This window comes from Ranitomeya variabilis, chromosome 4 (genome assembly GCF_051348905.1).
Source record: "Ranitomeya variabilis isolate aRanVar5 chromosome 4, aRanVar5.hap1, whole genome shotgun sequence".
NCBI lineage: Eukaryota > Metazoa > Chordata > Amphibia > Anura > Dendrobatidae > Ranitomeya > Ranitomeya variabilis.
The window spans coordinates 475,889,875-476,034,053 of record NC_135235.1 but is presented as its reverse complement, the minus strand read 5'-3'; the positions used below and the strand labels follow the sequence as shown (position 1 = coordinate 476,034,053).

General features: G+C 44.5%; 1 protein-coding gene across 4 annotated transcripts; it reads right to left on the bottom strand.

The window, feature by feature from the left end:
* Nucleotides 1-47,795: 47,795 nt before the first annotated feature.
* CYGB (cytoglobin) lies at nucleotides 47,796-126,955 on the bottom strand. 4 transcript variants are annotated; one of them, XM_077251830.1, is made up of 4 exons: nucleotides 126,830-126,955; nucleotides 125,216-125,409; nucleotides 68,220-68,451; nucleotides 47,796-48,965 (listed from the first exon to the last, which is right to left on the bottom strand). In XM_077251830.1, exons 2-4 carry the CDS (start codon nucleotides 125,356-125,358, stop codon nucleotides 48,801-48,803), a joined length of 540 nt encoding a protein of 179 aa, XP_077107945.1. In that variant the 5' UTR covers nucleotides 125,359-125,409; nucleotides 126,830-126,955; the 3' UTR covers nucleotides 47,796-48,800. The 4 variants fall into 4 exon arrangements, with proteins under 4 accessions (XP_077107945.1, XP_077107943.1, XP_077107944.1 ...); XM_077251828.1 differs by lacking the exon at nucleotides 126,830-126,955 and adding an exon at nucleotides 126,246-126,510; XM_077251829.1 differs by lacking the exon at nucleotides 126,830-126,955 and adding an exon at nucleotides 125,681-125,816.
* Nucleotides 126,956-144,179: the final 17,224 nt, after the last annotated feature.

The following is a 144,179-nucleotide window of genomic DNA, read 5'->3' as shown; positions in this document are numbered from 1 at the left end:
GAGATCTGGGAGCAGGTAGTCAGGAACCAAACTGAGCACATCTGAGTACAATGATAGCTGGCAAGGGAATGACAGGAAAGCCAGGTTAAATAGGAAACACCCAGCCTCTGATGGACAGGTGGAAACCAGAGACCGCAACCCACCAAAGTCACCCAGTACCAGCCGTAACCACCAGAGGGAGCCCAAAAACAGAATCCACAACAGTACCCCCCCCTTGAGGAGGGGTCACCGAACCCTCACGAGAACCCCCAGGGCGATCAGGGTGAGCTCTATGAAAGGCGCGGACCAAATCAGTCGCATGAACATCGGAGGCGACCACCCAGGAATTATCCTCCTGACCATAACCCTTCCACTTAACCAAATACTGGAGTTTACGTCTGGAAACACGAGAATCCAAGATCTTCTCAACAACATACTCCAATTCTCCCTCCACCAGCACCGGAGCAGGAGGCTCAACCGAAGGAACAACGGGCACCTCATACCTCCGCAATAACGACCGATGGAACACATTATAAATAGCAAACGATGCTGGGAGATCCAAACGAAAAGACACAGGGTTAAGAATCTCCAAGATCTTATAAGGACCGATGAACCGAGGCTTGAACTTAGGAGAAGAGACCTTCATAGGGACAAAACGAGAAGACAACCACACCAAGTCCCCAACAAGAAGTCGGGGACCCACGCGGCGACGGCGATTCGCAAACTGCTGAGTCTTCTCCTGAGACAACTTCAAATTGTCCACCACCTGATTCCAAATCTGATGTAGCCTGTCCACCACCACGTCCACTCCAGGACAATCCGAAGGCTCCACCTGACCAGAGGAAAAACGAGGATGAAACCCCGAATTACAAAAGAAAGGAGAGACCAAAGTAGCAGAACTAGCCCGATTATTAAGGGCAAATTCGGCCAGTGGCAAAAAGGCAACCCAGTCATCTTGATCAGCAGAAACAAAACACCTTAAATAAGTTTCCAAGGTCTGATTAGTTCGCTCCGTCTGGCCATTCGTCTGAGGATGGAATGCAGACGAGAAAGACAAATCAATGCCCATCTTAGCACAAAACGTCCGCCAAAATCTAGACACAAACTGGGATCCCCTGTCAGAAACGATATTCTCCAGAATCCCATGCAAACGAACCACGTTCTGAAAAAATAAAGGGACCAACTCAGAGGAGGAAGGCAACTTAGGCAAGGGTACCAAATGAACCATCTTAGAAAAGCGGTCACACACAACCCAGATAACGGACATTTTCTGTGAGACAGGGAGATCTGAAATAAAATCCATGGAAATGTGCGTCCAAGGCCTCTTCGGGATAGGCAAGGATAACAACAACCCACTGGCCCGAGAACAGCAAGGCTTAGCCCGAGCACACACTTCACAAGACTGCACAAAGGTGCGCACATCCCTTGACAAGGAAGGCCACCAAAAAGACCTGGCCACCAAGTCTCTAGTACCAAATATTCCAGGATGACCAGCCAACACAGAAGAATGGACCTCGGAGATGACTCTACTGGTCCAATCATCCGGAACAAACAGTCTTTCTGGTGGACAACGATCAGGTTTATCCGCCTGAAACTCCTGCAATGCACGTCGCAAGTCTGGGGAGACGGCGGACAATATTACCCCATCCCTAAGGATACCAGTAGGCCCAGAGTCTCCAGGAGAGTCAGGCACAAAACTCCTGGAAAGAGCATCTGCCTTCACATTCTTTGAACCTGGCAGGTATGAAACCACAAAATTGAAACGAGAAAAAAACAACGACCAACGAGCCTGTCTAGGATTCAGACGCCTGGCAGACTCAAGGTAAATCAGATTTTTGTGATCAGTCAAGACCACCACAAGATGTCTAGCACCCTCAAGCCAATGACGCCACTCCTCAAATGCCCACTTCATGGCCAAAAGCTCCCGATTACCCACATCATAATTGCGCTCGGCGGGCGAGAATTTTCTAGAAAAGAACGCACATGGCTTCATCACCGAGCCATTGGAACTTCTCTGTGACAAAACCGCCCCCGCTCCAATCTCGGAAGCATCAACCTCAACCTGAAAAGGAAGTGAAACATCTGGTTGACATAACACAGGAGCAGAAGAAAACCGGCGCTTAAGTTCCTGAAAGGTCTCCACAGCCGTAGGAGACCAATTAGCAACATCAGCACCCTTTTTAGTCAAATCAGTCAAAGGTTTAACAACACTGGAAAAATTAGTAATGAACCGACGATAAAAATTAGCAAAACCCAAGAACTTCTGAAGACTCTTAACAGATGTAGGTTGTGTCCAGTCACAAATCGCCTGAACCTTGACGGGATCCATCTCAATAGTAGAAGGAGAAAAAATGTACCCCAAAAAATAAATTTTCTGGACTCCGAAGAGACATTTTGAGCCCTTCACAAACAGAGAATTGGCCCGCAGGACTTGAAACACCTTCCTGACCTGTAGAACATGAGACTCCCAGTCATCAGAAAACACCAAAATATCATCCAAATACACAATCATAAACTTATCCAGATATTCACGGAAAATATTGTGCATAAAGGACTGAAAGACTGAAGGAGCATTAGAAAGTCCAAAAGGCATTACCAAATACTCAAAATGGCCCTCAGGCGTATTAAATGTGGTTTTCCACTCATCACCCTGTTTTATCCGCACAAGATTATACGCACCGCGAAGATCTATCTTAGTGAACCACCTAGCCCCCTTAATGCGAGCAAACAAATCAGTCAATAATGGCAATGGATACTGATATTTGACTGTAATCTTATTCAGAAGGCGATAATCTATACAAGGCCTCAGGGAACCATCTTTTTTTGCCACGAAAAAAAAACCTGCTCCCAGAGGGGACGAAGATGGACGAATATGTCCCTTTTCCAAGGACTCCTTAATATAATTCCGCATAGCAGTATGCTCTGGCACTGACAGATTAAATAAACGACCCTTAGGGAACTTACTGCCAGGAATTAATTCTATAGCACAGTCACAATCCCTATGAGGAGGGAGCGAATTGAGCTTAGGCTCCTCAAAAACATCCCGATAGTCAGACAAAAACGCAGGGACCTCAGAAGGAGTAGATGAAGCTATTGAAATCAGAGGTGCATCATCATGAACCCCCTGACATCCCCAGCTTAACACAGACATTGTTTTCCAATCCAGGACAGGATTATGAGTTTGTAACCATGGCAGACCAAGCACTAGTACATCATGTAAATTATACAGTACAAGGAAGCGAATCACCTCCTGATGAACGGGAGTCATGCGCATGGTCACTTGTGTCCAGTACTGCGGTTTATTCATAGCCAATGGTGTAGAGTCAATTCCCTTCAAAGGAATAGGAACTTCCAGAGGCTCCAGACTAAAACCGCAGCGTTTGGCAAATGACCAATCCATAAGACTCAGGGCAGCGCCCGAATCCACATAGGCATCGACGGAAATGGAAGACAGTGAACAAATCAGAGTTACAGACAAAATGAACTTAGACTGCAGAGTACTAATGGCAAAAGATTTATCAACCTTTTTTGTGCGTTTAGAGCATGCTGATATAACATGAGCTGAATCACCACAATAAAAACACAATCCATTTTTCCGCCTATAATTTTGCCGTTCACTTCTGGACTGAATTCTATCACATTGCATAGTCTCAGGTGCCTGTTCAGAAGACTCCGCCAACTGGTGCACAGGTTTGCGCTCCCGTAAACGCCGATCAATCTGAATGGCCATAGCCATAGACTCATTCAGACCTGTAGGCGCAGGGAACCCCACCATAATATCCTTAATGGCCTCAGAAAGACCATCTCTGAAGTTTGCAGCCAGGGCGCACTCATTCCATTGAGTAAGCACCGACCATTTCCGAAATTTTTGACAATATACTTCCGCTTCATCATGCCCCTGAGAGAGGGCTAATAAAGCCTTTTCAGCCTGAATCTCCAGGTTAGGTTCCTCATAGAGCAATCCCAGTGCCAGAAAAAACGCATCCACACTGAGCATTGCAGGATCCCCTGGTGCCAATGCAAATGCCCAATTCTGAGGGTCGCCCCGCAGGAAAGATATTACAATCTTAACCTGCTGAGCAGGGTCTCCAGAGGAGTGAGATTTCAAAGAAAGAAACAATTTGCAATTGTTCCTGAAATTCAGGAAGGTAGATCTATCTCCAGAAAAAAACTCTGGAATAGGAATTCTAGGTTCAGACATGGGAGTGTGAACAACAAAATCCTGTATGTTTTGAACTTTTGCAGCAAGATTACTCAGGCTGGAAGCCAAACTCTGGACATCCATGTTAAACAGCTAAGGTCAGAGCCATTCAAGGGTTAAGAGGAGGTAAGAAGCAGCTAGACAGCAATTAAGGGCTAGGCAGCAAAACTCTGAGGGGAAAAAAAAAAAAAATTTCCCTTAAACACTTCTTTTTCTCCTGCTTCAGCCCAAACAATTAACACTTTGTGGGCCGGCTATACTGTCATGGATCCCAATGGCTGGGGATCGCACTGGACAAGCAAAATAACATAAATAACGGACGAGCTCTAGGGTGATGGAACCTGGGCTGACCGCTGCCCTACTCCTGACAAACACAACTAGAAATAGCCAGGGAGCGTGCCTACGTTGATTCTAGACGCCACGCGCCAGCCTAAGAGCTAACTAGCACTGCAGAGGAAATAAAGACCTAACTTGCCTCCAGAGGAATGAACCCCAAAAGGTATAGTTGCCCTCCACATGTATTGACGGTGAAATGAGAGAAAGGCACGCACATAGAGATGAAAAATAGATTTAGCAAAATGAGGCCCGCTATAACTAGAAAGCAGAATGATACAAAAGGGGTTTGAGCGGTCAGCAAAAAACCCTAATCAAAAACCATCCTGAGATTACAAGAACCCATGTGCCAACTCATGGCACATGGGGAGAACCTCAGCCCACTAGAGCTACCAGCTAGCATAGAGTCATAATTAGCAAGCTGGACAAAAAACCAAACAACTGAAAAACAAAACTTAGCTTATCCTGAGAGATCTGGGAGCAGGTAGTCAGGAACCAAACTGAGCACATCTGAGTACATTGATAGCCGGCAAGGGAATGACAGGAAAGCCAGGTTAAATAGGAAACACCCAGCCTCTGATGGACAAGTGGAAACCAGAGACCGCAACCCACCAAAGTCACCCAGTACCAGCCGTAACCACCAGAGGGAGCCCAAAAACAGAATCCACAACAGGCAACCCAGTAGTCGGCATTACTACGGATTCTGACAATCCGAGGGTCATGTTGCAGGTAGTGCAGCAAGAAGGCACTCATGTGTCTTGCGCATCCAGGAGGGCCAAGTCCTTGTTGTCTTGGTGGTGGCGAGGTGAGAATCATGCTTCCTTCGTCTGCCCTCTCCCCCCAACCTCGCACAACAGAAATTTGATCAAGGTCTCCCTCATCTGATGAGTCTTCCATGCCCAGCGCCAGTTCGTCCTCCACTTCTTCCTCGCCTCCTGCACCTCCCTCAACAGTTTGGCTGCTACCATGCACCCTCGGTAATCCCTCTCCCCCAGCCTCCAATGCCAGCCGCCTTGGTGCTGCCAACCTTCTTGACCTTGGAGATATGATCCCTTCTGCATACGACTCCTCCTGTTCCTTCTCCTCCTCCTCCTCTTGTTCCACCACCTGACTCCGGACACTGTGTAAGGTGTGCTCCAGCATGTAAATCACCGGAATGGTCATGCTGATAATGGCATCGTCAGCACTAAACATCTTCATTGCAATTTAAAAACTGTGCAGAAGGGTGCATAGGTCCCTGATCTGAGACCACTCCTGCAGCGTGATTTGCCCCACCTCTTGATCTCATTGGCCCAGGCTATACGTCATAACGTATTGCACCAGGGCTCGTCGGTGCTGCCACAGTCGCTGCAACATGTGCAGAGTTGAATTCTACCGTATGGGCACATCGCATTTCAGCCGGTGAACTGGCAGGCCAAACGACTTCTGTAGAGATGCAAGTCTCGAGCTGCGGGATGCGAATGGCGGAAGTGAGCACACAGCGACCGTGCCCTCGGCAGAAGCCCATCTAGTCCGGGATAGTGGGATAAAAATTGCTGGACAGCCAGGTTCAAAACGTGAGCCATACAAGGCACGTGTGTGACATTGCCCCAGCGAAGAGCCGCACCCAGGTTTGCAGCATTGTCGCACATAGCCTTCCCTGGCTGCAGTTGAGTGGAGACAACCATTGATGGAACTCGGTCTCCAGAGCTGACCACAACTCCTCAGCTGTGTGACTCCCATTTCCCAGACATTTCAATGTAAACACTGCCTGATGCCGTTGAGCCCTGGTGACAGCATAGCGAGGATGTGTGCAGGATTCCTTCTGCGCAGTTACAACGCGGGTGGCATTACCAGACAGGCTTTGGGTGCAGGTGGAGGACCGAGAGGAGGTTGAGGAGGCAGAAGCAGTAGAGGAACTTCTAGATGCAGAGGATCGACGAGCAACTTGTGGGGACAGCAAGACTTGGACAGCAGCCCCTTCTACTGATGTCGCCGTAGTTACCCAGTGCCCAGTCACCGACATGTAACGCCCCTGTCCATGTCTACTTGTCCAAGTGTCTGTGGTGAAATGCACCCTGTCACACACAGAGTTTCTCAAGGAAGGGGTGATGTTGTGTGCAACATGCTGGTGTAGCGCAGGCACAGCTTTCTTTGAGAAGTAGTGGCGACTGGGCATCTGGTACTGGGGCACTGCGATGGACATAAGGTCTCGAAAATCCTCTGTGTCCACCAGGCGGAAAGGCAACATTTCTGTAGCCAACAGCTTGCAGATGGAGAAATTCAACCTCTTAGCTTTGTCATGGCTAGGAGGAAATGGTCTTTTACTTGTCCACATCTGAGGGACTGAGGGCTGGCTGCCGTGCTTAGACAGAGTTGAGTAGGGTGTCCCCGGCAAACTGCTGGTCTGTGAGGAAGGTGCAGTTGGAGATGTTATGTTGCCTTGATCAAAATGTGGTGTCGATGTTGGAGAGCGCTCAACACCAGCAGGTGTTTCCACTTGCAAATGTCCTGACGACCTGCCAATCACACTGGCTGTTGTGGGTAAAGGGGTGGAAGGTCTACATCCAAAACCAAGTGCGACTGCTGTCCCCACAGTCACAGAGGATGAAGAGGACGCGAATGCACTTGATGGGGCAGACGGTGGTTGACCCGGCCCACTAGGCCGCATTGTAGCACAGTGAGCTTCCCACTGCAACTTATGCCTCATATCCATGTGACAGTTCATGCATGAAGTACTCAAGCTAGTGATTTTTTGGCCTCTACTGAGATTTTGTTGACAAATCTTACAGACAACATGAGTTGGGTCATCCTTTGTGATGTCATAAAATATGCCCAGGCTATGCAAGGCTTAGAGCCCGTGCGACCTGAAGAGCCACCACGACTTCTGGTCTGAGGCACAGTTGGGGTTGAGGATACAGTTGATGACGTGCTTCCAGTACTCTGTCTTTGTCCAGGAAGGCGCACCATTACCTAGTCATCAGACTGGTCATTAGCATCCTCCACCTCCTCTGCTGACCTCATGGACTGGCGGACTGGGGGTTGACAGTAAGTGGGGTCTACAACCTTGTCATCATCCTGTGTGTTCTCACACCCGTCGTCCTCAGAGCCAACCTCTTCCTGCCCCGACTGAAAAGTCAAGTTTTCGATCCAATCAAGTATCTCAGTCTCATCATCATCTTCCTCATTGTCTCCACCAACAGGAGCTACAGTTTGGGAACGAGGGTCTACATTATGCTCAGAACCTTCTTCATCTGGGCCTGGATCCGACTCACAAAGATTCTGGGCATCAGTGCAGATCATTTCCTCATCTGGATTCACAGAAGCTCTGGAGCAGACCTCTGATTCCCAGGCTATAGTATGCGTAAACAGCTCTACAGACTCACCCATGTGTGTTACCCCATGCTCAGACGGGCAGCTGGAGACTTGGGAGCTGTGAGGAAGCAAGTGCGATTGGGGTGACAACTCTGAGGACTGGAGTAGTTGTGATGTTGAAATTGAGGTGGAGGAGAGCCCCATTGAAGGAGCACTTGATATCCGTTCAAGCACCTGCTGTTTTTGTGCCTCATCTGGAATTTGTAGCGATGCTCGTAGCGATGGTCATAAGAAAGGGATCATATCAGATTGTCCACGAAAAGAAGTAGACATCTTACTTTGGCTGGAAGATGGTCTTTCTTCTGCAGATGTTACTGTTGCTTTACCACCTACCCCACGGACACAACCTTTTTTTCCCTTTCCAACACGCCTATTCCGCATTCCACCAGCAGCAGGCCTTTTGCCACTCATTTTAGTGCTTAACTAATTGGCAACTCCGTATCTGTAGTTGTTGGCACAACAACCGATGGATGAAAACCGAGCAGAACTGTGGTACTAGGCCCAAAACTATTAACTGGATTAGATGCAGTAAAAATTGAGAGACACAGGCGGTATAGTTTGTTTCACAGGCGGGCTACTCTGCTGACGTGCAGACACTGCTCCTAGGCCCAAAACTGTTAACTGGATTAGATGCAGTAAAAATAGAGATACACAGGCTTGAGATTCAGTGAAGAGGTATTTGGAAAGCCTTTAACAAATACCTGTGTGAATTGGTGTGAGTTGCTGAATTGGGAGTAGCTATATTCACAAGGGGTTAACTTAGGGTGGGGGCTCATAATTAAGGGGTTATAAGGGGCAGCTGTTTGGGGCTCAATTCCTTTTTGGTAGAGCATTGAACAGCAAGGTGGATTGTTGCTGAAGGGGAGAAAAAAAAATCTTTAAATCTTCAGCTTAGCGAGTGTGAGCGAGCTGAGTGTGACCTGAGCATAAGTGTGAACGGCGGTAAGAGTGACTTGTGATTCAGTGACTTTGGAATCAGGGAGTTTCCAGGGGAGGAATTGCTGTCTGTGTTTTATTAATACTTTGTACTTATTTTTATTTAACGTTTCTGTCTGGTGCAATCCCCATTAGGAAATGTGCTCCACTATTGTTAATGCCATCCAGTGCACATCTTGCCACATGTATGCAGTCCTTGATCAGCCGGTCAAGGGTGCATACGGCTGTGCGAGATGTGAGCACGTTGTGCATTTGGAAGCCCAGATTCTGGATCTAAATGTGCAGCTGGCAACACTGAGATCCATAGACAATATGGAGAGGAGTCTTCTGCTCACAGAGCAGATGCTCAATGGGATAGATGAGGGGGGATGTGTTGTGAACTATACTTCTTGGCTCCCTCTTGTGGTCACTAGTGATTTTGCACTTGGATTGTCTTTTACCAGGTTGGTACTCACCTGCTTAATTAGGCCTGGGGTGTTGCTATTTAAACTTCCTGGATTCTCAGTCCAGTGCCTGGCATCGTTGTAATCAGTTCATTTCTGTTTGCTCCTGTCTTCAGGTCCTGGTTCTTTGCAAGATAAGCTAAGTCCTGCTTTCTTATTTTTTGTTATTTTGCTTGTTCATATTTTTGTCCAGCTTGTACAAAATGTGATTCCTGATATTGCTGGAAGCTCTAGGGGGCTGATATTCTCCCCCCTCACCGTTAGTCGGTTTGGGGGTTCTTGGATATTCAGCGTGGATATTTTGCAGGGTTTTTTGCTGACCATATAAGTCATCTTACTATTTTCTGCTATTAGTCAGTGGGCCTCTCTTTGCTAAAATCTAGTTCATTCTTACGTTTGTCTTTTCTTCTTACCTCACCGTTATTATTTGTTGGGGGCTTGTATTACTTTGGGTCTTTTCTCTGGAGGCAAGAGAGGTCTTATTTTCCCTGATAGGGTTAGTTAGTTCTCCTGCTGGCGCGAGACGTCTAGGATCAACGTAGGCACGTTCCCCGGCTACTGTTAGTGTTTGTGCTAGGGTCAGGTATATGGTCAGCCTAGTTACCACTTCCCTATGAGCTGGTATTATGTTTGGAGACTTTGCTGAATCTCTGAGATCCTTGCCATTGGGATCATAACAGTATGCCAGGCCTTGAATAGTTAATGCATTGCAGAAGTGGGATTAAAAGAAAAGGAGTTCTGAGGTTTTTTTTTTCTCCTCTTTCTTCCTTACCCTTTTTATCAGAGTGGCTGTAAGCTTTGCTGCAGACATGAATGTTCAGACCTTGATTACTAGTGTGGATCAGCTTGCTGCACGAGTGCAGACCATTCAGGATTTTGTTGTTAGCAGTCCTATGTCTGAGCCTAAGATACCTATTCCTGAGCTGTTCTCTGGAGATCGATTTAAATTTAGGAATTTTAGGAATAATTGTAAATTGTTTCTATCTTTGAAACCTCGTTCGTCTGGAGATTCAGCTCAGCAAGTTAAAATTGTTATCTCCTTTTTGCGTGGCGACCCTCAGGATTGGGCTTTCTCGTTAGCGCCAGGAGATCCGGCATTGGCGGATGTTGATGCGTTTTTTCTGGCGCTCGGATTGCTTTATGAGGAGCCTAATCTTGAAATTCAGGCAGAAAAAGCTCTACTGGCTATCTCTCAGGGCCAGGATGAAGCCGAAGCGTATTGCCAAAAATTTCGCAAATGGTCCGTGCTTACTCAATGGAATGAATGTGCTCTGGCCGCAAATTTCAGAAATGGCCTTTCTGAAGCCATTAAGAAGGTGATGGTGGGTTTCACAATTCCTACAAGTCTGAATGATTCTATGGCGCTGGCTATTCAGATTGATCGGCGTTTGCGGGAGCGCAAATCCGCTAATCCTCTGGTGGTGTTGTCTGAACAGACACCTGTTTCAATGCAATGTGATAGAAACCCCGATCCAGCAATGCAATGTGATAGAATCCTGACTAGAACCGAACGACAAAATCATAGACGACAGAATGGGCTGTGTTTTTACTGTGGTGATTCTACACATGTTATATCAGCATGCTCTAAACGCCTAACTAAGGTTGTCAGTCCTGTCTCCATTGGTAATTTGCAGCCTAAATTTATTTTGTCTGTGACTTTAATTTGTTCATTGTCTTCCTACCCTGTTATGGCGTTTGTGGATTCAGGTGCTGCCCTGAGTCTTATGGACTTGTCGTTTGCCAAGCGCTGCGGTTTTGTCCTGGAGCCTTTAAAAATTCCTATTCCTCTCAGAGGAATTGATGCTACGCCATTGGCGGAAAATAAACCGCAGTTTTGGACACAAGTGACCATGTGCATGACTCCTGAACATCGGGAGGTGATTCGTTTTCTTGTTCTGCATAAAATGAATGATTTGGTCGTGTTAGGTCTGCCATGGTTACAGACCCATAATCCTGTTTTGGATTGGAAGGCTATGTCTGTGTCGAGTTGGGGTTGTCAGGGAATTCATTGCGATTCTCCGCCGGTGTCTATTGCTACTTCTACTCCTTCAGAGGTTCCTGAGTATTTGTGTGACTATCAGGATGTATTCAGTGAGTCCAGGTCCAGTGATCTTCCTCCTCATAGGGACTGTGACTGCGCTATAGATTTGATTCCTGGCAGTAAATTTCCTAAGGGACGATTATTTAATTTGTCTGTACCCGAGCATGCCGCGATGCGTTCTTATGTCAAGGAGTCTTTGGAAAAGGGGCATATTCGTCCATCCTCTTCCCCTCTTGGTGCGGGATTCTTTTTTGTGGCCAAGAAGGACGGGTCTTTGAGACCTTGTATAGACTATCGGCTTCTGAATAAAATTACTGTTAAGTTTCAGTATCCTTTGCCACTATTGTCAGACTTGTTTGCTCGGATTAAGGGTGCCAAGTGGTTCACCAAGATAGATCTTCGTGGTGCGTACAACCTTGTGCGCATTAGGCAGGGAGATGAATGGAAAACTGCATTCAATACGCCCGAAGGTCATTTTGAATACTTGGTGATGCCCTTTGGGCTCTCTAATGCTCCTTCAGTGTTTCAGTCCTTTATGCATGATATCTTCCGGAAGTATCTGGATAAATTTATGATTGTTTATCTGGATGATATTCTGGTTTTCTCGGATGATTGGGATTCTCATGTAAAGCAGGTCAGGATGGTGTTTCAGGTTTTGCGTGATAATGCTTTGTTTGTGAAGGGCTCAAAGTGTCTCTTTGGAGTGCAGAAGGTTTCCTTTTTGGGTTTTATTTTCTCCCCTTCTGCTGTGGAGATGGACCCAGTCAAGGTCCGAGCTATTCATGATTGGACTCAGCCCACGTCTGTTAAGAGTCTTCAGAAGTTCTTGGGGTTTGCTAATTTCTACCGTCGCTTTATCGCTAATTTTTCTAGCGTTGTTAAACCTTTGACGGATATGACCAAGAAAGGTTCTGATGTGGCTAATTGGGCCCCTGCAGCCGTGGAGGCCTTCCAGGAGCTGAAGCGCCGGTTTACTTCGGCGCCTGTTTTGTGCCAGCCTGATGTCTCACTTCCCTTTCAGGTTGAAGTGGATGCTTCTGAGATCGGTGCTGGGGCTGTTTTGTCGCAGAGAGGCTCTGGTTGCTCTGTGATGAGACCATGTGCCTTTTTCTCTAGGAAGTTTTCGCCTGCTGAGGAACTATGATGTTGGTAATCGGGAGTTGTTGGCCATGAAGTGGGCATTTGAGGAGTGGCGTCATTGGCTCGAGGGTGCTAAGCATCGTGTGGTGGTCTTGACTGATCACAAAAATCTGATGTATCTCGAGTCTGCTAAGCGCCTGAATCCTAGACAGGCTCGTTGGTCATTGTTTTTCTCTCGTTTTGACTTTGTGGTCTCGTACCTGCCTGGTTCGAAGAATGTTAAGGCTGATGCTCTTTCTAGGAGCTTTGTGCCTGACTCTCCTGGAGTCTCGGAGCCAGCTGGTATTCTTAAAGAGGGAGTAATCGTGTCGGCCATATCTCATGATTTGCGACGTGTGTTGCAGAGATTTCAGGCTGGTAGACCTGACTCTTGTCCACCCGACAGACTGTTTGTTCCTGATAAATGGACCAGCAGAGTCATTTCCGAGGTTCATTCCTCGGTGTTGGCGGGGCATCCGGGAATTTTTGGTACCCGAGATTTGGTGGCTAGGTCCTTTTGGTGGCCTTCCTTGTCACGGGATGTGCGGTCATTTGTGCAGTTCTGTGGGACTTGTGCTCGGGCTAAGCCTTGTTGTTCTCGTGATAGCGGGTTGCTTCTGCCCTTGCCCGTCCCGAAGAGGCCTTGGACACACATTTCCATGGATTTCATTTCTGATCTTCCGGTGTCTCAGGGAATGTCTGTCATCTGGGTGGTGTGTGATCGTTTTTCCAAGATGGTCCATTTGGTACCCTTGCCTAAGTTGCCTTCCTCTTCCGATCTGGTTCCTTTGTTTTTTCAGAATGTGGTTCGTTTACACGGCATTCCGGAGAATATCGTGTCCGACAGAGGATCCCAGTTTGTGTCCAGATTCTGGCGATCTTTTTGTGCTAAAATGGGCATTGATTTGTCGTTTTCATCTGCCTTCCATCTTCAGACTAATGGTCAAATGGAGCGAACTAATCAGACACTGGAGGCTTATTTGAGATGTTTTGTTTCTGCGGACCAGGATGATTGGGTGACCTTCTTGCCATTGGCGGAGTTTGCCCTTAATAATCGGGCTAGTTCCGCTACTTTGGTTTCGCCATTCTTCTGCAACTCTGGTTTTCATCCTCGTTTCTCCTCGGGTCATGTTGAGTCTTCTGACTGTCCTGGGGTGGATTCCGTGGTGAATAGGTTGCAGCGGATTTGGAATCATGTGGTGGACAACTTGAAGTTGTCACAGGAGAAGGCTCAGCGTTTTGCCAACCGCCGCCGCGGTGTGGGCCCCCGACTTCGTGTTGGGGATTTGGTTTGGTTGTCTTCTCGGTATGTCCCTCTGAAGGTTTCCTCTCCTAAGTTTAAGCCTCGCTTTATTGGTCCTTATAAAATTTTGGAAGTTCTTAACCCGGTTTCTTTTCGTTTGGATCTTCCGGTGTCGTTTGCCATTCACAACGTGTTCCATAGGTCTTTGTTGCGGCGGTACGTTGTGCCTGTGGTTCCTGCTGTTGAGCCTCCTGCTCCGGTGTTGGTTGAGGGCGAGTTGGAGTACGTGGTAGAGAAGATCTTGGATTCTCGTCTCTCTAGACGGAGGCTTCAGTATTTGGTCAAATGGAAGGGCTATGGTCAGGAGGATAATTCCTGGGTGGCCGCCTCTGATGTTCATGCGGCCGATTTGGTTCGTGCCTTCCACGCTGCTCGTCCTGGTCGCCCTGGTGGTCTTGGTGAGGGTTCGGTGACCCCTCCTTAAAGGGGGGGTACTGTTGTGAACTATACTTCTTGGCTCCCTCTTGTGGTCACTAGTAGTGTTGAGCGATACCGTCCGATACTTGAAAGTATCGGTATCGGAAAGTATCGGCCGATACCGGCAAAGTATCGGATCCAATCCGATACCGATACCCGATACCAATACAAGTCAATGGGACTCAAGTATCGGACGGTATTCCTGATGGTTCCCAGGGTCTGAAGGAGAGGAAACTCTCCTTCAGGCCCTGGGAACCATATTAATGTGTAAAATAAAGAATTAAAATAAAAAATATTGCTATACTCACCTCTCCGACGCAGCCTGGACCTCAGCGAGGGAACCGGCAGCGTTGTTTGCTTAAAATTCGCGCTTTTCTTTCCTTACGTGAAGTCCCGGCTTGTGATTGGTCGCGTGCCGCCCATGTGACCGCAACGCAACCAATCACAGCAAGCCGTGACGTAATTTCAGGTCATTCAGTATTTTAAAATTACGCTCCGGCTTTGTGATTGGTTGCGTCGCAGTCACATGGGCGACGCAACCAATCACAGCAAGCCGTGACGTAATTTCAGGTCCTTAAGGATTTTAAAATTACGTCCCGGCTTTGTGATTGGTTGCGTCGCAGTCACATGGGCGACGCAACCAATCACAAGCCGTGACGTCACGGGAGGCTGGACACGCGCGCATTTTAAAATGCGCGCGAGTCCAGCCTCCCGTGACGTCCCGGCTTGTGATTGGTTGCGTCGCTGTCAACCAATCACAAGCCGGGAAGCCATTTTAAAATGCGCGCGTGTCCAGCCTCCCGGCTTGTGATTGGTTGACCGCGATGCAACCAATCACAAGCCGGGACGTCACGGGAGGCTGGACAAGCGCGCATTTTAAAATGCGCGCGTGTCCAGCCTCCCGGCTTGTGATTGGTTGACCGCGATGCAACCAATCACAAGCCGGGACGTCACGGGAGGCTGGACAAGCGCGCATTTTAAAATGCGCGCGTGTCCAGCCTCCCGTGACGTCACGGCTTGTGATTGGTTGCGTCGCCCATGTGACTGCGACGCAACCAATCACAAAGCCGGGACGTAATTTTAAAATCCTTAAGGGCCTGAAATTACGTCACGGCTTGCTGTGATTGGTTGCGTCGCCCATGTGACTGCGACGCAACCAATCACAAAGCCGGGACGTAATTTTAAAATCCTTAAGGACATGAAATTACGTCACGGCTTGCTGTGATTGGTTGCGTCGCCCATGTGACTGCGACGCAACCAATCACAAGCCGGGACTTCACGTAAAGGAAAGAAAAGCGCGAATTTTAAACAAAGAACGCTGCCGCTTCCCTCGGTAAGGTGCAGGCTGCGTCGGAGAGGTGAGTATAGCAATATTTTTTATTTTAATTCTCTCTTTTACACATTTTTACATTAATGTTGTTTCGATACCGATACCCGATACCACAAAAGTATCGGATCTCGGTATCGGAATTCCGATACCCGCAATTATCGGCCGATACCCGATACTTGCGGTATCGGAATGCTCAACACTAGTCACTAGTGATTTTGCACTTGGATTGTCTTTTACCAGGTTGGTACTCACCTGCTTCGTTAGGCCTGGGGTGTTGCTATTTAAACTTCCTGGATTCTCAGTCCAGTGCCTGGCATCGTTGTAATCAGTTCATTTCTGTTTGCTCCTGTCTTCAGGTCCTGGTTCTTTGCAAGATAAGCTAAGTCCTGCTTTCTTATTTTTTGTTATTTTGCTTGTTCATATTTTTGTCCAGCTTGTACAAAATGTGATTCCTGATATTGCTGGAAGCTCTAGGGGGCTGATATTCTCCCCCCTCACCGTTAGTCGGTTTGGGGGTTCTTGGATATTCAGCGTGGATATTTTGCAGGGTTTTTTGCTGACCATATAAGTCATCTTACTATTTTCTGCTATTAGTCAGTGGGCCTCTCTTTGCTAAAATCTAGTTCATTCTTACGTTTGTCTTTTCTTCTTACCTCACCGTTATTATTTGTTGGGGGCTTGTATTACTTTGGGTCTTTTCTCTGGAGGCAAGAGAGGTCTTATTTTCCCTGATAGGGTTAGTTAGTTCTCTGGCTGGCGCGAGACGTCTAGGATCAACGTAGGCACGTTCCCCGGCTACTGTTAGTGTTTGTGCTAGGATCAGGTATATGGTCAGCCTAGTTACCACTTCCCTATGAGCTGGTATTATGTTTGCAGACTTTGCTGAATCTCTGAGATCCTTGCCATTGGGATCATAACAGGGATGGTAGGATGGAGCTGCAGGACAGTGAAGTAGCAAGCTGGGTGACAGTTAGAAAGCGGGGTAGAGGGACGAGTGCCAGGGAGGCTAGTCCTGATCTGGCACACCCTAACAAGTTTGCTAAGTTGGCAGATGAGGGGGATGCCAGTACAGGGGTAGCACTGCTGCAGCCAGGCATGTCCTCTGAAAGCCGGAGGACTGACTGCTCCAGTAAGGAGGGAAATAGGAGAGCAGGGCAGGCCAGACAGGTGCTGGTAGTGGGGGACTCAATTATTAGGGGAACAGATAGGGCAATCTGTCACAAAGACAGGGGTCGTCGAACGGTGTGCTGCCTACCTGGCGCTTGAGTCCGACACATCGCTGATCGGGTGGACAGATTACTGGGAGGGGCTGGTGAGGACCCAGCGGTCATGGTGCACATTGGCACAAATGACAAAGTTAGAGGTAGGTGGAAGTCCCTTAAAGATGATTTCAGGGAATTAGGCTGCAAGCTGAAAGCAAGGACCTCCAACGTGGTATTTTCCGAAATAATGCCTGTACCTCGTGCCACGCCAGAGAGGCAATGGGAGCTTAGGGAGGTTAATAAGTGGCTCAAGAATTGGTGTAGGAAGGAGGGGTTTGGGTTCCTGCAGAACTGGGCCGACTTCTCAGTGGGCTACAGGATCTACGCTAGGGACGGGCTGCACCTCAATGGGGAAGGTGCAGCTGTGCTGGGGGTGAAAATGGCTAGAAGGTTGGAGGAGTGTTTAAACTAGGGATTGGGTGGAGGGTATTCAATTTATAAGAGGGGAAGATAGGGCAGATAGAGACCTGGGCACAAATAAGGAAACTGGGGGTGGCGGTGGCATGGGGGTGGGGTTAGAACAGTTAATAATTTAAGAAAGAATAGAGGTACAGAGAGGAACATCAAGTGCATGTATACTAATGCCAGAAGCCTCGCTGTTATGATCCGGTGACCTTGGAGCCGCATGAGACTTTCTCAGGAGAAGGTGGGACCTGTACTGACCGCAAACCCTAAACTGACACCGCAACTAGAAGTAGCCGTGGGGTGTACCTAACACATCCTAGACACCTCGACACAGCCGGAGGACTAAATACCCCTATAGATGGAAATGGGAATTCTATCTTGCCTCAGAGCAGAACCCCAAAGGATAGGCAGCCCCCCACAAATATTGACTGTGAGTATAAGAGGAAAGACAAACGCAGGCAGAAATCAGGATTTAGCAAAAGAGGCCATGCTAGCTAAATAGGAAAGGATAGGACAGAATTCTAAGCGGTCAGTATTAAAACCCTAAAAATATCCACAGCAGAAAATACAAAAATTCCACAATCTAACTAAAGTCATGGAATGTATCTCTGCATCTCCTGAGAATCCAACTGGACTGAAAATATCCAAACACAGTCTAAGCTGGACAAGAAAAAACAACGAATAGCACTGAATTGTAAAGCACACCGCATGTGTGCAGCAGAAACAAAACCAGAAACTTATCTTGGCTGATTTGGCAGCAGGGCAGGAGGAACCAGACAGAGATGAATAACCTCCAAGAACAATGGACAACTGGCAATGGCTAATGAATCCTGCACACCTAAATACCCCAGTCAGAGCTGCAATCAGCAGGAACACCTGCCCAGGATTGCAACCCAGGGACAACTGCATTACCACCAGCAACCACCGGGGGGAACCCAAGAGCAGAATTCACAACACCTCGCCAACAAAATGGACGAATTAGAATTAATGTTGTTGGAGCATAATTATGACATGGTGGGGATATCTGAAACATGGCTGGATGAGAGCCATGACTGGGCTGTTAACTTGCAGGGATATAGCCTGTTCAGAAATGACCGTACAGATAAGCGAGGGGGTGGGGTGTGTCTATATGTAAAATCATCCTTAAAACCCATCCTGCGTGATAATATAGGTGAATTTAAAGAAAATGTAGAGTCCCTGTGGGTGGAGATAAGGGGAGGGGGAAAAAATAATAAATTACTGATAGGGGTTTGTTATAAATCTCCAAAAATAATGGAAGCAATGGAGAATATCCTCGTAAAGGAAATAGATGAAGCTGCGACTCAAGGAGAAGTCATTATTATGGGGGACTTCAACTACCCTGAAATAGATTGGGGAACAGAAACCTGCAGTTCCAGCAAAGGTAATCGGTATTTGACAACTATGAGAGACAATTACCTTTCACGACTGGTTCAGGATCCAACAAGAAGGGGGGCACTGCTGGACCTAATATTAACCAACAGGCCAGACCGCATAGCAAATATAAGGGTTGGGGGTCACTTGGGGAATAGTGATCACAAAATAATAAGTTTTCGTGTATCCTTTAATAAGATGTGTAGTAGAGGGGTGACAAGGACACTAAACTTCAGGAGGGCAAATTTCCAAAGGATGAGAGATGATCTTGGTGCAATTAACTGGGACGGTATCCTGAGACATAAAAATACACACAGAAAATGGGAGACGCTTATTAGCATCCTGGATAGGACCTGTGCACAGTGTATACCGTATGGGAATAAACATACTAGAAATAGGAGGAAACCAATATGGCTAAATAGAGCTGTAAGGGGCGCAATAAGTGACAAAAAGAAAGCATTTAGAGAATTAAAAGAAGTAGGTAGTGATGAGGCATTAAATGAATACAGAAAATTAAATAAATTCTGTGAAAAGCAAATCAAGGCAGCAAAAATTGAGACAGAGAGACTCATTGCCAGAGAGAGTAAAAATAATCCCAAAATATTCTTTAACTACATAAATAGTAAGAAACTAAAAAATGAAAGTGTTGGCCCACTTAAAAATAGTCTGGGGGAAATGGTGGATGAGGATGAGGAAAAAGCCAGTATGCTAAATGACTTTTTTTCATCAGTATTTACACAAGAAAATCCCATGGCAGACAATATGATCAGTGAACAAAAATTCCCCATTAAGTGTCACCTGCTTAACCCAGCAGGAAGTACGGCGGCGTCTAAAAATCACTAAAATTGACAAATCTCCGGGCCCTGGATGGGATACACCCCCAAGTACTGCAGGAATTAAGTACAGTCATTGATAGACCATTATTTTTAATCTTTAAAGAGTCCATAATAACAGGGTCTGTACCACAGGACTGGCGTATAGCAAATGTGGTGCCAATATTCAAAAAGGGGACAAAAACTGAACTCGGAAATTATAGGCCAGTAAGCTTAACCTCTACTGTGGGTAAAATCCTGGAGGGCATTCTAAGGGATGCTATACTGGAGTATGTGAAGAGGAATGACCTCATGACCCAGTATCAGCACGGGTTTACTAGGGACCGTTCCTGTCAGACTAATTTGATCAGCTTCTATGAAGAGGTAAGTTCCGGACTAGACCAAGGGAACCCAGTAGATGTAGTGTATATGGACTTTTCAAAAGCTTTTGATACGGTGCCACACAAAAGGTTGATACATAAAATGAGAAAAATGGGGATAGGGGAAAATATGTGTAAGTGGGTTTAGAGCTGGCTCAGGGATAGGAAACAAAGGGTGGTTATTAATGGAGCACACTCGGACTGGGTCGCAGTTAGCAGTGGGGTACCAGAAGGGTCAGTATTGGGCCCTCTTCTTTTTAACATATTTATTAATGACCTTGTAGGGGGCATTCAGAGTAGAATTTCAATATTTGCAGATGACACTAAACTCTGTAGGGTAATCAATACAGGGGAGGACAATTTTATATTACAGGATGATATATGTAAACTAGAAGCTTGGGCTGATAAATGGCAAATGAGCTTTAATGGGGATAAATATAAGGTCATGCACTTGGGTAGAAGTAATAATATGTATAACTATGTGCTTAATTCTAAAACTCTGGGCAAAACCGTCAATGAAAAAGACCTGGGTGTATGGGTGGATGACAAACTCATATTCAGTGGCCAGTGTCAGGCAGCTGCTACAAAGGCAAATAAAATAATGGGATGTATTAAAAGAGGCATAGATGCTCATGAAGAGAACATAATTTTACCTCTATACAAGTCACTTGTTCGACCACACTTAGAATACTGTGCACAGTTCTGGTCTCCGGTGTATAAGAAAGACATAGCTGAACTAGAGCGGGTGCAGAGAAGAGCGACCAAGGTTATTAGAGGACTGGGGGGTCTGCAATACCAAGATAGGTTATTACACTTGGGGCTGTTTAGTTTGGAAAAACGAAGACTAAGGGGTGATCTTATTTTAATGTATAAATATATGAGGGGACAGTACAAAGACCTTTCTGATGATCTTTTTAATCATAGACCTGAGACAGGGACAAGGGGGCATCCTCTACATCTGGAGGAAAGAAGGTTTAAGCATAACAACAGACGTGGATTCTTTACTGTAAGAGCAGTGAGACTATGGAACTCTCTGCCGTATGATGTTGTAATGAGTGATTCATTACTTAAATTTAAGAGGGGACTGGATGCCTTTCTTGAAAAGTATAATGTTACAGGGTATATATACTAGATTCCTTGATAGGGCGTTGATCCAGGGAACTAGTCTGACTGCCGTATCCAGGGAACTAGTCTGACTGCCGTATGTGGAGTCGGGAAGGAATTTTTTTCCCCAATGTGGAGCTTACTCTTTGCCACATGGTTTTTTTTTGCCTTCCTCTGGATCAACATGTTAGGGCATGTTATGTTAGGGTATGGGTTGAACTAGATGGACTTAAAGTCTTCCTTCAACCTTAATAACTGTGTAACTATGTAACTATGTAACAGGCGGTGTAGTTATTTTTACAGGCGGGCTACTCTGCTGACGTGCAGACACTGCTCCTAGGCCCAAAACTGTTAACTGGATTAGATGCAGTAAAAATTGAGATACACAGGCGGTATAGTTTGTTTCACAGGCAGGCTACTCTGCTGACAGGCAGATGCTGCTCCTAGGCCCAAAACTGTTAACTGGATTAGATGCAGTAAAAATTGAGATACACAGACGGTGTAGTTAGTTTCACAGGCGGGCTACTCTGCTGACGTGTGTAGCGCCCCCACTGCCGCAGGGCCGAGGGGTACCCGGTACCGGGCCTCTGAGTCTCTGCTCTGGGGTTGTCACGGTGGCTAGGCCCGGTCCGTGACCCTGCCAAGGGGCGTACAGTGATAGATGTAGATGGTGGTAGTGGTGGTGGTGGTGCGGTGCAGTAAATAACGAAGACACCAGGTTGCAGTCTCTTTACCTCTTTACTGAAGATCTCTGGGTCCTCAGTCCGGAATCCGGATAACCAGGCTGCGCAAGTCCGGCCGGTCCAATGGCACCTCCAGAGTTCTCTTAACAGGTGGAAATCTGTGCCTTCCTTCTAGCGCTAGGTGTTGTGGTCCTTCCCTGCTGTGCTTACGGAAAGTCCCCACAACTGTTGTGTCCGTTTCTTAAGTTCCCTCACAACTCGATTAGATGATGTTCTGCTAATCCTCCGTCCCTCCCTGATGTTACGGTTAGGACGGCACCCGTATGACGGGTAGGCTCGGAGCTCTTCCGGGACCCTAGAGTCGCCCCTCTCCACAAGTTGCCCCCCAAAACTGCATAGGTGATTTGGGTGAGACAGCCCGCCTTAGACTGACTGTCCTGCCGTTGGTTTAGAGTATTGCCTGAAGCTGAATATTGTAATACTCCCTCGGCGTTCCGGCCGCCGGTTGTGCGCCTCAGTAGGATGTTGCCTCGGTCTCACAGCACGACTCCTACTGGTATTCTCCTTCTTGCTTTGATCTCGTTTCTCACTCAGCACAATCTATCTCGCTTCTTATCCTTCCTTGGGCACCGCCGCTATGCTGAGCAGGCACGGTCCCGTTACATTCCTTCTTGTAGCCAGGCCTCTGTCAGGATCCCACCCCTGACAGGGACCCTACCGAATCTTCTCCCACAACACCCTCTGCCACCAGGTGTTGCCTGGTTCCAACCCAGTCAGCTTTCTGAACTAACTTCCTGCCTGACCCCCAGTTTACCCACAATGGTGGGGAGTGGCCTAATGAATAGAACCCTTAGCTCCCCCTGGAGGCCCGACTGTGAAATGTATTGGTGTCTGTGATACCTGGTCAGATGAACTCCTTCAGTGCCATCGGACGTACCATAGCTCCCCTTAGTGGCGGAGCCACAGTACTGCAACAACCAGGACTCTGGGGCGCTGCACTCCCCCCAGTTAAATCCAGTACTCCTGGACTGGGAAGAAAACAACAATACAGGTTAGCAAAAAGACATACAATTTTGTTGAGTGCAATAACAATAAGTATACTTGAACAGAGCTTCCCTTTATGGGAGGTGAGGACACTTGAACGTTACAAACATGGTTAAATACTTTTAAATAACTTTTCTATAAATAACTCTCTTTACCCAACCGGGTATTCTACTAAGTGCAAAATTTTTAGACATTAATTCAACGTTGCCTTTAAGGATGTACACTCTGAATCCACTAAAGACCTTCTTATAACACACTATAAGGCAATTAACTTCATTCCCCTTCTTTAAATCTGCAGGACCGCCTGTCCTAACGGCTCCAGACCTACTGCCTCTCCTTTCTTTACAGGACCGCCCCTTTCAGCCCGGGCCTACTGCCTTTTCAACTACTATACACAGTATAGAACATAACATTTTTCCTTCAGTTCAAAACTACTGAGCCTTCTCTGTATGGCTCCTAGGAGGACTCACCAACTAACCCCTACGGGTTCACTTCCTGTCCTCGTTCTTCCATCAACATTATCAAACACTTTTCACATTTAACTAGTTAGGTACATTTAACGTGTTCATATCAACATTATTACTTTCTCTTTCCAAGACATTATTGCCACCCAACTGTCTTAAGGCAATACCATTCCTAAGTGCAACGTGTGAACATCCCCTTTAAGAGGGGACCAAGTCTTTATGAGGTAGCGCAGCTTCTTCAGCTACCAGTCCGTACACAGTAAGGGCTCCGGTGCGGTATCTTCGCAAAGAGTCCTTCTTTTATGTAAAACCATTAAGGAGCACCTTTAAGAAGGTGCAACTATTTACAAAGAGTTTGTATCATGCATTGTTCATGATCCAGCAGTTCTTTCAGTGATGAATAAACAGGAAACAAAACAAAAAGCAGAAGAAGGGAATCCGGGTAAACAAAGGGATCCCTTTAAGAATAACCCAGGTCGGGTTTAAAGTAGCAAAAAGCAGGGAAACAAACAGTTAACTATGTACAGTTTCAGGTTTCCGAGGTTTAGTTGGACGGCTTCCAGGGCTGCACCTGGCACTTAACCCTTCTTGGCCTGGGAAAAGTGAGGTCCAGGGTTACACCCAGTGCTGGACAAACGCCGTTAATCCGTCTTTCATGTACAGTTAAATCATGCGCAGCGATGGAGGTCCGCGCAGCCTGAGTATGGGCATTTGCTGCAGCAGAGGTAGCGGCTGCTGCAAGATCAGTCACTGGAACGGAATCAGCAGCTGTGGCACTAGCAGTCACTGGAGTGGTGTCGGTCGTCAGGGCAGGGTCGTCCTTCATACCTGCTTCAGACGTGGTCCCTCCGGTGCCGGTCTGCTCCGCCTCCGCTGGGGTCTGGAACGCTGGTTGCGGGGCCTTGCGCTGCGGCGTTGTCATCTCCGTTTGCAGCATCTCGCTTTCCGGCAGGGCCTTGCCTTCTGGCTTCGGAGCGCTGGAAGTTCTTTCTTGCTCCGGACCAGACGAGGCTACCGACAGACGTCTGGCGAGGCTCCCGATGATGGTCTTCTTCCACCTGGCCTCAGTGCTCAGCTGCGTCTGCAGGGGTTGGCGGATCAGCCTGTCCGCTCCGATCTGCTGGAGGTCAGCGTCAGCTGTGGAGGTCTGGCTGCGGTGCCTCTCTGGGTAGCTGGGGGAGTCCTCGGCTCTGACCCCACGCTCCGGCTCCGGGTGACTCGCCATGGCGTCCTCCATGTCGCTCACTTCCTCTTCCTGGTCCTTTTCCCGCTCTCTCCTTCGTGGGCGGTTTCGCTTTCGTTGTCTCCGCCCCCCATTGAGGATCAGTAGGCGGATCTCGGCTGCTGACGGACACGTCCTCAAGGGGCTGAAATATTTAGACTGGGCGGCCATTGTCTTTCGCGCTCTCCAGCTTGTCTACGCCCACTCCACGCCCTTCTTCTTCTCCTGCGCTCTCCTTAGCGCTGTAATGGCAGCGGTTTTGGCGGGAACTTCTGGCGGCAAGTGGCAATACACAGTCTTTGCAATAAGTCATAGTCCAAGCACAATAAATCACAGTTCCAAGGCACACATGACCTGATTCTTCAGGCTTAAGTAGATCCTGTTCGTGACGCCAAGTTGTAGCGCCCCCACTGCCGCAGGGCCGAGGGGTACCCGGTACCGGGCCTCTGAGTCTCTGCTCTGGGGTTGTCACAGTGGCTAGGCCTGGTTCGTGACCCTGCCGAGGGGCGTACAGTGATAGATGTAGATGGTGGTAGTGGTGGTGGTGGTGCGGTGCAGTAAATAACGAAGACACCAGGTTGCAGTCTCTTTACCTCTTTACTGAAGATCTCTGGGTCCTCAGTCCGGAATCCGGATAACCAGGCTGCGCAAGTCCGGCCGGTCCAATGGCACCTCCAGAGTTCTCTTAACAGGTGGAAATCTGTGCCTTCCTTCTAGCGCTAGGTGTTGTGGTCCTTCCCTGCTGTGCTTACGGAAAGTCCCCACAACTGTTGTGTCCGTTTCTTAAGTTCCCTCACAACTCGATTAGATGATGTTCTGCTAATCCTCCGTCCCTCCCTGATGTTACGGTTAGGACGGCACCCGTATGACGGGTAGGCTCGGAGCTCTTCCGGGACCCTAGAGTCGCCCCTCTCCACAAGTTGCCCCCCAAGACTGCATAGGTGATTTGGGTGAGACAGCCCGCCTTAGACTGACTGTCCTGCCGTTGGTTTAGAGTATTGCCTGAAGCTGAATATTGTAATACTCCCTCGGCGTTCCGGCCGCCGGTTGTGCGCCTCAGTAGGATGTTGCCTCGGTCTCACAGCACGACTCCTACTGGTATTCTACTTCTTGCTTTGATCTCGTTTCTCACTCAGCACAATCTATCTCGCTTCTTATCCTTCCTTGGGCACCGCCGCTATGCTGAGCAGGCACGGTCCCGTTACATTCCTTCTTGTAGCCAGGCCTCTGTCAGGATCCCACCCCTGACAGGGACCCTACCAAATCTTCTCCCACAACACCCTCTGCCACCAGGTGTTGCCTGGTTCCAACCCAGTCAGCTTTCTGAACTAACTTCCTGCCTGACCCCCAGTTTACCCACAATGGTGGGGAGTGGCCTAATGAATAGAACCCTTAGCTCCCCCTGGAGGCCCGACTGTGAAATGTATTGGTGTCTGTGATACCTGGTCAGATGAACTCCTTCAGTGCCATCGGATGTACCATAGCTCCCCTCAGTGGCGGAGCCACAGTACTGCAACGACCAGGACTCTGGGGCGCTGCACGTGCAGACACTGCTACTAAGCCCAAAACCCCAAAACTATTAACTGGATTAGATGCAGTAAAAATTGAGATACACAGGCGGTGTAGCTAGCATCACAGGCGGGCTACTCAGATGACTATCAGACAATGCCACTAGCCCAAAAGGATTGGCTGAGCTAGATTACACCAAATGCTGTGACTAAAGGTACCTTCACACTAAGCGACGCTGCAGCGATACAGACAACGATGCTGATCGCTGCAGCGTCGCTGTTTGGTCGCTGGAGAGCTGTCACACAGACCGCTCTCCAGCGACCAACGATGCCGAGGTCCCTGGGTAACCAGGGTAAACATCGGGTTACTAAACGCCGGCCCTAACAGCAGAGCGGTGACGTCACCGCTGTGCTGTGCTTTCACTTTACGGCCGGCACTCAGTCAGTGCAGGAAGCGGACGGCGGGGGATGCGAATGTGAGTATGTACTGTTTGTTTTTTTACATTTTACACTGGTAACCAGGGTAAACATCGGGTTACTAAGCGCGGCCCTGCGCTTAGTAACTCGATATTTACCCTGGTTACCATTGTAAAACATCGCTGGTATCGTTGCTTTTGCTGTCAAACACAACGATACACGGCGATCTGCCGACCAAATAAAGTTCTGAACTTTAATCAACGACCAGCGATATCACAGCAGGATCCTGATCGCTGCTGCGTGTCAAACACAACGATATCGCTAGCCAGGACGCTGCAACGTCACGGATCGCTAGCGATATCGTTTAGTGTGAAGGTACCTTAACACTTGCACAGCACTGGCTCAAACCTGCCTGGCAAACAGTGCTATGAACTGCTGTAACCTACCCTGAAAAGGGCTGATATTACAACTAGTCCCAACTCCCGACTCCCTAAACCTATCTCTCAGAAAATTCGCTGGCAAAAAAAGACTCTTTGACTGTATAGCGCCCACAGCAGCAGCGGTGCCGTCTAACACTAAGCTGCAGCAGTGAGGAAATGGTGGCGACGGGGCAAATGGCTGGTTCTTATAGGGCAAGGACATGTGACATACACAGCCAACGACACATGCCCTTGCTTGTGTGCATCACATGCACATTGCTGTGTGTGTGTGCACTGCTGATAGGCTGAGAGACTGCACCGCCCCTCTGTAAATGCAGGAAAGAAAAAAAAAATGGAGATCGGCGTTATTTCAGCACAGATCTATCCCCCGCCCACTATACACTGAAACAGTCCATTAACAATGATAAACAGTTTTAATGTGCAAATCAAGCTGGGCTTTTGGTGAACGAACAGTTATCGAACAGAGACTTGAACAGCCGAATTTTAAGCAAATTGTTCGGGTTCGTCGAACGACCCGAACACCGCCCAAAACAGCTCGAATTTGAAATTGGCGAACAGTTCGACTCGAACACCGCTCATCTCTACTAGTGTACACAGCACACATCCACATAATACACTCATTTGAGGGAGCCCTTAGGATTTTTATAGCGGTACAGTTGATAAGTCCTCCACAGGGGCCTCATGATAACGATGGCCTCTTTAGATGTACAATATTGTGCATTAATGTAGCCATGAACACCACGAATATGGGTAACCTGCATGTCCATCAGTTACAGAAACATAATAGTGGTTATAAATTGGCTGCAAATAATTGATCTGGTTGAGGAGTTAGAGAGATATAGAAAAATGAATAAAGAATGTGTATATAGTAGAAAGAACTGAGAAGTACAGAAGAAACTGACAGATAAAAGGGAGATGGTTCATCAGAGTGATGAAAGGAGGAAGTATTCTAGAAAAAAGAGAAGGCAGAATTTATGAAAGGAAGCCTCTGATGTTTGATGTGGTGCCGTGTTATGGAGCGCTTGAACAAATAAAGACTTGGTGCAGCTGTTCTCTTCTCCAGGCTCATAATTGTAAGACTACATTCCGAGGAACTGCATGATGTAATGTTCTGCAGCTTCCATCTCCATGTGCAATGTGCTGCAGATGCTCAGTATTTCTTTTTGCAATGCAGTTCTATTTCTAAGTACAATAATCTTTCGATCTCTATCTCCATGCATCTCTCCACATAGAACAGTTATCTAGTAGAATAATCTTTCATTAGTATTCAGGGCAGTTTCAGTAAAGGACAATACAATTTTAGGTCACATTGGCCCCCAGGATAGGATGTAATGAAGGCTTAGTATGGAGAAAGACAGATCAATGCTTAATACACGTTCACTACATGGACCAATTCTAAATGTTGCAGAGGCTACTCTGTTTCTTAAAAAGGAAATATATATTTGTTCCAAAATGTCAATGAGTCACAGTACTGTGACACCCGGTTCGCTTTAACAAGTTCAACTTTATTGAACAGTTCAAGTACATCATTCTTTAACACGCAATATTGGGCACAGCACCCTCCGGTTCCAGTTCCATCAACACAGTACACTTCAAGTCGTTGTTTGTGTTATGCTCAGACTATCCCTAAATGTAATCCTCTTGTCAGCCCCAAGGATATCTCATCTGGCCCCACAGCACTCCACTCTTGCGGTTATCCATCCGAATGCCTCTTTATGGAAAGGATTAAGGCACACTCCTTAGTGCCTAGTTCATGCCGTAGGCCCCATACGTCACAGGAAAGTCTGCAGGAAATTTGGTATGACTTCATGCTGCCAGAGAGATATTTAAGTAGCTTGAACTTTAACTTGGCATGACCCTCACACTACACATAGCTACCTCATACTAACTAAACCAGGAAGTGGTTCCCTTTTACTGGCCTGAACCACTATGTGCTAGACCAATCATTAACTGTCTCTTTACTCTGTCTACCCCAGCAATCTGTTGCTGGGCAACCTTTACCTTTCACCTACTTATCTAGTCACTATATTCTAACATATTACACTTAAAAAGCTTATTGTTGTCTAATCTGTTCTATGTTCTAAACTCTAAACTATATCCTATGCGAGACTGTGACTTCTTGCGAGATTTCGCAATGTATTACTAGGAACGCTAGCTGCCGGGAGCATCGGTAACGCTGCGTGGGATGCCGGTAGGTGAGAATATTGCGATTTTTTATTTTTTAAATTATTTTTAACATTATATCTTGTTACTATTGATGCTGCATAGGCAGCATCAATAGTAAAAAGAGAAAGAGAGCGAGAGAGAGAGAATTTCTTGCAAGAAAATCTTCCACGCATGCTCAGTTTGAAAAGTTTGTCACTGGATTCCTGCTTTTCACAGTCAGCGACGCATCCTGCGCCCATAGGCTTCCATTGTAGCCAGTGACGGGCAGCGCAAGATGCCTCGCTGACCGATTTTCCGGCGTGCAGAAAAAACATTCCTCTGAACCATGGCCATCCGTCACAATCCGTCGCTAATACAAGTCTATGAGAAAATGCAGGATCCTGCAAATTTTTTTGCAGGATCATGCATTCTCAAAAATTGGCGTATCTCAACGGGAGCTGAAAGACAGAAGTGTGAAAGAGGACTTAGGCATTACCTTGCAGCATCCACACAGCAGCATCAGTACTTATAATACTTTGCATTAATCATATTTCATTTTATACATTAAACAAAAAACGCATTAAAACTGCAAGTAAGTATTCACACTACACCAATTGTTGTCTTCAGGGGCAGGCTTATGACAGTGTCTGTCACACCCTTACCGTATTAGTTGTTGTCAGATCTGTATAAGGGTATTTTGTTGAATATCTTCCTCAATACATATATTGTTTCCCTGAAGGGTTTGCCCAGGACAATGCCACTCTGGTGCTTGACATTGTAGCATATCACATAAAAGAGCCATCAGCACAGCATAGTATTTTACTCACCATGACAGAAGGTTTTAGGATAATAGCAGGTGATTTGTGGTTAACCTTCCTTAGGTCAGGCTTAGCTTTTAATGAGAGAAGCAAGATCTGTGGATAATAGCTGTTGGTGCAGAGAGAACAGTGAACAGTAGGGTTGAGCGACTTTCATTTTTTAAAGATCGAGTCGGGTTTTGTGAAACCCGACTTTGTCCAGAGTCGAGTCGAGTGCAGTCGGCCGATTATCGCTAAAAGTCGGGGATCGACCGAAACACGAAACCCAATGCAAGTCAATGGGGAAGCATAGTCGGCAGTGAGTGGAGGCCAGGAAAACACCTACAGTGCCCATTTTAATGTCAAAAACATCCATTCTTGTTTCTGAAGCTTGTCAATCTTAATTAACTTTATAATAATAGTTGTTCAATGGAACTTGGGGGTCATTTGGCAAATTTGTGGGGGGTAGGGCTGGTTCAAGGTTTTAGTGGGCCCAGGAATCGTGGACTATGTCACGGCGGTGGAGCAGGGAGAGGTAAGTATTTCAACGTTGCAAGTGCTGTGATCCTGAGCAAGCAGGGGGGCACACTTGTTCGCATTGGCACTGGCACAGGGCCCCTCAAAGTATAGCGGTGTGTTTGCACGGCGGGGGCGCCTCCCACCAGCAGCAACACTTTTGCGTACTCTGAGGGGCCCTGTGCCAGTGACGTCGCCAACGAGTATGCCCCCCCACCTGATGAAGGAACCTGCACTTTCATCTGCACCTTCCTCTTTGTCGCTGTGTAAGGTGGTATAACATGCGGGAAGGGGAACCTTACTTTCAGCAGGGTCAGATTCTGGCTGTGTAGAGTGCAAGGGGAATGTAGTGGTCTAGGTCAATGTACCAGCAGACTCATCTAGCAGTGGCTGGGCAATGGGCAGGATGAGGAGATATAGGGCCAAAGAATAAAGTAGGCTACATGCAGTTCAAAATTGGTAACAGGACTAAACAGGCGGCATTGCTTTGTTCAGTGGAGTAGCAAACCCAGGAGCAGCAGACACTGTTTTAAGGGCCCAAACACACTAATAGGCCAAATGCAGTTTAATATCTGATACTTTAGGCCAAAAGCCTAAGACTGAAGCTCAGCTTTATTCAGTTGAGGACAAACACCAGGGAGGGGCAGACACCGTTAGTAGGCCGTAACCAAAGTTGAAGGCCAAATGCAGTTTAATTTCTGATACTATAGGCCGAAAGCCAGAAGGTGGAAGCTCCGATTTAGACAGTGGAGGACAATTTGAATTAGGGACTGCAGACAGACTTAGTAGGCTGTCCCCTGTGGACCATGCATCCACCACATTAACCCATTGCGCCTTAATGGACACGTAATCTTCCGTGGCCATGCCTACAGGTCCATGCGTCTGTTGTCAGGTGCACCTTTGTACTCACAGATTGCCAGAGTGCATGGACAATGCGGTCTTTTACATGCTGGTGGAGGGTTGGGATGGCTTTTCTTGCAAAAGAAGTGTCGACTGGTTAGCTTGTAGCGTGGTACAGCGTAGTCCATCATGGCCTTATTAATAGTAAATAAAATATATAACTAGGCTCTATGAACTTTTAAATAGGTTCCAGGGGTACACGGGCAGCATTGGTGTGGTCAGTGGAGGAGTATTGCAAGTAGGGGCCGCAGACAGGCTATCAAAGGCCTAAAATAACAAACAATAGGCAGGCATGGCAGTTTTAAATCGGTTACATGGATACACAGGCAGGCAGCATTGTGGTCAGTGAAGGAGTATTGCAAGTAGGGGCCGCAGACAGGCTATCAAAGGCCTAAAATAACAAACAATAGGCAGGCATGGCAGTTTTAAATCGGTTACATGGATACACAGGCAGGCACTCCAGGCAGCATTGTGGTCAGTGGAGGAGTATTGCAAGTAGGGGCCGCAGACAGGCTATCAAAGGCCTAAAATAACAAACAATAGGCAGGCATGGCAGTTTTAAATCAGTTACATGGATACACAGGCAGGCAGCATTGTGGTCAGTGGAGGAGTATTGCAAGTAGGGGCCGCAGACAGGCTATCAAAGGCCTAAAATAACAAACAATAGGCAGGCATGGCAGTTTTAAATCGGTTACATGGATACACAGGCAGGCACTCCAGGCAGCATTGTGGTCAGTGGAGGAGTATTGCAAGTAGGGGCCGCAGACAGGCTATCAAAGGCCTAAAATAACAAACAATAGGCAGGCATGGCAGTTTAAAATCGGTTACATGGATACACAGGCAGGCAGCATTGTGGTCAGTGGAGGAGTATTGCAGGTAGGGGCCGCAGACAGGCTATCAAAGGCCTAAAATAACAAACAATAGGCAGGCATGGCAGTTTTAAATCGGTTACATGGATACACAGGCAGGCACTCCAGGCAGCATTGTGGTCAGTGGAGGAGTATTGCAAGTAGGGGCCGCAGACAGGCTATCAAAGGCCTAAAATAACAAACAATAGGCAGGCATGGCAGTTTTAAATCAGTTACATGGATACACAGGCAGGCAGCATTGTGGTCAGTGGACTCCCAAAAAATAAATAGATGTTAATGTCTCGCAAAACAACTATAAATAAAAAAAAAGGGTGGCATGCTTAGGTACAGGGGTGGGCTCATCTGCAGAGTTTATGACAAAGTAATTTGGCAGTAAATTAGTATTTACTGGTGTCAATATAGGACACTGACCCAGACTACTGTAACTATCATCATAGATGTCAACAAATTGGTATTGATTGTCAGTGCCAGGCATTGAATGATGTCAGCGCATAGACTAAACATTGGTGGAGCTGTGCGAGATAATTTGGCACGTGGTAGAGCACAGTTTCAGCTGGGGGGGGGGACTCTCTTGTGGCCGGCGGTACCGCCCCAGGGCCCCTCATGTTACAACGGTGTGTCTGACGTTGGGTGCGCACCACCACCGCCAGAGACACTACATTGTACTATGAGGGACCCAGTGGCAGTGCCGTCGACCAAAAGCGAGCACACCCACCTCTTCTGACAAACAGCACTGTAACTAACGGGTGCTTGCGCCAAGTGTCGAGAGTGAGACAACGGCCCCGTGGGGGGAGTTTTCCCATTGGGGGAGGTGTAAACATGTCGCATGCTGGTCAAACAGCTGCTGCAAATTAAGAGATTTTAACACTCAGTAAGACCAGTCCACAAGCAAGACCTTTTTATAGGAAAGCTAGGTGTCAGCCGGGAAAGGTGGGGCAAAATAATTTGAAATCCAGGAGTGGTTCATTTTAATGAAGGTGAGATCATCCACATTTTGGGTAGCCAGACGAGTCCTTTTTTCGGTTAATATTGAACCAGCAGCACTGAATACTCTTTCTGATAGCACACTAGCTGCTGGGCAAGCAAGCTCCTGCAACGCATATTCTGCCAATTCAGGCCAGGTGTCTAATTTGGATGCCCAGTAATCAAATGGGAATGACGGTTGAGGGAGAACATCAATAAGGGCTGAAAAATAGTTAGTAACCATACTGGACAAATGTTGTCTCCTGTCACTTTGAATAGATGCTGCAGTACGTGTCCTGTCTGCGGTCATTGCGAAATCACTCCACAACCTGGTCAGAAAACCCCTCTGTCCAACGCCACTTCTGATCTGTGCACCTCTAACACCTCTGCCCTGTAGCCCCCTGCAGCTCGTGTGAGAACCATCACCGGCGCTGTGTGCTGGGAATGCCTGAATCAAACGGTCTACAAGAGTAGCTTGTTTGGTTGCTAAGATTTGTTCGAGGTTCTCATGTGGCATAATATTTTGCAATTTGCCTTTATAGCGAGGGTCAAGGATGCAGGCCAACCAGTAATCGTCATCGCTCATCATTTTAATAATGCGTGGGTCCTTTTTGAGGATACGTAAGGCATAATCCGCCATGTGGGTCAAAGTTCCAGTTGGCAAATCTGCGGTTGTGCTGGTTTGAGGGGCAGTTACAGGCAAATCTACGTCACTTGTCTCCCTTACAAAAACAGAACCTGGCCTTGCAACGCCACTATGTTCTGTTGGCCCAGGAGAAGCTTCCTCAGTAAAAAAGTACTCATCCCCATCATCCTCCTCGTCCTCCTCCTCCTCTTCGCCCGCTACCGCGTCCTCTACACGGCCCTGACCAGACAATGGCTGACTGTCATCAAGGCTTTCCTCTTCCTCGGCTGCAGACGCCTGCTCCTTTATGTGCGTCAAACTTTGTATCAGCAGACGCATTAGGGGGATGCTCATGCTTATTATTGCGTTGTCTGCACTAACCAGCCGTGTGCATTCCTCAAAACACTGAAGGACTTGACACAGGTCTTGTAGCTTCGACCACTGCACACCTGACAACTCCATGTCTGCCATCCAACTGCCTGCCCGTGTATCCTCCCACAAATACATAACAGCACGCCTCTGTTCGCACACTCTCTGAAGCATGTGCAGTGTGGAGTTCCACCTTGTTGCAACGTCGATGATTAGGCGATGCTGAGGAAGGTTCAAAGAACGCTGATAGTTCTGCATACGGCTGGAGTGTACAGGCGAACGGCGGATATGCGAGCAAAGTCTGCGCACTTTGAGGAGCAGGTCGGGTAACCCCGGATAACTTTTCAGGAAGCACTGCACCACCAGGTTTAAGGTGTGAGCCAGGCAAGGAATGTGTTTCAGTTGGGAAAGGGCTATGGCAGCCATGAAATTCCTTCCGTTATCACTCACTACCTTGCCTGCCTCAAGATGTACAGTGCCCAGCCATGACTGAGTTTCTTTCTGCAAGAACTCGGACAGAACTTCCGCGGTGTGTCTGTTGTTGCCCAAACACTTCATTGCCAATACAGCCTGCTGACGCTTGCCACTAGCTGTCCCATAATGGCACACCTGGTGTGCAACAGTGGCAGCTGCAGATGGAGTGGATGTGCGACTGCGGTCTGTGGACGAGCTCTCGCTTCTGCAGGAGGAGGAGGAAGAGGAGGAGGGGGGGCGAACGCCTACAGCCAACTCTTTCCTTGACCGTGGGCTAGGCAGAACTGTCCCAATATTGCTGTCCCCTGTGGAGCCTGCATCCACTACATTCACCCAGTGTGCCGTGATGGACACGTAGCGTCCCTGGCCATGCCTACTGGTCCATGCATCTGTTGTCAGGTGCACCTTTGTAGTCACAGACTGCCTGAGTGCATGGACGATGTGGTCTTTAACATGCTGTTGGAGGGCTGGGATGGCTTTTCTAGAAAAGAAGTGCCGACTGGGTAGCTCGTAGCGTGGTACAGCGTAGTCCATCAGCGCTTTGAAAGCTTCGCTTTCAACTAACCGGTAGGGCATCATCTCTAATGAGATTAGTCTAGCAATGTGGGCGTTCAAACTCTGTATACGCGGATGCGAGGATGAGTACTTCCTTTTCCTAACAAGAGTCTCATGTAGGGTGAGCTGGACTGGAGAGCTGGAGATCGTGGAACTAGCGGTGGTGCCGGTGGACATGGGTGAGTGAGAGAGGGTTGGAGATGGTATTCTTGCCGGTGCCCTACATGCAGTGTTTCCTACTACTAACCTGGTGATTCCCTGACTGCTTTGGCCTGGCGATGAAAGCTGCACAGATACTGCAGGTGGTGTGGGAAATGGTCGGCTTACAGGGAGGGAAGGGATGTAGCGTTGCTGACTAGCTTCATTGGCCGAGGGTGCTGCAACCTTTAGGGACGTTTGGTAGTTAGTCCAGGCTTGCAAATGCATGGTGGATAAATGTCTATGCATGCAACTTGTATTTAGACTTTTAAGATTCTGACCTCTGCTTAAGGTAGTTGAACATTTTTGACAGATGACTTTGCGCTGATCATTTGGATGTTGTTTAAAAAAATGCCAGACTGCACTCTTTCTACTATCGGATACCTTTTCAGGCATTGCAGACTGAGCTTCTTTAACCGGATGGCCACGCTGTCCTCCAACTGGTTTAGGTTTTGCCACGCGTTTTTGGCCAGATACGGGCCCGGTAGATGGAACCTGTTGTGATGTTGATGCCTGCTGCGGCTCCTCCTCCTCCGCTTCAGAACTACTGCCGCCTGCACCCTGTTCCCCCAATGGCTGCCAATCGGGGTCCACAACTGGGTCATCTATGACCTCCTCTTCTATGTTGTGTGCAACTTCGTCTGTGTCACCGTGTAAGCCGGTGGTATTGCGTTCGTGACGGAGCACCATAGTCTCCGCTGGTTTTGATTCTGCCTCAGTACACTGCGAGGGCAATGTTCTGGTCTGAGTCAAAGGAACAGCATAGTAATCTGGCTGTGGCTGTGCATCTGTGCACTCCATGTCCGATTCAACTTCTAATGGGCATAGCCTGTTAACTGTTTCACTGTGTAACCCAGGAACGGTATGTGTAAAGAGCTCCATGGAGTAACCTGTTGTGTCGACTGACGCATCCTTCACTGTTGTTTTTAGTGAAGGACACAAGGAAGCGACTTGTTCCTAACTGGGAGCATCCACTGACGATGCACTGCTCTGACATTTGGCACTTTCCGAGGAGGAGGCGAAAGAGTTAGAGGCAGAGTCAGCAATGAAAGCCAATACTTGTTCCTCCTGCTCCGGCTTCAAAAGTGGTTTTCCTACTCCCAGAAAAGAGAGCGTTCGAGGCCTTGTGTAGCCAGACAACGAACCTGGCTCAACAACTCGAGACTTAGGTGCTGTACTGCTTTTACCATGACCACCTGATGCTCCACCACCACTACCATCATTACCAGCTGACAATGACCGCCCACGGCCACGACCTCTTCCACTAGACTTCCTCATTGTTTGCAAAACGTAACCAAAGTAACGCTATTTGTTACTGTAAAACAACTTATCAGGTGAACTCAAACTTCTGTAGGATTTATATATACCTTTATAGGTGCCTGACACTGAAAGGAAAATCAGGCCCAATGTTACACACTAGGTTTTCTGTGCCCCAATAATTTGAGACAGATGGCACACACAGGACCAGCACTCAAGCAGAAATGCCAATCTTAATCTCCCACTATTTTTTTTTTTTTTGGGAGAATTTACCCTAAAAAAAAAAAAAATGGCCAAGTATTACACAGTGTTTTCGGTGCCACACAATGACAGACAGATGCCACACACAGCAATGGCACAGAGGCAGACTTGCCAATATTTATCTCCCACTAATTTTTTTTGGGGAAAAGGGAGAATTTAGCAAAAAAAAAAAAAAAATGGCCAAGTATTACACAGTGTTTTCGGTGGCACACAATGAGAGACAGATACCACACACAGCAATGGCACGGAGGCAGACTTGCCAATATTTATCTCCCACTAATTTTTTTGGGGGAAAAGGGAGAATGTACCCCCCCCCAAAAAAATGGCCAAGTATTACACAGTGTTTTCGGTGCCACACAATGACAGACAGATGCCACACACAGCAATGGCACGGAGGCAGACTTGCCAATATTTATCTCCCACTAATTTTTTTTGGGGAAAAGGGAGAATTTAGCAAAAAAAAAAAAAATGGCCAAGTATTACACAGTGTTTTCGGTGGCACACAATGACAGACAGATGCCACACGCAGCAATGGCACGGAGGCAGACTTGCCAATATTTATCTCCCACTAATTTTTTTTGGGGAAAAGGGAGAATTTAGCAAAAAAAAAAAAAAATGGCCAAGTATTACACAGTGTTTTCGGTGCCACACAATGACAGACAGATGCCACACACAGCAATGGCACGGAGGCAGACTTGCCAATATTTATCTCCCACTAATTTTTTGGGGGGAAAAGGGAGAATTTAGCAAAAAATAAATAAAAATGGCCAAGTATTACACAGTGTTTTCGGTGGCACACAATGAGAGACAGATACCACACACAGCAATGGCACGGAGGCAGACTTGCCAATATTTATCTCCCACTAATTTTTTTTTTGGAAAAGGGAGAATGTACCCAAAAAAAAAAAAATGGCCAAGTATTACACAGTGTTTTCGGTGCCACACAATGACAGACAGATGCCACACACAGCAATGGCACGGAGGCAGACTTGCCAATATTTATCTCCCACTAATTTTTTTTTGGGAAAAGGGAGAATTTAGCAAAAAAAAAAAAAAAATGGCCAAGTATCACACAGTGTTTTCGGTGGCACACAATGAGAGAGAGATACCACACACAGCAATGGCACGGAGGCAGACTTGCCAATATTTATCTCCCACTAATTTCTTTTTTGGGAAAAGGGAGAATGTACCCCCCCCCAAAAAAAAATGGCCAAGTATTACACAGTGTTTTCGGTGCCACACAATGAGAGACAGATACCACACACAGCAATGGCACGGAGGCAGACTTGCCAATATTTATCTCCCTGCAGTTATCTCAGAAAAGTATGGCAGGCAGCTATAAAAAGGACTGCTGCACACAAAAGTGTGGACAAACACACAAGATAGCTGTGCAGAAAGGAAGGAAAAACAGGATTTGTGCTTTGAAAAAAGCAGTTGGTTTGCACAGCGGCGTACACACAGGCACAGCAACGCAGCTATCAGGGTCAGGGAGGCTTCTAGGGCAGCCCAATGAGCTACAGCGCTGAGGAAAAAAAAATGTAGCTTCCACTGTCCCTGCAATCAAAAGGTGGTGTTGGACAGTGGAAATCGCTACAGCACAAGCGGTTTGTAGCTTTATGTACCCTGCCTATCACTATCCCTGCTTCCGAAGAAGCTGCAGCAACCTCTCCCTACGCTCAGATCAGCAGCAGTAAGATGGCGGTCGTCGGGAACGCCCCTTTATAGCCCCTGTGACGCCGCAGAAAGCAAGCCAATCAATGCAATGCCCTTCTCTAAGATGGTGGGGACTGAGATCTATGTCATCACGCTGCCCACACTCTGCGTCCACCTTCATTGGCTGAGAAATGGCGCTTTTAGCGTCATTGAAACGCGACTTTGGCGCGAAAGTCGCGTACCGCATGGCAGACCCCACACAGGGATCGGCTCGGTTTCATGAGACGCCGACTTTGCCAAAAGTCGGCGACTTATGAAAATGAACGATCTGTTTCGCTCAACCCTAGTGAACAGTAAGAGGTACCTGAGAAGGGTAGATGTGGAGCAAGCCATTCCACATTGGTACCCAGATCAGAACTGAGTAGGCGGTACCTGAGAAGGGTAGAAGTGGAGTAAGCCATTCCCCCTTATAACCCAGACCAGAAGCAACCCACCCAATCACATTTTGGCCAGAGTTTGAGGTTTACATCTTTTGTTACTGTGATCTGTGGATAGATCATGGATGGTACTCATTGAGTTGGTTAGGAAACCATTGGAGGTATGGTTTTTCCTCTTCAATTGAGTGATAGGGTTAATGGCCAGTGATATTTCCGCAGAGGCAGTCCTAGGGAACCAGAAATAAAAATGAAACTAGGAGATACTTCCCTGAGTTGGCACCATGTAACTAGGCTATTATAGTACTGCAGGTAAAAAAAACCTATCCAACTCCTCCTGGGTGGCCAGTACCTCTCATTTGCCTAATGCACTAATTATAATATGCCAAGTAATATTTTGTCTGTTTAAATATCGTATTATAATAAAGAGGCTGCTGTGACCATTACTTACCAACAAAGCACTGCGTTCTGTGTCTAAATTTGAGGAGTGTACACTTATTGTCAGAGATGTGGAAAGCGGGCCATTTCCTACCTAGCACATCTACAATATCCTAGTCATGAAGCTAATCATACCAGTCACAAGCCATAGACAAGAGTGATGTTCTTTTTGGAAAAGAAGCAGACCCCTTTTTAATCTTGGACAAGTTAAAATTATCTCTAAAACAACATATCCCATTGTAGCAGACAGACTTGCATATGGACAAAAAAAACACCAGTATACAGGCAGAGATGCTTACCTGTCCGAGGCCTCCAACAATTGCACTAGCCAAGGTGCAGCGGACCCAAATTAAGATGGCAGATACACAGGTGCAATAATACCGATAAGGCAGCCACCCTACAATCAGGAATTGGCCACTTGGTGCACCTGTGCAAACAAATAATCTGTATGTGGCGTGTTCACACAGGAATGCAAAGTATATGGCTCAAAGCCTATTAATGACGCCATAAAGCGGGCTAACCATAATGCATCCTGTGTGAACAGAGGCCACAGTGTACAGAGCCATCTAGGGCCCAGCCGCACCCTGGAAAAATATACAGTGCACCAAAAACATAACAATGTATGCAAGGTATTGGTCGATATTATGGCCACAATATTTAAGCTGCCAACATATCCCATTGTAGCAGACAGACTTGCATATGGTATATTATCTTACTCTTCACTGTTACTGAAGAACAGGTGTCATGAAATATTTTACCAGGAATGAATAGTGTTGCACGATAGCATTATTTCAGGTTAATGTATACTCGTATACATGGGAAACTATCAAACCATATGGATTTCCCTTAGTGATTGTATACTTGCATAATGCATTTTCTTGCTGACAGCTTGTATTTAGCTCAGGAGACTTGTGTATATTACTGAATCGTGTTGTGAAGTTTCCTATATAACTGGATGATCATTAGTAACTTAGAATGCAATAGTCTACATGACATTTAGAAATTGCTTGGCAGGTAATATATCACCGACAGCACAATGCTCCAACCTTGCTTATTCTGCAATATTCCACAGTGCCATTCACATGTTATAGGTTACTGTGTACAGCATATCCTATGTAATTGTCTCTGCAATGCTTTTACATGCTATGTAATTGGTTGTGCAATGCTCTGCAGGTCTCTAAGGGTCTCAGACTTCCTCTCAGCTGTTTTATAGCTGGATCCCTGCTTTTCCATGCGTGAGAGAGTAAGGAGGGGGTTGACTCCTGTTTTGTGACCTCTTCTCTCTGGTGCTGTGGATGTGACAGCTCATACAGATGCTGCTTGTCACCTCTGGTTCTGCATGGTTCCACCAACTGTCACCCACGCATTTATCGCACAGACTGTTGCCTTAACCCTTGAATCGTTGATGCTGGCCCTCTGGCTGTGAACGGGTTAAGCCAGAAAATGGTGTAGGGTTATCCAATAATCATTAATCTGCAAGCTTTATGAGGGAATGTAAGAGAAATACCAAGAATTCTATCAAGAATTGGTCATTAGATTCAACTTTTATTTATGATCATATTATCCATTTCCTCCTCTAATCTGTGTGTCCAACAAAGACCAGCTGTCCAAAGCCTTCAAGATTCAGAATCTGATGAGAAAGAACATCTTGCATGGATCCAGACAGTGTTATGTGTTTGGCAGCCATGAGTAGTCCCATACTAACGAACCCAACCCTAACAATGGAGCAATAACTTAGTTGGTGACAACCAGAAACATTCTCCCACCCACAAGGTCACATATTTCCAACCTCCTGGCTGAACAGTATCAGGGACCACTTAGACAGCGGTAGGTCTGTGCGTGATCCATGTTTCATTTGGAACAGAGCGTTTATCTTCCTGCCAGTTATAGGGTTGTCACCTCGTTAGGAGATGTCTTCATGGCGTTTACATTTATTATTACTTATGAGCGTGTTACATTTTATATTCATTGCATTCGTGTATTCTGCAGGGAAATGAGATAATGTCCAGGAATACAGATGGCTATGTAGACAATAATTTTATCTGACAAGAAGACCAATGAAGTGGGTGGTGACCACTCCGTAACATTGATACTTTCTCAGGCCTTCATTAGCTGAATCCTCATCTCGGTGACTACACAATATGGTCAATCAATCCAACTGCTAGCACTAAACTTACCAAACCCTCCCTGCTTGCACATGATTTACTGCATGGGAAGATATAGAGAAGGGTATTTAAAGGGATCGTCACTTGGCTATGTCATGATTAACTGCTATGATCATGTGATGTCTAAATGAATGGGAGGTTACTACCATAGGACTGATGGCAATAGATAATCTTGTATTGAGAATGTGCTGGGTATATTTAACACAACCATTTGCCCTTCTTCAATGATATCTATCTCTCCCGATCTACCCCTCATACAAATGTGCCAGTTTAGTCACGAAGCATATCTGGCTTCATGAAGCAGACAACTATATTATTCTCCTAAACACTCCTTTTTTCAGATAAAACATAGATTGAAGAGCTGACCGGGTACCATAGGGAGGGACCTGATTAGTCTGGCTCCACCCTGGGACGGATTTTCCCTGCCCCACTCGTTGATTGGCAGGTTTCTCCCTATGTACACACATGAGAGAGACCTATCAGACAACTGGAGCAGGGCTGGAGAATCTGTCCATCTCTTTAAACTATGTTTTCTCTGAAATTCTGGAGCATTTCAGAATAAAGTATTCCTGACTGCGCTTATGCTGCCAGACTCTGACTCATGCTGCTTGTGGCTTGGGGAGCATGAATTGATTGACAAGTTGTTGTGACATTATGTCATGAACACCATCCACTTACTGCACACATGACTCAGATGTGACAGTAATGGGGGACTCCACTTCTCATGCTCACTCATCCACTCACTTATAGCAGTAGGCTGACAATGAACTAAGTACACCCCAATAGCCAGTTCACACATCCACACCAAACTTTTTGCTACCACCACTCGCTGATTTGATAGGCCAGCGAGACGCCTGCCCTGAGTCTGGCCAGGCTATACTCTCCCTCTTCAGGGTTGTGGGTACATTTAGAGCAGAAAGAAACAAACTTTTTCAATTTTAGATATAATATAGAAAAAAGGGATCAGTGCTTAAAAAGTAAAAAAAAAAGATGAAATAATAAATACATGTAAATAAAAGGCAAAAATAATATTAAACAGAAAGGGATAAATAAAGAAAACCCTTATTATTAGATCTGAATGTCATTCTTTGCAGAAGAGATCCCTGCCGAAATTTGGACAAATCTACAATTCACATTGTATCTCTTCGATCTGAAAATTAGATTTTTTTCTGGATGATATATTATAAAGGGCCTCTGAAGAAAGAAAGGATTCCATCCGGCACTCCAACCCAGTGAGTAAAAATAAAAAAACTTTATTAAGGCATGTCAAGCCATAATTTAAAACAGACATTAAATGCCTGATGCCTTTCTGGTGTGATAGTGCGCCCTTAGTCTTAGGGTGTATAAAGGGCCTCATCAACACTTCTCACCCCTCCTCCTGGTCAGGTGAGAGGAGGATGGTTAATTTTATGAGTGTAGAAATGGTAAAAAAACATAATTCTAATTTATGTGATGATTTTCCACAGCATCCTCCTAATGTAATAATATGATTACCCTATTTCTGAGCAAAGTTTCATAATTCTAAACACACCAAACAGGACCATGATGTATCTCCAAATCGGGATAATATTACATTTCTGTGGTTTCCAAAAGCCCCAAATCATGGAGTTTGAACTGACGTGGATTTTGTTGGCGGTGGTTGGTGGATTATTATCAATATGGCATGAGAATATTGTATTCCCATTGTGCTATGTGAAAAATACACAGAAAAGTTTGCTCTTCCAGGATACGTTAGCATCACGCTAATTTAATTACCTACTTACAGAGGATATGCAGCCAGATGTCCAGTGATATTGAGTTTATATACACTCACCGGCCACTTTATTAGGTACACCATGCTAGTAACGGGTTGGACCCCCTTTTGCCTTCAGAACTGCCTCAATTCTTCGTGGCATAGATTCAACAAGGTGCTGGAAGCATTCCTCAGAGATTTTGGTCCATATTGACATGATGGCATCACACAGTTGCCGCAGATTTGTCGGCTGCACATCCCAAAGATGCTCCATACAAGGCAGGATGGATCCATGCTTTCATGTTGTTTACGCCAAATTCTGACCCTACCATCCGAATGTCGCAGCAGAAATCGAGACTCATCAGACCAAGCACCGTTTTTCCAATCTTCTACTGTCCAATTTCGATGAGCTTGTACAAATTTTAGCCTCAGTTTCCTGTTCTTAGCTGAAAGGAGTGGTACCCGGTGTGGTCTTCTGCTGCTGTAGCCCATCTGCCTCAAAGTTCGACGCACTGTGCGTTCAGAGATGCTCTTAGGCCTACCTTGGTTGTAACGGGTGGCGATTTGAGTCACTGTTGCCTTTCTATCAGCTCGAACCAGTCTGCCCATTCTCCTCTGACCTCTGGCATCAACAAGGCATTTCCGCCCACAGAACTGCCGCTCACTGGATTTTTTTTCTTTTTCGGACCATTCTCTGTAAACCCTAGAGATGGTTGTGCGTGAAAATCCCAGTAGATCAGCAGTTTCTGAAATACTCAGACCAGCCCTTCTGGCACCAACAACCATGCCACGTTCAAAGGCACTCAAATCACCTTTCTTCCCCATACTGATGCTCGGTTTGAACTGCAGGAGATTGTCTTGACCATGTCTACATGCCTAAATGCACTGAGTTGCCGCCATGTGATTGGCTGATTAGAAATTAAGTGTTAACAAGAAGTTGGACAGGTGTACCTAATAAAGTGGCCAGTGAGTGTATATTTAACCTACATCCACTCCATAGCACATTGGCTTATCTCCTAGAGAAACAAAAGATTGGGGATGTTGTGGTACAGATGTAGCAAAGGTATAGGGTTCGCCCCATGTTTAGTACAAATAGGAGTGTACAACCACCATCATACCAGCTTCCTGCCTGCTGGGGGGATGTGCACTTCTTCTTGATTGACAGTTTGGACCAGAGGCATTGTCACGCCACTCACCCAAACTATGCACTTTTAAATGCCACTGGAGGCAGCTGTCTGGGATTGGGAGCTCCAGCAACCATAGCAAACTTCCGAGCAGTGCTTGCAAGCAATATACTATTGCCGGTAATCTAGGCAACAAGATTGTAAACAATACAAAAGTAAAACTGTAATTATCAAAGGGGAGGGATGTTTTGGTAAACAGTAAATTAGATAGTTGTTTGTTTTCACAAACATTATCCAATTACCGGTATATCCATCAACGCAAATTGAACTAAGCCCTTAAAAGCAACATGTGAGTAACGCTACACCAATATCGAGAGCACCTACTCTACTTGTGTAAGGGGCCACTAATTTACTTTGCATGACAACACTATTCAAGAAGCTTATTCCTTGTGAGAATGAAAATGGCTATACCCATACAACATTCCTGCTCTTTGTCGCCCACAATTCCAATCATCAGGAAATCCAGCAAAAGCTGCAGCTTCAGACTGAAATTGTTTTTCACATCTTTTTTTCATTATAAAATCACGAACCCCTGATCTTAGATGAGGATGGAAAATAATGTTGCCCTTCGATCCTCTTCTGTGATGAGTTGTGATTGTGACTTTTTGATAAATCGCAAAACCTTACCTGATATTTGTATAGTACAACCACATTATTTCTGATCTTCTCTAGAATATCCTTTGATTGTGGATTAGTGTTGGGTAGTATTCTTGTACGCAGATTGACAAGTTACTTTCAAGGTAAATTACAATTAACAGATGTAACAAAGCTGAATTAGTCATTTCACTATATATTCTGTGCGCCATGAAAATATAATATGGTGTTGATCACAGGCTGGAAGGACAAAAGCCAGACAACAGGCATTTTTGTGGTGCGGTGCCTGCTCACCTGGTAAAGTTGTGAGAAAGCACGACTCTTGGAATATCACAGAAACAAGAGTCTAGCTGCTGCTCTGTTGGTTGGCAGATCCAACGTTGAAATCAATGGATGTGGAGACACGGTTATGCTGTGCTGCTGGCGCCTCAATGAATGAGGATGTTCAGAAATTGATTTAGAATCAGAAATGCGGTGCAATCTCTACGCGTTTCGAAGTCCAATTGACTTCATCAGGAGAACCACAAGACTCGTGACAGAAAAAAAGTCAGTTGGGCTTCAAAACGCGTAGAGATTAAACCGCATATCTGGTTCTAAATCTCTTTCTGGACATCCTCAGTCATAACTGCTTCTCCAAACCAATTGAAAAAAAACTATATTAGTTACGGTCATTAGTTTTACCTAATATGTGTACTCGGGTAAAAGGCCTATGCACATGGTCATGTTATGGCTCTGTTTCGTCTAGTTTTATAATGAAGGACCCATACAGTTTTATAGGATTCTACCTCCGTATGCCTTCGATTGCATGAAGAGGTGTTGTTCCAAACTGTCCAATTTATCTTGGATGCTGAAGGTTCAGATGTATTTTCTTCAAAAAGTCTTGTTTTATGTGCTGTCATACAATCTTCATATGTTCAGCAAAATGGCTCAGTGGTTAGTGCTGGGGTCCTGGGTTCATATCCCACCAAGGACAAACGTCTACAAGGAGTTTGTATGTTCTCCCTGTGTTTGAGTGGGTTTCCTCCGGGAAATCTGGTTTCCTCCCATGCTCCAATGACCTACTGATAGGGAATCTAGATTGTGAGACCCAATGGGGGCAGTGACGATAATGTCTGTAAAGTAGTGCGGAATATGTTAGCGCTACATAAGCTGAAATAAATGTGACACTTCAACAGGCCTGGCTGTGTTTGATCATGTGTTACCATGAATTGCTGCAGTTTTGCATTTTTTGTTGCATGATTTTTACAGTCAAAATACATTATTTAATATGTATGTACCACTGTATGTGAAAAAAAACCTTGATAAGAAGCAATGTAAATCTCATTTCAGCAGTTCTTTTCCTAGGCATGCTGTATGTATAAATGATGCTTTCACAGCTGGAGATCCATAAGCTGCATGCTATTTACAGATTTTGTATTGTTGGGTATGAGGCATATATGAATATCAGTATTGGAAGCAGATGGGTTGTACACAATGTTGGCTGCTTTGAGGATATATATTTTTGTCTGCATTTAGAATGATTTAATTCACCGTATTTAATGGTTTTGTAAGCAGCAATAATAAAATCCTGAGTTACGGTAATGCTTCTGTCAGTGGTTGAAAAAACATGACCACAGTTAATTGTCTGCCCTACACAATAGATAACGGTAACTTTATAAAAACCCAATAAATGTAGCTGCTGCCTATGTAGCAGCTTCCCTTCTACTTTCAGAAATGATTGGGGCTTTGCCAACTTCTTCCGTGTGTGACAAGGTGACTTGGGGAGTTTCCCCTACTGTACACACATAGGGAAGGTTTAACTTGTGAGACTGGAAGTAAGTGGTTATAAGTCCACGCTGCAAATGATCCAGAAAATAATAGGAGACTGGAAAGGTTTTAATGCAGTTTTTATTCGTCAACGCGATTCGAAGTAAACATGCTTCATTATACGGACAAACCACAATGATAAAGTACAGCTTACAAGTTGTGGGTATAAGTAGACAAGTCATTCAAATAAAGGCTCGCAAAAACGACCCTCTGTGATCATATGACCAATGTCATGGTGTGAAAAAATGTAAGGCAAGGCAATTTCCATGTGAATGTTAAAATAAGCAATTCCATTTGACACCATTTTTCACTTACATGTAGCTTGTCCTGATGAAGAAGCAAGTTTTACTTGAAGAATAAAAACTGCATTCAAACTTTTTTGGTCTCCTACATTCTGGACCATTGGCAGCACGGATTGATATCCACTTACTTCCAGTCTCACAACTTACTCCATATTGTGGATCTGCAGCAGCCAACTTTTACAGCTGATACAGGAATTGTGACTTTCACAACCCCACAAGGTGAACACAATTTGCTTTTTATCTTCCATGTCCATCTCAGCCGAGCAGTTTTTCAGTTTCAATAAGCATATGGTCTGTAAAAAATGCCGGGAGCTCATTTGGACTTGTATGGGTAGTAGGAGCAGTACCTCCCACCATGTCTTAATATTTTCCTTATATCACTATAAGTGATAGTAGGAGCAGATTATATTGTTTGGGGAACAGTTATTCTGATTTCCAATCATGATCATAATGAGCTTATAAAAAAGAAGCAACTGTTAATTTTACTAGTTTTACAGATTGTTGCCTCGACATTTGGCAGTGTGCCAGCAGTTTTCCAATATGCGCCAGGCTTACAAATTGAACTCAGTTGAGCTTGTAAGCACTGCTGTGGACCTGGCCATGATTGCTTGGGTACACTGTTAGCTCCTTTCCCGGCTAGCCTCCATGCCACTGTGCTTCAGATGTAAAGCTCTCTCACATAGCAGTATCGTGAGTGCACAGTTTGGGCTAGCAGCACAACAATGCCACTTGTCCAAACTGTCAGTCAAGTAGGACTGTCCACACTCCAGCAAAAGTGAAGTCGGTTGGCTTGGGAGTGGTGCACCCCTAAAATAAGAAGATGAATCAAACAATTGTACCAGTAGATGGAAACTCAAAACACTATTGTGCTCTAGAGGCACAACGGATGTCATACTGAGACTCGGCACTAAACTATATAACATAGTATCAGTATTATTACAATAATCATTCACATAGAAGCCAACTCCATTATAGATCCAATAGTATGTTTTATTTCTATATCACAGTAAAACAGAACATTATATATGGACAGACACATTTTGACACAATTTGTCACAGGCCAGGTGTGTATATATCTCTATTCCACAATTTCACTCCCTCATCATCATCCAAAACATTCTGCCTAAAGTCATAATCCCTTAGTAGTGGCTTATGGGCCTACTTACTGACATAGGGAGATAGCATTTCCAGGCCGATATACTGCAAGGTGAAGCTGATACTTCTTCTGTTTAATGCTATAATTTATACCATACAAATCTAAATTTCCCTGTACATTTGGTCCCATAAAGAATATTTAATAACTGAGATTAAAATAAAATGGCTGGTGGAAATTACTGAACCATTTATATACACTGGTCTCATGAAGACACTTGATCAAATGAGAACCAGCCAAGTAAAAATGATGAGAAAAGAAGAGTAATTGCCATATACAAGTGCATGCCAAGCAAAACGGTGGGATTTAGAGCGGAGATGTAACTGAGCCATGATGTAATGTTAACCCCTTCATGTACAGGGGCCCCGTTTAAGAGCTACGGATCTCTTAAGAACCATCTGTTTCTCATGCCTTATAGAACACAGAAAACGTGGAAAATATGGGACAGGGCAAGGACAATCTCAAAATAGCCTCACTTACAATACTAGATATTTCCACCCTAATGATGTGCATGGAAGCTGCACTGATCCTTGGAATGATATGTCTCTGCTCCCTCCCACAGAGATTGACTCTGATCTATTGTCCTATTGTATAAACTGGATTTGCTTGTGGCTAGGTCAAAGAAACCGTATCGCACTTTCCTGCCATACTAAAAAGCCCATCCCACCCTGTTTGTAGAGACCCTGTAGTTATAACCCCCATGCCCACCTAGCTACCCAAGCCTAATTTCCCCACCACCCGTACTTCCCAGCTGTCCCAGAGATCGGAGATAGCTAGGATCTGAAGTCATTGGCTTGGCACTCTCTGGGAGATGGACGTGTTCACACTGAATTACTGGGGTACTGTGTCCAGCCCACCTCCTTGTATGTTGCCAGTACATGACTGTATATGTGGCTCCGTAATTTGCTCCAGGCTAGTGATACTTCAGGGGTGAAATCTTTGGCAAATGCTTCTGCAATGACCTCCAGTATCACCCCGGTCAGGATCTAGGGCAGACAAGAAGAAGCTAAAATTAGAGAGACATAACAAAGCACAGTAACAAACTACCATACAATGTACTGTATATATCAACAAATGGGCAACCATGTGACGAGGCTTAGTACAAATTATTCCATTACATGGCATGCCGTTCCTGCACATGTGCCTGTTTGTGTGGTTTATGACATTATTTTAACCTATTTGCTCTCGGGATTAGCTAATCATGCTGGGCGGATTGGATTTATTATGCTGCATTTTTTCATAAACCCCCTTGAAATACAGTTAAAATAATACAGCACAGATCAAATTCAGAGAAGGACAGGAAGGCTAGAACAAGTCCAAAGCCAACAGGAAACCAGAGAAGCAATGTCAGCTCTGGGCTGAAAGACAGATGCCAGGAACCGAGACAGTAATTGGCATTTCCTCTAACTGCACAGAACTGAGCGGAGAATCGACCGGATACCTCTTCCCAATACTGATCAACAGTAGAAACTTAGAGCCTGATTCATCATTGCATTTTCACAATATTTCTTACTGACTTTTTGATTTGTGACACATTCATCATTGATTTTTTTTAAACTTGTCTTTAGTTACTTAATTACTTTTTTTTGCTTCAATGTGGCTTTTCCAGATGCTTTTTTAGACCAATTCTTCAAATGCAACTTTTTTAAAAAGTCACAAAATTTGACACACGAACCACCTACCCTACTTCCCCCAGCCTGGAGTAATTTAATGTATGCCAGATATTTAGGAGGCCCAAATTGTGCGCAATTTTGCAAAATATGAAACTTTTTGACCTAAATGTGCAAGAGGCTCGGAGCACAGTAGCATGACTCTCTCGCCTTGCATCGGATGCCATACGCTAGTGTGACCCCGGCCTAATACTACAGTCCTGTTCACTGAAGCTGTCACTCAAGGAGGACAGACCTCTCTGCTAAACACCAGGATGTAACCAGGAAACTGTAAGGAGATTGCATTGCTCTGAGCTAATCAAGAGACAAATAGAGAATACTCCTTCAGCTCAGGTAAGGAGACACGGCGGTTGGGCAAGTTTTTGCGATACACGTGACGTGAGGAACCAGCCGTAATGAGCTTCTCTCATCTTATTATGATCAGCTCTCCTTGATATGAGTTTTGGTCATAGATCAGCTTATGAAAGTACTGAGAAAAACAGATGGAAGTGTTACAAACTCAGTATCAGAAGACCTCACTGACAGATCCAAATTTTTAATGAATCCCAATCGCAAAAATGATTTTTTTTTCTCCAGAATACATGCATCTAGAGGGGTTGTTCAGGTTTTTCACGAAAGTCTACAGTCACTCTGTGTTACTACAGATTTGTGAATCCTCACAATGGCCATGACATAATGGTATACGTGACTCCTGTGAGCTTGAGTTAGGGTACTGTCACACAGTGGCACTTTTGTCGCTACGACGGTACGATCCGTGACGTTCCAGCGATATCCATACGATATCGCTGTGTCTGACACGCAGCAGCGATCAGGGACCCTGCTGAGAATCGTACGTCGTAGCAGATCGTTTGGAACTTTCTTTCGTCGCTGGATCTCCTGCTGTCATCGTTGGATCGGTGTGTGTGACACAGATCCAACGATGCGTTCGCTTGTAACCAGGGTAAACATCGGGTTACTAAGCGCAGGGGCGCGCTTAGTAACCCGATGTTTACCCTGGTTACCATCGTAAAAGTAAAAAAAAAAAAAAAGTACATACTCACATTCCGGTGTCCGTCAGGTCCCTTGCAGTCTGCTTCCCGCTCTGACTGACTGCCGGCCGGAATGTAAGAGCAGAGCACAGCGGTGACGTCACCGCTGTGATCTGCTTTCACTTTACAGCGGCACTCAGTCAGAGCGGGAAGCAGACCGCAAGGGACCTGACGGACACCGGAATGTGAGTATGTACGTTTTTTTTTTTTTTACTTTTACGATGGTAACCAGGGTAAACATCGGGTTACTAAGCACGCCCCTGCGCTTAGTAACCCGATGTTTACCCTGGTTACCCGGGGCCTTCGGCATCGTTGGTCGCTGGAGAGCGGTCTGTGTGACAGCTCTCCAGCGACCACACAACGACTTTCCAACGATCACGGCCAGGTCATATCGCTGGTCGTGATCGTTGGAAAGTTGCAGAGTGTGACAGTACCCTTAAAACTCCCAATTAACTCTTGATAACAAACACCCCCCAGCCCTTCCAACCCGATATAATAAAAAACATCCCCCTTGCCCCAATAAACACTCAAATTGTTGTTTGGATTTAAATGGCCACAGCAGCCTTTAATTAACATAAAGTATAAAACAATTTTTAACAATCGAAGAAATAAGAGGGGTGGTCCTCGAAGCCCCAAAATTATAAACCTCAAATTTCCAAATCCCACATTGGCCCCCAGCCAATAAGCACGAGCTCAGGGATAGACAACAACCAGCCTGGTCAACCAAAAACCCATCCAAGGGTCCCTTGAATACCCCCCCAGATAGATTCCTTACACGTCAGGTGGGTACTTAAAATGGTTGCCTGTGTAGGATACGTGCTCCCTCTTATACTACCCCTCCCCTCCTAACCATAACCCACCTCCTTCTAGTTTGAAAATTAACCATTATCCCTCCCCTCACATGCCATTAACCCCAGCTAACCCGTCCTTCCCAGCCAACTACCTTCGTCAGCTCACCAAGTCCCATGTCACCAGGTCATGTCAGCCTCCCTTTAGATGCCATGGGCCCCGTACGGCCTCTCTTGAGCATGCTGTGAGGATCCTCCAGTGCTGGAGGTGAGAGCGAGCAGTCATGTGATTGCAAATGTGAGTTATGCATACTTCATGCCGTATTCTGACTAGATATACACCTCTTTGCTCAATACAAGTGAATTGAGTGAGGTCTAATGTGACCGTGGCCAGGAGTACTGTATGCATATATCCTTGCCTCATCACCGGCACCAGAGAATCTTCACAGTGTGTTCGCTTTTAGGATTCACAAGCCTGCAGTCATACAGACTGACTGCAGAAACCCTTTTTTCAGTAAAAAGAAAGTTGCTACCACATGTCCATATCTATTAATGCTATGTAAGATGGCATAAATTTAGTCTACTGATACATATAATAATTAGGTGCTTTTCCACCTACAATAGTTAGTATAAAAGATCTTACATTTTCCTTTTCTGTTAAAGGGGTTGTCTAACTTGGAAGGAAACCATGGGACTCATTTCCACTTGTGAGAAAAACGGACGAGTGCAATCCGATAAAAAATCGGATTGCACTCGGACCAATGTTATTCAATGGGTGACATCTCATCTGTGATTTTTTTCTCAGCTGAAATCGGACTGAGAAAAAAATCGCAGCATGCTACGTATTGCTGCGATTCTCGGACGAGACTGGCCAATGTAAGTCAATGGGTGCGAGAAAAAAAATCGCACAGCACTTGAACCATGCGAGTGCTGTCCAATTTTTACGCACCGGTGTCCTTTGAAAAGCTGGCAATTCAGTGCGGTGTACAGTAAAATCACACTGACAGGTTAGAATAGAATAGATATATACACATAGAATAGGTATATATAGATATATATACACTCACCGGCCACTTTATTAGGTACACCATGCTAGTAACGGGTTGGACCCCTTTTGCCTTCAGAACTGCCTCAATTCTTCGTGGCATAGATTCAACAAGGTGCTGGAAGCATTCCTCAGAGATTTTGGTCCATATTGACATGATGGCATCACACAGTTGCCGCAGATTTGTCGGCTGCACATCCCAAAGATGCTCCATACAAGGCAGGATGGATCCATGCTTTCATGTTGTTTACGCCAAATTCTGACCCTACCATCCGAATGTCGCAGCAGAAATCGAGACTCATCAGACCAAGCAACGTTTTTCCAATCTTCTACTGTCCAATTTCGATGAGCTTGTACAAATTGTAGCCTCAGTTTCCTGTTCTTAGCTGAAAGGAGTGGTACCCGGTGTGGTCTTCTGCTGCTGTAGCCCATCTGCCTCAAAGTTCGACACACTGTGCGTTCAGAGATGCTCTTAGGCCTACCTTGGTTGTAACGGGTGGCGATTTGAGTCACTGTTGCCTTTCTATCAGCTCGAACCAGTCTGCCCATTCTCCTCTGACCTCTGGCATCAACAAGGCATTTCCGCCCACAGAACTGCCGCTCACTGGATTTTTTTTCTTTTTTGGACCATTCTCTGTAAACCCTAGAGATGGTTGTGCGTGAAAATCCCAGTAGATCAGCAGTTTCTGAAATACTCAGACCAGCCCTTCTGGCACCAACAACCATGCCACGTTCAAAGGCACTCAAATCACCTTTCTTCCCCATACTGATGCTCGGTTTGAACTGCAGGAGATTGTCTTGACCATGTCTACATGCCTAAATGCACTGAGTTGCCGCCATGTGATTGGCTGATTAGAAATTAAGTGTTAACAAGAAGTTGGACAGGTGTACCTAATAAAGTGGCCAGTGAGTGTATATATATGTCACTGAGACACCTATATATATATATTTATATTTAATGCAGAGATAGATAGCAGAAAAGCCGGTAATTCAATTGCCGGCTTTTGCTATCTCCTTCACAAACCCAACAGGATATGAGACATGGATTACATACAGTAAACCATTTCATATCCCTTATTTTATTACATATTCCTGACTACTAATGTAAGAAGTGTCTTTGTGTAAAATTTGGGGGCTCTAGCTATTAAAATAAAGGGTTAAATCACAGAAAAAATTGGCGTGGGCTCCCGCGCAATTTTCTCCTCCAGGTAATACACTCAATCCAATTGAAGACCCTTGTCACCTGAAACAAAGTTAAAATAAAAAATCAACAATATCCCATACCTTCCGTCGTTCAGTGTTGTCCCACTCTGTAAATCCATCTGAAGGGGTTAAAGATTTGTACAGCCAGGAGCCTGCTAATGCAGCTGTGCTCCTGCCTGTAAAAGCTGGGGAATGAATGGAAGCAGGGGGACGTAGCTACAGTACCTAGACTTGCCGTGCTGCGCCCCCTGCTGGCATAACCTCATATGAACTCTAGCGTGGGAATTTTTCTGAATAATTTCTCATGCTAGAGTTCATATGAGTTTATGCCAGCAGGGGGAGCAGCACTGCAAGTCTAGGTAGCTATGTTCCCCTGCTTTTCATTCATTCCCCACTTTTTACAGGCAGGAGCACAGCTGCATTAGCAGGCTCCTGGCTGTAAAATTATTTAACCCCTCCCTTTAGATGGATTTACAGCGTGGGACATGACTGTTACGGCGGAAAGGTATGGGATATTGTTGATTTTTTATTTTTCCTTTTTTACTGAACGAGGGTCATCATTTGGATTGAGAGTATAATAAACTATTACAACACCATGTGTCTTTATTTCATTCAAATACTTTTTTCCTAATGTGTGTGTGTTTTATTAACCATTTACTACTATTGGATTAATAATGGATAGGTGTCTTATTGACACCTCTCCATTATTAACCAGGCTTAATGCCACCTTACAATAGCAAGGTAGCATTAACCCTTTATTACCTCATATCCCACTGCTACTTGGGAGGGGGAAGAGAGTGGCCAAGTGCCAGAATAGGCACATCTTACAGATGTGCCTTTTCTGGGGTGGCTGGGGGCAGATGTTTTTAACCAGGGGGGGCAATAACCATGATCCCTCTCTAGGCTATTAATATCTGCCCTCAGTCACTGGCGCAGGAGCCCACGCTAATTTATTCCGTGATTTAACCCTTTATTTTAACAGCTAGAGCCACCAAATTTTACACAAAGACACTTCTTACATTAGTAGTCAGGAATATGTAATAAAATAAGGGATATGAAATGGTTTACTATATGTAAACCATGTCTCATATCATGTCGGGTTTGTGAAGGAGATAGCAAAAGCCGGCAATTGAATTACCGACTTTTCTGCTATCTATCTCTGCATTAAATATAAATATATATATATAGGTGTCTCAGTGACGTATATGTATGTATATATACCTATATACCTATTCTATGTGTATATATCTATTCTATCTTTTCTATTCTAATCTGTCAGTGTGATTTTACTGTACACAGCACTGATTTGCCGTCTTTTCAAAGGACACGGTGCGTAAAAATCGGACAGCAATACGGATGTCATACGGATGTCATACGGATGTTGCGATAAAAAATCGCATGGCACTCGCATGACACTCGCATGACAATCGCATGATCTACCTCCGTTTTTTCGGTCCGTAAATCGACCTTTTTTTTCTCTCAAGTGGAAAAGAGCCCTTAGCCATATGCTCAGTTACGGTATGAGCATACCACGTGTTTTAGACGCTAGCATACCTGTTGAGTTTTTGAAGCAAAAGATGGTTAAAAAAATGCTGGTGGTGTTTTTACTGAAGTGTTTTCTCTTTCACATTGCTGTGAATTATGTTTATACATTTTGGAATTTGTAAGTGCTTTTCAAGAGGAGTCCAAGGGGAAACAGCCTAAACAAGATGTTGTGGGCAGTGGGCACAAACCTTTACTTGTAAAAAAAAAAAAAATTGAAAAATTAATCCCTCACTTATTCTACCCTGGTCCAGTGCTGTGTCTCTGCCACATTACTGAGCTCAGCAGCTCTGCAGATGTAGGTGAAAAGCACCATGGAGCTCAATGATTGGCTGCAGTGCTATTGATATGACATCACTACTGCAGCCAAAGAACAGTGACCAAGGCAGCGGCAGAGACACAGTACTGAACCCAGGGAGGGTAAGTAAAGTTTAGTCTATTTATTTTACAAGTACAGTGGCATGTAATAATTTGGGCACCCTTGGTCAAAATTACTGTTATTGTGAACAGTTAACCATTAACAACCAGAGATTGCATTTTCATTTTTTGCTCCCCATCTTCCCAGAGCCATAACTTTTTTGTTTTTTGGTCAAAATGGCTATTTAAGGGCTTGTTTTTTTCCGGAATGAGTTGTAATGTTGAATGACACCATTAGTTATAACATATCATGTACTGGAAAACCGAAAAAAATTCCAAGTGCTGTGAAATTAGAAAAACAGCGCAATTCCACAGTTGTTTTTTTTTTACCATGTTCACTAAATGCTAAAACTGACCTGCCATTATTATTATCCAGGTCATTATGAGTTCATAGACACCAAACATGTCTAGGTTCTTTTTTAAGTGGTGAAAAAAATCTCAAAGTTTATTAAGAAAAAAATTGTGTCGTTTTTCGATACCCGTAGCGTCTCCATTTATCATGATTTCAGGTTGGATGAGGGCTTATCTTTTGTGTGCCGAGCTGACATTTTTAATGATACCATTTTGGTGCAGATATGATCTTTTGATCGCCTGTTATTGCATTTTAATGCAATGTTGCGGCAACCACAAAAACCTTAATCTCTCGTTTTGACTTTTTTCTCATTACGTCGTTTAGTGATCAGGTTAATTTTTTTTATATTGATAGATCAGGAGATTCTGAACACGGCGATACCAAATATGTGTATGTTTGATTTTTTTTATTGTTTTATTTTGAATGGGGTGAAAGGGGGGTGATTTGAACTTTATATATATTTTTTTTAACTTTTTGCAAGCTTTAATAGTCTCCATAGGAGACTAGAAGCTGCACTTGTCCGATCGACTATGCTACATACAGGTGATGATCAGATCGCCTGTATGTAGCAGAAATGCTCATTTGCTATGAGCGCCGACCACCAGGCGGCGGCGCTCATGGCAACTGCTATGGAAACCATAGAGGTCTGCTGGAGACCTCGGTTTGTCATGCCAGTCTATCGGTGACCCACGATCACATGACGGGGTCACAGATGGGAGGGATTTCCGGTGCGCTTGCCGGAAGCATGAGTTAAATGCCTCTGTCAGAGATTGACAGCGTATTTAACTAGTTAACAACCATGAGTGGATTGTAATTCCACCTGTGGCTGTTAGAGGCCCATGTCAGCTGTTCAAAACAGCTGACATGTGCCAGAAACATGTGGGCTCAGTGCCGAAGCCCACATCAAAGGGAGGGAGTCCAACATCAGCGTACTATTACACCTGATGGCAGAAAGGGGTTATGTACCTTATATACTTGAGTATAAGTTGACCCGAGTTTAAGCCGAGGCACCGAATTTTGCCATGAAAAACTGGGAAAACGTATTGACTCGAGTATAAGCCGGGTATGCATTGTCCCCTCATGCCTATCCTGGTATGCATGGCTTCCCATCCCTGTCCTTGTATGCATGGGTCACCGTCCTTTTATACATGGCTCCCCATCCTTGCATGCATGGCTCAACGACCTTGTATGCATGGCCCCCTATCCTTGTATGCATAGCTCAACATCCTTGTATGCATGGCCCCCTGTCCTTGTATGCATGGCTCCCTGTCCTTGTATGCATGGCTCCCCATCCCTGTATGCATGGCTCCCCATCCCTGTATGCATGGCTCCTTATCCCCTATCCTTGTATGAATGGCTCCTTAACCCCTATCCTTGTATGCATGGCTCCTTATCCCCTATCCTTGTATGCATGGTTCCTATAAAAAAAAAACACACCTTACTTACCTTTCTTGCGGGCCCTCGCTGCATCTCGTTCTGGCTGAGCGATCACGTGTCCTCATTAAAGTAATGAATATTCACTCCACGCCTATGGGAGTGGAGAGGGGTGAATATTCGTTACCTTATTGAGTGGGGCCATGTGACCACTTGGCCGGAAGAGCTGATGGCACCAGAACGAGATGCAGCAAGGGCATGCAGGGAAGGAAAGTAGGATGTGTGCTGGAAGCTGGCGGCTGCGACTGTAACTGTGCACGCTATAAGAGAAATGGATATTCAATGCCAGCACAGAAAATATTTATTTCTCTTTAGCAGTGAGCACAGTTACAGCCGCAGCTGCCTACTCCTGTCTCTGTGAACAGCTGCTCCATCACTCCCCCTCCCCACCATCTTTCTGGGACAATGACTCGTGTGTAAGCCGAGGGGGATGTTTTCAGCACAAAAAAATGTGCTGAAAAACTCAGCTTATACACGAGTATATACGGTAAGTTGAAGATGAAATGATCTCTAAAAGGCCTAAAGTTAATTATGACACATTTCCTTTGTATTTTAGGCAAAAAATATTGAACATTTGTGTGTTCAGATAACTGATTGAGGTTTCAGGCCTTAATTAGCCTGTTATGGTTATGGCTTGTTCACTATCATTGTTAGGAAAAGCCAGGTAAGGCAAATTTCCCAACTATATAAAAACCAAGCCTCCTCTAACCTTGTGCAAAAGAACAGCAGCCATAGGTTCTTCTAAGCAGCTGCATAGCACTCTGCAAATTAAAATTTCAGTGAGAGCTGCTTATAGGATTGCTAGAGAGACAAATCAGAACCCTCGCTTGACTGCAAAAGACCTTCAGAAAGATTTAGCAGACTCTAGAGTTGTGGTACATTGTTCTACTCTTCAGAGACCCATGCTCAAATATGGCCTTCATTCAATAGACCTCAGAAGAAAACCTCTCCTGCATCCTCGCCATAAAATTCAGCTTCAGAAGTATGCAAAAGAACTTCTAAAAAAAACTGATACATTTTGGAAACAAATCCTGTGGACCGATGAGGTCAAAATAGAAGTCTTTGGCCACAATCATTAAAATTTTGTATTGAAAAAAAATGGAAGAGAATTTCAGGAAAAGAATATCTCATCAACCATTAAGCATGTGGGTGGATCAATCATGTTTTGGGGTTGTGCTGTAGCCAATGGTACGGGGAACATTTCACGGGTAGAGGGAAAAAAGAATTCAATGGAATTTCAACAAATTGTTGATGCAACCAACATCATCTGTAAAAAAGCTGAAGTTGAAAAGAGGATGGCTTCTACAAATGGACTACCTCAAAAGGTGCAAACTGAAGGTTTTACAATGGCCCTCACAGTCCCCTAATCTGAACATCATTGAAAACCTGTGGCTATACCTCAAAATAGCAGTGCATGCAAGACGACCAAGGAATCTCACAGAAGAATGGATGAAAATCCCTCAAACAAGAATTGAAATATTCTTGGCTGGTTACAAAAAGCGTTTATAAGCTGTGATACTTGAAACGTGGGCGCCACAAGGTACTTACCATGCAGGTGCCTACATTTTTTCATTGGCTCATTTTCCTTATTATAATTTTTAAAATGTAAACAATGACAATATTTATTTTTCCTAAAAAAGAAAGTGTTAGGTGTCAAGTTCCCGCCGCTGCACATAGGGAATCTCGAATCATGTTCTCTGCAGTCCCCATTTCTCCCCAGCTGCAGAGCAGCCTGCTCAGCAGGGACATCGCTCCCAGCATCTTGCTCAAGCTGATGCTGAGCATCTGGTTACTGCTGCCCTCACAGGTTCAGCTATTGGAACCAGCAGTAATCAGCGGTGAGCAGACACTCCAGGGACTAAGTCCTGCTTTCGGTCAACTGAGCATGCCCGTGGGATCTCTCATTGGAGGTCGGGGGTCACATGTTCAGTTCCTGAAGCAGCTCTGATTGGACTACCGGGAAGGTCCCGGAAGGATGCAGCGATAAAAGGTTCGCATGGCCGTTCGGCCATGCGCTAGTATAAATCTAAAATCGTGTATGTGTGGATGTGTGTATGCAATCTAATGAAAGCTATTAATTGAACCCCTTCCCTAGTGTTGTTGACTGAGTATGGGTGATTGGAGCTAACTAGCGCCAGATTGTGCCATCCAGCACTAGGCATGACAGTACTGTGTCTATTGCAGCGTCCATCAGTGCGGCGCCATGCGCAATTAGTGCACTTTCCTGGCCTAAGTTTGGGGTGGATAGTGGCATCCGCCAGAGCAGCGCTGTATGCACTTAATGTGGTAAACCTTCTGTTTAGCTTTCTCTCTGGCACCACAGTTGCGGCGCTGAACGCTTGTGGGTCTAGAGGGACTCAAACCCTGTGTCCTTGGGGCAGGGTCCTGTGACCAAAGCATTTGCGTTCACTCCACAGTATTGCGGCCCTGTGACGCGACAGGGTTCACATCTTACATACTGGGTGAAGTTAACCCGCGTGTGTTCACGCTATACCGACATATACTGTCCGTCATTACCAAGCAGCAGGTGTCATCTCTGCACGGAGGACCCCGGGCTGCGAACGCACAGTATAACTTCATAAATATTATTTGGTGAGTTCCGCCAGCCCTAACAGAAAGTAACTTTAGTGCTTTTAGAGATCATTTCATCTTCAACTTGCCTTAAACTGTTCACAATAACAGTAATTTTGATCAGGGGTGCCCAAACTTTTACATTACACTGTAACTGAGCATACTGAAGAGGGGTTTTTTAAAAAGGGGTCATCCCCTTTAAAATGTTATATAGGTCATATTTAATAATGTTTAATAGCATAAACTTAGACTTGACAGTCTTAAAGAGAGCTTATCAGCAGGATTCTCTTTGTTCTCTATTTCCAGCGCATGTGCAGTAAGAGACATGACTTCGAGGACACCCTGGAACTCTCAAGCAGTGATTTACAGACAATTGGTGTAAGGGGAAAGACTGTAGGAGGGTGGTGCTGTTATGGACAGTAAGGAACACGCTGTCACTTTAAGAGGCTGCACCCCCTTGTCTGGCGTGATGGAATGTTCTGCTTCTCCCCTGCAATAGTCGGTGTGATGAACTTGTCTGGCGGAGTGCAGGTGTGGAGCTGGAGCAGCGTGTGTGAACTGAGGCTACTGCAGAGAGGACTTTTTTTGCTGATAGCTGAAAGAGAGAAGAACTGTGTCCTGACATAGCTGCAAGAGAGCCACGAAGATACAGAGAAAGGGATTTACAGTTACCAGGAGCATCCCTAGGATCCAGAAGCAAGGAGAAGACCACGCTTCACAGAGCTGACAGAAAGCCGTGCACACCACCATATTAGACTGCTGAGGGCCCCCCTGGGACTGGATCTGATTCTCCAACATCACCGTGAGTCTGTTCCTGTTTGGTGCACCTGTTAGGGCCCAGTGTAGGCTTCAATAGTCAGTACACGGGACCCGTGTGGCCTGCTTAGTAAAGGCCAGGGAGGTTATACGTAGAGTAGCATCATCACTTGTTTATTGTTTACATTTGCTGGTTAGACATATTTTGAGTCTGTAATAGTTGGAGCACCGTGCTATTTTACGGAAAAGATAAAGTTTATAACTCTTGTAAATTGTATTTTACCATTGCATACCTCTGTTTGCATCTTCCTCATTCACTTCGTTCCTTGCCTTCCAATAAATATACCCTCTGTTGTTTGCACCTCATCTTGTGTACAGTAGTCTTCCTGCACCGTGGTGGTCCCCCGGCCATTGCTTCAAGTGGCGCTGCGAGCAGGGTACTGTCACCAAGATGGAGGCAGCAGACAGTAATGGTGGGAATGCTAATGTTAATGGAGATGCCGTGGGCATTGGTGGAACCCCTGCAAGGCCACTCCTTATGGGCACCATATTTAGTGTGCTACCAAAGTTTGACGGCAAGAATATGCCACTGTCCGACTAGGTGTCCCGGCTGCAAAGCACCCTGAAGATTTATAAGATCAGCCAAGACCTCGAAGTGGACATTGTGTTAACTGCCCTAGAGGGAGAATCCCGTAGAAACGTCTGCCTACAACCAGAACTCACCCGCAGTACCCTGAAGGAGCTAGTGAAGTTCCTGGAAGAGATCTACGGCGAGACTGCTAGCGCCGGACACCTTTGCGCCAAATTTTTCTCTAGGCTGCAGTGGGAAGAAGAAGGAATTTCTCAGTATGCAACAGCACTGCAAGAAGTGTTAGCAGAGGTGCAGAGAAAGGAGGCGGATGGATTTAACGGCATGGGCTCTAAAGACCGGATACTCCGGGAGCAATTCATTCTGGGACTGCACAGCACCTCCTGATGGTTTGGAAGAGCTGGACGAGAGATAATTGAGCTGAATTTGGAACAGCCAGAGGAGCTGATAGAGCGAACTGTCACCTCATGGGTGAAAGAGCATCGTCAATGATTGCAAACGATACGGCGGTTGGTGGGTCAGCAGCTGCAATAAAAAGAACATACAGGCCGCAAACCGACTCAAGAGTTACCCCTCCAACCTGGAGACCGAGTAATAGTCAGAGAGAAACGCCCCAAGGGAAAACTAAGTGAGAGATGGGAAGTACAGCCGTGCAAAGTTATCGAGCAAGTGTATGCTAACGGCCCTGTCTACAAGGTATAGACTGAGACTGGGGCATCCGCCCCTAGAGTACTTCACAGAAATATGCTACGGCCTTGCCGGTCTGAGGTCTGTCCTATGCCATTGTCGCCTGAAGGCGCTACTCCACTTCCTGAATCTGTCATGCCTGATGGTGAAATCGATGATGAGTGGTAGACCGTCCCTGACACAGGAGGGGGTCCTCAGCCGCACAGAGACAGTAATCTAATGGATGTACCAGTACCGCCATGCAATGACGAGACAAGAGCTCACAATGTCTCCTGCAACAAGTGTTCCTCTGGAAGATAGTCAAGCCTTGCCTGACAGCCAAGAGCTTCAGAGATCCCAGAGGTCTAATGCACGGGTTCCACCAGTCCGATATGTAGAACAGTGTGCTCTGTCTGTTTTTGCAACTTTATTGCCTCCTCTATAGGTGCTGTTTCTGCATTGAACGTTCCTCCATTACACTTTGACCCTGATGCTGTGAAGGCCGAGGACGACCATCATTAAGAAGGGAGGCATGTAAGAGGGTGGTGCTGTTATGGACAGTAAGGAACACGCTGTCACTTTAAGAGGCTGCACCCCCTTGTCTGGCGTGATGGAATGTTCTGCTTCTCCCCTGCAATAGTCGGTGTGATGAACTAGTCTGGCAGAGTGCAGGTGTGGAGCTGGAGCAGCGTGTGTGAACTGAGGCTGCTGCAGAGAGGACTTTTTGTGCTGATAGCTGAAATAGAGAACTGTGTCCTGACATAGCTGCAAGACAGCCACGAAGATACAGAGAAAGGGATTTACAGTTACCAGGAGCATCCCTAGGATCCAGAAGCAAGGAGAAGACCAAGTTTCACAGAGCTGACAGAAAGCCGTGCCCACCACCATATTAGACTGCTGGGGGCCCCCCGGGACTGGATCTGATTCTCCAACATCACTGTGAGTCTGTTCCTGTTTGGTGCACCTGTTAGGGCCCAGTGTAGGCTTCAATAGTCAGTACACGGGACCCGTGTGGCCTGCTTAGTAAAGGCCAGGGAGGTTATACGTAGAGTAGCATCATCACTTGTTTATTGTTTACATTTGCTGGTTACACATATTTTGAGTCTGTAATAGTTGGAGCACCGTGCTATTTTACGGAAAAGATAAAGTTTATAACTCTTGTAAATTGTCTTTTACCATTGCATACCCCTGTTTGCATCTTCCTCATTCACTTCATTCCTTGCCTTCCAATAAATCTACCCTTTGTTGTTTGCACCTCATCTTGTGTACAGTAGTCTACCTGCACCGTGGTGGTCCCCCGGCCATCATTTCAAGACTACATATCACTGAGAACTTGCCTTCCAGACTAGACCTGGTAATTAGTATGCATGACACAAGATATTAAATGGCAAACTTTCTAAAATGCAAGGATCTTTACATAAGTAGGATAGTAGGAATCAATGTTAAAAGACACATTAAGTGCTGTTACCAGCTTTCAGGTATTAATCCTGCTCTCAGTTTCCCTTTAAAATGTATCTAAATGGCTCACACGGAAAGACAAGTCTGGTCCATTTTTTGACTGTCCAGTCTACACTTACACCTGATAGTGGATTTCTTTCCTTAGGCCACTTTTTAAGCCAAAAAAACTGATGGACAGCCTTAGTAAGTTTGGCATATGTTACAAACATCCTGAGCCCTGCTTCCTATTCTAGGCACTCTCTAAAATATTTAGTGAGGCGCAAGAAGTGCGTAAAACCCTTAATGCATGTAGCACATGGCATGTACACCGGAATTCTGGGGCAATTTTAAACAGAATTCTTCCCTTTTTTGTTAGTAAGCGTCCCCCACAGTCTTTTCAGCCATGTCTAAGTGCTATCTGATAATTAGTCATGACAATCATTTCGCAACTTTTACTCACAAGTGTTCCCACCAAACGTTTTCAGATTCCTGAAGGATTAATCCTTCTAGATTTGAGCACTGTGCTGAATTGTCAAACAGACACCACTGGAGCCCGATAGACCTCATGAACTTTCCATAGGGTTTGTTGGGTTCTGCTATAATATCCATTGTGTGATTTGGTGTATTTTGGAGCAGGGTGATAGCCATTGTTGGACTTCTACTAACTGCTATATTGGGTGTCACTCAACGTATTGACAAAAATGTATTTAATAGGAAGCTGAAGTCCAAAACATATTTTATTTGCCATTTTAAAACCAATCAATGGAGCATTCCCAACTTTTGAAGAGAAGGCATAGTGCTAGGTTATACCTAGTCTAGTACTCCATCCACATCTCAGTTTTTCTCCGCAGAGTGGCTCTCCTTCTGCCCACTGTGTGGAGAACTGCACCAACTGACGTGAATAGAACCAGCTGCAGCATACTATGCACTTGGCTATGTAGGGAAAACTTAGAAGGGAAGACAGCACGAAATCAGAGCTGCAGCCCTTTAATTCTCAAGATTGATGTGGGTCCCAGAGATCGAATCAAGAAATGATGGCATATCTTGGCTATATGTCATTACTTTAGAGGATGAAAATATGCCCTTAAGCTAAAACTGGTTGTAATTCACTTATATAATATGTTGTATCAATGGTTACTGCATCCAGAATACATAATCCCAATGGTGACTGCAGCACAAAAGCAAAGAATATTCCCAATGGTGACTGCAGCCCAAAAGCAAAGAATAATCCCAATAGTGACTGCAGTCCAAAAGCAAAGCTTAATCCCAATGGTGACTGCAGCCCAAAAGCAAAGCATAATCCTAATGGTGACTGCAGCCCAAAAGCAAAGCTTAATCCCAATGGTGACTGCAGCCCAAAAGCAAAGCATAATCCTAATGGTGACTGCAGCCCAAAAGCAAAGCATAATCCCAATGGTGACTGCAGCCCAAAACAAACCATAATCCCAAAGGTGACTGCATCCCAAAAGCAAAGCATAATCCCAACGATGACTGCAGCTCAAAAGTAAAGAATAATCCCAACAATGACTGAAGCCCAAAAGCAAAGCATAATCCCAATGATGACTGTAGCCCAAAAGCAAAGCATACTCCCAACGTTGACTGCAGCCCAAAAGCAAAGCATAATCCCAATGGTGACTACAGCCCAAAAGTAAAGAATAATCCCAATGCTGACTGCAGCTTAAAAGCAAAGCATAATCCCTACGTTAACTGCAGCCCAAAAGCAAGGAATAATCCCAATGATGACTGCAACAAAAAAGAAAAGTATAATCCTGGTGGTGACTGCACCCAAAATTCATGATCCCAACGGTAACTATACCCAAAATGCTAAATAACATGTTCTGATCATCAGTTGCATTTGAACCAATAAAGTATACATACACTTAGGATGAAGTCATCGAAATTGTTGTTGTTTCAAAAGTTTACATACACCAACCTGACTGTGCCTGACTGTTCAAAATTGTTTGGAAAATATTCCTGTTTTAGAAGCTTCTGGTGGGCTAATTGACATAATTTGCGTTAATAGGTGGTATATACTGTATATATTGCAATGTTTTATCCCCTTCTTGCCGCTGTCAATTTTTTGCTTTTAATATGTTTCCATTAATATAGCCATATAAGGACTTGCTTTTCCCATTTTCCAGTATATTATATGGCACACATATATATATATAGAGAGAGAGAGTACAGACCAAAAGTTTGGACACACCTTCTCATTTAAAGATTTTTCTGTATTTTCATGACTATGAAAATTGTAAATTCACATTGAAGGCATCAAAACTATGAATTAACACATGTGGAATTATATACTTAACAAAAAAGTGTGAAACAACTGAAAATATGTCTTATGTTCTAGGTTCTTCAAAGTAGCCACCTTTTGCTTTGAGTACTGATTTGCACACTCTTGGCATTCTCTTGATAAGCTTCAAGAGGTAGTCACTGGAAATGGTCTTCCAACAATCTTGAAGGAGTTTCCAGAGATGCTTAGCACTTGTTGGCCCTTTTGCCTTCACTCTGTGGTCCAGCTCACCCCAAACCATCTCGATTGGGTTCAGGTCTGGCGTAGCACCCCATCACTCTCCTTCTTGGTCAAATAGCCCTTACACATCCTGGAGGTGTGTTTGGGGTCATTGTCCTGTTGAAAAATAAATGATGGTCCAACTAAACGCAAACCGGATGGAATAGCATGCCGCTGCATGATGCTGTGGAAGCCATGCTGGTTCAGTATGCCTTCAATTTTCAATAAATCCCCAACAGTGTCACCAGCAAAACACCCCCACACCATCACACCTCCTCCTCCATGCTTCACGGGGGAACCAGGCATGTAGAGTCCATCCATTCACCTTTTCTGCGCCGCACAAAGACACGGTGGTTGGAACCAAAGATCTCAAATTTGGACTCATCAGACCAAAGCACAGATTTCCACTGGTCTAATGTCAATTCCTTGTGTTCTTCAGCCCAAACAAGTCTCTTCTGCTTGTTGCCTTTCCTTAGCAGTGGTTTCCTAGCAGCTATTTTACCATGAAGGTCTGCTGCACAAAGTCTCCTCTTAACAGTTGTTGTAGAGATGTGTCTGCTGCTAGAACTCTGCGTGGCATTGACCTGGTCTCTAATCTGAGCTGCTGTTAACCTGCGATTACTGAGGCTGGTGACTTGGATAAACTTATCCTCAGAAGCAGAGGTGACTCTTGGTCTTCCTTTCCTGGGGCGGTCCTCATGTGATCCAGTTTCTTTGTAGCGCTTGATGGTTTTTGCAACTACACTTGAGGATACTTTCAAAGTTTTCCCAATTTTTCAGACTGACTGACCTTCATTTCTTAAAGTAATGATGGCCACTCGTTTTTCTTTACTTAGCTGCTTTTTTCTTGCCATAATACAAATTCTAACAGTCTATTCAGTAAGACTATCAGCTGTGTATCCACTAGACTTCTGCACAACACAACTGATGGTCCCAACCCCATTTATAAGGCAAGAAATCCCACTTATTAAACCTGACAGGGCACACCTGTGAATTGAAAACCATTCCCGGTGACTACCTCTTGAAGCTCATTAAGAGAATGCCAAGAGTGTGCAAAGCAGTCATCAAAGCAAAAGGTGGCTACTTTGAAGAACCTAGAATATAAGACATAATTTCAGTTGTTTCACACTTTTTTATTAAGTATATAATTCCACATGTGTTAATTCATAGTTTTGATGCCTTCAGTGTGAATGTACAATTTTCATAGTCATAAAAATACAGAAAAATCTTTAAATGAGAAGGTGTGTCCAAACTTTTGGTCTGTACTGTATATATATATATATATATATATATATATATATATATATATATTTATTTATATATATATGTACGGTATATATTTTAGTAGAAAAAAATTCGGAAATGTTTTCTGGGATCCATGAGTTAAATTATTCAATACTTTGATAAATTGGAATTTTACTGATTTGGTGATATCAAATATATTTATGTTTTACTTTTATTAATGCCTTCATTGTTCAAAGGGGGAAAATGAAGTGATTTGAATTTCTTTGGTTTTTAATTTTTTTTATGTTTTTGCTTATTTTTAATTCTATCTCTTAGGTTTTTTAATCTTTTGCTTTGCTTACAAGTAAAAGAACCATCCCAATGGTAAAGTATCAGGGTGGCAGCATCATGTCATGGGGGTGCTTAGTTGCAAGAGAGACTGGTGCACTTTACATAATAGATGGAAATATGAGGAGGACATACTATGTGGAGATGTTGAAGCAACATCAACACATCAGCCAGAAGATTATAGTTTGAGTGCAAGTGGGTCTTCCAAATAGAACGTGACCCCAAGCATACTTCCAAAGTTGTGACAAAATGGCATAAGGACAACAAAGTGAAGGTAACTAATGGCGCATCATAAAGCCCCGACCTTACTCTGACATTTTGCATTCTTGAACTATAGTAGTGTTTCTAAATTACCTAAGAGCGGCAATGTGTAGGTTTAAATCTCAGGAATTGTGAAAATGTGAGTGTGGATAAGGTGTCGGTAAATTTATGATTACAACTGTATGTTGTGTTATATTCAATTCACATTAAAAACTGCATTCAAAAGCCACACGGACTCGCTATATGTAGTCAATTCTAGAATTTTAAAGGCAGCTTTAGATATGAATGGAGAAAAAGATCAAATGTAATGGCAGAACAACACAAAATACCTAAAATAATTAGTAAAGCTGCATTTTATAAAAATCAGGGTAAAAAATATTTTGAAACCACTCACCTTAAAGAACACAGGGTCCACTTTATGTTTCACTGCATGGCTTTTCCCCACAATAGCCAGGACTGTGGCCACCTTTTCCGGATCTGAAAGGTTTTCAATCACACTGTTGATAGCTCCCATTACCCTCCGGCCATGCTTACGCAATTGAGCGCTGCGCTCCATCTCAAGAGGGTCCTCTAGGTCCTTAAACTGGCTGAAGTACTGCTTGGCAGTTGGGAAGTTGACAAAGAACCTTTATTTTGCAGGTCGGAGAAAGGAACAAATACAAAGGGAAGAAAAATAAAGAGAGTCAGACGTTAGTGTAAAATAATAAAGAACATAAAGGTAAATCTGCCAAAGCTAACAGGCACTGAGCATCACCAGGATGTGTATTTGTATAATGAATCAGGCTTATCTAGCAAGTATCAATAAACTCTGGTGCACACACTATTTAAATTACAGCCTATAGTGCTGTTTTACATTAGGGAACTGTACCCTTCCACTGATAAATGCCAGGTGGGAGTCACAGTTCTGGGAAACCTACCTATTAAGCAACAAGGGGTTCCATGACGTTTGTTTTTAGAGGCAAAGTAAATTCTAAAATAAAGGCTACGGAAGTTTGCTAAAGAACCAAGCACTGCACTGCAAGCACATCCACATCTATATCGGCACTGCCACCACAATCCAGGCCACTTTGCATCAGTACATTGATCAGACTTAATTTATCATTATACTATATGGAGCAATATATGGGGCCTATTATACTGAATGGAGCAATATGTTGGGCCCATAATACTATATGGAGGACTATGTAGTACCCATAATACGGTATGGAGGAAAATGTGGTGCCCATAATACTGTACGAAGGATTATTTGGTGCCCATAATACTGTATGGAGAACTATATGGTGCCCATAATACTGTATGAAGGACTATGTGGAGCCCCTAATACTCTATAAAGGACTATGTGGCATCCTTAATACTGTATGAAGGACTATACTGTCTGGCCTAAAATGATAAGTCTGCAGTCACTCTGTGTGCTCTGCACTGCGAGGTTTCTGAGCTATTGTAGAATCTACAATAGATATCACTCATGCAATGTAAGAAGTAAGGGTACCGTCTCACAGTGGCACTTTGGTCGCTACGACGGCACGATCCATGACGCTCCAGCGTTGCTCCATTATCGCTCCAGCGTTGTAGACTGCGGTCACACTTCGCAATGCACAGCGCTGGAGCGATAATTTCATGACGTATTTGCGATGTATAAGTCGTACGGGACAGTCGTATGGGCATGTCATATCGTGCACACCTTTGTTACACGATGCGATCATGCCGCCACAGCGGGACACTTGATGACGAAAGAAAGTTTCAAACGATCTTCTACGACGTACGATTCTCAGCGGGGTCCCTGATCGCAGTAGCGTGTCAGACACAGCGAGATCGTAAGTATATCGCTGGAACATCACGGATCGTGCTGTCGTAGCGACCAAAGTGCCACTGTGAGACGGTACCCTAAGTGGAATCTTTGGCATTGTACTATATTTCTTATCTCTGCATCATGAATTGTGGCATGTGTTAAAGAGGCCCACTGAGACTATTTCGTCTGGGGTCCAGGAAAACCTGGAGCTGGCCCTGAGAGACATCATGATTCCAGTGCACATCGAGCCCAATGTTAAATGAGCTTCTAACCTCAAAGATTGGCTGCAGCAGTGATGTGCACTGTAGTCATGATGTCACTGCTGCAGCCTCTGAACAAAGAAAGGAAACAATAGAGCAGGAGAAAGTGAATAATGGCTCTTTATACTATTTTTACCAGGTGCTAACCAATAGACTGGAGAATGTTATAGAAGAAAAACCCCTTTAATATGAGATCTGCCTCTGGACACTGAAGATACCATTGCATAATAGTCCCATATATAAGTATATGAGATTCTGAGCTTTCAGCTTTGGCTCAGAGTGAGGTTCTAGACAGTAGACTCCATACTATGAAGTCCATGTGATAGGTTATTTAGACAAGTCAGAAACATAACATCAAGTCCCACGACAAAATTTCTAACAAGGCCCCAACTATGACATAACTTTCATTGCATTGGCCTTCCCATATGAGCCAAAGAGACCTTTTGAGCACTTCTAGACTTCAGGGCCCGGTTGTGACTACATCCCCTACAGCCACTCTAGATATGCCCCAAGAACAGGTGAAATCCTGTTGGTCAAACCCTTTAAGCATTTTGCTAGAGTATAATCCTTTTTAAGGGATTTTCTCAGAACATGTTGAGATCTAAAATCTTACAAATGGTAAAATGCTGTGATTAAATAAAGTTACATTACCAATGTACAGATCTGCTTCATGTACTCTATTACTATTTAAATGTGCAAACAACTGAGTATTTTGGGCATTTCCACATGACCGCCCACACAGTTTATTGAAATCACTTAGTTACATAGTTATTAAGGTTGAAGGAAGACTTTAAGTCCATCTAGTTCAACCCATAGCCTAACCTAACATGCCCTAACATGTTGATCCAGAGGAAGGCAAAAAAAAACCATGTGGCAAAGAGTAAGCTCCACATTGGAGAAAAAAATTCCTTCCCGACTCCACATACGGCAATCAGACTAGTTCCCTGGATCAACGCCCTATCAAGGAATCTAGTGTATATACCCTGTAACATTCTACTTTTCAAGAAAGGCATCCAGTCCCCTCTTAAATTTAAGTAATGAGTCACTCATTACAACATCATACGGCAGAGAGTTCCATAGTCTCACTGCTCTTACAGTAAAGAATCCACGTCTGTTATTATGCTTAAACCTTCTTTCCTCCAGACGTAGAGGATGCCCCTTGTCCCTGTCTCAGGTCTATGATTAAAAAGATCATCAGAAAGGTCTTTGTACTGTCCCCTCATATATTTATACATTAACATAAGATCACCCCTTAGTCTTCGTTTTTCCAAACTAAACAGCCCCAAGTGTAATAACCTATCTTGGTATTGCAGCCCCCCCAGTCCTCTAATAACCTTGGTCGCTCTTCTCTGCACCCGCTCTAGTTCAGCTATGTCTTTCTTATACACCGGAGACCAGAACTGTGCACAGTATTCTAAGTGTGGTCGAACTAGTGACTTGTATAGAGGTAAAATTATATTCTCCTCATGAGCATCTATGCCTCTTTTAATACATCCCATTATTTTACTTGCCTTTGTAGCAGCTGCCTGACACTGGCCACTGAATATGAGTTTGTCATCCACCCATACACCCAGGTCTTTTTCATTGATGGTTTTGCCCAGAGTTTTAGAATTAAGCACATAGTTATACATATTATTACTTCGACCCAAGTGCATGACCTTACATTTATCCCCATTAAAGCTCATTTGCCATTTATCAGCCCAAGCTTCTAGTTTACATAAATCATCCTGTAATATAAAATTGTCCTCACCTGTATTGATTACCCTGCAGAGTTTAGTGTCATCTGCAAATATTGAAATTCTACTCTGAATGCCCCCTACAAGGTCATTAATAAATATGTTAATAAGAAGAGGGCCCAATACTGACCCCTGTGGTACCCCACTGCTAACCGCGACCCAGTCCAAGTGTGCTCCATTAATAACCACCCTTTGTTTCCTATCCCTGAGCCAGCTCTCAACCCACTTACACATATTTTCCCCTATCCCCATTATTCCCATTTTATGTATCAACCTTTTGTGTGGCACCGTATCAAAAGCTTTTGAAAAGTCCATATACACTACATCTACTGGGTTCCCTTGGTCCAGTCCAGAACTTACCTTTTAATAGAAGCTGATCAAATTAGTCTGACATGAACGGTCCCTAGTAAACCCGTGTTGATACTGGGTCATGAGGTTATTCCTCTTCAGATACTCCAGTATAGCATCCCTTAGAATGCCCTCCAGGATTTTACCCACAGTAGAGGTTAAGCTTACTGGCCTATAATTTCCGAGTTCAGTTTTTGTCCCCTTTTTGAATATTGGCACCACATTAAACTGGCCATAGATTTAAACGTTTCCCTCTTCCAGCAAAATTACATTTCATTCTTGGGTCAGGAAAGAATCTTCGTTCTATCATATCACAAAGATGGGAACAATTTCCCATCGGGATAATCTTGGCCATCATTCCATTGCATTTCTGATATGCATATTCTCGCTTGATTGTTACAGTGCATTAGTTTTTATATAGCAAATCTTCTCTGGTTGCCTAAAATATATTGACTGGTAGGATATAAAGCCAGAGCAGAACAGCTTCATAGCCAGCACTATAGCTGACTTATGTTGGCCTGACCTTCAGTCCCCTTATCCAATAAGTAAAGTATTTACAAAGTTACTGATAGTAACATTTTTTAACCGGTAGTCTGTTGTGGGTCCAGTTCCTGGAAACCTGTATGAGCTATTTTGACTTGGGGAAGACACTCCTTTGATGCTCCTCTATCTACAGGTGTCAAAAAGGCCTTTGATTGGGTCAACTGGGTGTTTATGGAAGAGGTGCTAAAATCAATAGGGTTGCAGAGCTCCATGCTAAGGTGGAGTTACTCTCTCTACATTACAGTAGTGTTCCAGTGAATGGTATTCTTTCCGAGACATCTCCTATTAAAAATGCCACTCAGCAGGGCTGCTCCAGTTCTCCTTTAATTTTTATTTGAGCCCTTCTTTCATCATATCAGATCCAACCCAGATATTACGGGCTTAAAGATTGAAAACATCTCCTATAAAATTGCAGCCTAGGCTGATGACCTGTTATTTTTTATCACTAATCCGATCGTCTCACTCCCTAGTTTAATGTTGGAATTTAAAAGATATGCTTCCTTCTCTAACTTTAAAATTAATTTATCTAAATCAGAGGCCCTGAATATAAATCTCTTGTCGAAAATAGTCTTATCACTGCAGACTTTGTTTAAATTTGTTGGTCACCACAGCCCCTGAAGTACTTGGGCATTTTCATTTCAGCAGATATAAATTCCATCTTCAAACTTAATTTTCTGCCATTCTCCAGCCAATAAATAGAATTGTACAAAATGGTCAACTTTGCTTGAACTGAAATCCTTAAAATGAATGTCCTTCCCCGCATTCTGTATCTCCTTCAAACCCTGCCTGTTAAAATTCCTAGCTCTTTTTTCAAATCTTTTACTTCCCTACAAAAGGGCATTTTATCGGCGAGCAAACGTGCAAGACTTCTGCGGTCCCTCCTAAGTAGACCAAAAAGCAGAAGTGGTTTGAGCGTTCCAGATGTAAAGACGTATTATTTGTCTGCTGATATGTCTAGAGTAACAGATTGGTGCAACAAGCGCTGATTGTCCTCTTAGAGGCACTGCAAGATATTGTGGACCCTACGCCACTGGGAACTTGGCATTCTCTCCAATACCGACATTTTCTCAGATCCTTCCTAAATTATACCCAATGCACACAATGCACTTCTGCATTTGAAAATCTATGTGTAGGAGAGGTTGTGATTCATCATACACTTTCATACATACACTCCCTGTTTTTCAACCCATCAAACCAACCTCTCCCAGATTTTTAACACAATGGGAAGATGATTTGGGCATCACTCTTTAAAATAGAACAGAGGGGTAAGGTGGTGTCCTTGACACATAAATACTCCATAAGTTCAAGTGTGCAGGTATTGAACTACAAACTCTTGTCAAGGTAATATAGGGTTACAGTTAAATTTAACAAAATGTTTCCCTCCATTGACTCTAAGTGTTAGAGATGTAGATTTCATAAGGGCGATTTCTTTCACATCTTTTGGTCTTGTCTGGTATTTACAACCATTCTGGACTAAAGAGAAGGGCATTATCAGGTCAGTTACAGGCATTACAATCGACTGGGGCCCTAAACTGTTTTTCCTACAATTCTGTGAGACCTCCATTTCTTCCTTTAAAAGTTCTCTCCTAAGATTTTCAGTGAATGCTGCCAATCCTCTGTTTTAGAAAAAAGCTATTTCACCTACTTCGTACCTTTTGGCTTCTAAGGTCAATGATATATTGAGCACTTGACTGCTTCTCTTTACGGTAGATATGAGGCCTTCTATAAAACTTGGTTCTATTGGATGGAGTTACAGGACTCTAGAGAATACGGAAGCCTCTTGTTCTCTGAGAGTCCCGCTTAATTGCCCCAGCGCTGCAAGACTGCAAGACTGCAGTGCTAACCACTGAGCCACCGTGCTGCCCCATCTTGATGCTTTCTGCTCTTTTTCTTTTCCTCCACATAAAATGAAAAACTTAGGCGACACTAAAAACCTCACTACTATGGAATTCCACTTATTTTACAGATGTTTGCCTTGGTATTCTAGGACTTTGAGTTCTTCTAGGTATTGATTGTTATGTTCTATTTCTATAACGCAATGTTTCACTTTGCTTTTGTCGCTATTATCGTTTCGTTTATAAATAAAAAAAACAACTGAATAATGAAATTTGATTTACATTATCAGGGCTGAATCACAGTTAGGGAAGGAAAATATGCATGAAAATCCTACAGTATTTCAAGGAAGGGTAAAAAATGTACTGTCATATTTCCCAAACAAAAAACATGTGACATCTAGTATACAAATACTACTATAGAAAACAACTTGTCTTGAGATGATTAGTGGAAAATGTTTAGAGTAGATTTTATGAGACTGGTATGGGGAATTGCAGCTCTATTGACAATTGTTCCTTTTTGGGCAGATATTAAATCATTTTTTAATTTTAAAAGGTTCACAAGCAAAGTAGCAAAGTAATAACTGGTCTCTGAGGGCTCGCTCACATGACTGTATAACATGGCAGAGTGCTATCCAATGTTTTATCGGATAGCACTTGGTCCAATGTTATTCTTCGGGGCAATGCAGATCTGCCATTTTTTTCTCATGAAAACTTGATATTAGAAAACAATCACAGCATGCTGCGAGCACATCAGATTATTGGATCGTGTGAACCGATACGAGTGCCATAAGAGTGCGTGTGAAACATCGGACTGCACTCGAATGTCATCCAGCTGAAGCCCGACATCCGCAGACATAGAGAATGGAGAAGATGGAGAAATTAAGTTCTCCATCTTCTCCACACCTGTGATACTATTATCTCATGCGAGAGAATCAGATCACACTAAAGTGTCACTCAGATCAAACCTTGCCAAAGTTTGATCTGAGTGACATTAGCATAATCGGCGTGATGAGGATCGATGGCCATGTGACCGCAGCCTTAATGTCACGATCCAGAAAAATGGAATGACTTGCATCTTATTAAAAACATTTACTACACAATATACAACTGTATGTATTTTTGTATAAATCAGATAAAAAGCATTCGACAGTATAAACCCATTCTATTTACTGTATATCGGGAGATTGTTGAGCTGCGCCTTTATGGGACCTGACATACCAAGCTGGTGTAGTCTGTGGTGAGATTAAATCTAAGGCCAGGTTCACATTATGTTCTGGCGGTCCGTTAGATGGACTGCGTTACACCACGGCATAATGTGGTGTAACGCAGTCCGTTAACGCTGCCATTAAACTCTATTTCGGGCGCATAGCTAGCGCTCGCCCAAAATGGGCGTGCGCTAGCGATATGCCGTCATTGAGTGACGGACCCTCGGACACGGGCTGCAGCGTTTTCGGGTCCGTCACTGTTAGCTCTATCTGCGCTAGCGCAATCGACTTCTGGCACTTGCGTTAACGCAGCCCGTTTAACGCATGTGTTGAACGGGCTGCATTAAAGCTATGTGAACCTAGCCTTATAGCCTCTAGAACAGCTGGTAGAAAATTTAGCACTGAACCACAGGATGAACTGGTAACTACTGAAGAACTTTCTCTTCCTTAAGAGCTGTATGTTATTCTTCTTTACTTCAGGCATATTGTACTGGTATGTATCTCTATATACCTGTATATAATATTAGGGATAAAATAAATCAGGGATATTTCTTCCACAAAAGCAACTAAGAAATTATGAAAAACAATTAAAATAATGGCATTTTTAATATAGTTCTTAAAAATAAACATCACAAAACATGATATGTGTACACATATTTTGTAAATGCCTGTGCGCATGTTTTCTATATTTGTATGCATATCTATTGTGTAAATGCCTGTTTGATCTATTAGAATATGCCTATCTTATACATATACAGTACCTAATGTGTTTATGTATGTAAATGTGCATGTATAGATGCAAGTGGAACATGACAGAAGGGGGGGCAAGTCAGGGCCGCCATCAGGCCATTACTGCCCTGACTGGCGTATGGGGCCCGGTGGGCAGAGGAGGCCCGCATTGGGCCCCGTCCAATCTGCTCACCGGGCCAGTGCCGGCAGGCTAAACCGGGCCCTTAGCGGCGCTGCAGCAACACTATTGATGTGCGGGTGCGGGCCAGCGCCCGCACATCAATAGTTAACAGCTAACAGCCAATCGGGGGCAGGCAGCTGAAGTCAGCCACAGAGCGCACGTTGCCGGCGTCTGACGTCAGTGTCAGTTGTCGGCAAGTGCGTGCTTCAGCTGAGAGGAGGGAGCTTCGCCTTCGCCGCTGGAGCGTGGCCAGGTAAGAAGAACTTCTTTTTTTTACTATTGAGAGCAGCGATCCGGGAGGCCCCAGGGCAGAATGCTGGAGAAACGGGGCGGGGGGCAGAATGCTGGACACACTCTGAGTAGAATGCTGGACACACTGGGGGTAGAATGCTGGAGCACTGGGGGCAGAATGCTGGAGCACGGGGGGCAGAATGCTGGAGACACTGGGGCAGAATGCTGGACACACTGGGGCAGAATCCTGGACACACTGGGGGCAGAATGCTGGAGACACTGGGGCAGAATGCTGGACACACTGGGGGCAAAATGCTGGACACACTGGGGGCAAAATGCTGGACACACTGGGGCAGAATGCTGGAGACACTGGGGCAGAATGCTGGACACACTGTGGGCAGAATGCTGGACACACTGGGGGCAAAATTCTGGACACACTGGGGACAGAATGCTGAAAACACTGGGGCAGAATGCTGGACAAATCGAGGGCAGAATGCTGGAGCACTGGGGCAGAATGCTGGACACACTGGGGGCAGAATGCTGGACACACTGGGGGAAAAATGCTGGACACACTGGGGACAGAATGCTAAAAACACTGGGGCAGAATGCTGGACAAACTGGGGGCAGAATGCTGGAGCACTGGGGCAGAATGCTGGAGACACTGGGGCAGAATGCTGGAGCACTGAGGGCAGAATGCTGGACACACTGGGGGCAGAATGCTGGACACACTGGGGACAGAATGCTAGAGCACTGGGGGCAGAATGCTGGAGACACTGGGGGCAGAATGCTGGACACACTGGGGGCAGAATGCTGGAGACACTGGGGGCAGAATGCTGGAGACACTGGGGGCAGAATGCTGGACACACTGGAGGCAGAATGCTGGAGCACTGGGGCAGAATGCTGGAGACACTGGGGGCAGAATGCTGGATACACTGGGGGCAGAATGCTGGACACACTGGGGGCAGAATGCTGGACACACTGGGGGCAGAATGCTGGACACACTGGGGGCAGAATGCTGGACACACTGGGGGCAGAATGCTGGACACACTGGAGGCAGAATGCTGGACACACTGGGGGAAGAATGCTGGACACACTGGGGGCAGAATGATGGAGCACTGGGGGCAGAATGATGGAGACACTGGGGGCAGAATGGTGGAGACACTGGGGGCAGAATGCTGGACACACTGGGGGCAGAATGCTGGACACAATGGGGGCAGAATGCTGGAGACACTGGGGGCAGAATACTGGAGACACTGGGAGCAGAATGCTGGAGCACTGGGGGCAGAATGCTGGACACACTGGGGGCAGAATGCTGGAGCACTGGGGGCAGAATGCTGGAGCACTGGGGGCAGAATGCTGGAGACACTGGGGGCAGAATACTGGAGACACTGGGTGCAGAATGCTGGAGCACTGGGGGCAGAATGCTGGAGCACTGGGGGCAGAATGCTGGACACACTGGGGGCAGAATGCTGGACACACTGGGGGCAGAATGCTGGACACACTGGGGCAGAATGCTGGACACACTGGGGCAGAATGCTGGACACACTGGGGGCAGAATGCTGGAGACACTGGGGGCAGAATGCTGGACACACTGGGGGCAGAATGCTGGACACACTGGGGGAAGAATGCTGGACACACTGGGGGCAGAATGCTGGAGACACTGGGGGGAAGAATGGTGGAGACACTGGGGGCAGAATGCTGGACACAATGGGGGCAGAATGCTGGACACACTGGGGACAGAATGCTGGAGACACTGGGGCAGAATGCTGGACACACTGGGGGCAGAATGCTGGAGCACTGGGGGAAGAATGTTGGAGACACTGCGGGCAGAATGCTGGAGTACTGGGGGCTGAATGCTGGACACACTGGGGGCAGAATGCTGGACATACTGGGGGCAGAATGCTGGAGAACTGGGGGTAGAATGCTGGAGAACTGGGGGCAGAATGCTGGAGACACTGGGGGCAGAATGCTGGAGACACTGGGGGCAGAATGCTGGACACACTGGGGCAGAATGCTGGACACACTGGGGAAGAATGCTGGACACACTGGGGACAGAATGTTGGAGCACTGGGGGAAGAATGCTGGAGACACTGGGGGCAGAATACTGGAGACACTGGGAGCAGAATGCTGGAGCACTGGGGGCAGAATGCTGGACACACTGGGGGCAGAATGCTGGAGCACTGGGGGCAGAATGCTGGACAAACTGGGGCAGAATGCTGGACACACTGGGGGCAGAATGCTGGACACACTGGGGCAGAATGCTGGACACACTGGGGCAGAATTGTGGACACACTGGGGGCAGAATGCTGGACACACTGGGGGCAGAATTCTGGACACACTGGGGCAGAATGCTGGAGCACTGGGGCAGAGTGCTGGACACACTGGGGCAGAACGCTGGACACACTGGGGCAGAATGATGGACACACTGGGGGCAAAATGCTGGACACACTGGGGGTGGAATGCTGGACACACTGGGGCAGAATGCTGAAGCACTGGGGGCAGGACTGGAGACAGGTGGGGCAAGAATGGAGATACGGGGCAGAATGAAAGACATGGGGGCAGGATTGGATCATGGGGCAGGATGGATACGATGGAGACAGATGGGGCAGGATGGGGAGATCATATGGGGCAGAATGCTGGAGCACTGGGGGCAGAATGCTGGACAAACTGGGGCAGAATGCTGGACACACTGGGGGCAGAATGCTGGACACACTGGGGCAGAATGCTGGACACACTGGGGCAGAATTGTGGACACACTGGGGGCAGAATGCTGGACACACTGGGGGCAGAATGCTGGACACACTGGGGCAGAATGCTGGAGCACTGGGGCAGAGTGCTGGACACACTGGGGCAGAACGCTGGACACACTGGGGCAGAATGATGGACACACTGCGGACAAAATGCTGGACACACTGGGGGTGGAATGCTGGACACACTGGGGCAGAATGCTGAAGCACTGGGGGCAGGACTGGAGACAGGTGGGGCAAGAATGGAGATACGGGGCAGAATGAAAGACATGGGGGCAGGATTGGATCATGGGGCAGGATGGATACGATGGAGACAGATGGGGCAGGATGGGGAGATCATATGGAGCAGAATGGATACTCATGAGGGCAGGATGGGAGAACATATGGCTGGAGCCAGGAATGAGACACACAGGGCCCAGGATGGGGAATATTATTACCATAGGGGCTAATTAAGGGATATTACTGCAGTCATGTATTCATTTTATTTTTTGAGGATACTGTTTTAAATGGGGGGGGGGGTGGTCCTGTTACTGTGTTGCCTTTTTTTCTTCATGTGGTGTAATGTAGAAGTTGGGAAAAATTAAGTAATGTGTTCTGCAAGCGGAGCTTGAGATAACTGTTATTTCCTGTAGAGACGAGCCCTGGCTGAAAGAAGTGATGGTGGTCTGTGCTGGATGAATGATGAAAAACAAAGAAGAAGGACTTCACCTAGAGATGTCACTGGTGAGTCAGTGTGTTACCTATACACTGACACTATACACTATATATACAGAGGTCCTCGGTATAATGTCACCAGTGATCACTGTATTACCTGTACATTATATACAGAGCTCCTGTGTATAATACCACCAGTGATCACTATTACCTGTACACAGACACTGCATACTAAGTACAGATCTCCTGTCTATAATGGCACTGATGGTGATAGTATTGTGTTTTTTTATTACTGATCAGTATTGTAGTATTCAGTCACTATGTGGTGGTAATATGTGGTCTGGACATGGTGTTGCGGTATTTGTCCCTTGTATGTGCTATTTGATCAATTTGTGGTGGTAATATGTGGTCTGGTCATGGTGTTGTGGTATTTGTTTCCTGTATTTGATATTATTCGATCACTGTGGTGGTAATATGTGGTCTGGTCATGGTGCGGTGGTATTTGTTCTTTGTATGTGATATTATTCGATCACTGTGGTGGTAATATGTGGTCTGGACATGGTGCGGTGGTCTTTGTTCGTTGTATGTGATATTATTGGTCATTTTAAAAATTGAAAAATAAATAAAAATATACCTAAATTGTATTGCATATTTTAACAAATATTTAGTAAGTTAAAGTAGAGTAGGGTCTGGCCAAAAGTGTCTACTGTGTTATGGTGGTGGTTTAAAAAATCTTTTGGCCAAATCAAAAGCTGCCGGCTATATGTGTGATCTGGTGATGGGAACTGTTAATGTGTGATAGGTGAGAAGTGGAGTTTTTCCAAGAGAGAGCGGTGGGACTGTGGACAGTTCAAGGGGTGGAGGCAGGGCTGGGGTGGAGCCTGGGTGGAGTCTCAAGGAGGCCCCAAAAATTTTGCCAGCATGGGGCCCCGAAATTTCTAGTGGCAGCCCTGGGGCAAGTGCAAGCCCTACGCAGGGGCCTTCCGTTTTCTATGTCTGCCTTCAGCTAACTATCATGTTCTTAGCAAGTGGAATGAGGAAATACCCATCCAACAAGGGGATATATAGAGAAAATTGCTTTAAAAGTAAAATTGAAAATTGTATTTCTAAGTAGTATCTAGACAATCCCAAATACTCAAGTATTATAACACAAGCTGAGTATGTATAAGTTAAAAATGGAACTGTCTGTATGTGTTAAAGGTTGTAGGACACATGAAGTACAGTAGTTTGTTGTCCAACCAGAACATCTCCCAGCAAACCAAGAATGGGGACAATCCATAAAATTCATGTCTTGCAGGTTTCCAATGTCTATTGTTACTGTGCCAGAAGACAAAACATCAACATTACGGCTGTATCCAACAGGCCTCAGGATAGGAAGAATTCTTAGGTGACACCTCCAAATTGAAGAATAACACAACATAACCTTAGAGGGAACCTGTCAGAAACTTTCCCCTTCCGAACCCCATCAATCCCTCAAAAGATTAACATGATTATGTAGCCCTTTAAAAGATAAGCCAATCAAGCCCTCATGACCCCAAAGCACTGTTCTAGCAACGATCATGTTCATGTTCAAAATCATGTTTTGAATTTGTGTCTCTAAGTACACTAGGACATAATTATGCACTTCTAGCTTCTCTGCTTCCTGTTGTATCTCCTACCCAACAGCATACTCTCTACCCTCTCTGACTGACAGTTTAGTGGCCATGCATGAGAGCAACCGAGCTGTCAGGGCTGTTAGGTAGGAAATACAACATGAGGCTGAGAAGCTAAAAGTGCATTGTTTCACCCCAATGCACTTCCAGACACAACTTCAAAATATGATTTTGCACTGTTAGAACAGTGCTTTGAGTTTATAAAGGAATGTATTGACTTATCTTTTAAAGGGCTACACAGTCATAGAAATGATTTGGTGAATTTCAAGTTTTTGTCAGGTTTAAAGTTACATGCTATAATCCACATTTGAAGAGGTCCAAATACATTTTGAATTTAAAAAGTAATATGTTATTTGGCATGAAAAAAAATCCCCACAAACTAAAATTGCAAGTTTTTAGTTTGTTAATGAAAGCATATAAGTTCAGAACATTTCCCATATTTAACCCCTTGAAATCTGCTGTACATGTACTACACAAGTTGAAAGTGGGTGTATGGAGCAGGCTCACGCCCGCCCCATGCCCTGCAGGTGATGGCTGTGTATTACAGGCAGCACCTGCTGTTAAAAATTGCATGCGCATCATCTCTCTGCCATCGGATCGCCGTGACTTGATCGCAGGTTACTGATGGGTTGTTATGACAGCTGGGGGTCAGTTGATTACCTCTGTGCCTTTCATAATGCAGCTCCTTTGAAACTCTGCCTATGGCCATGCTTCGACATAGACCGTAATTTTTGCCATATGCAGTGATGCTGTGGTCCCAGAGATGGACTAAGTAAAAAGGTTTAAAAAAAATAAAAATAAAAGTATATATTTTTAAAATTGAAAAATAATAACAATAATAATAATAATAATAAAAATACTATACCTATAAACACAAATTTTTATGTAAAAAAAAAAAAAAAGGAAAAAGTACACACACAGTATTTGGTATCGCTGTGTCCGGACCTCCCTGACCTATAAAACTTTTTTTAATCACTGCAATTTCATAAAAAAGGCTGTAGCAAGGGATCAAAAAGTTACATCTATTCCAAAGTGGTAATAATAAAAACATTATCTTGCCCTGCAAAAAAACAACAATCACAAATAATTTTTTGCAAACTTCTGATTTTTGTTTCAACACTAAAACAATAAAAAAAAGCTGGACATGTTTGGTATCACCGTAATCGTATTGATGAGAGAAATAATTTTACAATGTAATTTTTAAAACAAAATGTACTCTGTAAAAACAATTCCCAAAAAACAATGACAGAATTGTATTTTTTCCACAATTCACTGCACTTAGAATTTTTTTCCATTTTTTATTTCACTATGTGTTTAAAATGAATGGTGTCATTTAAAAGTACAACTCGTCCTGCAAAAAAAACCAACCCTCATATGTCTGTGAGGACAGAAAAATAAAAAAAGTTATAGCTCTGGGAGGAAGGGGAGTAAAAAACTGAAATGCAACAATGGAAATTGGCCCCATTGTGAAGGGGTTAATGGTGGAGAATTTAATGGGGTATTCCAATCTTAACATTTATGAAATACAGTATGAGTCCAGTAAATCTTATGGCTATGCCACACATGCTCAACCACAGAGAGTTAATCACATCCAAACTAATGTCCAAACTAATGTCTAATGTTTATGACATCAATAATATAATTCCAATAATATACTGTAATTAAAACTAACCCCATAGCTAGCATAATTCTAATAATATACTGCATTTCCTGAAATTCTAATTAATCCCATTGCTAAACTGGACATAACAGACTTGTTTCCCAAATTCAGATTTTCTTGAAGTTGAATCATTTGCAAAAGAATGATATACACAAATAAACTATTATTTTCCATGGAAGTTCATTATGACATAACAAAAATACTTTTGCATTACTAAACATGCAAGGGTATAAATACTGTTGAGCTGCTACACTGTGTGCATAATTATTAGACAATTTGTATTTTTGATGATTAATTTTATTACTGAACAATTATAGTGCTGTCAGTCAATCCAAACGGTTAATAAACTTGAATTTTTGAGAAAGTAAAAGTGAGGTTTTGACTTTCTTGAGGAAAATACAGTATCTGTGTGCAGAATTATTGGGCAACTACAAGGGATCCAGAATTATTATGCCGACCCCAGTGTTGCGACCGCAAAAAAAAAGTCTGATTTCCCATTTAATTTCTCTCTCCTCTGATTGATCTAGCACATCAGAGGAGAGAGAAATGGGGTCCCCCGAGTCCTCCCGGTACCTCTGGTGTCCCTGCACCCTCCATCATGCCCCGGTCCTGTCGCCCGGCCATCAGCATCTTCTTCATGCGCAGTGCGGCCACCAAGATCTGCCGGCCGGCACCTGACAACAATAGGAAATTTTTCCTATTGATTCATTTTGATCACTGTAACAGACCCTATAACAGTGATCAAAATAAAAAAAAGTAAGTTAAACCCCCCTTTATCACCCCTTTAGTGAGGTAAAAATAATAAAATAAAAAAATGTATTTATTTTCATTTTTACATTAGGGTTAGTGTTGGGCTAGGGTTAGGGTTGGGGCTAGGGCCAGGGTTAGGCTAAGGTTATGGTTGGACTAGAGTTAGGGTTGGGGCTAGGGTTAGGGTTGGGGTTAGGGTTGGGCTAGGGTTAGGGTTGGGATAGGGTTATGGTTGGGGCTAGGATTAGGGTTGGGCTATGGTTGAGCTAGGGTAAGGTTTTGGTTAGGGTTAGGGTTGGGGCTAGGGTTAGGTTTGTGTTGGATGGGATTACGGTTAGGGTTGGGATTAGGGATAGGGGTGTGTTAGTGTTAGGGTTGTGGTTAGGATTATGGTTAGGGTTCGGGTTAGGGGTGTGTTGGGGTTAGGGATGGAGTTAGAATTGGGGGATTCTGCTGTTTAGGTACATCAGGGGGTCTCCAAACACGACATGGAGCCACAATTGATTCCAGCCAATTTTGCATTCAAAAAGTCAAACGGTGTTCACTGCTTTCTGAGTCCTGCCATGTGCCCAAACAGTGGCTTTTCCCTACATACAGGCTATCAGCGTACTCAGGAGAAATTGCACAACAAATTTAGTCATCCATTTTCTCCTGATACCCTTGTGAAAATAAAAAAAATTTGATTCCAAAGTAAATATTTTTGTGAAAAAAGTAAAATGTAAATTTTTTCCTTCCACATTGCTTTAGTTCTCATGAAGCATCTGAAGGGTTAAAAAACTTCTTGAATGTGGTTTTTCGCACCTTGAGGGTTGAGAGATGCAGTTTTTAGAATGGTGGTTTTTTTCTGGGTATTTTTTGTTATACTGACCCCCCAAACTCACTTCAAATGTGAGGTGGTCCCTAAAAAAAATAGTTTTGTAAATTTTGTTGGAAAAGTGAGAAATCGCTGGTCAACTTTTAACTCTTGTAACGTCCTAACAAAAAAAACTATGTTTCCAAAATTGTGTTGATCTAAAGGTGACATGTGGGAAATGTTATTTATTAAGTATTTTGTGTGACACCACTCTCTGATCTTAGCGGATGCCTCCGCATATGTCGTTTTGATGCCGTGCCGACCGCAACAAAATGCAAGATGTTGCATTCGATGCAGATCAGCACAGCATCAAAACGACGCATGCGGAGGCATCCGCATACATCCGCATGGCCTGCGTACCCAATGTTAAAGATAGGGTACGCAGGACACATGCAGACGTAGGTGGAGCTGAAGGAAGAGGTGCGGCATTGGGCAGGGCTTAACGGAGGACAAGGGCTTTCATCTGCAGCCCTGCCCAACACAAGTCTGAAGCCAGTATATCTTGTTCAGCGTGTATTTCTGGGCACTCCAGAGAGTTTGCATTTGTGGCATATGACAGCACAGTAGTATAATGGGTTCCTGGTTGCTTCATGTTTGATTCTTCTGAAATTTTTGGCAGTTAATGTGCGTCTTATTTTCTCAACACGTGGTAGAGGACCAAAAAAACAAAATGTTATGTTTAAAGCCAGTTTAATGGCTGAAGCAGGAGGTCACTTGGCAGTCTGTTTAAACTTTTTGGAAAAGCAAATGCAAAGTCTGGAAGAACAAATATTAGTTCACTAGATAGTATATCTTTACAACCACATTATGTCATGTGTGCATACAGTGACACTTGTCGAAAGGTGCATGTAGTGCCAGCATCAACACCCGATGCACCCTGGCAAGTCCCGAGGCCCTGCACAAATGGGGGGCCCACTCACTGTCAGGGATACTGGCACACTATTGGGCCCGTGAGTCAAGGGAGTGCTGGCGCTGGCACCAAGCCCCCGATCACATCGTACTTTCAACTGTTTTGGCATCCTGGATGATAACACCGTTGAAAATAATGACAGGAGAGGGAGCCATCAGCTGACACTTCGTCACCTATCATTCCCCCACTGCATCTGAGCTCTGTGACGCTGAGGAGACCATAGCAGTGGGGGGGACGGGGAGAGGTGAGTATTTGATTATTTACTTTTTATGTATGGAGCCATATACAGTGGGGCAAAAAAGTATTTAGTCAGTCAGCAATAGTGCAAGTTCCACCACTTAAAAAGATGAGAGGCGTCTGTAATTTACATCATAGGTAGACCTCAACTATGGGAGACAAACTGAGCAAAAAAAATCCAGAAAATCACATTGTCTGTTTTTTTATCATTTTATTTGCATATTATGGTGGAAAATAAGTATTTGGTCAGAAACAAAATTTCATCTCAATATTTTGTAATATATCCTTTGTTGGCAATGACAGAGGTCAAACGTTTTCTGTAAGTCTTCACAAGGTTGCCACACACTGTTGTTGGTATGTTGGCCCATTCCTCCATGCAGATCTCCTCTAGAGCAGTGATGTTTTTGGCTTTTCGCTTGGCAACATGGACTTTCAACTCCCTCCAAAGGTTTTCTATAGGGTTGAGATCTGGAGACTGGCTAGGCCACTCCAGGACCTTGAAATGCTTCTTACAAAGCCACTCCTTCGTTGCCCTGGCGGTGTGCTTTGGATCATTGTCATGTTGAAAGACCCAGCCACGTTTCATCTTCAATGCCCTTGCTGATGGAAGGAGGTTTGCACTCAAAATCTCACGATACATGGCCCCATTCATTCTTTCATGTACCCGGATCAGTCGTCCTGGCCCCTTTGCAGAGAAACAGCCCCAAAGCATGATGTTTCCACCACCATGCTTTACAGTAGGTATGGTGTTTGATGGATGCAACTCAGTATTCTTTTTCCTCCAAACACGACAAGTTGTGTTTCTACCAAACAGTTCCAGTTTGGTTTCATCAGACCATAGGACATTCTCCCAAAACTCCTCTGGATCATCCAAATGCTCTCTAGCAAACTTCAGATGGGCCCGGACATGTACTGGCTTAAGCAGTGGGACACGTCTGGCACTGCAGGATCTGAGTCCATGGTGGCGTAGTGTGTTACTTATGGTAGGCCTTGTTACATTGGTCCCAGCTCTCTGCAGTTCATTCACTAGGTCCCCCCGCGTGGTTCTGGGATTTTTGCTCACCGTTCTTGTGATCATTCTGACCCCACGGGGTGGGATTTTGCGTGGAGCCCCAGATCGAGGGAGATTATCAGTGGTCTTGTATGTCTTCCATTTTCTAATTATTGCTCCCACTGTTGATTTCTTCACTCCAAGCTGGTTGGCTATTGCAGATTCAGTCTTCCCAGCCTGGTGCAGGGCTACAATTTTGTTTCTGGTGTCCTTTGACAGCTCTTTGGTCTTCACCATAGTGGAGTTTGGAGTCAGACTGTTTGAGGGTGTGCACAGGTGTCTTTTTATACTGATAACAAGTTTAAACAGGTGCCATTACTACAGGTAATGAGTGGAGGAAAGAGGAGACTCTTAAAGAAGAAGTTACAGGTCTGTGAGAGCCAGAAATCTTGATTGTTTGTTTCTGACCAAATACTTATTTTCCACCATAATATGCAAATAAAATGATAAAAAAACAGACAATGTGATTTTCTGGATTTTTTTTGCTCAGTTTGTCTCCCATAGTTGAGGTCTACCTATGATGTAAATTACAGATGCCTCTCATCTTTTTAAGTGGTGGAACTTGCACTATTGCTGACTGACTAAATACTTTTTTGCCCCACTGTATGGGGCCCATTATACTGTATGGAGCATTATATGGACCCACTATACTGTGTGGAGCAATATATGGGTCCCATTATACTGTATAGAACAATATATGGGGCCCAGTATATTGTATGGAGCAATATATGGGGCCTATTATACTGTATGGAACAATATATGGGGCCCATTGTACTGTATGGAGCACCATGTGGGACCCATTATACTGAATATATCAATATGTGCTGCCCATTACAAGGTATGGAGCATTATATGGGGCCCATTATACTGTATGGAGCCTTACATGGGGCCCATTGTACTTGTGTGGAGCAATATATGGGGCCCATTATACTGTATGGAGCACTGCTCGGGCCAGTATACTATATGGAGCACTATGTGGGACCTATTATACTGAATGGAGCATTATGTTGGGCCCATAATATTGTATGGAATACTATGTCTTGCCCATAATAATGTATGGAGGACTATATGGTGCCCAAAATACTGTATGGAGGACTGTGTGGTGCCCATAATACTGTATGGAGGACTATGTGGTGCCCATAATAATGTATGGAGGACTATATGGTATCTATAATACTCTATTGAGGTCTATGTGATGCTCATAATAGTGTATGAAGGACTGTACTGTCTGGTCTAAAATAATAAGTCTGCAGTCACTATGTTTGACTGCCAACTTTTGAATCGTCCCAGCACAAATGTGGTGCCCTGTGAGGATTTGCCACTTTCTGACCTATTGTAGAATTTACAATATATGTCGCTCATGAAATGTAAGAAGTAAGTGAAATCTTTGGTGTTGTACTATACCTATATTTCTCCGCCGTATCTGTGCATCATAAATTGTGGTACATGTTAAAGGGTCCCACTGAGGCTCATTTACCTGGGGCCCACGAAAACCTGGAGCTGGCTCTGGGTGTATGTGCTGTTGATTTGGCTACAGAGGAGCCTAAGGTGGAGGGGGGGGGGGGGGGCAGGTAGGACAATCTGTGGCAACATAATATATTTTGCTCTTTCTATATTGAATCTCCTCCTCAAACTGCTGGAGAAAAACTTGTCTGTGTCAGTAGATGCCTTTATATAAAGATCATTATCATCATTGCTTGTCCTGAAGTGCAGGGCCGGACTGGCCATAGGGCACTTCTGGCAAATGCCAGAAGGGCCGGTGCCAGTGGTGGGCCGCTCAATCCGCCGCCCCCGCCGTCGCATTCAACTATACCGGCGTATAGACGCCGGTACAGTTGAATGCAATGATGGAGGAGAGAGCGTCTACAGACGCTCCTCTCCCATCATTCCCCGCTCTGCCTCTGACACTGCGGGTGCGCGATGATGTCATATCATCGCGCACCTGCTGTGTCCCGGGCAGACTGCAGCTGCTGAGACAGGAGCAGGAACCAGGAAGCAACGCTGGGCACGAGGAGAGGTGAGGAGAGTTTTTTTTTTTTCTGGACTGTGGGGCCATTCTCGGAGGAGGTGAGGGGAGGAAGAGAAGAGATGTGGGCTGTATATAGTTCTCTGTGGGCTGTGCTCTGTGCTGTATACTACTGTGTGCTCTGTGCTGTATATAGTTCTCTGTGGGCTGTGCTCTGTGCTGTATACTACTGTGGGCTGTATATAGTACTCTGTGGGCTGTGCTCTGTGCTGTATACTGCTGTGGGCTGTATATAGTTCTCTGTGGGCTGTGCTCTGTGCTGTATACTGCTGTGGTCTGTATATAGTTCTCTGTGGGCTGTGCTCTGTGCTGTATACTGCTGTGGTCTGTATATAGTTCTCTGTGGGCTGTGCTCTGTGCTGTATACTGCTGTGGGCTGTATATAGTTCTCTGTGGGCTGTGCTCTGTGCTGTATACTGCTGTGGGCTGTATATAGTTCTCTGTGGGCTGTGCTCTGTGCTGTATACTGCTGTGGGCTGTATATAGTTCTCTGTGGGCTGTGCTCTGTGCTGTATACTGCTGTGGGCTGTATATAGTTCTCTGTGGGCTGTGCTCTGTGCTGTATACTGCTGTGGGCTGTATATAGTTCTCTGTGGGCTGTGCTCTGTGCTGTATACTACTGTGGGCTGTATATAGCTCTCTGTGGGCTGTGCTCTGTGCTGTATACTGCTGTGGGCTGTATATAGTTCTCTGTGGGCTGTGCTCTGTGCTGTATACTGCTGTGGGCTGTATATAGTTCTCTGTGGGCTGTGCTCTGTGCTGTATACTACTGTGGGCTGTATATAGCTCTCTGTGGGCTGTGCTCTGTGCTGTATACTGCTGTGGGCTGTATATAGTTCTCTGTGGGCTGTGCTCTGTGCTGTATACTGCTGTGGGCTGTATATAGCTCTCTGTGGGCTGTGCTCTGTGCTGTATACTACTGTGTGCTCTGTGCTATATATAGTTCTCTGTGGGCTGTGCTCTGTGCTGTATACTGCTGTGGGCTGTATATAGTTCTCTGTGGGCTGTGCTCTGTGCTGTATACTGCTGTGGGCTGTATATAGTTCTCTGTGGGCTGTGCTCTGTGCTGTATACTACTGTGGGCTGTATATAGCTCTCTGTGGGCTGTGCTCTGTGCTGTATACTACTGTGGGCTGTATATAGTTCTCTGTGGGCTGTGCTCTGTGCTGTATGCTACTGTGGGCTGTATATAGTTCTCTGTGGGCTGTGCTCTGTGCTGTATATAGTTCTCTGTGGGCTGTGCTCTGTGCTGTATACTACTGTGGGCTGTATATAGTTATCTGTGGGCTGTGCTCTGTGCTGTATGCTACTGTGGGCTGTATATAGTTCTCTGTGGGCTGTGCTCTGTGCTGTATATAGTTCTCTGTGGGCTGTGCTCTGTGCTGTATACTACTGTGGGCTGTATATAGTTATCTGTGGGCTGTGCTCTGTGCTGTATGCTACTGTGGGCTGTATATAGTTCTCTGTGGGCTGTGCTCTGTGCTGTATATAGTTCTCTGTGGGCTGTGCTCTGTGCTGTATACTACTGTGGGCTGTATATAGTTCTCTGTGGGCTGTGCTCTGTGCTGTATACTACTGTGTGCTGTATATAGTTCTCTGTGGGCTGTGCTGTATATAGTACTCTGTGGGCTGTGCTGTATATAGTACTCTGTGGGCTGTGCTGTATATAGTACTCTGTGGGCTGTGCTGTATATAGTACTCTGTGGGCTGTGCTGTGTATAGTACTCTGTGGGCTGTGCTGTATATAGTACTCTGTGGGCTGTGCTGTATATAGTACTCTGTGGGCTGTGCTGTATATAGTACTCTCTGGGCTGTGCTGTATATAGTACTCTCTGGGCTGTGCTGTATATAGTACTCTCTGGGCTGTGCTTTATATAGTACTCTGGGCTGTGCTGTATATAGTACTCTGGGCTGTGCTTTATATAGTTCTCTGTGGGCTGTGCTGTATATAGTTCTCTGTGGGCTGTGCTGTATATAGTTCTCTGTGGGCTGTGCTGTATATATTACTTTGTGGGCTGTGCTGTATATATTACTTTGTGGGCTGTGCTGTATATATTACTCTGTGGGCTGTGCTGTATACTACTGTGTGGACTGTGCTGTATACTTCTACGTGGGCTGTGCTGTATACTACTGTGTGGTCTGTGCTGTATACTACTGTGTGGTCTGTGCTGAATACTGCTGTGTGGGCTGTGTTATCTACTACGCGAGCTGTGCTATAGTATGCAGGCTGTGCTGTATACTATGCGGTTTGTGCTATATAATATGCGGGCTTTGCTATATACTATGGGGAGTATATTATATTCTATGGGGGAGGCCATGTTATGTACTATGTGGCTGTGTTATATACTATTGTGGGGGTATATTATATTCTATGGGGGAGGCTGCGTTATATACTATGGGGGGCTGCATTATATTCTATGGGGGGCTACATTATATATTATGGGGAGGTGGGCTGTATTATATTCTATGGGGGTTACATACTCTGGGGTGGCTGCATTATACTCTGTGGGGTGGCTGCATTATACTCTGGGGTGGCTGCATTATACTCTGGGGTGGCTGCATTATACTCTGGGGTGGCTGCATTATACTATATGTGGGCTGCATTATACTGTATCGAGGACTATGGGGAATACGTTATACTATATGAAGAACTATGGGGTGCATTATACTATGGGAAGTGAATTGTACTACATGGATGACTGTGGCGGTGCATTATACTATATGGAGCACTATGAGGATTGTATTATGCTATATGGAGGACTATGAGGATTGTATTATGCTATATGGAGGACTATGAGGAGTGTATTATACTATGTGGAGGACTGAGCAGTGTATTTTAATATATGGAGGACTATAGGGAGTGTATTATACTATATGGAGGACTATGGAGCACATTATAATATATGGAGGACTATGGGGTGTATTTTACTAAACAAGTAAAATGCTGCATATTCGGATTGTTTTTGCTGGAACAAAAAGCCTTGTTGTCAGCAGCACATTGCCAGTGTAAACTGTAGATGTGCTGCTGAAAACATGATACTGTATGGTGATCTATTAGTGATCATTCTGTCTCATCATTATTCCTCAGCTGGTGGAAAGAGGCCGGGAAACAAGCGAACAACTTCCGTATTGTCGATCAAACTCGTTTAGCGGCCTGAACTCAGCGCACGTAAATACAACAGAAAGGCTTCTGTGTGATGTGCAATATGTTAGCATTTGGGGACCCATTTTAAACTTTGCCTAGGGCCCCACTTTGCCTAAAACCGGCCCTGCCTACAAGTGTACAAAGATATTATACAGTCACCATGTGACAAGTGGGCCTGTGTAACTTCAAATGCCAGGGCTGAATTTTAGTCCCAGTCCGGCCCTGCTGAAGTGTGATCATTTCATTGGATTCAAATTTGCAACCTGTGATATGGCAGGCTGCAAACTTATCAGTAAAGGTACCTTCACACTGAACGATATCGCTAGCGATCCGTGACGTTGCAGCGTCCTGGATAGCGATATCGTTGTGTTTGACACGCAGCAGCGATCAGGATCCTGCTGTGCCATCGTTGGTCGGAGCAGAAAGGCCAGAACTTTATTTCGTCGCTGGATCTCCCGTAGACATCGCTGAATCGGCGTGTGTGACGCGGATTCAGCGATGTCTTCACTGGTAACCAGGGTAAACATCGGGTTACTAAGCGGCGGCCGGCCGGAAAGCAGAGCACAGCGGTGACGTCACCCCTGTGCTTTCCGGCTGGCGCTTACACAGTGCAGAGAAGCACAGCGCCGGGGGACAGACACCGGAATGTAAGTATGTAGTGTTTGGGGTTTTTTTACATTTACGCTGGTAACCAGGATAAACATCGGGTTACTAAGCGCGGCCCTGCGCTTAGTAACCCGATGTTTACCCTGGTTACCAGGGGACTTCGCATAGTTGGTCGCTGGAGAGCTGTCTGTGTGACAGCTCTCCAGCGACCACACAGCGACGCTGCAGCGATCGGGATCGTTGTCTAGATCGCTGCAGCGTCACTAAATGTGACAGTACCTTAAGCCAAAGCTAAAAATCTAAAAATTTTTCTTCTTTACAGGCATACAGTACTAGTACACAGAGATGCATATTTATATAATAGGACATCTCTATATACCTGTATATTAGCAGTTAAATAATATATCTTTTTCATATACTATTACAACAACAAAAAAACTTTAATTGTGTATATAAGAAAAATCTGCTAACTTCATTATATGCGTTTTTACGATTACAGGGATTGTATCAAACACATTCATGTTATTTACTAGTCTCTGACATTTAATTATAAAAATGGTATTAGAAATTAGATTATCTTTTTCCAACTTTTTCTGTAGTAATTGTGTATTACAGTATTTGACCTCTAATATACAGATAAATAGACATGTACTGGTATATAGATATGACTCTTTATGTATTTCTACAGAATGACTAGGCAGAAAAAGAATAGTATTTAAATCTTTAGCATCAGAAAATTCTTCCAAACTCAATACTTCAACCTGTGGCTTACTCTTAAAGTTTCTGTCTTCCATAACACAGCTTGTAAGTTTGAAACAAGTGAAAAAACGCACTTAACTTAAAGGCATCTGCTAAACACACACAGAAGCCAGAGGCCTTTCTCCAACCTCAGTCTGAAGAGGAAAATAGAATGGAGAGAGCAGAATATACTGTATTACCAAAGCTTTTCCTCTCTGGGTCCCCCTTCACCAGGGGTGTACACAGAAATCATGGGGCCCCATAGTAGAAGTTTTAATCGGCCCCCCACATACATAAAAAAAGAAGAAAAAATAATAACAATTGGTGGGACACAGAAAAGCATATCTCATAAAATTGCAGCCCTTACAGCACCCTCCAGATGCAAGATAGGATGACCCTACTGTACCCACCTGGCAAAGCATGGTGACCCTACACAGTAAGATACCCCAACTGTGACCCACAGCACAGCCAATATGATGGCCAGCACAAAGCATGATGGATCCGACACTAACCTCCACCCTGTATAACAGCCCTCACTAGTCCAAGAAACAGTATAACAGTCACCACATAGCCCTCCAAACAGTATAAATGCCCCAACTTGGCCCTCCAAACAGTATAATATCCCCCACATAGCCCTCCAAACAGTATAATGACCCCAGCATAACCCTGCAAACAGTATAATGAGATTCACCTAGCCTTCCATGTAATATAATGTGCCCCACACTATCTTCTACATAGTATAATGGGCCCTTCATTGCCTTCCATATAATATATTGGGCCTCATATTACCTTCCATATAATAAAATGGCCCCCCACATCACGTTCTATATAATATAATGGCAACACATAGTCCATATAATGTAATGGAACAACATTGCCATCCATATAATATAATGGCTCCACATTCTCGTCCATGTAATGTAATGGACCCCACATTGCCTTCCATATAATATAATGAGCCCCTACGAAGCCCTCTATATAATTTAATGTCAAAATGTTCTCATTGATTAAAAAAATAAATAGATAAACAAAATTGTCATCTATCCCCATTCTCCACTGCCCCAGTCTCCTTAATGTGTCTTCTGCAGCTTTGCACTGCTCATACACTGGGTGCATTGTAGTGACATCATCGCACCCGCTGTGCTGAAACAGGAGGAGAATGATTAAGGAGGTAATGATTCCAGGATGCCGATACAAATGAAAGTGTGATTCCTGGGCCCCCATACTCATACCCATAGCGGGCGCATGATCTATCGCCATTGGCGGTATGCCACTGCCCTCCACTATAGACCACTGTGCAGCTAAATCGACTGCACATGAGCCCCTGGTCAACTGTTTCTGTATGCATATATAATATAATAAAACCTACAAGAGAAAAAATGAGCAAAAACCCTGCTGTAAATAAGTAAAAAGCAAAAAGTGCATCTAAATAACACAGACTTTTTAGTAATACTGTTTTTGATCAAAAACTGCATAAAAGCCATCCCACCACGTCAAGGTATATACAGTATACACATGCGTGTATATGCTGCAAGTGTACCAACTTAAGTCAAGCTCAATTTTTGTGTTTTTTATATATAATATAATGTAGAAGGATCTCCTGTTTCATCCTTTAAATTGGCTACAGGCATAATATTTTGTTTTTCAATCCTCTACAACTCAGATTCAATAAGACGCATCTCTTAAGTATATCTGCATATTTTATATGTGTGCATGCTTGTACAATGAATATGCGTTCATAATGTATTAATGTGAGTGTAATGTATTAGCATTTGCATATTTTATACACTGCTCAAAAAAATAAAAGATAAACACTTAAACAACAGAATATAACTCCAAGTAAATCAAACTTTTGTGAAATCAAACTGTCCACTTAGGAAGCAACACTGTTAGACAATCAATTTCACATGCTGTTGTGCAAATGGAATAGACAACAGATGGAAATTATTGGCAATTATCAAGACACACTCACACAGGAGTGGTTCTGCAGGTGGGGACCACAGACCACATCTCAGTACCAATGCTTCCTGGCTGATGTTTTGGTCACTTTTGAATGTTGGTTGTGCTTTCACATTCGTGGTAGCATGAGACGGACTCTACAACCCACACAAGTGGCTCAGTTAGTGCAGGCTGGAGGCGCTACAAGGAGACAGGCCAGTACACCAGAAGACGTGGCGTGGAGGGGTCCATAGGAGGGCAACAACCCAGCAGCAGGACTGCAACCTCAGCCTTTGTGCAAGGAGCAACAGGAGGAGCACTGCCAGAGCCCTGCAAAATGACCTCCAGCAGGTCACAAATGTGCATGTGTCTGCACAAACGATTAGAAACCGACTCCATGAGGATGGGGGTTGCGCTCACAGCCCAACACCATGCAGGATGCTTGGCATTTGCCACAGAAAACCAGGATTGGCAAATTCGCCACTGGCACCCTGTGCTCTTCACATATGAAAGCAGGTTAACACTGAGCACATATGACAGATGTGACAGAGTCTGGAGACGCCGTGGAGAGCGATCTGCTGCTTGCAGCATCCTTCAGCATAATCGGTTTGGTAGTGGGTCAGTAATGGTGTGGGGTGGCATTTCTTTGGAGGGTTGCACAGCCCTCCATGTGCTTGCCAGAGGTAGCCTCACTGCCATTAGGTACCGAGATGAGTTCCTCAGACCCCTTGTTAGACCATATGCTGGTGCAGTTGGCCCTGGGTTCCTCCTAATGCAGGACAATGCCAGACCTCATGTGGCTGGAGTGTGTCAGCAGTTCCTGCAAGATGAAGGCATTGAAGCTATGGACAGGCCCGCCCGTTCCCCAGACCTGAATCCGATTGAACACATCTGGGACATCATGTCTCGCACCATCCACCAATGTCACTTGCACCACAGACTGTCCAGGAGTTGGCGGATGCTTTAAGGTACCTTCACACGAAACGACTTTACAACGAGAACGACAACGATCCGTGACGTTGCAGCGTCCTGGATAGCGATATCGTTGTGTTTGACATGCAGCAGCGATCTGGATCCTGCTGTGATATCGCTGGTCGGAGCTAGAAGGCCAGAACTTTATTTGGTCGTCAGATCGCCGTGTATCGTCGTGTTTGACAGCAAAAGCAACGATGCCAGCAATGTTAAACATGGAGCTAACGACCTGTGAGAACGATAAGTGCGTCACCGCTACGTCACAGGATCGCTCCTGCGTCGTTCTGGAGCTGCTGTGTTTGACATCTCTACAGCGATGTAAACAGCGACGCTGCAGCGATCAGCTCGTTGTCGTTCTCGTTGTAAAGTCGTTTCGTGTGAAGGTACCTTTAGTCCAGGTCTGGGAGGAGATCCCACAGGAGACCATCTGCCACCTCATCAGGAGCATGCCCAGGCGTTGTAGGGAGGTCATACAGGCACGTGGAGGCCACACACACTACCGAGCATCATTTCCTTGTCTTGAGGCATTTCCACTGAAATTGCATCAGCCTGTAACTTCATTTTCCACTTTTATTTTGAGCATCATTCCAACTCCAGACCTCCGTGGGATATTAGTTGTGATTTACGTTGATCATTTTTAGGTTTTCTTGTTCTCAACACATTAAACTATGTAATGAATGATTTATAACTGGAATATTTCATTCAGTGATATCTAGGATGTGAGATTTTAGTGTTCTCTTTATTTTTATGAGCAGTGTGTGTTTGAGTCTCATGTGAATATGCATGGAAGTGTGCAAATATAGACGCAGGTGGGGCATGACAGTTGGTTGAGGTGGGTCCAAACCTGACACAGGCCCTGCCTACTGTCAATGCCCACCTTTGTAGCTGACAATTATGATGAAGGAACACTGGACTACTAACTCCAAAATTTAAGTAGAAATACAAGTTATACTGAACCTTTTTCACACACCTGTATATACAGTAAATCTGCTCAGCTCTCCCTGCTCTATAACATGCTGCCTGCAGATCAAACTCTATATTCAATATACTCTATATACTCTTTACTTTATGCATCCTTATTCTTAGCAGCCTCTCTTTTAATCCATGATACAAAATGGTGATTAGGACACAATCAATAACAAAATTGGGCTTCTCTCTTGGTCCACTACTTCTTCTCATATCGCTAGTTTGCCATCTAGCACTCTTATATTTTGGTGGTAAAACGTAGTGATTTGAGGACCAGTTTGCTTGTAATTGGGATAGCCTTAAACATGGTCATACTAATTACTAAAAAAAATAATTTGTACAGTCTGAGCAAGTTCTCTTTTTCACTCCCTAGGCCAGATGGCAGCCATTGAGGTTTGCCTATTACCATATAGTCAGTGTTTAATTCCCAGACCAGACAACTAGTGTAGTCAACAATTGTGTAAAAAAAAAACAAGTGTTAAAACTTAAAACATAATACTTTCAGAGCCTATTTTTCAAGTAACTATTCTTCAGGCTAGCAGCGTCAGAATGGTGTTAGTAGGCAAACCATGGAAGTGATATTCTAAATGTCATGGCCAATTCCACGATCCTAAATCTGTAAGGATGTAAAGGCTTATAGCTATATCGTGTCCAAGGTATACAATTCCGATGATTAGACTTGTGTTTTTTTTGCAATTTGCATTGACCGTTTATTTAAGTAGATCTATTGCAAAAAGCTACATGCTTAAATAGAAACCCGTGAGAAGCAGTAATCCCCACTCCTCACACAAAAACCATTAATATTACTATGTAGCCTTTTAAAAAATAAGCCACATGATTCTCTTGTGCCCCAAAGTGCTGCTTCAGCAGCGAGAAAACGTGTTATGAATTTCAGGCTGGAAGTGCATTGGGACGAGCTGATGCACTTACAGCTTCTCAGTCTCTGTATTGCTGAGCTACAGGCACCCTTCCATGGCTGACTGACAGGTCAGTGGTCAGTGCACTAGAGCAAATGACCTGTCAATCAGCCACGGAAGGGTGCTGCTAGTAAAGGAATACAGCAGAGCCTGAGGAGCTGTATGTGCAGCATCATGCCCTAAGGAACTACCAGACTGTACTTCGAAACATAATTTATCGCTGTTGAAACACTTTGGGGTGATGTAGGGATGGAATGGATTATTTTATAAAGGGCTACACAGTAATGGTTTTGGTGAGGTGGAGGTGAAGGTATCTGATAGGTTTCTTTCAATAAGGGGTCAATGGAAATTGCAAAGACCAGGAGTGCTGAAAATTTTTGATTTACCCTATCGTAACCAAAGTGACTGTCTAAATGGAAAAAAACTAGGCAAAAGTGGATAGGTGGATGAATAGATGACGATAGATAGATAGATAGATAGATAGATAGATAGATAGATAGATAGATAGATAGATAGGAGCAACCTTAGCCATAATCAGATGGGTGCCCATTTTGTTGTTAACATATCGCACCTTAGCACTCTTTATTCCAAAGCTGGAGGGGACCTGTTTACCATTTGCTTTCCAATCCTCTTTAAGAAAAAAGGACGGCATGACCCTTGGACCAGTTCCCTCCCTTCTATATTTGCTCATGTTGTGTAGCCTGTTACCAGGGTGAGCCCTGCACATGTCCCTGTGGCAATGTAGAGACCGTGTTCCCACATCCATAATTTCTATATAAGCCTTGGAGCTTTGCTTTAAATTACATACAATTTTTAGTAATAGGGGATAGCAAACAAACATAGATGAAGCAAAACAGTCATCCAGCATTGTGACTGATGCAGTCACTCAATCTAAACTATGTACAAGTAGTAACATTGTGTTATATTGGTGGATCTGCAGGATTTGTAGTATTGTGCACTTTGTATGTTCTTATGCTGTGCTATGTGCATATATTATAGTATCCGAACATCCCAGCACACTGTGGTTGGTGTCTGACAATCACCCTACTGCTCGGTGGGTGCCAAAAAAACGCTTTATAACGAAAGGATTAGCTATTTCTAAGGCTTGAAGGGCTTGGAATTCATTAATTACTTGAATACCCATAAGCATATATGTTATATAAAGACATTATGTATTAATACTCGTGCACAGTGGCAGGGCCTGGCCCCTCACAGTCAGCATGTAATTCCAATTTAATGAGCAGATGCTAATTAACTATGTAATTATAACAGCCGCCCTCGGCTAATTCACAAATGGTCCAGGAGATGCCAGGGAAGCAGCAGGAGACAGATAGAGAAGAGGAGGAGAGAGGGGTCTCACAGAAAACAGAGTAGGAGGAGGGAACAGGTATGGAGAATGTGGAGGATGATACAGGTGACCATTGTACGGAGGCTTTCCTAAAATGCTTTTCTCACCTACTCAGTCCCATGACTCATGACTGGACGTAGAGTAGGCACCTAGAACAGTAGAAATGCAGGTGAAGACAATATGCGAGCTGACTAACATGGCCGTTATAATGTGGGTATAGAACCAATATTCCCTGTACGTGACAAGGATGTAGTCAGTGTGAAACTGGCAGAGCAAGATTAAAGCTTTACGTTTGGTGGTAATGAAATGAGAACTGACAACATGACCTATTTCCTCAGCTCTATAGTGTTCGGCTTCTTCCCTCTCACCTAATTTCCAAACTGGAATATTGCCAGCTAAAGAAGATATATATCTAATATATAAAGCTGAATGTGTGTGTGTGTGTATGTATGTATGTATGTATGTATGTCCGGGATTGGCATCTGAACCGTAGCAGCTACAGCCACAAAATTTTGCACAGTCACACGTCTGGACCCCGAGAGCGTCATAGGCTATGTTGTGAGGTGAAATTTTAACCCCGCGCTTTCCAATTCACCAAACAATTTTGCCCCTATCTACATAATGGGGAAAAAGTGAAAGGAAAAGTGTTGGAGGCGTCGCAGCTACAGGCACAAAATTTTGCACAGTCACACGTCTGGACCCTGAGAGCGTCAAAGCTATATTGTGAGGTGAAATTTTAACCCCGCGCTTTCCAAGTCACCAAACAATTTTGCCCCTATCTACATAATGGGGAAAAAATGAAAGGAAAAGTGTTGGAGGCAAATTAACAGCTGCCAGATGTGAACAAGGGGGACTTAAAGAATGACAGCGATGGCACCAAAGAGTATATACTGTACAGTTGCTAAGGTGGGGCCCCAACATGGGATAATCACACCACCACGGGGATATGAACACACACACAAAATGCGCCACACACTACCACGTGCTCGAACACATATACCACCCTCAGTGCACATTTCACCACACATACACCAACCTCGCCACATAAAAGTAGAAACACAAAAGTCGCCGCTCAAAACTCGCCACGCGCAAAACTCTCCACATGCAAAACTCGCCACACGTGCAAAACTCGCCACACGCAAAACTTGCACACGCAGAAAAATTGCCACACGCAGAAAAATTGCCACATGCACAAAAGTTGCAACACATGCAAAAGTTGCCTCACACAAAACTTGCACATACTCAAAAGGCACCACACATAAAACTCGCCACGCGCAAAACTCGCCATGCGCAAAACTTGCTGCACACAACTTGCTACACTAACCTGTCACATGCAACTCGACACACAAAAAGTTGCTACACGCATGTCGCCACACAAAACTCATCTCACAAAAGTCCCTACATGCATGTCGCCACACGCAACTCAACACACACAACTTGACACACGAAACTCGCCCTAAAACACACACAAGTCTGGTATCCTTCAAAAATAAAAATCTGATTAATAAGCAGACAAACTACAAGAGCAACAAATGTACCATATAGGAATCCGGCAGCTGTCAGTCACATGACCAGTCTATTATGTGTATGTGTGAGCTAATATATACTGCCAGGGGGTGGGCTTACTGTTGGCTGGGGATTTATCAGGCTGCCATTTTAGCTTACAAATACTGAGGTAAAAATACTGACCAAATAACGTGTGAACGAGGGCTAATACAGGAGGAGATGGCATACAGCTATATACTATATACAGGAGATGACACACAGGTATATACTATTTACAGGGGAGATGACACACAGGTATATACTATATACAGGAGGAGATGACACACAGATATATACTATATACAGGAGAGATGACACACAGGTATATACTATATAGAGGAGGAGATGACATACAGGTACATACTACATACAGGAGGAGATGACATACAGGTATATACTATATACAGGAGGAGATGACACACAGGTATATACTATATACAGGAGCAGATTACCTACAGGTATATAGTATATACAGGAGGAGATGACACAGGTATATGCTATGTATAGGAGGAGATGACATACAGGTATATACTATATACAGGAGATGACACACAGATATATACTATATATAGGTGAGATGACACACAGGTATATACTATATACAGGAGATTACATACAGGTATATCTAATATATAAAGCTGAATGTGTGTATGTATGTATGTGTGTATGTCCGGGATTGGCATCTGTACCGTCGCAGCTACAGCCACAAAATTTTGCACAGTCACACGTCTGGACCCCGAGAGCGTCATAGGCTATGTTGTGAGGTGAAATTTTAACCCCGCGCGTTCCAATTCACCAAACAATTTTGCTCCTATCTACATAATGGGGAAAAAGTGAAGGGAAAAGTGTTGGAGGAAAATTGACAGCTGCCAGATGTGAACAATGAGGACTTAAAGAATGAGAGCGATGGCGACAAAGAGTATATACCGTACAGTTGCTAAGGTGGGGCCCCGACATGGGATACTCACCACACACGGGGATATGAACACAAACACAAAATGCGCCACACACTACCACGTGCTTGAACACATATACCACCCTCAGCACACATTTCACCACACACACACACCAACCTCGCCACATAAAAGTCGAAACACAAAAGTCACCACTCAAAACTCGCTACATGCAAAACTCGCCATATGCAAAACTAGGCTCACGCAAAACTCGCCACACGTGCAAAACTCACCTCATGGAAAACTCACCTCATGCAAAACTTGCACACACAGAAAAATTGCCACATGTACAAAAGTTGCACCACATGCAAAAGTTGCCTCACACAAAACTTGCACATACTCAAAATGCACCACACATAAAACTCGCCACGCGCAAAACTCGCCATGCACAAATCTTGCTGCACACAACTTGCTACACTAACCTGTCACATGCAACTCAACACACAAAATGTTGCTACACGCATGTCGCCACACAAAACTCATCTCACAAAAGTCGCTACATGCATGTCGCCACACGCAACTCAACACACACAACTTGACACATAAAACTCGCCCTAAAACACACACAAGTCTGGTATTGTCCTTCAAAAATAAAAATCTGATTAATAAGCAAACTACAAGAGCAACAAATGTACCATATAGGAAATACGGCAGCTGTCAGTCACATGACCTGTCTATTATGTGTATGTGTGAGCTAATATATACTGCCAGGGGGGAGGGCTTCCTGTTGGCTGGGGATTTATCAGGCTGCCAATAGCAACCAATCACAGCTCAGCTTCTATTTTGCTACAGTTAATTAACCTGAGCTCTGATTGGTTAATATAGGCAACAAAGACATTCTCAGTATAACAAAGCTAATATATGTTGTGAAATGCTTCTATTTGCTTAGTTTTTGCCTTTTAATAATTACATTTCTATCTATTTGTTTTGTGGTTTTTGTGTGCAGAATAAATTTTTGTTAACACATTCTATTTTGCTAACAGCAGTCATTAACCCGGGCGAAGCCGGGTAGTACAGCTAGTATATATATATATATATATATATATATATATATATATATATATATATATATATATATATTATACATTTATTTATATACATATACAGCTTATGTATTACACACAGATGCAGATACTTGTACATAAGTATATGTATGGATATATATAGATATATGCCTATCTACCTAGACAGATCTATATCTTTCTATCTATCTATCTATCTATCTATCTATCTATCTATCTATCTATCTATCTATCTATCCATCTATCTATCTATATACTGTATAATGTGTATACTTACCTTGTAATGTCTTCACATCCTGTTCCGTCCAGATGTGTCCGGATCCCAGAATTCCAATCGGCGGAAGTTCACCGACCTCCATATTGGGACACCCAAGTGATGGGTGTCTCAATATGGAAACTGCTGGTGGTACCAGCCTCTTGCGCGGTACCACCAGCAAAACCTCGCTGCACCACACACACACACATTATATACGCCGTACGCACCACACACACAAACACACAATGTATATGCCGTACGCACCACACACACACTGTATACGCCATACGCACCACACACACACATGCACACACACACACTGTAAATGCCATATGCAGCCTCTTGCACGGTAACACCAGCGGAACACCGCTGCGAACACGCTGCCGGGATTAGCCGAATGATTTACTGACCGCCGCCGTCTTTGTACAGGAGGAGCGCATGCGCAGTTTTAATGTGACCGCCGCTATCTGTCTGCACAAAGATGGCGGCAGTCTGATTTACTGCGTCTGCGCCATTTCCGTGCAGGCCCAGTGAATCATTCTGCTGATCCCGGTGGCAGATGCGCAACGTGTCTACAGGCAGAGGAAGACGGTCACATTAAAGGGGTTTTCCCACGAACGAAAGTTCATTTTAAAAATTGTCTGTGTTTGACCGTGTACAGAGCATACCACATCTCCTGGGCAGGGGCTCCAGGAAGCAAAAGACATTACTGACATTACAGCAGGGGATCACAGAGGATTTCTTTTGTCAGGTAAAATATTTCACTGATTGTTTTTAAATAATATTTTACCTCACAAAATGTATCCTCTATGATCCCCTGCAGTATTGTCTTTTGCTTCCTCCCCTGCCCAGGAGCTGTGGTATGTTCTGTACATGGTCAGACGCAGACAAATTTTAAAATGAACGTTCGTTCGTGGGAAAACCCCTTTAGAAAGCAAATATCAATGCCAACATGGCTCCTCCTAAAAAGTACGCCAATGACAAAGAAAGGATAGCAGCAAAGGAGATTCTCAATGCTGCAAAGCCTGCCCCCATCGTGACATTACCGCCATCGGGCCTCCATCTAGTATTTATATATCTATCTATATATACACAAATATATGTACGTGTGTGTAATACGTAAAGTATATATATAGGTATATGTATGGTATATATACAATATAGAGTAGATCTATATTCTGGAGATATACTGTATATATATATATATATATATATATATATATATATACATATATATATATATATATACACTGCTCAAAAAAAATAAAGGAAGCACTTAAATCCCACATCCTAGATATCACTGAATGAAGTATTCCAGTTGTAAATCTTTACTCATTACATAGTGGAATGTGTTGTGAACAAGAACACCTAAAAATGATCAACGTAAATCACAACTAATATCCCACGGTGGTCTAGAGTTGGATTGATGCTCAAAATCAAAGTGGAAAATGAAGTTACAGGCTGATCCAACTTCAGTGGAAATGCCTCAAGACAAGGAAATGATGCTCAGTAGTGTGTGTGGCCTCCACGTGCCTGTAAGACCTCCCTACAACCCCTAAGCATGCTCCTGACGAAGAAGCAGATGGTCTCCTAAGGGATCTCCTCCCAGACCTGGACTAAAGCATCCGCCAACTCCTGGACAGTCTGTGGTGCAACGTGACGTTGGTGGATGGTGTAAGACAAGATGTCCCAGATGTGTTCAATCAATCTCATCTTGGTACCTAATGGCAGACAGGCTACCTCTGGCGAGCACATGGAGAACTGTGCAGCCCTCCAAAGAAATGCCACCCCACACCATTACTGACCCACTGCCAAACCGGTCATGCTGAAGGATGTTGCAGGCAGCAGATCGCTCTCCATGGCATCTGCAAACTCTGTCACGTCTGTCACATGTGCTCAGTGTGGACCTGCTTTCAACTGTAAAGAGCATAGGGCACCAGTGGTGAATTTGGCCATCCTGGTGTTCTGTGGCAAATGCCAAGCGTCCTGCACGGTGTTGGGCTGTGAGCACAACCTCCATCTGTGGACGTCGGGCACTCAGACCATCCTAATGGAGTCGGTTTCTAACCGTTTGTGCAGACACATGCACTTTTGTGGCCCGCTGGAGGCCATTTTACAGGGCTCTGGCACTGCTCCTCCTGTTCCTCCTTGCACAAAGACTGAGGTAGCGGTCCAGCTGCTGGGTTGTTGCCCTCCTACGGCCCCCTCCACCTCTCCTGGTGTACTGGCCTGTCTCCTGGTAGCGCCTCCAGCCTCTGAACACTACGCTGACAGACACAGCAAACCTTCTTGCCACAGCCCGCATTGATATGTCATCTTGGATGAGCTGCACTACCTGAGCCACTTGTGTGGGTTGTAGAGTCTGTCTCATGCTACCACGAGTGTGAAAGCACAACCAACATTCAAAAGTGACCAACACATCAGCCAGGAAGCATTGGTACTGAGATGTGGTCTGTGGTCCCCACCTGCAGAACCACTCCTTTATTGAGTGTGTCTTGATAATTGCCAATAATTTCCATCTGTTGTCTATTCCATTTGCACAACAGCATATGAAATTGATTGTCAAACAGTGTTGCTTCCTAAGTGGACAGTTTGATTTCACAAAAGTTTGATTTACTTGGAGTTATATTCTGTTGTTTAAGTGTTCCCTTTATTTTTTTCGAGCAGTGTATACACACACACACACACATATATATATATCTCTATATATATATATATATATATATATATATATATATATATATATATATATAGATATATACATAGAGAGAGTAATATGTAAATTGTTATTTTATTCTATAAACTACTGACAACATGTCTCCCAAATTCCAAGCAATACATTTTGTACTTTTTTTCTGACAAAGAAAAATGGTAAAAAGAAAAACCCCAGTGCTTTCAGACCTCAAATAATGCAAAGAAAACAAGTTCATAATCATTTAGAAATAACAATACTAATGTTTTAACTCAGGAAGAGTTCAGAAATAGTGTTGAGCATTCCGATACCGCAAGTATCGGGTATCGGCCGATACTTGCGGGTATCGGAATTCCGATACCGAGATCCGATACTTTTGTGGTATCGGGTATCGGTATCGAAACAACATTAATGTGTAAAATAAAGAATTAAAATAAAAAATATTGCTATACTCACCTCTCCGACGCAGCCTGGACCTCACCGAGGGAACCGGCAGCGTTCTTTGCTTAAAATGCGCGCGTTTACTTCCTTCCGTGACGTCACGGCTTGTGATTGGTCGCGTGCCGCCCATGTGGCCACGACGCGACCAATCACAGCAAGCCGTGACGTAATTTTCAGGTCCTGAATGCCTAATTCTAGGCATTCAGGATTTTAAAATTACGTTCCGGCTTGTGATTGGTCGCGTCGCGGTCACATGGGCGACGCGACCAATCACAAGCCGTGACGTCACGGGAGGCAGGAAACGCGCGCATTTTAAAATTACGTCACGGCTTGTGATTGGTTGCGTGCCGCCCATGTGACCGCGACGCGACCAATCACAGCAAGCCGTGACGTAATTTCAGGTCCTGAATGCAGAATTAGGCATTCAGGACCTGAAATTACATCACGGCTTGCTGTGATTGGTCGCGTCGCGGTCACATGGGCGGCACGCAACCAATCACAAGCCGTGACGTAATTTTAAAATGCGCGCGTTTCCTGCCTCCCGTGACGTCACGGCTTGTGATTGGTCGCGTCGCCTATGTGACCGCGACGCGACCAATCACAAGCCGGAACGTAATTTTAAAATCCTGAATGCCTAGAATTAGGCATTCAGGACCTGAAAATTACGTCACGGCTTGCTGTGATTGGTCGCGTCGCGGCCACATGGGCGGCACGCGACCAATCACAAGCCGTGACGTCACGGAAGGAAGTAAACGCGCGCATTTTAAGCAAAGAACGCTGCCGGTTCCCTCGGTGAGGTCCAGGCTGCGTCGAAGAGGTGAGTATAGCAATATTTTTTATTTTAATTCTTTATTTTACACATTAATATGGATCCCAGGGCCTGAAGGAGAGTTTCCTCTCCTTCAGACCCTGGGAACCATCAGGGATACCGTCCGATACTTGAGTCCCATTGACTTGTATTGGTATCGGGTATCGGTATCGGATTAGATCCGATACTTTGCCGGTATCGGCCGATACTTTCCGATACCGATACTTTCAAGTATCGGACGGTATCGCTCAACACTATTCAGAAATCAATATTTTGTGGAATAACCATGATTTTTAATCACAGCTTTCGTGCGTCTTGGCATGCTTTCCACCAGTCTTTCACACTGCTTCTGGTGCAATAATGTAAGCTGTTCTTCTTTGTTTGATGGCTTGTGACTATCAATCATCCTCTTGATTACATTCCAGAAGTTTTCTATGGGGTTCAGGTCTGGAGACAGGGTTTTGATGTGATGGTCTCTTAATTTTTTCCAGAGCTGTGTGTATATATATATACAGGTGCATCTCACAAAATTAGAATATCATCAAAAAATTAATTTGTTTCAGTTCTTCAATACAAAAAGTGAAACTCATATATTAGATAGAGTCATTACAGAGTGATCTATTTCAAGTGTTTATTTCTGTTAATGTTGATAATTATGGCTTACAGCCAATGAAAACCCAAAAGTTATTATCTCAGTAAATTAGAATACTTTATAACACCAGGTTGAAAAAATTATTTTAACATCCGAAATGTTGGCCTACTGAAATGTATATTCAGTAAATGCACTCAATACTTGGTCGGGGCTCCTTTTGCATCAATTACTACATCAATGCAGCGTGGCATGGAGGCGATCAGTCTGTGGCACTGCTGGGGTGTTATGGAAGCCCAGGTTGCTTTGATAGTAGCCTTCAGCTCGTCTGCATTGTTGGGTCTGGTGTCTCTCATCTTCCTCTTGACAATACCCGATAGATTCTCTATGGGGTTAAGTTCAAGCAAGTTTGCTGGTCAATCAAGCACAGTGATACTGTTTTTAAACCAGGTATTGGTACTTTTGGCAGTGTTGACAGGTGCCAAGTCCTGCTTGAGAATTAAATTTCCATTCTCAAAAAGATTGTCGGCAGACGGAAGCATGAAGTGCTCTAAAATTTCCTGGTAGACGTCTGCGCTGACTTTGGTCTTGATAAAACACAGTGGACCTACACCAGCAGATGACATGGCTCCCCAAACCATCACTGATTGTAGAAACTTCACACTAGACCTCAAGCAGCTTGGATTGTCTGTCTCCACTGTTCCTCCTGACTCTGGGACCTTGATTTGACTTTTGGGTTTTCATTGGCTGTAAGCTATAATCATCAACATTAATAGAGATAAACACTTGAAACAGATCACTCTATTTGTAATAACTCAATATAATATATGAGTTTCACTTTTTGTATTGAAGAACTGAAATAAATTAACTTTTTGATGATATTCTAATTTTGTGAAATGCACCTGTATATATCATTTATTGTTTTTTTTCTTTATATAGCTATCTATCTTTATCGGTGTGTGCATATTTATATATATACTTTATATGCAGAGATAGAGGGATTTTATCTTATGAGGGCTAGCCATTGTAACAGTTGTGTGGAATGAAGACCCAACATCTTGTATAAAAATAATCAGAATACAGCAATAGTCACACTATCAGTATTTGGTCAGTATATCACATCAGTATTTGTAAGTCAAAACCAGCAGTGGGCCTAAAATACAGAAGTGGTGATGTGTTTCTATTATACTTTTTCACTGATTGTTCCTCACCTGATTTTGGACAGGACTTGATATCCTGTGTCACAGCCCCCCGAAGAAGCCCACGCGAAATGCGCGTTGGGGCTGCTATACTGGGTCCCCAGGTGGTGAATATGGGTAAGGATTGTCTTTGGAGTTTTTCAAATTGATTTTTGTTCCCTTAAAGTGGTATACACTCCCTTTTCAGGAGGTCTTCCTTGACTCCCTGTTTCTTTGTCTTTGTGCACATACCAGTTTTCAATTTCAATTTTCTCATATGTTAATTTTGTGGTAAAATTAGGTGGGCCTTAGACGGTGTGGGCTTTTTTGATTTATAACTGTATGGGAACACCGAGTGTTGGGTAGCACTTGCACTTTATATTCTTATATTATTTTGACTTGCTTCTATTTTCTATTCCTTGCTCCCCACTAGAATATTGGTGGACCCAGTCCTTTACACCTAGGATATTTACTATCTTGCTTTGTCTTCTATTGATTATTACTACTTCTTTATTTGTAATGTATTATAATTGAATAAATCAGATTCTTATTTTGGGACTTTTTGTGCTCTTTTTCTTTTTTGGTTGTGGTTATATTCTTTGAGAGTGTCCTTGGCTACTATAGCCACCCATATTGGTGCATTGAGGGTATAATAGATTGAAAACATGTTTTCTGATTGGAGGATCGTATTTAAGAAAGTAACTACTGATTGGTCGTCTTCTAACAAAACTTTCTCCTCTCCAATCTGTCCTGAATGTGGCAGCTGGTGTCATATTTATGTCCAGCCACTTCACTGATGCCTCCACTTTGTGCCAGTCAATGTACTGATTGCCCATTCAATACATAATACAATACAAACTTATCTACCTCACCCTCAAAGCTCTCCACGGTTCTGCAGCACCCTACAACTTCTCCCTCATCTCTGTCTATCACCATACTTGTGCTCTCCATTCTGCAGCTGATCTAAGACTAACAACCTCCATAATCTGAACCTCGCACCTCCGTCTCCAAGTCTTCTATTGGGCTGCACCAGTTTTTAGGACTGCACTACCCCAGACAATCTGACTAATACCTAGCACCCAAATGTTTAAGTGTGCTTTAACCCCTTAATTCCTGGAGCTTTTTTCAGTTTTGCGTTTTCATTTTTCACTCCCCAGAGCCATAACTTTTTTATTTTTCCATCAATATGGCCATGTGAGGGCTTATTTTTTGCAAGACAAGCTGTACTTTTGAACGACACCATTGTTTGTACCATGTCTTGTACTAGAAAATGGGAAAAAAATTCCAAGTGTGGTGAAATTGCAAAAAAGTGCAATCCCACACTTTTTTTTGTTTGGCTTTTTTGCTAGGTTCACTAAATGCTAAAACTGACCTGCCATTATGATTCTCCAGGTCATTACGAGTTCATTGCGCAATTTTTCCGATACCTGTAGCGTCTTCATTTTTCGTGATCTCAGGTTGGGTGAGGGCTTATTTTTTTCGTGCCAAGCTGGTGTTTTTAATGATAGCATTTTGGTGCAGATACGTTCTTTTTATCGACCTTTATTGCATTTTAATGCAATGTTGCGGTGACCAAAAAAACTTAATTCTGGCGTTTTAACTTTTTTTAACGCTACGCCATTTAGCAATCAGGTTAATCCTTTTCTTAATTGATTGACCAAATATGTGAAGGTTTGATTTTTTATTGTTTTATTTTGAATTTTTTTTTTTTTACTTTTACCATGCTTCAATAGCCTTCATGAGAGGCTAGAAGCTGCCACAACTTGATCGGCTCTGCTACATAGAGGCGATGCTCAGATTGCCTCTATATAGCAGAAATACAGACTTGCTATGAGCGCCGACGGAGAGGAGACCTCTGCTTGTCATGCCGACGCACCAATGGCGCCCCAACCATGTGATGGGGTCACCGATGCGCGCATTTCCGGCCGGATGACCGGAAGCTCTTGTTAAATGCCGCTGTCAGAGTTTGACAGCAGCATTTAACTAGTTAATAGGCGTGGGTGGATCGCAATTCCACCCGTGCCTATTGCGGGCACATGTCAGCTATTCAAAACAGCTAACATTTCCCTGCTTTGATGCAGGCTCACCGCCAGAGCCCACATCAAAGCACAGAATACTGCCATCGGACGTACTATTCCGCCTGATGGCAGAAAGGGGTTTAAAACATCTTTTTAAATAAGCCTATCACCTTACTTCACTAATCTAGTGCTTCCCTGTTTTCTTTTTTTATATTTTCCTACAACTCTGGGGCTTCCTACTCATCTATGTCCATATCCTCCATGCACCCAATAGTACTTGGTAACTGTACTTAGACAGATACTGGCTGATGACCGGATCATGCAGCATATTTGAAACACCCTATTTATTATAATGATGGTTGGACCATACATGCTAAGCACTTTTTACCTTTTGTGTCCCCTCTATTTCCTTATAGATTGTAAGCTTGTGAGCAGGGCCCTCACTCCTCCTGTAACTGTTGAACTATGTGCTACTGTGTACTGTCTTTATTGACTGTACATGTCCCAGCTTAATTAAAAAAGTGCTGCGGAATATGTTGCTATATAAATGAAATTATTATTAGTTACTAATTGTGGTACTGTGGTACTTGATGGTGTATTTATGTACTTATGAAGGTTCTGATGATGTATTAATTTACTGATAGTGGTTATTTTGCTGCACTCATGTACTAATAGTGGTTCTCAGGGGCGGAACTACCGGGGTCGCAGAGGTCGCGGCTGCACCAGGGCCCGGGCCCAAAAGAGGGCCCGGTGCCGCCGCGACCTCTGCTGCGACCTCGGTAGTCCGCCGTGGGCGCAGCTTACCGGGCCGCCGCCAGGATGAATTGCAGGCTGAGCGGCCGGTCACTGTGGGGGCAGGCCGTGCGGCGTCACGTTCTTCGGCTCCTCCTCCTCCTTTTCGCGGGGCTGCCATGCGCGCGCGCGCTGCCTGGGGGACTTCGAGCGGTGAAGCCAAGGTACGTGCAGCAGCAACATGTGGGACATGTGGGGGGTGCGACATGTGGGTGCACCATGCTCTTCCCAGGTCCCGGGCTGCCTGGCGATGCCGATCGCCGGGCCCCCGGCCCAGGTATGTCCGGGCGGCAGGAGCCGGTGCCATTATCGTTTAGCTGGGGGGGGGTGCCCTGCATAGTGCTATTGGTCAGCTAGGGGGGGGGGTGCCCTGCATGGTGCTATTGGTCAGGTGGGGGGCCCTGCATGGTGCTATTGGTCAGCTGGGGGGGGCCCTGCATGGTGGGGGGCCCTGCATGGTGCTATTCAGCTGGGGGGGGGCCCTGCATGGTGCCATAATGGCACCATGCAGGGCCCCCCGCCCCCCCCAGCTGAATAGCACCATGCAGGGCCCCCACCATGCAGGCCCCCCCCAGCTGAACAATGGCACCACGCAGGGCCCCCCGCAGCTGAACAATGGCACTGCCATTGTTCAGCTGCGGGGGGCCCTGCATGGTGCCATTGTTCAGCGGGGGGCTGCGGGGGGCCCTGCATGGTGCCATTGTTCAGCGGGGGGCGGCGGGGGGCCCTGCATGGTGCCATTGTTTAGCTGGGGGCGGGGGGCGGCGGGGGGCCCTGCATGGTGCCATTGTTTAGCTGGGGGGGGGGGGGGCCCATTCAAAAGTTCGCACCGGGGCCCGCAGGACTGTTGTTAAGCCCCTGGTGGTTCTGGTTCTGTATTTATGCACTGATGGTGGTTCTATTGTTGTTTTTATGTACTGATGATGGTTCTGGTGCTGTATTCATGTATTGATAATGGTTTTGGTGTTGTATTCATGTGGTGATAATGGTTTTGGTGCTATATTAATGTACTGATGGTGGTTCTGTTGATAAATTCATGTAGTGATTTTGGTTTTGTGTTTGTGTACTGATGGCGGTTCTGATAATATATTCATTTATTGATAACGGTTCTGGTGATTTTTTATGTACTAATGCTGGATCTGCTGATGTATTCATGTAATAATAATGGCTTTGGTAATGTATTCATGTACTGTACTGAATGATCCTGTGTAAGGGGGTTGTCTAGGGAGAATACTGTTAGCTTTGACTGACAGCTATCTAATATAAGGGTGGCTTAAGGGGGTTTAAAGGGGTCATCCGATCACTAAGCTCTGTAGCTTTTACGATTTACATGAGCAGAACAACTGAACGTATTGATTGGCTGTAGCGCTGTCAACATGACGTCTGCGCTGCAGACAATAGCACACACCGGAAAAATTTCCAGCAAACTGCACTTGGGGATATAACTTGCATGAAAACAGAAAACCCCTTTAAGTTTTCTCGTTCATGCACAGCAAGGCCTTTTATACACGTGTTTTTTTTGCATGTGAGAAAAATTGTCAATTTTTCATCTGTCATCTATTTTTCTCATGTGCAAAAAAAAAAAACCAAGCTTTACCCATTTAGAGGGTGAAAAACAGACTGCACTAAAATAACACATAGATGGTCTCTGAGTGCTATCCATTTTTTTTTTTTGACTGACCTATTCATATGAAAAGGAGGATTTGATCTGCAAACTAGATGAAAAACGTGCATGTAACAGCCCTATAGACTATAGAACACTCACATGAAAAACAGATGTGTGAATTGTACATGAGAAGGGGGTCTAAAAATATTTCATATTAAGGGTCTTTTGAAGACTGGGGGTATTTGTTATATCCCTTGGATAGGTCATCAATATCAGACTTTTTTAGGGGTCTGACTCCTATCACCCCCATGTTCAGCCGTTCGTAGATCCCTCATCAGACAGAAGTGAAGCATACTACAGCTCCATACACTGTGTAGTGGTTTTTCTCAAGTACAAACATGCCCGTCAAAGTGCTAAACAAACTGTGGGGTGGGTGCAACAAATGTTACATTTTCACAATGCACCATTCGGGCCCTGTGTCTAATATATAATTCTGAAAAATAATTACTTTTTGTTACTGAACAGAGGTGTGTTGGGATGTCCATGGATAAGAATGAGTGTTCACATGAAGATACAATGTAAATGATATTTAGGTTATTTTTCAACGCATTTCAGGTCTGTACTAGCCCTTATTTTAAGAAAAAAACTACAAGGCAACTTTGTGTTGTTGCAATAAATCATTGTGCATTTGCTATGGCATACTATTGCAAAGTGATACTGTGTATTTGTGGCAATGCCATTCTCTTTTAGTCCTGAGAATTATGTGCACCCACAGAGGCTCAAGTAATTGAAGTATGAGGAGCTGCTTGTTCCGATCCTCACACCATCAAGCTGTTCAGCTGTATCTGTGGCTTAAATGAAAAAATAACAAGAATATTGGTTCTGCTTTGTAAATAATCCATTGCTCACATCCTATTTGGATATATCTATGTGGCTAATAATAAATTGCATACACAGAAGGGAAACTACTCATTTTCTTGAATCAGTTTTCTATTTTATTTGTCCCTTCTTCAATCTGCTCCTCTTTCCTTTTTAGTCACTTTAATAACAAATTTTCTATTGTCATAAGTACAAGGAAACATGCCGATTATCCTGTAGCTCTGAGATGACTGTGAATATTAGTCCTGTGCATTGACATCACAGTGTTTTTTTCATCTCAGAACTGTGACATCATTGTGTTTATTATCCCTGTACTGTGAAATCACTGTTCTTATTATTCCCGTCCTATTACCTCACTGTGGTTATATCCTTGTGCTATAATATCAATTTGTTTAGTATCCCAATGTAGTGACATCCCTGTGTTTATTATACCTGTGTTCTGACATCATTGTGAATAAGATCCCTGTGTTGTAACATAGCTGTGCTTATTATTTCTGCCCTATTACATAACTGCACCTGTTATCACTGCGCTGTGACATAACTCTGACAAGAGTGAAATTGCAGAGGCATCCTTGGTTTTGTTATCCCTATAGTCTAACATCACTGTGTTAATTATCTTCGGTAGTAACACTGACTATATTATCCCTGTGCTGTGACATCACTGTGTTTATAATCTTTGTGCTCTGACATCACTGTGTTTATTTTCTTGTATTGTGACATCATTGTGTTTATTATCCCTTTCCTCTGATATCACAGTGTCTTCAATCCCTGTGTTCTGACATTATTGTGTTGTATTATCCTTGTGTTGTGGCACAACTGTGCTTAACATCCCAATGTACTGAGCTTCCTTTTTTTATTATCCCTGTTCTGTGACATCACTGTGTTTGTTATAACTGTGCTGTGACATCACTGTATTTGTTATAACCGTGCTGTGACATCACTGTGTTTGTTATAACTGTGCTGTAACATCACTGTATTTGTTATAACTGTGCTGTAACATCACTGTGTTTGTTATAACCGTGCTGTAACATCACTGTGTTTGTTATAACCATGCTGTGACATCACTGTGTTTGTTATAACCGTGCTGTGACATCACTGTGTTTGTTATAACCATGCTGTAACATCACTGTGTTTGTTATAACCGTGCTGTAACATCACTGTGTTTGTTATAACTGTGCTGTAACATCACTGTGTTTGTTATGACTGTGGTGTAGCATCAAGGTGTTTGCTATAACTATGCTGTGACATCACTGTGTTTGTTATAACTGTGCTGTGACATCATTGTGTGTGCTATAACTGTACTGTAACATTACTGTGTTTGGTTTAACCGTGCTGTGACATCACTGTGTTTGTTATAACCATGCTGTGACATCACTGTGTTTGTTATAACCGTGCTGTGACATCACTGTGTTTGTTATAACCGTGCTGTAACATCACTGTGTTTGTTATAACCGTGCTGTAACATCACTGTGTTTGTTATAACTGTGCTGTATCATCACTGTGTTTGTTATGACTGTGGTGTAGCATCAAGGTGTTTGCTATAACTATGCTGTGACATCACTGTGTTTGTTATAACTGTGCTGTGACATCATTGTGTGTGCTATAACTGTACTGTAACATTACTGTGTTTGGTTTAACCGTGCTGTGACATCACTGTGTTTGTTATAACCGTACTGTGACATCACTGTGTTTGTTATAACCATGCTGTGACATCACTGTGTTTGTTATAACTGTGCTGTGACATCACTGTTTTTGTTATAACTGTGTTGTAGCATCACGGTGTTTGTTATAACTGTGCTGTGACATCACTGTGTTTGCTATAACTGTGCTGTGACATCACTGTTTTTGTTATAGCTGTGCTGTGACATCACGGTGTTTGTTATAACAGTGTTGTGACATCACTGTGTTTGCTATAACTGTGCTGTAACATGACGGTGTTTGTTATAACTGTGCTGTAACATCACAGTGTTTGTTATTACTGTGCTGTAACATCACGGTGTTTGCTATAACTGTGTTGTAACATCACTGTGTTTGCTATAACTGTGCTGTGACATCACTGTGTGTACTATAACTGTGCTGTAACATCACTGTGTTTGTTATAACTCTGCTGTAACATCACTGTTTTTGTTATACCTGTGCTGTAACATCACTGTGTTTGTTATAACTGTGCTGTGACATCACTGTGTTTGTTATAACTGTGCTGTAAAATCACGGTGTTTGTTATAACTGTGCTGTAACATCACTGTATTTGTTATAACTGTGCTGTGACATCACTGTGTTTGTTATAACTGTGCTGTAACATCACGGTGTTTGCTATAACTGTGCTGTAACATCACTGTGTTTGTTATAACTGTGCTGTAACAGCACGGTGTTATTATTTCTGTGCTGTGACATCACTGTGATTATTATCCCTGTGCTATTACATCACTGTATTTTTTATCCATGTCCCGTGACATCACTTTGTTGCTTGTCCATGTGCTATGACCTTACTGTGCTTATTATACCTTTACAGTAACCTCTCTGTGATTATTTTCCCTGGCCTCAGACATCACTGTGTTTATTATAACTGTGCTGTGAAATCACTGTGTTTTTTATAATTGTGCTGTAACATCACTGTGTTTGTTATAACCATGCTTTGACATCACTGTGTTTGTTATAACTGTGCTGTGACATCATTGTGTGTGCTATAACTGTATTGTAACATTACTGTGTTTGGTTTAACCGTGCTGTGACATCACTGTGTTTGTTATAACCGTACTGTGACATCACTGTGTTTGTTATAACCATGCTGTGACATCACTGTGTTTGTTATAACTGTGCTGTGACATCACTGTTTTTGTTATAAATGTGTTGTAGCATCACGGTGTTTGTTATAACTGTGCTGTGACATCACTGTGTTTGCTATAACTGTGCTGTGACATCACTGTTTTTGTTATAGCTGTGCTGTGACATCACGGTGTTTGTTATAACAGTGTTGTGACATCACTGTGTTTGCTATAACTGTGCTGTAACATGACGGTGTTTGTTATAACTGTGCTGTAACATCACAGTGTTTGTTATAACTGTGCTGTAACATCACGGTGTTTGCTATAACTGTGTTGTAACATCACTGTGTTTGCTATAACTGTGCTGTGACATCACTGTGTGTACTATAACTGTGCTGTAACATCACTGTGTTTGTTATAACTCTGCTGTAACATCACTGTGTTTGTTATAACTGTGCTGTGACATCACTGTGTTTGTTATAACTGTGCTGTAAAATCATGGTGTTTGTTATAACTGTGCTGTAACATCACTGTGTTTGTTATAACTGTGCTGTGACATCACTGTGTTTGTTATAACTGTGCTGTAACATCACGGTGTTTGCTATAACTGTGCTGTAACATCACTGTGTTTGTTATAACTGTGCTGTAACAGCACGGTGTTATTATTTCTGTGCTGTGACATCACTGTGATTATTATCCCTGTGCTATTACGTCACTGTATTTTTTATCCATGTCCCGTGACATCACTTTGTTGCTTGTCCATGTGCTATGACCTTACTGTGCTTATTATACCTTTACAGTAAACTCTCTGTGATTATTTTCCCTGGCCTCAGACATCACTGTGTTTATTATAACTGTGCTGTGAAATCACTGTGTTTTTTATAATTGTGCTGTAACATCACTGTGTTTGTTATAACCATGCTTTGACATCACTCTGTTTGTTATAACTGGGCTGTGAAATCACTGTGTTTGTTATAACCATGCTGTGACATCACTGTTTGTTATAACCATGCTGTGACATCACTGTGTTTGCTATAACTGTGCTGTGACATCACTGTTTTTGTTATAACTGTGTTGTAGCATTACAGTGTTTGTTATAACTGTGCTGTGACATCACTGTTTTTGTTATAACTGTGCTGTAACAACACTGTGTTTGCTATAATTGTGCTGTGACATCACTGTGTTTGTTATAATTGTGCTGTAACATCACTGTGTTTGTTATAACTGTTCTGTAACATCACTGTGTTTGCTATAACCGTGCTGTAACATTATTGTGTTTGCTATAACTGTGCTGTAACAACACTGTGTTTGCTATAATTGTGCTGTGACATCACTGTGTTTGTTATAACCGTGCTGTGACATCACTGTGATTGCTATAACCGTGCTGTAACATCACTGTGTTTGTTATAACCGTGCGGTCACATTACTGTGATTGTTATAACCGTGCTGTGACATCACTGTGTTTGTTAAAAATGTGCTGTGACAGCACTGTGTTTGTTATAACCGTGCTGTGACATCACTGTGTTTGTTATAACCGTGCTGTAACATCACTGTGTTTGCTATAATTGTGCTGTAAAATCACTGTGTTTGTTATAACCGTGCTGTAACATCACTGTGTTTGCTATAATTGTGCTGTAAAATCACTGTGTTTGTTATAACCGTGCTGTAACATCACTGTGTTTGTTATAACCGTGCTGTGACATCACTGTGCTTGCTATAACCGTGCTGTAACATCGCTGTGTTTGTTATAACCATGCTGTGACATTACTGTGATTGTTATAACCGTGCTGTGACATCACTGTGTTTGTTAAAACTGTGCTGTGACAGCACAGTGTTTGTTATAACTGTGCTATGACATCACTCTATTTGCTATAACTGTGCTGTGACATCACTGTGTTTGTTATAACTGTGCTGTAACATCACTGTGTTTGTTATAACTGTGCTGTAACATCACTGTGTTTGTTATAACCGTGCTGTGACATCACGGTGATTGCTATAACCGTGCTGTTACATCACTGTGTTTGTTATAACCGTGCGGTGACATTACTGTGATTGTTATAACCGTGCTGTGACATCACTGTGTTTGTTAAAAATGTGCTGTGACAGCACTGTGTTTGTTATAACCGTGCTGTGACATCACTGTGTTTCTTATAACTGTGCTGTAACATTATTGTGTTTGTTATAACTGTGCTGTAACATTATTGTGTTTGTTATAACCGTGCTGTGACATCACTGTGTTTGTTATAACCGTGCTGTAACATCACTGTGTTTGCTATAATTGTGCTGTAAAATCACTGTATTTGTTATAACCGTGCTGTAACATCACTGTGTTTGTTATAACTGTGCTGTAACATCACTGTGTTTGTTATAACCGTGCTGTGACATCACTGTGCTTGCTATAACCGTGCTGTAACATCGCTGTGTTTGTTATAACCATGCTGTGACATTACTGTGATTGTTATAACCGTGCTGTGACATCACTGTGTTTGTTAAAACTGTGCTGTGACAGCACAGTGTTTGTTATAACTGTGCTATGACATCACTCTGTTTGCTATAACTGTGCTGTGACATCACTGTGTTTGTTATAACTGTGCTGTAACATCATTGTGTTTGTTATAACTGTGCTGTGACATCACTGTGTTTGTTATAACTGTGCTGTGACATCACTGTGTGTGCTATAACTGTACTGTAACATTACTGTGTTTGGTTTAACCGTGCTGTGACATCACTGTGTTTGTTATAACCGTACTGTGACATCACTGTGTTTGTTATAACCATGCTGTGACATCACTGTGTTTGTTATAACTGTGCTGTGACATCACTGTTTTTGTTATAACTGTGTTGTAGCATCACGGTGTTTGTTATAACTGTGCTGTGACATCACTGTGTTTGTTATAACTGTGCTGTGACATCACTGTTTTTGTTATAGCTGTGCTGTGACATCACGGTGTTTGTTATAACAGTGTTGTGACATTACTGTGTTTGCTATAACTGTGCTGTAACATGACGGTGTTTGTTATAACTGTGCTGTAACATCACAGTGTTTGTTATAACTGTGCTGTAACATCACGGTGTTTGCTATAACTGTGTTGTAACATCACTGTGTTTGCTATAACTGTGCTGTAACATCACTGTGTTTGTTATAACTGTGCTGTGACATCACTGTGTTTGTTATAACTGTGCTGTAACATCACGGTGTTTGTTATAACTGTGCTGTAACATCACTGTGTTTGTTATAACTGTGCTGTGACATCACTGTGTTTGTTATAACTGTGCTGTAACATCATGGTGTTTGTTATAACTATGCTGTAACATCACTGTGTTTGTTATAACTGTGCTGTAACATCACGGTGTTTGTTATAACTGTGCTGTAACATCACGGTGTTTGTTATAACTGTGCTGTAACATGACGGTGTTTGCTATAACTGTGCTGTAACATCACTGTGTTTGTTATAACCGTGCTGTGACATCACTGTGTTTATTATCCCTGTGCTATTACATCACTGTATTTTTTATCCATGTCCCGTGACATCACTTTGTTGCTTGTCCATGTGCTATGACCTTACAGTGCTTATTATACCTTTACAGTAACCTCTCTGTGATTATTTTCCCTGGCCTCAGACATCACTGTGTTTATTATAACTGTGCTGTGAAATCACTGTGTTTTTTATAATTGTGCTGTAACATCACTGTGTTTGTTATAACCATGCTTTGACATCACTCTGTTTGTTATAACTGTGCTGTGAAATCACTGTGTTTGTTATAACCATGCTGTGACATCACTGTGTTTGTTATAACAGTGTTGTGACATCACTGTGTTTGCTATAACTGTGCTGTGACATCACTGTTTTTGTTATAACTGTGTTGTAGCATTACAGTGTTTGTTATAACTGTGCTGTGACATCACTGTTTTTGTTATAACTGTGCTGTGACATCACTGTGTTTGTTATAACTGTGTTGTGACATCACTGTGTTTGTTATAACTGTGCTGTGACATCACTGTGTTTGTTATAACTGTGTTGTGACATCACTGTGTTTGTTATAACTGTGTTGTAATATCGCGATGTTTGTTATAACCGTGCTGTGACATCACTGTGTTTGTTAAAACTGTGCTGTGACAGCACAGTGTTTGTTATAACTGTGCTATGACATCACTGTGTTTGCTATAACTGTGCTGTGACATCACTGTATTTGTTATAACTGTGCTGTAACATCACTGTGTTTGTTATAACTGTGCTGTAACATCACTGTGTTTGTTATAACTGTGCTGTAACATCACAGTGTTTGCTATAACTGTGCTGTGACATGACGGTGTTTGCTATAACTGTGTTGTAACATCACTGTGTTTGCTATAACTGTGCTGTGACATCACTGTGTGTGCTATAACTGTGCTGTAACATCACTGTGTTTGTTATAACTCTGCTGTGACATCACGGTGTTTGTTATAACTGTGCTGTAACATCACGGTGTTTGCTATAACTGTGCTGTAACATTACTGTGTTTGTTATAACTGTGCTGTAACAGCACGGTGTTATTATTTCTGTGCTGTGACATCACTGTGATTATTATCCCTGTGCTATTACATCACTGTATTTTTTATCCATGTCCCGTGACATCACTTTGTTGCTTGTTCATGTGCTATGACCTTACTGTGCTTATTATACCTTTGCAGTAACCTCTCTGTGATTATTTTCCCTGGCCTCAGACATCACTGTGTTTATTATAACTGTGCTGTGAAATCGCTGTGTTTTTTATAATTGTGCTGTAACATCACTGTGTTTGTTATAACCATGCTTTGACATCACTGTGTTTGTTATAACTGTGCTGTGAAATCACTGTGTTTGTTATAACCATGCTGTGACATCACTGTGTTTGTTATAACAGTGCTGTGACATCACTGTGTTTGCTTTAACTGTGCTGTGACATCACTGTTTTTGTTATAACTGTGTTGTAGCATCACAGTGTTTGTTATAACTGTGCTGTGACATCACTGTTTTTGTTATAACTGTGCTGTGACATCACTGTGTTTGTTATAACTGTGTTGTGACATCACTGTGTTTGTTATAACTGTGTTGTAATATCGCGATGTTTGTTATAACTGTGCTGTAACATCACTTTGTTTGTTATAACTGTGCTGTATCATCACTGTGTTTGCTATAACTGTGCTGTAACATGACGATGTTTGTTATAACTGTGCTGTGACATCACTGTGTTTGTTATAACCATGCTGTGACATCACTGTGTTTGTTATAACAGTGCTGTGACATCACTGTGTTTGCTATAACTGTGCTGTGACATCACTGTTTTTGTTATAACTGTGTTGTAGCATCACGGTGTTTGTTATAACTGTGCTGTGACATCACTGTGTTTGTTATAACTGTACTGTATCATCACTGTGTTTGCTATAACTGTGCTGTAACATCACGGTGTTTGCTATAACTGTGTTGTAACATCACTGTGTTTGCTATAACTGTGCTGGGACATCACGGTGTTTGCTATAACTGTGTTGTAATATCACTGTGTTTGCTATAACTGTGCTGTGACATCACTGTGTTTGCTATAACTGTGCTCTAACATCACTGTGTTTGTTATAACTGTGCTGTGACATCACTGTTTGCTATAACTATATTGTGACATCACTGTGTGTCCTATAACTGTGCTGTAACATCACGGTGTTTGCTATAACTGTGCTGAGACATCATTTTGTTTGTTATAACCATTCTGTGACATCACTGTGTTTGTTATAACTGTGCTGTAACATCACTGTGTTTGCTATAACTGTGCTGTAACATCACTGTGTTTGTTATAACCGTGCTGTGACATCACTGTGTTTATTATCCCTGTTCTATTACAACACTGTATTTTTTATCCATGTCCTGTGACATCACTTTGTTGCTTGTCAATGTGCTATGACCTCACTGTGCTTATTATACCCTTGCAGTGACCTCACTGTGATTATTGTCCCTGGCCTCAGACATCACTGTGTTTATCATCCCTTTGCTATGAGTTTATTGTGTTTATTATCACTATACTCTGGCATCTCTGTGTTTATTATCTCTTTCCTGTGACATCACAGTGTCTATTATACCTGTGCTCTGACATAACTGTGCTTATTATCCCTTTGCTGGGATACCAATGTTTATTATTCCTGTCCTGTAACATCAATGTGTTATTACTTCTGTGCTGTGACATCACTTTATATAATGCATGCCCTGTGACATTATTGTGTATCAGTAGATTATCTGCACAGTGTGATTTCATTATGAGCATTATCACTGTTCTGTGCTGTGTGCATTAATTTGTACATTACAGAAGCCACATATGCTTTTCATGTTCTCAGCTCACAAGTAAAGCTGATAATGGTAGAGTGGGGAGAAAATTCCAAGCTTTGCTATGGCACCCCATGGTTATGTGTTATAATCCGGCATACGAGCCTATACATGTATTATGCAATGAAAAACCTATGCATCATAATTATCTCTTCACCTTGACTGTGAGATTTCTGATGAAACTTGAGTTTCTAGACAAATCCCGTTGAGGAAGCACACTTCTGTCTGTGATATACTCTGGATAAGTTAAAATAGTACAGAAACAATTGCATACAATTGTTATATATAAGCATCCAAAAAAATGGTCCCATGTCAACTTCATGAAATAAGCAAAACCTCTAATCTTAATCAGTGAACCATGGTTTTTCAGATGTCGGTTTGTAGGGCATATGCCATTTTTTCGACCCTAAAACTGCATGGAAAAGTGATGTTCCCAGAATCCTCCATTCTGTGCTATATGATGCCAAGCTCAGCACAGGGAATAGTAAAAAATAGAAAATGTCACATAAACACAAGTCACAGAGCTAGCTCTCTGGGGAAACTGTGACATCAGAATCTAAGAACCCATTCTAAATCCTTCACCTACTTTACTCCTCAGTTTAACCCCGTCTACTTTTTTTTTAATTCTGATGGGATACAATGAGGTAAAACAAATATTGGTTGTCAAGGTGAGTGAATCCCTCTAAATCTGGGTCAATAAGCAGTTCATGATGACCCTTTTTAAGGATTATGGAATTAGAATATTATTGAACTGCACTTTTTGGACTTTGTTACCTGGATCCACTGTGCAGCTAAATGTAATCTACTGCCTTCTGCAAGCAGCCATTTCAGGCTGGTAGAGCCTGACTCTGGTGCTCATCAATAGGGTTACTGACAACTCTGAAGCAACCTCCGCACTCATGATCACCACGCTTCATGGATCTCCAGTTCTGAGAATCTCCAGAAACAATTAAAACCAAGCACAAGCAGAATTACAGTTGTGTTGCACGGATGTGTAATATGGTACTATTAATCTTCAACAGGTCTATCCTATTGCAGTTATATGCAGAAGTGTATGTGAATTTTTTCTCATATACTCATTCAGAAATCTTACAAAATAAATTTTTCAAGACGCAATAGACGGTGGCACACGCACTGTATATAGACCTATAGACAGGTCTTGTCATGGATCGTAACTTACATATTTGTGAATGACTTATCAGCTGGACGACTTTAGTGTTAGTGCTTCTTTAAAGAATCTTAATGGGGAAGCCCTTATCACTGTGCACCTAGCACTATATGTAACACCAGCAGGCAGAGCTCTGTGCATGTGCTACCAACAGACTGTGCACAGGTCCTCTGGCAGAGGGTCATGGTGACACATGGAGGGATTCCCCTCTCCTACAAGAATTCTGACACTTAGTGATTTCCATTTGCCATGTTTGTATGGGATAATAGCTCACTGAGCAATGCCATGTCCTTAGCACACGTAACATGCATTCTGATATTACCTTATCAATATAGAGACCCCAACGTCCTCGCAGTTGGTGTACAAGCGTGCCCAGGTGTCCTTGATGATGTCCCTCTCGCTCTCCGTTATCTCCTCCGGTCTCTCCCATCGCTCCGTCTCATTCTCCCCTTGGACTTTCTCCATGGACCCGTCAGGATGAAATCACACACAGCCCCAGGCAGGAATCAGAGCCCCCTGCAGAGATCAGGATGGATAAAGGAGGGGGTGATGTGGGTTGTCTGTTCAGAGAGCTGTCTAATTGTCAGACCTCTGAGCCCTGTCCATTGCTGCTGTGTGTATGTGTGTGTGAGAATCTCAGCCCAGAAATAAACTGATCAAAAGTAAGATATTTCAAGGCATTGTCAGAATGCTGAGGCAGGGAGCAAATCTCCTGTCCCTCCTCTTCCCCCTCCTCTTCGCTCCTTCTCTTGTTTTCAATCCCAGCCTTCTTCCCTCCCCTTTTTACCTTCTTCTGTTTCTTAACTCTTTCTTCCTGCCTTTTTTTCGCTTCGTTCTATATGCCCGCTTCTCCACCACCCTCTTATTTTCTTATCCTTGGTGCCTTGTCCTATCCCTTGCTCTATTCTCTCTATTGCCAATGTATCTTTTCATGTGGTTACTGTAGCTGTGTTGTACACCCAGACCCACCTTAGATTCATTCATTTATTATGAAATTGGACATAATATATGTCGGAGATCTGGAAATAAAATTGTGGTCCTCCAGGCACAGCATTGGGAGACATGGAATATCTTGGCGCTGTGTAGTAATAGGTAACTTTTCTCTTTATGAGGCACATATTGTATCTATTATATTTCTATCTAGTTCTCCGTCCTCCCAGGACATATCATAGGTGCAACCTGTGTGGCCGCACAGGGGCCCAAGCGGTAAGGGGGCTCATTTCTGCCTCCAAACAGGTGCAATTGTACATTATATTGAGCTCTTGGGTTACATTGTTCTTACACAGGGGCCCTTTTCTGTCTGTGTCTTCCTAATGCTCTTTTATATCTTCCAGCTCCTACAATTGACTTACCTAGAAGCCAAGGTCTCTCCTTGCTCTGTTAATTTTCCTTAATCCGCGCATCCACTTCTTCCGCTGCAGTAATCTGTTCTCATTTATTTGCGATCTTGCAGCCTCTACTTTGTTATGCCTCCACCATTTGTCCCCTCTTGTTTTCAATTTTTTTTTCTTTGCCTCCCCCTGTCTTCCTTGGCTTCTCCCTCATTCTCCTTCAGACTTGACCTTGCTCTGTGTTCCCAGGCCACACACAACTCTCCTCTTTCATTCAGTCATATCTGTCTTGTAAAGCCTCCTGCGCTGGGAGTATCTAGTAACACTAAGCCGTAACATGCTGGTCCAATGGAACATAACAGAACATATAATTAAAGTTACTGATATCTACGGTTACACTTGACTTGATGATTAATGTGTTCTCCTTTCTCACACTGCCAGAGACTACAGCAAAACCTGCACAATTATTTCTCAGATCCTGGTGCTTTATTATTGGACTTTTTCATCCTTCTTCTGATCTCTGGGGTAAAATTACTTGTTGCTTATTCTTCTTTTTTTCTGAAAAAACAACAACCAATAATTATCCCCCAGACTCTACCACTTACCCTTTCAATTTCCATTAAATTTCTTTTCCTTCCTTACGGGTTCATGTTGGTTATTATTCTAGTCCTCCCTTTTATACTCTACATCTCCTTTACTGCCCTTCCTTTGGCCTCCTCTTCATGTTTACCATCTGTATTGTTCCTCCTGCTGCTTTTATGGTCTCCAATTTTATTAATTATCCTCCTACTTTGTTTTTTCTACCTTTGCCCTACTTCCTTCCACTCTGCTTTATGTTGTCTTTAGTTACTTTTGCTTTTGTATAATTTGTATTTTATTCAAATACTGTAGTTAAGAAGTACAACATGATAAATTCGACACACAGAACCATACACAGACATGCACAAAGTTTTTCATGCATGTGTTTACAAAATTTGCATATGGTACTAATACAGGCAAACTTGGAAGCCAATTAAAGGAAAGCAATTTCCATACTTTTTGGACTGAAAGATGAAGATAGTAACTTTCTTCACCCACGTGCAAAAAAGCGCAGCACACCATGCCATAATGTGCACAAGGAAGTGATATATATTGAACTCCCGAAAGTAGAAGGATTCCAACAAACTCATCTTTCCGATCCAGCAAGGGTTGAGGACAGGCAGCGTCCCTTCATTTAGGCATAGTGCCTCAGTTGAGGACTGTCAGCCTCCTAAAGTAGTTGTGTAAAGAACCTGATAGATGCACACCCAACCAATGGATCTCAGAATGGACATCCCATGAAGGTACTTGACCGCAATAGCCTAACAAACATGGAGTTGAACACACAAGTGGCATAAAAAATAAAGATAGATGTGTATTGTGTGAGATCTCCAACTGGAATAATTAATTTTTCTCATATTGACTTGGCCAGAAGGCTAGACAAATAGATGTGTATGCATTCAAAACATGAGAAAGTGAAGTGGGTGCAATGCACCAAACTTAACAGGGATTCCCACACCCATGAGTTATGGCATTCTGCACCTCAGGCTTTCAAACAACTCACCCTGAGGTTTAGAGCTTGAGGGTCTGAATCAATCCACAGGGGGCACTAACCTGCTTACACCCAGAAGCTTCCTCTCTGAATGGTATAGGCAAGGGTTTATTTATGTACGTCTCATGCTACCATAGGCACTCACATAAAATGACCCGAATTTTTGTTGACTAATATACAGTATGTGTCTCTGTACAAACCTTTGCATATTTCTCACTTTCATTCTGACGTACAAATTGAAATAGCTAAATATACTACAATAAATTATCACATTTTAAAGATAATGAAAATATTAACAATTATAACACCAAAAGGCACAAAGACTTAGTACATACAGTACATGCAAACGTAAAAACACAACAATCAGGCACATTCACCAGCACCCACAGGCATGCTAACGTTATAAAAGCATGCTCACATATGCACAGTCACTACATAAGTATATGCACATTTAGTAGCATGCAGGTACACACAAATATTTCCTACATGCAACTACTTTTTACAAGACATACATGTGGCTGTCTTCTGAGTAAGAACTTGTATGGACTTTGAAATGCGTTGAGAATAAACCACCATCATCTATATTTTAAACATCTGGATTCCTAATTTATTCAGCAGCGCGGATTATATCCACAAATTTCCAATTATATTGCTACTTGTCTCTATAAGAGGTCTTTATTGGAGATCTAGAGGGGTACTTATAGGGTGACTACAGTATAAAGTGGCTCTAAGCTGTTTTTTTTTTATTCTTGGAAGAGAGTTAGTTAGCATATATTTTCCAAGGAAGCAAAACTTGCATAGAGTATGGTCAGTGGAAGTTTTCAATTCATTATATAAGACTATCACTAAGAAGATAATTTTTTAATAGGAGTTTCCATCATAGTTGCCAACATTCCTGAATTTGTCAGGACTGTCAGGTTTTTTGGATGCAATCCCAGCTAATTCAGGGCTGTCCTTGGCTGAAAATGGGTAGGGTTAATGCAAATCCTATCCAAAAGTGGGTGTTCCTGTGTAGGGTGAGTGTCATCACTGGGCAGAACTGGGCACATTACTTAAACATTTGTACCAGCCTTGCCTGTGCCAATTACTTATGACTGGACAGAATCATTATTGGTCTTATGATAAGGCAATATCAGGGATTCCATTGGCCACAGGGAATATTGTACAACATTAATCCTGCTGCATGATATCTTGCTCGTTTATGAAGAGAGCTTAGTAAAAACTATCAGGGCCACCATCAGGGCATTACTGCCCTGACTAGTGTATAGGGCCAGATGGCTAGAAGGGGCCCACATCAGGCTTCATCTCTTCTGCTCAGCGAAACCCAGCTGCAGGATTCTGCTGGTGCAGAAACTGAACCTGCCGGTGCAGAAACTGAACCTGCGTCTGAGACAGTTAAACTCTATTGCTGTGCGGGCCTGGGCCTGCCCAGCAATAGCTAAAAGCCGACAGCCAATCGGAGGCTGGCAGCTGACGTCAGCACGCACGTCGCCAGCTTATGACGTTATTGTCATTCGCCGGTGAGTGTGCGCTTGAACTGCATGGAGGGAACTTTGCCACAGGAGCGCGGCAAGGTAAGGAGAAAGTTTTTTTATTTTTATTGAAAGGGGCAGGATGGGAGACACAGGGGCAGGATGGGAGACACAGGGGTAAGAATGGAGACACAGGGGGAAGAATGGAGACACAGGGGCAAGAAAGGAGACACAGGGGCATAAAAAAGGAGACACAGGGGCAAGAAAGGAGACACAGGGGGCAAGAATGGAGACATAGGGGGCAATAATGGAGACACAGGGGCAAGAAAGGAGACACGGGGCAAGAATGGAGACATAGGGGGCAATAATGGAGACACAGGGGCAAGAAAGGAGACACAGGGGGCAAGAAAGGAGACACAGGGGGCAAGAATGGAGACACAGGGGGAAGAATGGAGACACAGGGGCAAGAAAGGAGACACAGGGGGCAAGAATGGAGAAGCAGGGGGCAAGAATGGAGACACAGGGGCAAGAATGGAGACATAGGGGGCAAGAATGGAGACACAGGGGCAAAGAAAGGAGACACAGGGGGCTAGAATGGAGACACAGGGGGAAGAATGGAGACACAGGGGCAAGAAAGGAGACACAGGGGCAAGAAAGGAGACACAGGGGGCAAGAATGGAGACACAGGGGGCAAGAATGGAGACACAGGGGCAAGAATGGAGACATAGGGGCAATAAATGAGACTCAGGGGGAAGAATGGAGACACAGAGGGCAAGAATGGAGACACAGGGCAAAAATGGAGAAACGGGGCAAGAATGGAGACACAGGGGGCAACAATAGAGACACAGGGGCAAGAATGGAGACACATGGGGAAGAATGGAGACATAGGGGCAATAAATGAGACTCAGGGGAAAGAATGGAGAAACAGAGGGCAAGAATGGAGACACAGGGGACAAGAATGGAGGCACGGAGAAGAGTGGAGACTTAGGGCATGAATGGAAAAACAGGGCAAGAATGGAGACACAGGAGGCAACAATGGGGACACAGGGGTAACAATGGAGACAGGGGCAAGAATGGAGACACAGGGGCAAGAATGGAGACACAGGGGGCAACAATAGAGACACAGGGGTAACAATGGAGACAAAGGGGCAAGAATGGAGACACAGAGGGAAGAATGGAGACGCAGGGGGAAGAATGGAGACACAGAGCAAGAATGGAGAAAAGGGGCAAGAATGGAGACACAGGAGGCAAGAATAGAGACACAGGGATCAACAATGGAGACACGGGGCAAGAATGGAGACACAGGGGGCAATAATGGAGACACAGGGGTAACAATGGAGACACAGGGGCAAGAATGGAGACACAGGGGCAAGAATGGAGACACAGGGGGAAGAATGGAGACACAGGGGGTAAGAATGGAGACACAGAAAAGAATGGAGACACAGGGCAAGAATGGAGAAAAGGGGCAAGAATGGAGACACAGGAGGCCAGAATGGAGACAGGAGGCAAGAATGGAGACACAGAGGGCAAGAATGGAGACACAGGGGGAAGAAAGGAGACACAAGGGGAAGAATGAAGACACAGGGGGCAAGAATAGAGACACGGGGGCAAGAATGGAGACACGGGGCAAGAATGGAGACATGGGGCAAGAATGGAGACACAGAGGGCAACAATAGAGATGCAGGGGTAACAATGGGGACACAGGGGCAAGAATGGAGACACAGGGGGAAGAATGGAGATGCAGGGGAAGAATGGAGACACGGGGTAAGAATGGAGACATGGAGAAGAATGGAGAAACAAGGCAAGAATGGAGAAACGAGGCAAGAATGGAGACACAGGAGGCAAGAATGGAGACACTGGGGGCAAGAATGGAGACACGGGGCAAGAATGGAGACACAGGGGGCAACAATAGAGACACAGGGGCAAGAATGGAGACACATGGGGAAGAATGGAGACATAGGGGCAATAAATGAGACTCAGGGGAAAGAATGGAGAAACAGAGGGCAAGAATGGAGACACAGGGGACAAGAATGGAGGCACGGAGAAGAGTGGAGACTCAGGGCATGAATGGAAAAACAGGGCAAGAATGGAGACACAGGAGGCAACAATGGGGACACAGGGGTAACAATGGAGACAGGGGCAAGAATGGAGACACAGGGGCAAGAATGGAGACACAGGGGGCAACAATAGAGACACAGGGGTAACAATGGAGACAAAGGGGCAAGAATGGAGACACAGAGGGAAGAATGGAGACGCAGGGGGAAGAATGGAGACACAGAGCAAGAATGGAGAAAAGGGGCAAGAATGGAGACACAGGAGGCAAGAATAGAGACACAGGGATCAACAATGGAGACACGGGGCAAGAATGGAGACACAGGGGGCAATAATGGAGACACAGGGGTAACAATGGAGACACAGGGGCAAGAATGGAGACACAGGGGCAAGAATGGAGACACGGGGAAGAATGGAGACACAGGGGGTAAGAATGGAGACACAGAAAAGAATGGAGACACAGGGCAAGAATGGAGAAAAGGGGCAAGAATGGAGACACGGGAGGCCAGAATGGAGACAGGAGGCAAGAATGGAGACACAGAGGGCAAGAATGGAGACACAGGGGGAAGAAAGGAGACACAAGGGGAAGAATGAAGACACAGGGGGCAAGAATAGAGACACGGGGGCAAGAATGGAGACACGGGGCAAGAATGGAGACATGGGGCAAGAATGGAGACACAGAGGGCAACAATAGAGATGCAGGGGTAACAATGGGGACACAGGGGCAAGAATGGAGACACAGGGGGAAGAATGGAGATGCAGGGGAAGAATGGAGACACGGGGTAAGAATGGAGACATGGAGAAGAATGGAGACACAAGGCAAGAATGGAGAAACGAGGCAAGAATGGAGACACAGGAGGCAAGAATGGAGACACTGGGCAGAATGGAGACACAGAGGGCAAGAATGGAGACCCAGGGGGCAAGAATGGAGACACAGGGGAAAGAAAGGAGACACAGGGGAAAGAAAAGAGACACAGGGGCAAGAATAGAGACACATGAGGAAGAATGGAGACATAGGGGCAAGAATGGAGACACAGGGGACAAGAATGGAGGCACAGAGAAGAATGGAGACACGGGGCAAGAATGGAGACACAGGAGGCAAGGATGGCGACACGGGGCAAGAATGGAGACACAGTGGGCAAAAATGGAGACACAAGGGGAAGAATGGAGACACAGGGGACAAGAATGGAGACACAGAGAAGAATGGAGACACAGGGCAAGAATGGAGAAACGGGGCAAGAATGGAGACACAGGAGGCAACAATGGGGACACGGGGGTAACAATGGAGACAGGGGCAAGAATGGAGATACAGGGGCAAGAATAGAGACACATGGGGAAGAATGGAGACACATGGGGAAGAATGGAGACATAGGGGCAATAAATGAGACTCAGGGGGAAGAATGGAGACACAGAGGGCAAGAATGGAAACACAGGGCAAGAATGGAGAAACGGGGCAAGAATGAAGACACAGGGGGATGAAAGGAGAAACAGGGGGAAGAATGAAGACACAGGGGGCAAGAATGGAGACACAGGGGGCAAGAATGGAGACACGGGGCAAGAATGGAGACACAGGGGGCAACAATAGAGACACAGGGGCAAGAATGGAGACACATGGGGAAGAATGGAGACATAGGGGCAATAAATGAGACTCAGGGGAAAGAATGGAGACACAGAGGGCAAGAATGGAGACACAGGGGACAAGAATGGAGGCACGGAGAAGAGTGGAGACTCAGGGCATGAAAGGAGAAACAGGGCAAGAATGGAGACACAGGAGGCAACAATGGGGACACGGGTAACAATGGAGACAGGGGCAAGAATGGAGACACAGAGGCAAGAATGGAGACACAGGGGGCAACAATAGAGACACAGGGGCAACAATGGAGACAAAGGAGCAAGAATGGAGACACAGGGGGAAGAATGGAGACGCAGGGGGAAGAATGGAGACACAGAGCAAGAATGGAGAAAAGGGGCAAGAATGGAGACACAGGAGGCAAGAATGGAGACACAGGGATCAACAATGGAGACACGGGGCAAGAATGGAGACACAGGGGGCAACAATGGAGACACAGGGGTAACAATGGAGACACAGGGGCAAGAATGGAGACACAGGGGGAAGAATGGAGACACAGGGGGAAGAATGGAGACACAGGGGGAAGAATGGAGACACAGGGGGAAGAAAGGAGACACAGAAAAGAATGGAGACACAGGGCAAGAATGGAGAAAAGGGGCAAGAATGGAGACACAGGAGGCAAGAATGGAGACAGGAGGCAAGAATGGAGACACAGAGGGCAAGAATGGAGACACAGGGGGAAGAAAGGAGACACAAGGGGAAGAATGAAGACACAGGGGGCAAGAATAGAGATGCAGGGGTAACAATGGGGACACAGGGGCAAGAATGGAAACACAGGGGGAAGAATGGAGATGCAGGGGAAGAATGGAGACACGGGGTAAGAATGGAGACATGGAGAAGAATGGAGACACAAGGCAAGAATGGAGAAACGAGGCAAGAATTGAGGCACAGGAGGCAAGAATGGAGACACTGGGAAGAATGGAGACACAGAGGGCAAGAATGGAGACCCAGGGGGCAAGAATGGAGACACAGGGGAAAGAAAGGAGTCACAGGAGGAAGAAAAGAGACACAGGAGGAAGAATAGAGACACAGGGGCAAGAATAGAGACACAGGGGCAAGAATAGAGACATAGGGGCAAGAATGGAGACACAGGGGACAAGAATGGAGGCACAGAGAAGAATGGAGACACGGGGCAAGAATGGAGACACAGGAGGCAAGGATGGCGACACGGGGCAAGAATGGAGACACAGTGGGCAAAAATGGAGACACAAGGGGAAGAATGGAGACACAGGGGACAAGAATGGAGACACGGAGAAGAATGGAGACACAGGGCAAGAATGGAGAAACGGGGCAAGAATGGAGACACAGGAGGCAACAATGGGGACACAGGGGTAACAATGGAGACAGGGGCAAGAATAAAGAAACATGGGGAAGAATGGAGACATAGGGGCAATAAATGAGACTCAGGGGGAAGAATGGAGACACAGAGGGCAAGAATGGAGGCACGGACAAGAATGGAGACACAGGGCAAGAATGGAGAAACGGGGCAAGAATGGAGACACATGGGGAAGAATGGAGACACATGGGGAAGAATGGAGACATAGGGGCAATAAATGAGACTCAGGGGGAAGAATGGAGACACAGAGGGCAAGAATGGAAACACAGGGCAAGAATGGAGAAACGGGGCAAGAATGAAGACACAGGGGGATGAAAGGAGAAACAGGGGGAAGAATGAAGACACAGGGGGCAAGAATGGAGACACAGGGGGCAAGAATGGAGACACGGGGCAAGAATGGAGACACAGGGGGCAACAATAGAGACACAGGGGCAAGAATGGAGACACATGAGGAAAAATGGAGACATAGGGGCAATAAATGAGACTCAGGGGAAAGAATGGAGACACAGAGGGCAAGAATGGAGACACAGGGGACAAGAATGGAGGCACGAAGAAGAGTGGAGACTCAGGGCATGAATGGAGAAACAGGGCAAGAATGGAGACACAGGAGGCAACAATGGGGACACGGGTAACAATGGAGACAGGGGCAAGAATGGAGACACAGGGGCAAGAATGGAGACACAGGGGGCAACAATAGAGACACAGGGGCAACAATGGAGACAAAGGGGCAAGAATGGAGACACAGGGGGAAGAATGGAGACGCAGGGGGAAGAATGGAGACACAGAGCAAGAATGGAGAAAAGGGGCAAGAATGGAGACACAGGAGGCAAGAATGGAGACACAGGGATCAACAATGGAGACACGGGGCAAGAATGGAGACACAGGGGGCAACAATGGAGATACAGGGGTAACAATGGAGACACAGGGGCAAGAATGGAGACACAGGGGGAAGAATGGAGACACAGGGGGAAGAATGGAGACACAGGGGGAAGAATGGAGACACGGGGAAGAATGGAGACAACAGAAAAGAATGGAGACACAGGGCAAGAATGGAGAAAAGGGGCAAGAATGGAGACACAGGAGGCAAGAATGGAGACAGGAGGCAAGAATGGAGACACAGAGGGCAAGAATGGAGACACAGGGGGAAGAAAGGAGACACAAGGGGAAGAATGAAGACACAGGGGGCAAGAATAGAGACACGGGGGCAAGAATGGAGACACGGGGCAAGAATGGAGACATGGGGCAAGAATGGAGACACAGAGGGCAACAATAGAGATGCAGGGGTAACAATGGGGACACAGGGGCAAGAACGGAGACACAGGGGGAAGAATGGAGATGCAGGGGAAGAATGGAGACACGGGGTAAGAATGGAGACATGGAGAAGAATGGAGACACAAGGCAAGAATGGAGAAACGAGGCAAGAATGGAGACACAGGAGGCAAGAATGGAGACACTGGGCAGAATGGAGACACAGAGGGCAAGAATGAAGACCCAGGGGGCAAGAATGGAGACACAGGGGAAAGAAAGGAGACACAGGAGGAAGAAAAGAGACACAGGAGGAAGAAAAGAGACACAGGGGCAAGAATAGAGACACAGGGGCAAGAATAGAGACATAGGGGCAAGAATGGAGACACAGGGGACAAGAATGGAGGCACAGAGAAGAATGGAGACACGGGGCAAGAATGGAGACACAGGAGGCAAGGATGGCGACACGGGGCAAGAATGGAGACACAGTGGGCAAAAATGGAGACACAAGGGGAAGAATGGAGACACAGGGGACAAGAATGGAGACACGGAGAAGAATGGAGACACAGGGCAAGAATAGAGAACCGGGGCAAGAATGGAGACACAGGAGGCAGGGATGGAGACACAGGGGGCAAGAAAGGAGACATAGAGGGCAAGAATGGAGACACAGGGGACAAGAATGGAGGCACAGAGAAGAATGGAGACACGGGGCAAGAATAGAGACACAGGAGGCAAGGATGGCGACACGGGGCAAGAATGGAGACACAGTGGGCAAAAATGGAGACACAAGGGGAAGAATGGAGACACAGGGGACAAGAATGGAGACACGGAGAAGAATGGAGACACAGGGCAAGAATGGAGAAACGGGGCAAGAATGGAGACACAGGAGGCAACAATGGGGACACAGGGGTAACAATGGAGACAGGGGCAAGAATGGAGACACAGGGGCAAGAATAGAGACACATGGGGAAGAATGGAGACATGGGGGCAATAAATGAGACTCGGGGAAGAATGGAGACACAGAGGGCAAGAATGGAGGCACGGACAAGAATGGAGACACAGGGCAAGAATGGAGAAACGGGGCAAGAATGGAGACACCGGAGGCAACAATGGGGACACAGTGGTAACAATGGAGACAGGGGCAAGAATGGAGACACAGGGGCAAGAATAGAGACACATGGGGAAGAATGGAGACACATGGGGAATAATGGAGACATAGGGGCAATAAATGAGACTCAGGGGGAAGAATGGAGACACAGAGGGCAAGAATGGAAACACAGGGCAAGAATGGAGAAACGGGGCAAGAATGAAGACACAGGGGGATGAAAGGAGAAACAGGGGGAAGAATGAAGACACAGGGGGCAAGAATGGAGACACGGGGCAAGAATGGAGACACAGGGGGCAACAATAGAGACACAGGGGCAAGAATGGAGACACATGAGGAAGAATGGAGACATAGGGGCAATAAATGAGACTCAGGGGAAAGAATGGAGACACAGAGGGCAAGAATGGAGACACAGGGGACAAGAATGGAGGCACGAAGAAGAGTGGAGACTCAGGGCATGAATGGAGAAACAGGGCAAGAATGGAGACACAGGAGGCAACAATGGGGACACAGGGGTAACAATGGAGACAGGGGCAAGAATGGAGACACAGGGGCAAGAATGGAGACACAGGGGGCAACAATAGAGACACAGGGGGAAGAATGGAGACACAGAGCAAGAATGGAGAAAAGGGGCAAGAATGGAGACACAGGAGGCAAGAATGGAGACACAGGGATCAACAATGGAGACACGGGGCAAGAATGGAGACACAGGGGGCAACAATGGAGATACAGGGGTAACAATGGAGACACAGGGGCAAGAATGGAGACACAGGGGCAAGAATGGAGACACAGGGGGAAGAATGGAGACACAGGGGGAAGAATGGAGACACAGGGGGAAGAATGGAGACACAGGGGGAAGAATGGAGACACGGGGAAGAATGGAGACACAGAAAAGAATGGAGACACAGGGCAAGAATGGAGAAAAGGGGCAAGAATGGAGACACAGGAGGCAAGAATGGAGACAGGAGGCAAGAATGGAGACACAGAGGGCAAGAATGGAGACACAGGGGGAAGAAAGGAGATACAAGGGGAAGAATGAAGACACAGGGGGCAAGAATAGAGACACGGGGGCAAGAATGGAGACACGGGGCAAGAATGGAGACATGGGGCAAGAATGGAGACACAGAGGGCAACAATAGAGATGCAGGGGTAACAATGGGGACACAGGGGCAAGAATGGAGACACAGGGGGAAGAATGGAGATGCAGGGGAAGAATGGAGACACGGGGTAAGAATGGAGACATGGAGAAGAATGGAGACACAAGGCAAGAATGGAGAAACGAGGCAAGAATGGAGACACAGGAGGCAAGAATGGAGACACTGGGCAGAATGGAGACACAGAGGGCAAGAATGGAGACCCAGGGGGCAAGAATGGAGACACAGGGGAAAGAAAGGAGACACAGGAGGAAGAAAAGAGACACAGGAGGAAGAAAAGAGACACAGGGGCAAGAATAGAGACACAGGGGCAAGAATAGAGACATAGGGGCAAGAATGGAGACACAGGGGACAAGAATGGAGGCACAGAGAAGAATGGAGACACGGGGCAAGAATGGAGACACAGGAGGCAAGGATGGCGACACGGGGCAAGAATGGAGACACAGTGGGCAAAAATGGAGACACAAGGGGAAGAATGGAGACACAGGGGACAAGAATGGAGACACGGAGAAGAATGGAGACACAGGGCAAGAATAGAGAACCGGGGCAAGAATGGAGACACAGGAGGCAGGGATGGAGACACAGGGGGCAAGAAAGGAGACATAGAGGGCAAGAATGGAGACACAGGGGACAAGAATGGAGGCACAGAGAAGAATGGAGACACGGGGCAAGAATGGAGACACAGGAGGCAAGGATGGCGACACGGGGCAAGAATGGAGACACAGTGGGCAAAAATGGAGACACAAATGGAAGAATGGAGACACAGGGGACAAGAATGGAGACACGGAGAAGAATGGAGACACAGGGCAAGAATGGAGAAACGGGGCAAGAATGGAGACACAGGAGGCAACAATGGGGACACAGGGGTAACAATGGAGACAGGGGCAAGAATGGAGACACAGGGGCAAGAATAGAGACACATGGGGAAGAATGGAGACATAGGGGCAATAAATGAGACTCAGGGGGAAGAATGGAGACACAGAGGGCAAGAATGGAGGCACGGACAAGAATGGAGACACAGGGCAAGAATGGAGAAACGGGGCAAGAATGGAGACACCGGAGGCAACAATGGGGACACAGGGGTAACAATGGAGAAAGGGGCAAGAATGGAGACACAGGGGCAAGAATGGAGACACAGGGGACAAGAATGGAGGCACAGAGAAGAATGGAGACACGGGGCAAGAATGGAGACACAGGAGGCAAGGATGGCGACACGGGGCAAGAATGGAGACACAGTGGGCAAAAATGGAGACACAAGGGGAAGAATGGAGACACAGGGGACAAGAATGGAGACACGGAGAAGAATGGAGACACAGGGCAAGAATAGAGAACCGGGGCAAGAATGGAGACACAGGAGGCAGGGATGGAGACACAGGGGGCAAGAAAGGAGACATAGAGGGCAAGAATGGAGACACAGGGGACAAGAATGGAGGCACAGAGAAGAATGGAGACACGGGGCAAGAATGGAGACACAGGAGGCAAGGATGGCGACACGGGGCAAGAATGGAGACACAGTGGGCAAAAATGGAGACACAAATGGAAGAATGGAGACACAGGGGACAAGAATGGAGACACGGAGAAGAATGGAGACACAGGGCAAGAATGGAGAAACGGGGCAAGAATGGAGACACAGGAGGCAACAATGGGGACACAGGGGTAACAATGGAGACGGGCAAGAATGGAGACACAGGGGCAAGAATAGAGACACATGGGGAAGAATGGAGACATAGGGGCAATAAATGAGACTCAGGGGGAAGAATGGAGACACAGAGGGCAAGAATGGAGGCACGGACAAGAATGGAGACACAGGGCAAGAATGGAGAAACGGGGCAAGAATGGAGACACCGGAGGCAACAATGGGGACACAGGGGTAACAATGGAGAAAGGGGCAAGAATGGAGACACAGGGGCAAGAATGGAGAAACGGGGCAAGAATGGAGACACAGGAGGCAACAATGGGGACACGGGGGTAACAATGGAGACAGGGGCAAGAATGGAGATACAGGGGCAAGAATAGAGACACATGGGGAAGAATGGAGACACATGGGGAAGAATGGAGACATAGGGGCAATAAATGAGACTCAGGGGGAAGAATGGAGACACAGAGGGCAAGAATGGAAACACAGGGCAAGAATGGAGAAACAGGGCAAGAATGAAGACACAGGGGGATGAAAGGAGAAACAGGGGGAAGAATGAAGACACAGGGGGCAAGAATGGAGACACAGGGGGCAAGAATGGAGACACGGGGCAAGAATGGAGACACAGGGGGCAACAATAGAGACACAGGGGCAAGAATGGAGACACATGGGGAAGAATGGAGACATAGGGGCAATAAGTGAGACTCAGGGGAAAGAATGGAGACACAGAGGGCAAAAATGGAGACACAAGGGGAAGAATGGAGACACAGGAGGCAAGGATGGCGACACGTGGCAAGAATGGAGACACAGTGGGCAAAAATGGAGACACAAGGGGAAGAATGGAGACACAGGGCAAGAATGGAGAAACGGGGCAAGAATGGAGACACAGGAGGCAGGGATGGAGACACAGGGGGCAAGAAAGGAGACATAGAGGGCAAGAATGGAGACACAGGGGGAAGAAAGGAGACACAGGGGGCAAGAATAGAGACACAGGGGGCAAGAATAGAGACACAGGGGGAAGAATGGAGACACGGGGAAGAATGGAGACATAGGGGCAAGAATTGAGACACAGGGGAAAGAATGGAGACATGGGGAAGAATGGAGACACTGAGCAAGAATGGAGACACAGGGGGCAGAATGGAGACACGGGCCGGATTGAGACACAGGGGGCAGGATGGAGACACAGGGGGCAGGATCATGGGGCAGGATGGAGACAGATGGGGCAGGATCATGGGGCTGGATGGAGACACAGGGGGCAGGATCATGGGGCAGGATGGAGACAGATGGGGCAGAATCATGGGGCAGGATGGAGACAGATTGGGCAGGATAATTAGGCAGGATGGAGACAGATGGGGCAGGATCATGGGGCAGGATGGAGACAGATGGGGCAGGATCATTGGGCAGGATGGAGACAGATGGGGCAGGATCATGGGGCAGTATGGAGACATGGGGCAGGATGGAGATACATGGTCCAGGATGGATACAATGGAGACAGATGGGGCAGGATCATAAGACAGATGGAGCAGGATCACACGACAGATGGGGCAGGATCACAGGACATCACATGGGGTGGATAATGGGTACTGATGAGGGCTGGATGGGAGAACATGTGGCTGGAGCCAGGAATGAGACACTTGGGGGCCAGGATGGGGGATATTATTACCATAGGGGCTAATTAAGGGATATTATTACTACAGTCATGTATTTATTTTATTTTTTGAGGATACTGTTTTAAATGGGGGGCGGTCCTGTTACTGTGCAGAGGGACACTACGTCGCCTTTTTTTTCTTCATCTGGTGTAGTGTAGAAGTTGGGAAAAAAGTAAGTTATGTGTTTTGCAAGCGGTGCTCTAGATAACTATGTTATTTCCTGCAGAGACAAGCCCTGGCTGGAAGAAGTGATGGCGGTATGTGCTGGATGAAGATGAAAAGCAAAGATGAAGGAATTCACCTAGAAACGCCACTGGTGAGTCAGTGTGTTACCTGTACACTGACACTATACACTGTATACTATATACAGCGGTCCTGTGTACAGTTTCACCAGTGATCACTGTATTACCTTTACACTGACACTATATACAGAGCTCCTGTGTGTAATGTCATTGATCACTGTATAACCTGTACAATATATGCAGCGCTTGTGTGTATAATGTCACTGTTGATCACTGTATTACCTGTACTCTGATACTGTATGCAAAGTTCCTGTGTATAATGTCATTGTATTACCTATTACCTGTACACTGTATACAGAGCTCCTGTGTATAATGTCACCGATAATCACTGTATTACCTGTACACAGATACTGCATACTAAGCATAGATCTCCTGGTTATAATGGCACTTATGTGATATTGGTATTGTTTTTTATTAATGATCAGTATTGTAGTATTCAGTCACTATGTGGTGGTAATATGTTGTCTGGCCATGGTGTGGTGGTATTTGTTCCTTGTATGTGCTGTTATTTGGTCACTATGTGGTGGTAATATGTGGTCTGATCATGGTGTGGTAGTATTTGTTCCTTGTATGTGCTATTATTTGGTCACAATGTGGTGGTAATATGTGGTCTGGACATGGTGTGATGGTATTTGTTCCTTGTTTGTGATATTATTCGGTCACTGTGGTGGTAATATGTGGTCTGGACATGGTGTGACAGTATTTGTTCCTTGTATGTGGTATTATGGGTCACTATGTGGTGGTAATATGGTGTCTGGTCATGGTGTGGTGGCATTTGTCCCTTGTATGTGATATTATTGGTCATTTTAAAAATTGAAAAATAAAAATACCTAAATTGTATTGGATATTTTAACAAATGATTAATAGGATAGAGTAGAATATTGGTGCCTGGCCAAAAGAGCCTACTTTGTTGTGGTGGCTGCTTAAAAAATCTTTTGGCCAAAACAAAAGCTGCTGGCTATATGTGTGATCTGGTGATGGGAACTGTTAATGTGTGATTGGTGAGAAGTGGAGTTTTTCCAAGAGAGAGCGGTGGGGCTGTGGACAGTTCGAGGGGTGGAGCATGGGTGGAGTCTCAAGGGAGCCCCGAAAATTTTGCCAGTATGGGGCCCCAAAATTCCTAGCGGCAGCCCTGAAAACTGTGGCATATTTTCCTGACTAAATACTGTCTATTCACACTTGATCTATGATATTATTCGACACTAAACTGGAATAGAAAATGTAGCATATTTTATTTATTTGTCTTTATTTGACTGATATTCCTCTTTATGTTATACCCAAATGCTAGCCATTACTGTATTTATTACTTCATTCTCCTTTTTACTGATTGTGGCATTACATAAACTAGCGAAAATCCCATACCCCCATTTAGACCACCTATCTGGGTCTTACAACAGAATCACTGCAGTGGAAAATTAAATGCCCAAGGCTGTGATCCAGCTTAGACCTACTACCTTACATAGTTTAATATGTTTTACCTCCCACTGAAAAAGTCATTGAGTCACTTTATATTATACATAGTAAGAATCAAACACCAGGTAACTGCTATAAAACAACAAGGATATGTTCATACTTATTTAAAGAGGATTTTTCACCAATTATTTCATGTAAAATATAATAGTGGCTGCAGATCAGGATAAAATATTTTTTTTATGTTTTGCCTCTCCTTTGTAGAGATATTCAAAATATTTGGCACCTAAAGAGTTTGATATTCATTTAGCTTTCCGTGGGCAGGGGTGAAAAAGTCAGATCTAGGTCCTGCCCTGCCCTTGTGTATTTTTAGGCCGCTGGCACATAGCAGGGTGAGATACTAGCGTTAGGGATCATCCTGATTAGGTAGCACCTTGTTGCTGAGGGATGCCTTTTATGCTTTTTTAATTAAAATGTAGTCAACTAAGTATCTTTTGTTAATTATACAGTATGTACTATTACTACTTATTTATTTATTAGCTGCAGGGTATTTGTTCATTATTTCTATTATAGGTTTTGTGTACCTAATGAATTAACTTTAGTTAAGTCCAAGTGGGTGTTATTAGATATTTTTCTTACTTATTACTTCTGCTTCCTGTATAATGCTGAGCAATCATAATTGGGCAGCAACATGCAAGTGAAAATGGACCTGCAATGATGTCATCAGCATCACATGACCTGAGTCCAAAGGTCCTGCCTATCAGAGTGTGCAACCTAAATGAGCCCTGAAGATATATTGCACAGCCCAGAAGTTTTGGAAATAATAACTGGAGTTAGTAGCTCCACACTTCTGTGCTGTTATATATCTTCAGTGCTTATTTAGGCAGCACACTCTGGCTGGCAGAACCTGTGGACTTAGGTCATGTGACCCTGATGGCATCATCCTATGTCATTCTGCACTTCTATGTTGCTGTCTGCTTATAATTATTTGTTCAGTGCCATAAAGGAGGCAGAAGTACTCGCCCCCAGTGAAAAATATCTAATAACACCCACTTGGACTTAACTAAAATTATTTCAATACATGCCAAATATTTGATAGCTAATATCTCTGTCACGGAGAGGTGAAACTAAAAAAAAACAAAAAAAAAACCCTTTTTATTAAACTCAGCCACCACAGTTACATGGTATGTCCAATTCAGCATTAGAAAAAAATCGATGAAAAGTACAAAATGGTTTTACAGCATACATCATTAACACTTGTGAACTGGTGTTTGCAAAGTGGAGTGGTACAGCTTTCAACAATAGCACCAGCAGGATCCTTTAAAAGTCTCAGCTAAAGCATGGACCTCATGGCAGCAGGAGACAGCTCCATCTTTGCATACAATGGCTGATTT

What these genes read in the sequence shown, in the direction of transcription:
- CYGB (XM_077251830.1), bottom strand. Translation starts at nt 125,358, where the DNA reads ATGGAGAAAGTCCAAGGGGAGAATGAGACGGAGCGATGGGAGAGACCG. An exon ending in GGGGTCTCTATATTGATAAG is followed by an intron (nt 68,452 to 125,215) that starts GTAATATCAGAA and finishes TGCAAAATAAAG; the next exon opens with GTTCTTTGTCAACTTCCCAA. An exon ending in TGGACCCTGTGTTCTTTAAG is followed by an intron (nt 48,966 to 68,219) that starts GTGAGTGGTTTC and finishes TGTCTGCCCTAG; the next exon opens with ATCCTGACCGGGGTGATACT.